The sequence below is a fragment of the Nelumbo nucifera genome, chromosome 2, assembly GCF_055504915.1.
Source record: "Nelumbo nucifera cultivar China Antique chromosome 2, China Antique-T2T, whole genome shotgun sequence".
Taxonomy (NCBI): domain Eukaryota; kingdom Viridiplantae; phylum Streptophyta; class Magnoliopsida; order Proteales; family Nelumbonaceae; genus Nelumbo; species Nelumbo nucifera.
In genome coordinates this window covers 47,439,334-47,561,229 of record NC_142650.1, presented here as the reverse complement: position 1 = coordinate 47,561,229, position 121,896 = coordinate 47,439,334, and the positions used below count along the sequence as shown (strand labels likewise).

The window sequence follows — 121,896 nt, the reverse complement described above, 5'->3', positions numbered from 1 at the left end:
AGAAGTGAAACTTTCATTTTCTTGTGTAAATGCTTGGAAGTGATAGGCAACGTGTAAATTCTAATTTACTTTTGCTTCAGATTTTATCTTTTTTTTTTTTATTTGTTTGTGAGAAGTGAGTATAATATATATGGTCCCCCCTTACATGAAAGAGATAGGAGGTGGTAAGGACAAAGATGATGTGGTCTCCACCACTTTTTCTACCTAAACTTAGTAGAAACTTGTATCCACTTCAGATTTGCACTATAAACAAACGGACCCTAATAAAGAAAAACTGTGATATTAAATGACTATGCAAAATGTTTTTCTTTTCACAAATAAACCTTGGACAGAGGTGGCAAATTAAAAATTGACGAAGACCACTAGGGGTGGAGCCAAGGCAGTAGGAAGCTTGAATTCGATTCAAGCTAGAATCAGAACCTTGAGCTTGAGCTTGAGCTTGGCTCGAATTGAAAACTCGTAAGTTTGAGCTTGACTCAATTCAAGTTCAACTTGAGAAAAATGTTTTATAAATATAAAAAAATTATATATAAAAATATTTTTATTTGATATTTAAAAAATTAAGAATTATATGAATTAGTTATTATTATATATAATATTTTTATTATACATATTATTTTATTATTATTATTATATAACTATTCAAGCTCAACTCACAAACCAAGCTTTATTAGGCTCGAACTCAATTCGATTAATAAATGAATTTATAAGTTAGACTCGAAACTCGATTAAAACCAAACCGAATTAAACTTTTTATCAACCAAACTCATGAAAGCTTAGTTCGTGACCATACTAAAGACCACCATTGATGTTTATGGCCGAAAGGTTTTGGCTTTTTGGGTTGATAAGTACAAATCGGCACATAACTATTATTTGAGGCTGTTTATATTTATAAACAAGCATACTTTAAAAATGCATGCTTGGTTCTAATCATTTTAACTGAAGTGACTGATATATGTAATGTGACATGTGACATGACATATCTCTCACCAAATTAATTTGTGGTCTAGTTTTTCTTATCGTATTTAATTTCACTTTTTCCATTTTCATATAACACCACCACAGATATTTCTGAATCAGTGAAAACACAAAATTTTATTCCACCGTGAAAATGGAACCAAAGGACAAAATCCAAAAAGTGAAGACTACTGAATCCTAAATTTTCTCTCTTAGAACTTCAAAAAAAAAAGTTACCTAAAAAAATTCCATCAAATTTATAGAATGGGTAATTTTAGCTTAATTTTGATGCATAGAAAAGCCTTCAAAATTTTGAAAGGTATGAGTATAATTTAAATATATTGTAAGAGTACATGCCACGCACCTGTGCAAATAATTATTAACTTTTATGACTGAACTGTATCTCTTCTTGTAAGTGTAAGAGAACATGCAAATAATTGTGAATCGTATCTGTTTAATGTAAGTAAAATGTATTTGGATTTAGGCTGTGTTTGGTTTTGTGGTATTTATTAAAAAAATGCTATTACATTAGCGCCACATACACGTTGGAGTTAAGCAAAATAAAACAATTATTTGATTTCAACGTTTGTCAAATAAATGATAGAAATTGAAACACTTTGATTTTTGTGCATGGGGCATTTTGAGAAACGTCAAATTTTTATTTCCCCCAACGCAATGCTGATGTGACACACTTTAATGGGTATTAATTTGAGGTGAAGAGTAAAAAACATTTAAAGTAAAGCCCAACCAAACAATAAAAACAGGAAACGTTTAAAATGAAAAAGTACAAATAAATGTTTAAAGTGAAAAAGTACAAATAAACAGCCTATCCATAAATGCCCATGGAACCAAACACATACTTATAGAGTGTTTGGTTCTGTGGGCATTTATTCAATAAATGTTGTTACATAGGTGCGACTTCAGCAGTTTCCCTCTCTTTTTCTTCCGTAGACATTGAGAATGGTAAAAGTGGACTTTGGTTTTTGTGCGTACCATTTGGGAAAGTTATTTTTTAAAGCTTCCACAAACAGTTAAGCATTTTTTCACTGTACGCTGATGTGGAGCCTAGTGGTGCCTAGTTGTCATAAACGATTGTAATTATTACCTTTCTCGGTTTTGCAAGCAAATAAAGTAAAAACGTTGAATGAAAAAACTTAAATGGAAACAAGCACATACTTGGTTTTTATGACATGCACAGAAACCATAGAAAGCACACACTTTATATATCAGGGTAAGGGCATGTATACAAGGTTGTGTTTGGAAACGATGCAAATTAGTGTGAATGCAAATATGTAGAGTGTAAAACGGTTCATATAAATTGCAAAGTTGGGTTAGGTTTGCACTAACAAATTTACGTTCTTACCAAATAGACTTTTAGTTGTAATAGATGCAAATACAAATTCCAATAGGGCATATGCCTTTTTTTATCAAAAGCCCACTTGAATGCAAATTTACTTCTTTTCCATTGATGTACTTTTACATTTTATTATCAAAGTAAATATGCATTGATTTGTCATTTGTTAATGCAAAAATTTAATATTACTGTAGACATGTGAACTTTTTAAGTCAAACAAATGGGCTTAATTTACATGATAGCTTCTAAATAATATGGGTCTCTATGGGCCCAAGGCACAAGTCTACATAAATCTGTTTTGGTGGCCTAAGGATCCAAGTGTATTAAGTCCAATTTGGCCCATCTCCTATTGTAATAGGGTGGTCCCATTGGCAAACCACTAACACCTACATAATGGTGCATGTATAGGAGTTAATGCTAACCCAACACCCCACTCACATGGGATTGGTTAGCTAAGTGGGCTGAGGTGGCAGTCTTAACCCTTGGCTATAAATAGCCTTGCCTAGGAAGAAAAATGGTCATTTTTCCTTTTAGAGAATCACACTGCGAGAAGATCTCAAACATCAACACTGAAGATCGCAAGTAACCACAAGTTCTTACAAACTCCAGCAACTACAAGATCAAGAGAGAAGAAAGAAGGGAAAAACTTCTTCGTTCTCTACAACATACTTGGATTCAAGCTCTCCAAAGAAGATCAAACCACCACAAAAGGCCCTTTTTAGAGAAGCATCATTCACAGTTGATCAAGCGTGAAGCCCGAAGTGAAGAAATCTACATCAAATCTCCCAAAGCACCAAAATCAAGGAAATCTACATCAACACTTCAAGAAGTACGAGAAACACGCCAACGACCCTCGTCTTCACCAAATTCGACCGTTAACCAGAGGTTGATCACATCATCGAGCAAAAATCAAAGAGAGTTCATTCCCTTGTTTGTTTTCTTTATTACAAATTTATTTTTTGTAAATTGTCTCCATATTTTGTGCTAATTGAAATACATGAAATTTGTGTTGAAAAATTTCTAGCACGCCCGGTGGGACGCCCTCTTCCTCTCATATTTCGAGTCGACAACTACAACAGTCATCTAATGGCTACCAAGAAGGTTGCAACTTCCTTCCACAAGTCCTCGGGTGCTTTCTATTCTTCCTACAACCGTCCTGCACACTTGCCATAGCGAAATCCAACAAAGCGCAGCTACCGTCTCCAGTGGAGCTTCCTACATGGAAAATCACCAAGGCGACTACTATGCAGAAGGAAAACTTCTTCAATGCTTCAAACTTTGATGTGAGGAGAAAAAGCACTTTCTCTCAAATGACCAATCCAGCACTGCGTTTAGGACGGAGTCTCATTCCTCTCCATCACACAACTTCTACTCTTCTTCTAGTGGCATTGTACCAGTGATGATGACAAAAGCCGTGACAATGGAAGAACGACTCCAGAAGATGGCTGAAGTCATTGACAACCTCAAGAACTCCAACATTGAGAAGGATCTCCAGAATGTTTTCCTAATGAACAAATTGGAGATACAAAACCGCCAAGCAGAGTCCAATCAAGGACCTTCTCACCCTCCAGGATTCACTCCTCAATGACTCCTAACCTCCAAGAGCAGCAAAAGCAGCAATAAGAGGAGCATGATCGGGTCATAGTGCAGAACATGACGCAAGACACCACCCAAGTTTCTGTTGCTTCTATGACGGTGCAACAACTCCAGTACATGATCGTTGACACATTAAGGGCTCAATATGGAGGAGCTCCACATACCACTCTAGTGTATGCCAAACCATACACTCGTCGAAATGATGAGATGTGCATACTAGTCGGCTACCAACCTCCTATGTCCCAGTAGTTCGATGGGAACGACAATCCGAAGCAACACATAGCCCACTTCATCGAGACTTGCAAGAACATGGGAACCTACAACGAACAAATGGTGAAGCAGTTTGTTCGCTCCCTTGAGTCTACAGCGTTTGATTGGTATACCAACCTCCAACCCGGCTCCATCAACAATTGGGACCAGCTAGAGAGAGAATTCCTCGCTCGCTTCTACTATACACGACAAACTGTTGGACTTCCAGAACTCTCTACTACAAGGCAAAGAAAGGATGAGTCCGTTATCGACTACATCGAGCGGTTGAGGAACCTCGCTCTTCAGTGCAAGGAACAAACCAACCAATCCTCTGCCATAGACACATGCGACCAAGGGATGCATTGGGGACTACTTTACAACCTCAAAGGGAACATGCCTACCACCTTCGAAGAGTTAGCTACTCGAGCTCATGATTTGGAGATCCAGATAGCCAAGCATGGGAATCCGCAACTAAGTGATCCTCGTGAAAAAAATGATGGAAAGCAAGAAGTCAAGAAGGACCTTAAGACCTCCTCCTCTAAAGGAAAGGAAGTCATAAATACTACCACTACACCAGTTAAGATCTCCAGCAAGAAGAAGAAGACGGAGATCAAAATGAAGTCTTCTGCAAAACCAAGGCCAAGAAAAGTCTAGGCCTACTCTGAAGGAACTAGAAGAGAAGGAGTATCCATTCCTAACTCCAACGTTCCAAAAATGCTCAGCCAGCTACTCTAATCAAAGCTGATTGAACTTCCACCGCCCAAGTGACATGAAGAGCGAGGACGTGTGACCGACCCCAAGTATTTCCAGTACCATCAGATGATAAGTCATCCAACTGAAAAGTGTTTTGTCTTGAAGGACAAAATACTTCATCTCCCAGAACAAGGAAAGATCGAGGTAGATCTTGGTGACAATTTTGCTGCTACAAATGTCACTATGGTGACTTTTGGGTCTTTATACCCAGTACCACTACAATCCTCTACAGGTTCTTCCTCCTCTACTCAAGCTACAATGAGTGTGTAGACCTCCAGGAACTATGCACCACCAAAGGGAAGTCAACACCACAGCACAACTTAGTTGATTCTCCTCATATTATGGAGACTGGGGGCAAGGTAGCTGGACCCCCAACGATGTCTTTTCCTACAGTATCCCTCCCACAGGGGGCAATTCCTGTCTAGTTTATTGTTGATCAAGAGGTGACCACTGTCTATGCTTATCCTGACATGCCAAGGTTCGGGAATACCAACATCCCAACTCTTTATGAGCTAATGACTAATGACTTGGACTACTGGAAAGAGTCATCTGTTTTAGAAGATGAGATAGAAGATGGGTGATTCACCTTCACCAGCAAGAAACCTAAGGAGAAGGTACAACACCAACCCAAAGGAACCATTTTGAATAGGGGCAAGACTATTTTCGTTTACTCTAGTGACTCAGAACATCTCCTCAAGACAAGATCGGATGGACTATCGTCTCTCGATGTAAGAACAACGCTCCTCGTCCCGTTGTCCCTACGTCAACCAGACCAAAGCGAACTAGAAGACAACGAGTACACAACGCCTCCAAGAAGAAGAAAGTGCCAAAGAAGAAAGCACCTCAGGTACCCCCAGCTAGTGAGGAGGAAGTGCTTCAACAACCTCTTCCAACTCTAGTAACCCTTTAGGAGTTGATGCCTAGAAAACTTTTTCCAGAGGAGTGTGTAGCAGCATACATGGTGACAATTGACGAAGTGGAAACATCTCCATCAGTAGAAGAAGCTTCATCTGACGATGATGAAGACATGACAAGGCTTCTTCAAGAGCACCCCATGTGTGACGAAGAATTAACAAAGCAGCTGGAGGAAGTGCCATCCCACTTGTGCCTTACCTAAGTGCTACAACTACCGTAGAAGGTCTGCTTTGCAATGGCAAAGACCCTGATCCTCCCCAACAAGTACCAAAGCAAAGTACTAAAAGGGGACAGCTGCACGGATTGCATGGCGACAATTACCTTCACAAATGAGGATTTTCAACTTGGGTCACGTCTACATAACAGACCCTTGTATGTTGTTGGATATGTTTGTGAACAAAAGATGTCACTCATCCTCATTGACTGTGAATCTGCTGTCAACATCATGTCAGCCTCCATTATGAAACAACATGGGATTGACAAAGACGAATTGCTAAAGAGCAAGTTGAAAATCCAAGGTTTTAATCAAAAGGGACAACGTGTCGTGGGCATGGTGTGTCCCAAGATAGAAATAGGGGACTTGACATTTTTGGCCCTTTTACAAGTCATCGACGCCAAGACATCCTACCAACTACTTTTGGGACGTCATTGGTTTCAGGTGACAGGAGTGGTTCCTTCTACGTAGCACCAATGATTCGAATACTATCGTAATGGAACACTGAGGAAAGTAGTCATTGAGCCAAAGCCTTTCAACAAAGCCGAAGCACATTTTGTTGACGCAAAGTTCTATGTTGGCAAGGTCATTTAAGAAGCTCTTCCGGTCTCTGTGCTGAAATATTACACAATGAAAGTTTGGAAGGAAAAGGAAGACACAACACATGAAGAAGAAAATGCATTTTTAAGTGGTGACAAGAAACATCTACAAAATCAACATGCATCTTCTACCTTGCCAACAATTCCACCATCACCTTCCTCTTCTTGTAACCAATCAGCCCTCGTGCTTTGTTACACACCAAAGTCATAGAGAAGGATGGACAACTACCTTTTGAGGTAATGGTTGCACCAAGCACTACACCAATATCAAAGAGCGACATTGAAGTTCTTGAGAAGGATCTTATGCTTCCAATCTCCACAGCACAACATCGAAGTCATCAGTTTCTAAACCACCTCTAAAAGTATTTGTTAGAGCTTCATCAACCAGTAAAGTAGGGCAACATCAAGAAGGGTGGTTTGACCAGAACGTTGAAAATCTCCGCGAGAAGGTAGGTTACAAAGAAGGTGAAAATCGTTAGTTAGGGAACCTTGAGCCAGTCTTTACAAGTAGACAAGCTTATGGCCTGACAAAGTCGCAAAGAGCTTTACAAAGTGGAGGCTCCCACATCCCTCAGCAAAATATTGTCTTAGGATACCATCGAAATCCACCAACTTATATTTCACAGAGGAAGGCGTCATCCAACCACATCACTGTAAAAGTGGTGGACAAGAAGGAAAAGAAGCATACATAACGGAGTTCAATCTTCGACCGGCTAGAGAACCGAGAGAAAGACTATCAACGTTTGACAGGTTTGGAGGACAAGATGTTGCTCCAACGCCATCTGCTTAGCCCCAAAGGACTTCAGTACTCTCCCGCATAGGGCCCAAATGTGCCAATATGAAGAAAAAGGGCCGACAACAAAGTCAAAGCCTACAATGTGCCATTGCTACAAAGGATACAAAGGAGAAGTTGGAGCCTCAGAGTGTTGTTCCTTCTCGTATGAAGAGGGTGACGAACTTGGAAGTTTCTTCTAATTAGACATTCACAGTTAGACAACCGACTATTATCATCACATCTCCATCATCTTCTCAATCAAAGTTCAACCTCCAACTAGGACAAGACATGGAAGAACATAGTGAAGGGCTAACTAAGGATGAAGACATTGTCTCGGTTAATCACATCACCATTAAGGAGAAGGAGGATGGAGATATGTCAAGCACTTCTTCTGATGAAGAACTTGAGTCTGTTCCTCCTACCTCTAAAGAAGGAGGCCAAGCAACAGTGGATGACTTGAAGGAGTTGAACCTTGGCACTAAAGAGGAACATAAACCTATCTACATCAGTGCACTCCTTAGCCCTAAAGAATAAGTCAAATACTTCGAACTACTTTAGTAGCACAAGGATGTCTTTGCTTGGACATACAAGGAAATGCTCGGTTTAGACACGAAGTTGGTTGTCCACCACCTCTCTATTAGGTACGGGGTACAACCAATCAAGCAAGCACAACGTCGATTCTGACCCGAGTTGATTATGCAAATTGAAGCAGAAATCAACAAGCTCATTGAAGTTGGTTTCATTTGGGAGGTGAAGTATCCAACTTGGATTGCAAACATTGTCCCTATAAGGAAGAAGAATAATCAAATTTGGGTCTGTGTTTACTTTCGAGGCCTAAATCAAGCTTGCCCAAAAGACGACTTTCCTTTGCCTATCACTGAACTCATGGTAAATGCAAGTACAGGCCACGAGGCATTATCCTTCATGGGCGGTTCATCTGGATACAATCAAATTTGCATGGTGCCTAAGGATGAAGAATTCACGGCCTTCTGAACACCAAAGGGGATCTATTATTACAAGGTGGTGCCATTTGGGCTTAAGAATGCTAGTGCTACGTACTAGCACGCGATGCAGCGAATCTTCGATGACATTCTTCACAAGAAGGTCGAGTGCTATGTCGATGTCTTGGTTGTTAAGTCTAAGAAGTGAGAAGACCATCTCGATGATTTGCGTAGCATCTTCAATAGACTAAGGAGGTATCAACTAATGATGAACCCTCTCAAGTATGCATTTGGAGTCACCTCAAAGAAGTTCCTCGGATTCATTGTTCGCCATCGAGGGATTGAAACAGATTAGTTAAAGATTGATGCCATCTAAAACATGCCAGAGCCACGGAACCTATAAGAGTTGAAGAGTCTCCAAGGACGACTAACTTACATTCGACGGTTCGTCTCCAACCTAGTAGGACATTGTCAACCATTCAACAAGTTGATGAAAAAAATGTCCCATTTGAGTGGGATGAAGCCTGCAAAACTGCCTTACAGAGAATAAAACAATACATCCTCAAACCCTAGCACTTGTTGCACCAATCCTTGAGAAGTCACTCATTTTATACATCGTTGCACAAGAGCAGTCATTGGGAGCCTTGTTGGCACAAGTCAATGAGGAAGGGAAAGAGAATGCACTCTACTACCTCAATCGGACACTAATAGGAGCTGAATTGAATTATTCACCCATAGAGAAGACTTGTCTTGCTCTCATCTTTTCCACGAAGAAGTTACGGCATTACATGTTGGCACATATTATCCACCTCATCTCAAGGGAAGACCCCCTCAAGTACATCATGACCCGACCTATACTTTCAGAGAGATTGGCTAAATTGGCTCTCCTCTTGTTAGAATTTGACATCACCTATGTCCCACAGAAGGCTATGAAAGGACATGCACTGACAGACTTCCTTGTAAATCACCCTATTCTAACAAGTTGGGAACTCTTCGAAAACCTTCCTGATGAAGAAGTTTTCTACATAGACATCTTACTAGCATGGATGGTGTTTTTCGATGGTGCAACACGCAAAGATAGTGCAGGTGCCGGTGTTGTATTTGTCTCGCCACAAAGAGAAATCCTCACATACTCATTTGTCTTAACCGAGCTTTGCTCTAACAACATGGCTGAATACCAAGTTTTAATCATTGGCTTAGAAATGACCATTGACTTGGAAATTCACTACCTCACAGTCTATGGGGATTCGAAATTGGTAATCAACCATTTGAAAACAGAGTATGAGGTGCACAAGGATGACCTAGTTCCTTATCACCATTTTGCAATCCAATTACTGAAGGAGTTCGAGCATGCTACCATTGATGATGTACCCAAAAGTGAAAATAAGCAAGCATATGCCCGTGCCAATTTAGCGGTTGTCTTAGCACTCACGAGTGATGAAGCAACAACAATACTTGTTTGTGCAAAATGGGTTCTCCCCCCTAAGTCACCTCAAGAAGAGGTAGAGCAAGAAAGCAATGTGGCTTCTGTATTCACTATAGATGTTGATGACTGGAGGTAACCCTTCACCGACTACTTGTAGCATGGGAAGTTGCCCGAAGATCCCAAGCGTAGAGCTGAGATACGACATCGAACACCTCGTTTCTTATACTACAATGACAACCTCTACAGACGCTCCTTCAATGATATCTACATGAGGTGTATCCACGGAGACGAAGTCCAAAGTGCACTCGACCAAGCACACTCTCGAGTTTGTGGTGCTCATCAATCATGACCTAAGCTCAATGATTGTTGTAAGCGAATGTGCTTCTATTGGCCAACAATGGTACATGACTTAATTGAATATGCCAAGAGATGTCAGGCATGTCAAAATCTTGGGGATTTTATTCGCCAACCACTAGATCCTCTACATCCTACGGTTGCATCATTGTCATTTGATGCATGGGGACTTGATGTGGTTGGTTCTTTGCCTAAGTCTTCTCGCTGCACCTCTTCATCATAACAGCAACGGATTAATTTTCCAAATGGGCTAAAGTGGTTCCTCTTCAAGAAGTAAAGAAAGAAGATGTTGTCAAATTCCTTCGGACTCACATTGTCTACCGCTACAGTGTTTCACGTTACATAATCACGGAAAACGGAAAGCCATTCTCAACAGCATTGGTGATACAGTTTTGTGATAAGTTTGGCATTAAGCAGAGGTTTTCAACCATGTACAATGTAGTGACCAATGCACTTGCAGAGGCCTTTAACAAAGCTTTGTATAAATTACTTGAGAAGATTGTGTCCAAGTCCAAGAGAGATTGGCATGAATGCTTGGATGAGGCCTTATGGGCATATCGGACATCTTACCGCAGCGCTACAAAGGCAACTCCTTTTGCTTTAGTATATGGTGTAGAAGTTGTACTTCCCCTAGAGAGACAAATGAACTCCCTAAGGATGACTATCCAAGAGGGAATTACAGAAGATGAGAATGCAAAGCTACGATTAACTGAGCTCGAAGCGCTAGATGAGAAGAGATTAGAAGCTCAACAAAGAATAGAGTGCTACCAAGCTCGTTTGGCTCATGCATTCAACAAGAAGGTTCGTCTTCGCACCTTTCAGAAAGGAGATCTTATCATTGTTTTTTGACGACCTATTGTTATCTCACACTGTTCAGGGAGGAAATTTGACCCTAAATGGGATGGGCCTCACGTGGAGGAAGAAGCCTACACTAATGGTGCTTATCTCCTTATCACACCAGAGGGTCTACGTCTTGGGCCCATGAATGGAAAGTACCTTACGAGGTACTACCTCTAGTCTTTTGCATTGTAACGCTCCTGGCCCACATGAGCCTAAACTATGAACGACAAAAAAAAAAGTCTTTGCATTATAATGCTCTTGGCCCGCGTGAGCCTAAATTGTGAATGGCAAAACAAATGTGAAATATGAGAATTTCTCTCTTAGAAGAAAAAAAAGGAAATATCAAGTCCATTTCCAACATCATTTGATTACAATGTTGAAGTTGTTTCATTTACAAGAGAAAGACCACTTCTTGGAGTTTTACATAATTAAGTATACTTTTACAAAGACCAATGGATGATTCTACAAGTTGTGTTGTCACTTAACATTGACTTGCATCTCTTGCTTGTTGGTTGCCTTCAATTGTTTCAACTTGCCAAGCTGAGCTTTTCCACTACAAGTGCTTTACTATCTTTCTACTTTTTCTTGCTAAAGTATTGTCTTTAGAGATTAAGGAAAAGTGTTGCACCACCTGCTTCTATTATTGCTCATCTATTCATTGTCATCCCTCCCTAAAGGTACAAGACATTACATCAATGTGGAGTTTGTTGTTGTCAGCAGAAGTCATGTCAACTATGACTTGAATCCTTTGGTAGTTGGAAAAGGACTTGTTCAATTCATATGCATTACTTCAATAACTAGATCTGCCAATTTCTACCTCCTTCTGTTTCTTAGTTGAAGCATGTTTAATTCTATCTCTACAAGCAAGGTACCTTCTTCACATGATGACGAGGAACCAACATCTTGGACAAACAACATGTCAAGATGGTAGACCTCTTCAAGAACATTGTCACCATGGGTAGTTTGGTTATAGACATCCACTCATGTGTGTAGAAATCTTTGCAACAATCTCCCTTAAAGAAGTCAAGAGCAATCTTATCCCTTTCATTTAAATGAGTGATCATTTTGTATGATCTGTCAGAAGACGAGCAGACTCTTAAAAGAAATAGAAGATTCTAGCATTGCATCCATGACAACTCCTTTTGGTTGGAGAGGTTCGAAGATCTCTTCCTATTCAGCTCTATGTTGAAAACAAGAACTTGTCAAAAGTTCATCAGTTACAAGCATAAGTGTGTTGAGAGTTCTGCAAGGAAAGTAGAGAGATCACCCATTCAAAGTTGGGTATTCGGGATTTGCAACCTTCCTTCTTGAGGCAAGTTATTTGTTAGAGGATGTATCGAAGACGACGATGAAGCTTCATGACCAAATGATCTAGAAGAAGACATCACCTATACAAGCAAAAGAGAAGTGTTAATAATACAATAAAAAAAAGTACCTTACCTTGAAGAGAAGAAAGCTTTGCACATCAAGTCCTCTAGGAAAGAAGCTCTTTGCAAGCTAATTCCTAAATCCAAGAGACCTTAGACTCAAAGGTCTATGAAGCTCTGAATCTAGGGACCCCAAACCATTGAAGGTCTGCGAGGGGATGCTGCTGATGAAGCTCTGGATGTTGGGATCTCCAGTGAAGAAGGAAGCTCTGTGCATCATGTTCTCTAGTGAAGAGGCTCTCCACAGGCTAATCCCTAAACCCAAGAGACATCGGACACGAAAGTTTACAAAGCTCTGGGCCTAGGACCCCGGACCATTGCAGATTTGCAAGGGCCTATTGCTGATGAAGCTTCTTATGTTGTGAATCTCTGGTGAAGAAACTTCATTCAGGCTAATCCCTAAACCCAAAAGACCTCAGACCCGAAAGGCTACGAAGCTATGGACCTAGGGACCTCGGACTATTGAAGGTCTGCGAGGGCCTACTGTTGATGAAGCTCCCATTATGTGACTCTTTGATAAAGAATCTCTATGCAAGCTAATCCCTAAATCCAAAATATCTCAGACCCGAAAGCCTATGAAGCTCTAAACCTTGGGACCCCGGACCATTAAAGGTCTGCAAGGGCCTATTGCTCAAGAAGCTCTGCATGATTTGACTCTTTGGTGAAGAAGCTCTGTGCAAGATACTCCTTAGATCCAAGAGACCTTAGACTCGAAAGTCTACAAAGCTCTGGACCTATGGACCTTGGACCGTTGAAGGTCTGCGAGTAGCTGTTGTAGATGAAGCTCTGCATGCTGTGACTCTTTGGCGAAAAAACTTTATGCAAGCTAATCCCTAAAATCGAAGAGATCTCGAACCCAAAAGTCTACGAAGCTGTGGACCTAAGAACCCCGGATCATTAAAGGTCTACGAGGGCCTGCTGCTGATGAAGCCATACCGATGTGCCTATTGGTGAATTTCTAACCCGTTAAGTCTTATAGAAATCAAGTGCAACTTGCGATACCTTGATAGTGGATGGCGCTTTGACAACAGATGACGCGCAGTCGACTTACCAAATCTGTAATCCTGCATGTACAAGACTCCAAATATGAGAAGAGGGGAAAAGTAAAATCTAGAAGATGCAATATGCAGTACGCTGAAACAAGGTGTCTTGAGAAGTGGAAGTTGCGTACATATGACTCTCGTTTTGGTTGGTTCTGTTGGTTTACAGGACAAAAGGTCCACAAACAAGGACAGTGGCACCTTGGTGGGATAAGCTCAAATGCTTAATCCAATCGTCATAAGGGATACGTTCATGTTTCCTGTTGATTTGGTTCGTATGCAATTCAATGAGAACTCCGTCAAATTTTCAGTGGGCTGCTGTCATGGAGTTTAAGCATCCTACTGTTGCCATGTGATACGGTAAGGTGTCATACTATCATCTCAAAGATTGGCTCCCATACTGCGTTTATTCATCCAATGCCCATGCCAAAGCTTTACTCTACAATTCACTCTGTAACAGTGGCAACTGAGGTGTTTACAATTAATCAAAGGAAACCAATCTGATTCTGTTGAGCATTGTTAAAATACCAAGCCCGCTAATGGGTCATTAGGAACAAACAGTCAGATCTTGTTTGACCCAGGAGTTTTAGTCATCAAAGTACGATTTCAGTCAATGTGATGGAACACATTTACAGGACAGAATATGAGAGCCTCAATCTAGAGTTTTTATGGTTTTGGTTCTGAAACTATGAAAGTATGCAGTGTGTTTCAAGCATTACTTGATCGAGTGGATAGCATTTATTTTCCATGATGTCATCACCATTCACCATACCCGCTTCTAGTGGAAGAATAAACTGCTACACCAGAGTGGACTGTTCATGGTAGAGAAAGAAGAAGTCTCGAGATCAAGTAAACCAATGGCAACATAGGAAAAAGAGGAAAAATATCAAATCACTAACCTCAAGTATAAATCGCAACTTTTGTGGAAAGTAGGAAGGCTCTGCTCCGATCTCTCAACGTCTTCAAACTCGATCTCTCAATGGCTATGCTGATTACTCCAACGGAGGGCTCCATTGAAAATCGTCGTCGTCATTGTCATCGTCATCACCATCGTATGGAGCTCCATCGTCACCTCGTCCTCCAGAGGGCATTTGTAGACATCTGAATATTCAAAACCAAATAAATGAGCTTAGTTTTACATGGTAACCTCTAAATTAATATGGGCCTCCATGGGCCAAAGGCCCAAGTCTATATAAATATGACTTAGTGGCTCAAAGATCCAAGTGTACTAAGTCCAATATGGCCCATGTCCTATTATAATAGGGTAGTCCCATTGAAAAGACCGTTAACTCTTGCATAATGGTGCATGTATAGGAGTTAATGCTAACCCAACACCCCATTCACATAGATTGGTTAGTTAAGTGGGCTGAGGTGGCAGCCTTAATCCTTGGCTATAAATAGCCTTGCCTAAGAAGAAAGAGGGTTTACACTGCGAGAAGCTCTCAGACACCAACATTGAATATTGCAAGCAACCACAAGCTCCTGCAAACTCCAACAACTACAAGATCAAGAAAGAAGAAAGAAGGGAAAAAACTTCTCCGTTCTCTGCAACTCATTTGGATTCAAGTTCTCCAAAGAAGATCAAGCCACCACAAAAGGGCCCTTCTTAGAGAAGCATCTTTCACAGCCGATCAAGCGTGAAACCCAAAGTGAAGAAATATACATCAAATCTTCCAAAGCACCAAAATCAAGGAAATCTACATCAACACTTCAAGAAGTACGAGAAACACATCAACGGCTCTCGTCTTCACCAAATTCGACCGTTAATTAGATGTTGCTCACGTCATCGAGCAAAAATCTAAGAGAGTTCATTCCCTTGTTTGTTTTCTTTATTACAAATTTATTTTTTGTAATTTGTCTCCATATTTTGTGCTAATTGAAATACATGAAATTTGTATCGACAATTACCAAACACAAGCAAAAGTGAAACATAATGCAAATTTACCCTGAACTGAGATTTACACTCTATTTGCATCATTTTCAAACACAGACTAATGAGTAAAAATATAGATTAAGTCATTTGACATTATAAAATCAAATTTTGGCTGTATTACTATCACAAAAGCACACTTTCTTGAGTTAAATTTGTTGATGCTAACATCATAAAGAATTGGACCTTCTAATTGAGTCATGCCATAAGCCCACCATAAACAAACCAGATTTCTTGTCCAATACTCTCTACCCGTGCTATCCGCCTTAATTTACAACTGCACATCAGCATCTTGTATTGTGAGATGTGCGGCCGCACATGGGTAAAAAAAGTGAATAATAAATCTGTCCACCACCATAAATAGCATGTTTGTTTTATTAACCATACTAGTATTTACTAGAAACACCTTGTGCTTGAGGGTGTCAATTGAATTGGATTTGGTCTAATCCAATCCAGTCAAACGTGAATCCATTATAAATGGACCAGGTCCATTCCAATCTAATGAATGTTTTGAACCAATTTGGACCGTTTCAATTCAATGTCTGGATCGTTTAATCTATTCAAATTCATTTTGATTTAGATTGGTTTCAACCCAAACGTTCATTGACACATATATTCTATCTTATATCAATGGACCAGATATTGGCTTAATCAACCCAATCCAAAATTTTTTACGAACGGATCAAGTCCAATGCAATCTATTAAATATTTTGGACCGAATTGGTCCAATTCAATGTCTTGTTGAATTGTAAGGGGGTCCAATCCAAAACCGGTCCATTGACATCCTTACTTGTGCCATCTGCATCTCAATCACCTTGTATTTGAATTCGTTCAATCAAGGTTGGACTTTGGGGGCGTTCTTTTTTTAGATTTTGAGAGGGGGGAAAGTTGGTCAATAGGATTTTGGTTCTCATTGACCAAGAATCCCTTATTCTTTTTTCAAATTTATGTGGGGATCAGGGAAAAATTTTCCCTAGGTATCACTTACCCAAAAAAATTACCAACACTTGAATGGGACAAAAATGTCCCTTTTAATAATGGATTTTTATGGCTAAAATAATCATTGCCTTATTTATATGAGAAATAAAAGAACATGAGTAAATACACTTACCTAGATAAATATTTCCAGGAAAAACTCACCCAAATAACTGTATTTACCTCGATAAATAACTTACGGAAAAGTGAACGGGCCTTAATGTATTCTTTTAACAATCCAGGTAATAATCCTTCGTTACCCCCACATGCATTTGCAAATATACCCCTTACATATAGAGGACTGGTGGGATAATCCATTCGAAAAGCCTGGTTGTAACCTAGCCTGTGTTGTCAGACCAGACGGAAAACCGGATTACCTATTGATTGAATCATGGTAAAGGTTTTACCAGTTAACCGACCGGTTAGCTCATTCATTCAATCCATGAAAGTCATCAATTAACCGGGTCTCCAGTCACTGATTCAACCTCTAGCCAGTCAGAGCCTGATAACACTAATTCCAGCATGTAGGTGATTAAAGAAAGAAAGGCGGATTTGATCCCAAGTCTTGGTGGAGGACACCAACCGGAGATCTCACCAGCAAGTCTGGTTGGTATACCTTCCAAAGGATTCTAGTAATAGAAGAATACTATAGTTTAATCACTAAAATTGTCCATAAAATAGCATGCCATAGTTTCAGAGAACTGAAATACTCCTCTTCCGTTTTATCAAAAAAAAAAAGAAAGAAAGAAAAAATAGAGAATTGAAATACGGCCTTCTCTGGTTCTTCAAAGGTGCATCACAACTTTGTCACTCCAATCAATTCCAGTGTAAGTTTCCCTTTGACTCCGTTGGGGTTGTGCAGTATTAAGTTCACATGTTGAACAGTCCAGCTAGTTCTGTCATATCTGCAATTAATCTGCTATTATATATGGTTTGGTTTCCATATCTGATGATATTCTGCTAACACTGATATTTCGCCAATTTTAAGGCCTTAGAAGCAGAAATTTAGCCGAGTTTGTAACAAAGGGACGAAATTCAAATGAAGCTAAAAGTATTACCAACTTATTTCTATAAAAGATTGAACAGTAATTCATTCCAGACGTCATGCACTCCAGGCAAACACCAGTGTATACAATCCGAGTAACTCGTGCGATTTGACAACTGTTGGGGACTCAGTGTCTGCCAGAACTTTCTGTAAATGGAAGGATGGCCATCTTTCCGATACTCGGATAGCTGTGTGATGTTGACAACAGAAACCTTCGACCTCAACTTTCCTAAAACATTCTCCACCATCCGCATTGTGGGCAAATCAGACCCACTTCCCCAGTAACCCTCTACATCAATGGGAGTATTTTCCTCATAGCAATTGCCCTCGCTACCTGGCTTCCACTCTCGGCTCCTGTGTGCCACAAATGTTTTAAAAAGGTTTTGTTTTCGAATCTCCAAAATCATAAAATAATGATACCAGCTCTGAAACTCATCATCAACGATATTTAAACAAGAAATATTATGTCTAAACCTCCAGCACTGAAACTGATTAACCCACAATTTTTTCCCCAGTGAAATGCATTCATTATGTAGGGTGTTCAGATTGAAATTTATTCTTATTTGCATATTAATTAAACAGTCTATATCTACTTTACTCCAAAGCTTAGAGGATGCCATCTTTGTCTAGTTGCTAGTGTCTGAACACTGAAGAGCAATCATTGGATTTGGGTACAAAATAAATCTTCATCCAGTAACCTGCTTGCCCACCCAGAAAGATAAAGTGGCAATTTGTTGTGCATGGGAGAGAAAAATCGCTATGGGCTCAAGGCTGGAGGCTCTATCTGGAAAAATATGTCTTGGGTAGTTGATCAAAGGATAATTATAGTTGCTTGACAAAGTGGATACTGCTGAATAAGAATGCCAGTCTAAGCAATCTCTCAATGGCTGATGGTAGCCTTGATAGATTCCAGCAACACATCACAGTTTATTTAAGGAATCCAACCATCGCAATAAACTTCTAAATATGCCATCTTATTGGTAAATCAACAGCAATATATAGTTTCAGCAATCTCTCATTTGGCAGTGCAGTTTGGATGCTTTGTTGCAAACAGCATGACGAATACCAATAATTAACATAAACAAGAAATACAAGTATTAAAGAATTAAATTATAATATGATTAAATTCCATTTAATACAATTAAAGCAATATAAATAATCAATAACTTAATATTAACATGGTACGATGTAATGCAGCTCCCCACCCCAATGCAGAGTGCCATGCAAGTGGATAGATGCCTATGATACCTGAATACCTAAACAAAGATGCTATATCATGTTGGACACTCCAATATCTAATGTAAATTCCATACCTGATACCACATTATCTATTCTAGTTGCCCAAATTTCTTAAGGTTAGCACTTTGAAAGCAAGGTATTAGTGAGTGATCTTTCTTGATTGCATTGGCGTTCCTCACCTAGACATCCTTGGGACACCGAGGTGACACGTTAACAATCATGCTGATATCAATACGGCATAACATAGAAACTATGAAGCCTGAATACTGTGAAGTTTGGATTGTGGTAGATCTTGGACTGACCATGAATACATTTTCTCATAACACAGAAACTATATGAACCCTGAATACATTTTCTCATAAAGTTTTTGTTGAGTTGGGACAGGGATTTACTCAGTTGAGTTGAATTATAAGATCATGAAACATATGTTTATCATACAAAACCTTGTGCATTGTAGTTTCTATCCAATACAACAGCATCCTCAACATGAATTAGACAAGTTGATTATCATGGGTACCTAGTATAAGGATTCCTACTAGATACAAACAGTAAGTTTAAACAGTTGAGCAGGGTGGTAACTACAAAACAGAACTTTAATAGGAACTTTTCCAAAACCAACACAGTAAAAAGAGAGCATGGACAATATAAGTTTTCTGATAAGCATGGAAAATCTACGTTTAAGACTTTACATTTATGCTGGTGAGAGGTGTCTGGTATAAGAGGCTAAATAAACATATAACCATCTCCCTTCCTGTCATTGGCTACTAAATATGTCCACTGATCCAGACTGTCCAATTAAAGCAATCTTCGACAAACAACATGCAGAAAAATTATACTGAGCTTTCTGCTTCCAACTAACAAAGCATTAAGTGCCAAAAAGGAGAAGATGAAGATCACCGTTTCATTCCTGTCAGAAAACTCTAATGCACAAAAGAAAATTCTAAAAGAAATACATTAAACTTCGTTCAGTACTAGAAAGTCCGTTTACAATGTTTTCTTAGAAATTAAAACCCCAGCTAAAGACCAAAGGAGAAGTCACAGTGAAAATAAAGTTTCCAAACTATAGGTGAGTCTGAGTGGAGGCAATGTACTAAGAATCTCTCTGCTAATTAATATAATTATCTTTAGTATCGAAAAAAAGAAGAAATTCCAAACTCATCCTATCGAGTAACTGAAACTGAATCAGCACACTGGTCATATAATTTGCTCAGATCATTTTGAATTTGAATGATCTTGGTCCTCTTGGATGGCTAACTGAGAACTTATTAAATGACACCAGAAATATGAAAAACAGATTAATTTTGACTCCTTAGCATCAAGGAATAAGAAATTGACAAAACTAAGATATAAAAAAAAATCACTAAAAATAATAAAACCCCTATTTCAAACAAAATGAATTTGCCCTGCATCACTAATTGATTGATGGTGAATAGGGAGGTGCACCCTGTCAGTAATGATGGTGCTATGCTGGTTCCTTATGCTATTTTTCTTTACCAAAACCACTAGACATGCTAACAATGATACATGAGTTGCTTTTGTAATTTCAACCACATGCCGTTTTCTTCTAAAGCGTTAAATTGCCAAAGTAATTTCTGTAGTGATCCTAAGGCTGTGTTTGGAGTGCTACCGATCTACTCCAATGGGCTTTTTGTGTTTTTTACTTTGGAGAAGCCAAAATCCAGTGAAAAAATTGTTTGGTTAAAAAAACTTGAATTGGCCTTTTTGCATTAAAAAAAGTCATTTGAAAAAAAGCAGAAAAAACCTCCATTTAACTCTTCACATTTGTAAGAAGCTATTTCACACAAAAAAGCCACTGACTAGCCAAACAATAAAAAGCACTTTTTCCAAAAGCCTATTTCAAAATGAGGCTTTTTCAGAAGCCGATTTAGGCCAGAAAGCACTCCCAAACACAGCCTAAGTAAATCCAGATAACCATGTAGCCCTAAGATAATCCAAGACACAGTTAAACTTAAGCATGTGTGTTTATGGTTCCACTCTATCTTTAATTCTTAATTTAATAAAGCTCACATAATCCATCTCTTATAAAGTTCTTCTTCTTCATTTGAAAGCGCCCTTTAAAGTTCGTTGAAGTCTATAAATTTTGGTCATTTAAAATTTATAGATAAAAAAAAATAGAAATTACAGAATGCCACCCTACACTTTTGGGGTAGTGACACTTGGCCCCCAAACTATCATTCACAGCAAAGACCCCCCTGGACTTTCATATTCCAACCAGTGTTTTAAAAGGCATGGGAGGCATATGACTGGAGGTGCTCCTAAAACACCCCGAGGCGTATGCCAGAGGCGCTAACACCTCTGAGGTGTACGCCTCATGCGCTTTTTTCGTGAAACGTGCTAGAGGCGTATGCCTCATGCGTCTCATGCACATCTTATATAAGAAGATGGAAAAAAAAAGAAAAAAAAGATAAAAAAAAAGAAAGGGAAAGAAAAAGAAAGAGAAGAAAAAAAGAGAAAATGAAAGAAAAGGGAAGAAAAGATAAGAGGAAAGAAAGTGGTTTGCCCCCTACCCCCTTTTCAACTATTGTCATGCATCTTTATTATTCTTAATGTAAAATATTTTTATTAAAAATAAAGAAAAAATGAGATCCCCTCTTCCTCTTCATCCTCCTCCCATTCCTCCTTCTAACCTCCTCTTAAGGAGGCTTATGTTCGGGAGGCTTACGCCTCTTGCGTTCTGAACTACATCAACCTCACACCTCTAAGTAGTGGAACGCCTTGCATCATGCCTCTTCATTTTAGAACACTGATTCCAACACTTCCCCCCTCTGTGTTAATTGGAATGACGGAGGAAATTAATTTACTAAAATGACCTTTCAAGAATCATATGGGTGAGATGACAATATTTTATTTTGTAAAGATGACTTAAGATGATGACATTTCAAACTAACGAAAATGGGCAAGGCAAAGTATGTTATCTCTTTCTTTCCCAGGCTTCTAAACCCTAAATAAATAAAACCCTTAGTGCAAGAAAGAAGAAGAAAAAAACAGAAGTCTTTATAATAAATATGTAAGAAAAGGGTAAAATGGTCCAACAAAGTAAAAAAAAAAATGATAGTTTTGAAGATTTAGAAATGTTTAACAAACACACGGCAGTCAAATGGGAATCTTTGAGTGCTGGCAGTGGGGGGGAAATGTTAGAATCTGAAAGTTCAGGGGTTTCTGTTGCAAACAAAAGGTCAGGGGGCTAAGCATCAACACACGAAAATATAGGGTAGTAATCTATAATTTACCCAAAAAGAAAGGAGTATTAGAGAAAGGGGGTTGGCACTCACCAGAGATGGGTAGGAGACATGGTAACAAAGAATACCCGCTTTATGAGCGTATTCACATTTGAAGCCACCCATTCGGCCCAAGCCTCCATAGCCAACTCCATAGCTCGCAGGCCATCCAGTTCCTCACATACCCCATTTTCTTCACTACTCCATCTGCAAAGTCATATGAGCCAATGGTTTAATAATTAAAAAAAAATAAAAAAACAGTGAGGAAAGAAGACAATTCCTACGTTCCTACTTAACTAGCTACACAGTTGGTGCCATGCCTGATTTGGCAAGAAATTGCACTTACAATAACTTAATGGGGCCGTGTCTCCACCACAAGTAGGTGTTAAAGACCAGTATGTCAGCATTCTCCCACTGGGAAGCATGCTTGAGAACTGAGTCCGGCCGAATTATTCGGTCCTTCAATCTGTGGTTCACCGGATCATCAGAATTCGAATCAACAAGAAGTGGTGCCCAATAGAACTCAACCGAAGCATTGTATTCCTGGGTGGGAATCATAAACATCAATGCATTAACAAAAAGGTGTAATGGTTGTTGTGTTAATGCATCTTGAGTACAGGATAATCCTCTGCCTTCCACATAACGTGTATTATTCTGAAATTGGGTAAGATCAACCTACTTGGAATGTTTCATTGAGAATACGTTTAGACAGAATGGGGGGCTCTTCAAATGCCAGTTTAGTCTAAGGATTTTAAGTCTGATACTTCAACTTCTCTATTGAGGTTGGTTTTCTCTTACCTCTGCCCTGAAGATTGTTAGAGGAGCGACGGGGGACATGGATCTCTTGTCAGCTGGAATTGCAGATTGTAATAAACATACCATGGATGTCCACTGTCCTCTATTCAAAGAATCCCCAACAAACATCAGTCTTTTACCTCTCAATTTCTCCCACATTTCAGTCGCATTCCACCTTTAGCATAAGACAGTAGCTGTTTAAATTTTGAAAATTCTAAAACAAGTATTCATTTTCAATAAATAGTACTCGTTCTGATTGCAGAATTGAGCAAAGATGGACAACTAAAGGAGGCTCGAACAGTCTTGATTTCAATATGAAAGCAACAGATATGAGATACCTCTTCAAGTTGCAGTTATGAGGTTGCCATCTCCAGTTCTGGTACCTCAAGTCGGTCCTTCCGTATTTCTGACACGCCAACTCGTCGGACATATAAGGGCAGTGCGACTCGTTGTAGAGCGGATAAGAGGTATTGTCAAAGACCCATTTGCCGGAAAACAAGTCGCATCTCTCTGGAATTCCTCGCCGTCGGTCGGTCTCCATCATACGGTCAATCCGCACAGTTTTCTTGCCACTGTACCGTCGAGTGGAGGCGCATTTGGTGAACCTATCCAAGCTCGCTAAACTTACAAAATCCCATTTATATCCATGAGACCAAATCAATTAATCAAATGCAAAAATAAAATTCCAAAGAACGTAACACGACATAAAATTCAAGTGCGTAAAATCAGAACATAACAGAAAATTACAGAAATCCATAAAAAAAAAAACAAAAAAAAAAACCATCACGGTCTCAAGAATAAGAAAAAAATGGGAAAAGCATCAGATAATTAAGCTACAGAAACGCGAAAATACTTCAGCAGAATCAGCAAACCCAGATAGATTTTACTGAAATTAATGGTAAGTAGATCGATAGGTTCCGATGCCAACGCACCTACTAGAGCTTGGTTTTGGTTGTTGACTCCAGAGGCTTTTGAAGGGTCAGAAGAGAGTAATGATGTCTGTGTAATGGAAAGCTGTTGCTGTTCTCTGTCTTCAAGTATTTGCCGAATGCTTCGCTGGTTGTAGAGGATTGTAACTCCAATGACAAACAAAGAGAAGAGAACACTGAAAAGAGAAAGAAGAGGGAAATGGGTTCTTTTCCTTCTCCATTTCTGCAACATAGAATACAACTCTTGAATTTACAGAGATAATCTTCTTTCAACGACGACGGTTAAACTTACACGAGGAGAGCTTGGATTTCTCGACAGACTGACGGTGGATTGCTGATTTTCTGGCTGGAAAGGAATTTCTGTTGAAAATTAACGAGTCACATTGTGGAATTACTTGTTAAAATTTCCCTCCTCCATTGAGACGGGATTTCCTGAAAGCGAATCCTGTGCTAACACTCTGAGACACGGCATCTAGCCGCACATCACGAACCTCTCCTTGAATTTAACATACATGTACAGGGATGTGCGGTTGGATGTCCGTACTCTCAGTGTATTTGCACGGTTTTTGATTCAGGAGATCGGGCCTCTCTCCCTTTCTATCTCTTTTCCGTGATGAATAATGGTAACGTGTTATTTGATTTGGTATTTAACCGAAATGGATTATACTATCTATAATCATTAAATCACTCGACGTGAACGACGGCGTGATAAATATTAAATCATTCTGTGGGTCCACCTTATTCTTTGGTGGGCTACTCGCTTTGAGAACAGCAAGTTATGACTTATGACCTCCAACTTTATGTTACCTCTGGACCTAGGGGTGATCATGGGCCGGGCTTGATTACGGGCATATGTATCTAATGTATAAAACTTTACATAATATCATTATATTTTATATTGTATTATATATTTATGAATTATTTACTATGTATAAATTACATATGGTATGAAGCGAGCATAAAGTATTAGTCTCAGGGCCCAGCCCTCACATTTGTGGGCATGCAGGCCAGGGCCCAGGCTGGACTTGAACAGAAAACTTAGGCCTGAGCCCGGAATTTTTGTGCTGGTAAGGACCAAACTGAAAATGATCACCCATTCACCCTTACTTTTTTTTTTTTTGAAAGATGCATATTATATTAAACTAAATCAAGATAATAAACTCCTCCACTCTTGGTTTTCCATCTTGATAATCGTTAATAATAAAAGATGACAAACAATGCAATTTAGCTAATTGGGACACCTTGTGAGCAGGGCTATAAACTTTCTATTTACAAAACCAAACTTAACATTTAGAAAGTTCGATAGTAGAGATCTGGTCCTAGACAAAAGCCACTGGCAAGTCCAGGGAAGATCTGCATTTTGTTGAAGCGCCTTGACAACTTGCTGAGTGTTTGTATATATACAAATTTCCTGTATTTCCCAGTGTGAGAGCTCTGATAAAGCTTGCATAATTGCATATAGTTCAGCTTGAATTACTGAAAAGATTTGATTGGTTCTACCTTTGATAATTTTCAAACAAGATAAATTTTTAGACATGAGAATAGCACCATAAGTATATAAAGAATATGAGATTTTCCCTGCGTCAGTAAACACAATAAGATCCAAATTGTAAGAATATGAGTGTTGGATTGGAGGAGCAGTAGCATTTAAATGATGATCCGAATGGAGGAAAGAATTATTAATTTGATGAAGGAGATTAATAGGCTGAATTAGCCTATTCTTGAAGCACTTTTCATTTCTGGCATACCAAATATAATAAGAAGCTATAGCTATCCAACTGAAAATATTCATAAAAAGAGAGCAATCCGCAGTTTGGTTATAAAGAGTTTGAATACATAAAGTCCAAGACCCTTAAAATATAGTTTGAAAATAAAGGTTACAAGGGTTACCAAATAAAACTGCTTGAGTATAAGAATAAGTCATAAATAAGTGATTAGTAGTTTCAGCTTCTAATTCACAAAGAACACAAGAGTTTTGGTTGTTTTCTTGAAAAATAATATCTTTGACCGGAATGAAGTCACTAAGGACTCTCCAAAACAAAAGCTGAAATCGAGGCACAATAGTTAGATTTTCAGAACTATGTTGAAACCAAATCCAAGAAGTCGAATGAGTGGAAGGAAAGATAGGGGTATTCAAAATCTTTGATACTTCATCAAGAGGAAATAAAGAGTTGATGACATCACAATTCCATTGACCATTGTGGAGTAGATGGGATATATTCAAGTTTTTAAGATGGGGTGCTAAAGGGAGAGATATCCAAGAGAACTGATTATGAGATTGGATCCAAGGTCTTTGAGATACTGGAAATGAAGAGTTTTCATTAATCAAATAACCACACTCAGAAGCTAGCTCTATAAGAGTTGAGCCTACTGATTTCCAAAAAGTAGAACCTAAGGACGTGATAGAGTAGGGAAACAAATTATGGTTTCTCAACTACGATTTCTCCAAGCTACTTTCTTAAGTAGAGCTTTATTAGTTAATTGAAGGTTTCTAAAACCTAAGCCACCAACATCTTTGGGTAAAATTAGAATATTCCAAGCACACCAACGATAAGGATAAGATCTAGTTTTCGAAACTCCCCACCAGAAGTTTGTGATTAACTTATCCATTTGATCAATAGTCTTATGAGGGAATTTGATAGGGTCATGGCATGGAGAGGGATAGCTTGCAAAACCAATTGAACTAAAACTTTTTTTCCCCGCCTAGCTGATTGAAGAAGCTAATCCAAGAATTCAGTTTAGCTTTCATGTTGTCTAGAATAAAGGTTAACTTAGTGTGTTTATTTCTAGACCAAAAGAGAGGAAGACCTAAATATTTAGAATTATTGTGCAAAGGTCTTACTTTGAGTTGCCTTCTAATTAATCGTTGGAATGTAGGATGAATATTTTACTGCAAAAAAAATTGGATTTATCCAAATTTATTATTTGACCTGAAGCATTTTGAAATTTATTTAAGATCTGGACAATGTTATCTATCTCTTCCCTGCGAACTCTCAAAAAGATTCTAACGTCATCTGTAAAGAAAAGGTGGGAAATTTTAGGAGATGAAGGAGAAATGAGAATACCTTGAATTTTTTCTTCCTATTCTGCTTGATAGAGAAGTTTGGAAAGACCCTTCATTGCTAAGATGAATAAATAAGAAGATAAATGATCTCCTTATCTTAAACCCCTAGAAGGGTAAAAATGTCCTTCAGAAGTGCCATTAATGAGGACTGAAAAGGACACAATGGATATACATTCTTTGATTAGGAGACAAAAGTCAGGTGAAAAACCAAGAAGAGACAAGGTTTGAAGGAGGAAAGTCCATTCTAGTCTATCATAGGCTTTAGACATATCTAGCTTTAGACCAATATAGCCATGTTCTTTGTTTCTTGTGTTTTAAAAAATGGAACATTTCCTGGGTTATAATTGAATTGTTAGACTTTTGCCTTCCTGGTACAAAAGCCACTTGATTTGGAACAACACACTTGTCCAAGGATGTATGAAGTCTACCAGCTATCACTTTGGCAATGATTTTATAAGTCACATTGCAAAGGCTGATAGGCCTATAATCTTGTACTTTAGTACAATCAACCTTTTTGGGGATAAGACAAATGAAAGTATGGTTTAACCACTTTAGGAGTTTCTTGTTCTAAAGAATTCTTGTACTAACAATACTGCATCAGACCCCATTAAGTTTCAGAAATCCTTAAAAATTAAAGCTGGCAAATTGTCACATCCTAGAGATTTAAGGCTACCAATACTGAAAAGGGTTGCTTTGACTTCATCAACAAAAAGAATAGCAATGAGCATGAAATTCTCTTCTTCAGTTATAATTGGATTGAAAATATTGGATAGATCCTCTAACTCTTGAGGAATCTGAGAGGAATAAAGGTTTGAGAAGTAATCTAAGAAAATCTAAGTTATATCTCCATGCTCAGTTTTCCAATTGTTTTGATCATCTTTGATCCTTTCAATATAGTTTCTTTTCCTTTTGAATAAAGTACTTTTATGAAAAAATTTGTGTTTTTGTCTCCCAACTATAGTAAAGTTTGACGAGAGGTTTGTCTCCAATAGCTTTCTAGCTGTTCGTTGGTTTGTTCATACTCTCTATACAAGTTGTTTAGATTACCAGAGACTCCCGATTTTTCAGCTTGTAAGATCTGAACTTCCAAACTTTTGAGTTTATCTCTTGGTTCTATAAAAGTGGATTTCCTTGAGGTAATTAGATTTTTCTTTAAGGAATCCAATTTCTAAGTTATCTGGTAGGTTGCATGACCATTAACTGAAAGTTGCCAATATTTTTCTATTTATTGTTTACATGAAACGTCAGATAGCCACATTTCAAAAAACCTGAAAGGTTTTGGAAGGCTACGGATAGTAGGGGATAGGTTTAGAATAAGTGGATGATGATCTAAACCCCATTTAGAACATAAAGTAAGAGTTGCGTTAGGGAAGATAGGTAACTAGTCGGGGAAAATCACAACCCTATCAAGAGTTCTTTGGATATGGCCTGAGGTCCTTTTATTAGTCCACGACATTCCACCACCTTGAATATTCATTTCTAACAAGTTTTGCTCAATTATAAGATTTCTATACTGCCCAGAAGATAAGGTAGAGGTATTAGAAGAGGTTGAAGGTTCTAGTGAATTTATGGAGGCCGCTTCATTAAAATCTCCTATTAATAAATATGGTAAAGAGACCTGTTGCAATCTCAGGTTTAGATCTAACCAGAAACTATTTTTATGGTGTTTAATTGAAGGTCCATAAATGAAACCTAATAACCAAGAGCAAGTACATAATTGAATTTTAAGAAAAACATATCTTGAAGACGACAACACTACAGTAATCCCGAAACCAGTTAAACCACCAGCTCTTCCTTCAGGTGTAAAAGTGACACAATTAGGATAACGAATTTTATTTGTTAAAATAAACTTGTAGCATACATTGAATAAATACAATTAAGAACCAGTTCCAGGCCTATGAATGGGTAAGAGTGCCAATGGGTCAGGTTGATCCAGTGCCCATGATACCTAGATCCCATCGCATTATGTATGGTTCTGCATATTGTATCTTGTCTATCAGTACCAATCGGGTAGTGATGGTAGAAACCGGAATTGCTACAAAAAAGAAAAAAAAATTCCAACAAGTAGGGGTGAATCGGGTGATCATGGGCCTAGACACAAGGCCTAAAGTGTAAGCCCGGACCCAGGTCTGTATGGTTCGATCCATTCTGGCCAAACTTTGGGCCCAATTCACTAATTAAATTTAATAAGATATAAATAATACTTTATCTTATATGTCATATAATATATGTATAAAATATGTCAATATTTATAAAATATAATATATATATATATATTATATGTCTTATTTTATACTAATTGTATACATATAAATATATGCTTAATATAGAAATAATTAATTGTGGGGTGTCTCAAGCCATGCTAAGAATGTCGACTATAATGTCATATTGGGAGCAAATCCAAACAAGTACTGGTACTCAGTATTCACCCTGGTCCTAATTGAATGGAAGATTCATTAGGAAAATACGTAGGATGCAAAGAATATAACCCCTTTGATTGTTATCGAAAGGTGGAGAATAGTTTCTCTTATCAATTTATCTATTTTTGTTATGGTATAAATGAGATTGTGGAACTTTTCTTTATGATTAAAATATCTTTTTTTTTTTTTTTTGAATTCCATCATTTCCTAATTGCAAGGGCAAAAATATAATTTAAAATACTACTTGTTACTTTATTCAATTCTCTCTCATTAAATTTTTTATTTAAGGTATGTACCCCATTCTCTCATTAAAAAGGAATAAGTTTAAAGCTCGATAACTAAAAAGGAAAAGAAAATTAGTTTTTTTACTATTTTATATATAAATTAGTTTATTGGGTTGGATATAGGATTTACATTATCAAATTGGATTTGGATTCAAATTCGATCCAATCCATTGCATCCCTACTCCATTGAGTCCCTTGCAGCTTTCTTTATCTCTTTGAAGAACGTTTGTGTGTCTAAAAAGCGCTTGGTACCAGTCGCCAAAACATGTAATAAAAATGGGAAACCCAACTTATATTAAGTGTTTTTTTGCGGGAGGCACAGGAGTGAAGGTTAAGTAGGCTGCATGCACCTCACCTCAGCAGACCTACAACAATTCAAAATTATAAATTCCTCCACCTATGACACCTATATCCACTCGTAAATTGCTATTAATTCCGAACTGGCACCTACGTGGAGCTAAGATAAGATTTCTGAAGATGGAATGAACAGTAAAAACTCCGTTATTTTTCTTAAGTGTAGAGTAATTAATATGGTTTCAGGCACAAATAGGCATAAATACTAAAAATATAACTCATTGCCACTACAAGAGATATCTGAAGAGGATCGCCATTATAGTGATATCTGAAGAGGATCGCGCGGCCGCGGGGAGTCGAAATTTTTTTTCCGCATGAATACAAAAGGTTTTTCGATCCTAGATTTTTGACGAAGATGGAGAGTCGGAGATGGAGTTCCTCGCTACACGACTACTACGTAAGAGCCCAGGAGCTTTGGAAGCGGGAAGCCAGAGCCCAGTGCCCAGACTCCAGAGCAAAACAGAGAGTCTTGTTTCCTGCTCTTCTCATAACAACTGCGAATAAATGGGTGAAAGTGGTAGATGATGCTCCCCTCCCCCTTATCCTGTTCTTCTTATCGTTTTTCTATGCTTATTAGTGATTTTTATTTTCCCTAATTCTGTTATGAAATTTTTATTGAATAGATTCTCTAGTAGAGTTCCTCGCCATTGCCGTTGATGCAACAAAGAAGGCTGGAGAGGTAATTAGAATCCCTAAATTCTCAAACTCCTGGTTATTTTCTTTTCTAACTTATTAGTGTTTCGCTTTCTGCAAGCATTCATTTTTTCCTCTTTTTTTTGTTTTTGTTTTTCAGATAATTCGCAAAGGATTTCACCAGGCGAAGCATGTCGAGCATAAGGCCAGTTTTTTTTTCATTTATTTTCTTTTTTCATCTTTTCTTCTTTTTGACGTTAGTTTACTTCGAGTGGGGGTCTTGGGCATTTTCAGTCTTGAGTCTATTCCACATTTTGGCGTTCTGCCTTCATTTAGGTTTTTGAGATATCTTGCTAGAAAAAAGAAAAGATAGAAAGTTAGAAACTCGAAGAAAATTCTTATGGTAATTTTCGGGGAAACAAAGCAAATGGAATGTTGAAGTTTTACTTGTCTATGACTTGATGCATTCTCCCATGTTACACAATAATCTCAAAATCAGAATTCGAAGGAATTTTTTTTTTTTTTTTTTTTTTGTGCTTGTGGAATACAAATTGTAGCCTTTTGTAATTAATTGCTTATTCTTTTTTATTCTACCTATTCTCGTTTTCTAATGAAGGTGGATTTGGTAACGGAAATTGATAAGGCATGTGAAGCTCTTATATTTGATCAAATTAAGCAGCATTTCCCGGAGCATAAGATGAATCTTTTTTCCTGCTTTTCTCTTTTCTTTTTCCATATGTATAAGTATAAAGCTGATTAACTTTATGCTAAGCCCAAAACTGGGATTTTGTATTACTAGCATTTTCTTAATTTGTTTTAATCGATGTTTCTCTTAGTTTATTGGAGAAGAGACTAGTGTTGCATGCGGTGGTGCTACAGAGCTGACTGACCACCCAACATGCATTGTCGACCCACTTGATGGAACGACCAATTTTGTTCATAGGTTAACGACGAATTCTTCTATTTTGGCGCTTCTTATCTTATTCTTTTCTTTTTCATCTTTATATTAATTTGGTCTCACGCCCTAACTACATGTAGTCTCCCTTTTGTATGTGTATCTATCAGTCTTACAATTGGAAAGATTACTACTGTTGGTGTTGTGTACAACCCAATACTTGATGAGGTTAAGAGTTCATTATCACAAGCAATACTTTCATCTAGCACATATTCCAATCTTATACCGAACACCAATTGCCTAGGCCAGCTGTCCAGTCCAGTCCACACTATACAGAAGGTTTACCATTAAATGTTAATAAACCTTATATTATAACTTGGAGAACTAGCAAAATCCACTTGAATGAATTTTTGCCATGGTTAGAATAATTTATTAATGCTTTTGCATTTTTGGCATAGTATCTTAAGTTAAACTTATTGGTTGATGGTTTTGCCTGTAAATGCAGTGAGTTTTGCTTTGCTTCCTACGAGCATTTTCTTTGTGTGGTGTTTGTTTTAAATAGATTAGATGTATTTTTCATTATGCAATTATGTAGTCAGTTGTTTTCTTTGTATTTCATACTTGTGGAATTTCGTGAATTTAGTATGACAAGAACGACCCATTTGGGGTTAAAAGTTCTATTTTCAGGTTTAGTTATTATGCATAGAATTTTTGCTTCAATAAGACAATATACTACAGGTCAAGAAAAGTGTGAAGTCAAGTCTGATTTTTAATTTTATGGTTTATAGATGTTTACTGGGATTCTTGGAAAAGGTGCTTTTCTTAATGGAAACAAAATAAACGGTGAGTTTTTTTTCTTAATTTAATCATATATTTCCCTTTTTCCATCTATTGTTCCATGGCATTCTAAACTGCAAGTCTGCAACTTGCTATCACTTGAAATACTCTAGTGTCTTCTCAAACAGAACTGGTGAAATCCCTCCTTGCAACGAAGGTATGTCAATATCTTGTTTATTTATTTTACTTTTTTGAAGAAACCTTCTAGTGGGAATGTGAAACTATGGTCATGTTGCTTCAGTTGCCAACTTTCTGGGCTTTCTCCTTTTAATTTCTATCATTCTGAAACAATGTTTTTCTAGAATTTTGGTAGTTATAGTTTATATTATATGTGAATTCTTTTGTTCAGCTTTTCCTACTAATTAGGGGAAATTTGGTGTTCTCATAAGCTTATTCTCAAAAGAGAATAACAGGTAGTGAATTAGATGAACTAAAACAACTTCTCTCTTCTTGATTTACTAAGTTGCCACAGCTTAGGTGGATGATGTATCATGTCCTTCAGGTAATGGACTAATGGTAGCGTCTGAACTTTTCTTTCTGGTGGGAAGGAAATAATATATTGAGTACAAAAGAAACTACTTGCAAGCACCTATCAACCACCTATCATCGTCCCTATGTTATAGAAAAAGGTCACTAGGGAACTCAAATGGGCTAATAAGATGCTTTAGAAAATTATCGATGGTTTTGGCAGCATTTCACCTCCCTAGGGATATGAACAACATACATTTTCATGGTCTTGTTGCTTGAGTTTTTTCATGTTACTTATCAAAAAAAGTCTTAGTTGAGTTTTTTTATGTCATAATGGTAGCACAAGCTTCTCAAACCCAGGCATCCATATGGTTATTACATTCCACTGTTAAGTTACACAACCCAGATTCCTTGGCCTTCATAAGGCCCCTTCTAACATTTAAGATGATCAACCCAGATTCATTGGCCTTCATAAGGTCCCTTCTAACATTTAAGATGATCAACATAGAAGGCACCATGGCTGCACATTGAGGGAACCTCTTTCATCTTAAATAATTAACTCAAATCACCTATCTTGGTCCTGCAAGTAAAGTGATTTAAAAGGTGCACAGGCGAGACGCATTCGCCCAGGTCCTAGGCACACCTCTTTCAAGAGGCGCGCACCTGGTGCGCCTAGGCGTGATGCGCTTTGCGCCTCAGCCCAGACGTATGCCTTTTTAAAATTGTGCTTTTTGAGTCTAACGGCTGGGCAATGAAATATCTTCTTAAAATATCTTGTGCCTTGTGCCTTGCGCCTCCGAGAACCCCCTATTTGCTTATGTTGTTCATTCATTCATTGTAATAAAATATCTTCTTAAAAGGCAATGAAAATTGTAAAATCATTATTTTTTATGTGAGAAATAAGAATTTCAGACCCTAACATAGACTTGTTCGGGCTTGCCTCGAGGGGCGTGCTACAAAGGCGATTCATAGAATCAAGAATGCCATATGTTTTACATTACATTAACTACTTGAAGCAATGCAGTTAAGGAAAAAAAGATATTGTGGGTTTTACATGCTTGAAAATGCTTTATATGTTTGCTTTTATTTTTAAATTTTCATTTGAATACACTTTGCATGTTATGTTTATGTATTTTAATTTTAGATAATAGGTTTTTTAAATCATTTATTTTAAAATTTAAGTTTATATTTTTATTGTTTTGGAGCAACTACAGTAACCCGAACCAGTGAAGAAGAAAGAAGAAGATGAGGAAGAAGACAAGAGAAAGAGAGAATAGGAGGGTTTAGTTGAAACTTATTAGTCTCTCATTCAGTCGACCCCCTAATGTTTATTAGGTTCTAATTACACTTACAAAGACTAAACTGCCCCCACTTAAGTGTGGGGCAGAGAACTCTAATAAAACAGCCACATAAGCAAAGTACTTAACTGACATGAGATTACTAAACTACCCCTATTCGGCTCACTCTAACACTCCCCCTCAAGCTGGAGAATATATGTCATATAATCCCAGCTTGTTACATAGATAGTTCACTTTCCTTGAGTTTAGAGCTTTTGTAAACAAATCTGCCCATTGATCATTCGAGTCCACATGTTCTGTGTTTATCTCTCCAGCAAGGACCTTCTCCCTCACAAAGTGGCAATCAACCTCTATGTGCTTTGTTCTCTCATGAAATACAGGATTGGATGAGATATGGAGTGCAGCTTGGTTGTCACAATACAATCTCATAGGTTTATCCATGTGAAACCCAATTTCTTGTAGAAGATTCCTCAACCACACTAACTCACATGTAGTATGTGCCATGGCCCTATACTCAGCTTCAACACTACTTCTGGCCACAACCGTTTGCTTTTTACTCTTCCACGTCACAAGATTTCCTCCAAGAAATGTGCAATAGCCCGTAGTAGATCTTCTATCATTCACTGAGCCTGCCCAGTCTGCATCTGTATACCCCACTACTTCAAGTTTTCCTCCTGGTTTATACAATAGTCTACGGTTTGGAAATCCTTTCAGATACCTCACAATTCTAAGAATTGCATCCCAGTGAGGTATACGAGGGTTCTACATGAATTGGCTCACCACATTGACTGCAAAGGATATGTTGGGTCTCGTGATAGTCAGACAGTTCAGCTTCCCCACTAGTCGTCTATACCTTCCAGGATCTTCAAATACTTATCCTGTATCACTACTCAACATAACATTTAGGTCCATAGGGGTCTTAGCCGATTTTGCACCTAACAGTCCTGTTTCTTCCAATAGATCAAGAACATATTTTCTTTGGCACAGATTTACACCTTGTTTTGACCTGACAACCTCTATTCCCAAGAAATACTTCAATGTTCCAAGATCTTTTGTTTGGAAATGATTTTGCAGAAATACCTTCAATTTGCCAATCCTCAATTTATCACTGCCAGTAATGACAATATCATCCACATAGACCACTAATAGAATCTTCCCAGCTTCTGAGTCATAGCTGAATACTGAGTGATCTACCTGGCACTGCTTCATTCCAAACTCTTCACCACTTCATTGAACTTCCCAAACCAAGCACGCGGCGATTGTTTCAACCCATAAATTGCTTTATTCAATCTGCATACCTTACCATCCTCCCCTTGAGCAACAAACCCAGGTGGTTGCTCCATATATACCTCCTCCACAAGATCACCATAGAGAAAGGCATTCTTTATATTAAGCTGAAACAGAGACCAATCATACAATACTGCCAGGGAAATTAGTACACGAATAGAACCAATCTTAGCCATCGGAGAGAATGTCTCCATGTAGTTCACTCCATACAACTGTGAGTAATCTTTAGCAACAAGTCTGGTCTTCAGACGCTCCACACTACCATCTGGCAAGTATTTCATAGTATACACCCATTTACAGCCCACAACATGTTTACCAGGTGGGAGAGTAGTAAGTTCCCACGTTTGAGTATGTTGAAGAGCAGAAAGTTCCTCCTCCATTGCCCGCCGCCAATCAGGTGAACTGAGAACTTCTTAAAACATTGTTAGGTATGGAAATAGAGGATAAAAGGGAAACAAACTGGTGATGTGAGGTAGAAAAACGAGATAATGAAACAAAATTGGAAATGGGATGGAGGGTAGAACTGCGTTTACCTTTCCGTAAGGCAATGGGTAGGTCAAGGTCTGAAGGTTCAACAATAGGAGCCATGAGAGGATCCGCGGATGAGGTAGAAGCTGGAGGAGGGGCCAGTGTCGTTCGACGTGTATACACTTGCCGGATTGGTGGATGTTCGGTGGTGATCTGCACGGGATGAGGTGATGAGTCTACTCCAACAACAGCATCTGGAACTGGATCACTGACAGGAAGAGGAAGAGGAAGAGGAAGGACGGGTGGAGACGAAGGCGCTTCAGGACTTGAGAAGAAGGGGACTAACTCAAAAAAGGTGACATCAGGGCAGACATAGCACTTCCGGGTAATGGGATTATAACACTTGTACCATTTTTGAGTCCGTGAGTAGCCAAGGAAGACACATTTAATTGAGCGTGCATCTAGCTTGTCTATTCCAGGGCTCAGATTGTGGACAAAGCACACACAACCAAAGACACGAGGAATTAATGGGAATGGAGATAAAGTGGGAAACAAGATAGAGAAGGGGGACCGACCATGAAGGATGAAGGAGGGCATCCGATTAATGAGAAAACATGCAGTGAGTACAGCATCACTCCAAAACGGTTTAGGAACATTCATGTGGTGAAGAATAGACCGAGCAGTTTCAAGAAGCTGACGATTCTTCCATTCAGCTACCCCATTTTGTTGAGGGGTGAATGCACATGATGTCTGATGATTAATGCCATGCTGTTCTAAATACTGTTGAAATGAAGTAAGAAAGTATTCACGACCATTATCTGAATGGAGAATTTTGATTGGAACACCAAATTGTGTGCGTATTTCAGCATGGAATTTTTGAAAAATGGAAAACAATTCACTTCTTTCTTTCATTAAGTAAATCCATGTCATTCTTGAACAATCATCAATAAAGGAGACAAAATACTTGTACCCATTATAAGACTCTATTTTGATTGGACCCCAAACATCTGAATGAACCAAAGAAAAATGACTCAACATACGACTCTCAACTCTTGGACTAAAGGACACACGACGATGTTTCCCAAATTGACATGACTCACATTGCAAAACTGACAAATGACTCAATGACGGGACCAAAATCTTGAGAGCCTTGAGAGATGGATGTCCCAGTCGGCAATGCCATTGTAGAGGAGTAAGTGAAGTCTGAAGAGCAATTGAAGATCCACCACCGTCAAGATAATACAATCCACTAGCTTCATGTCCCTCACCAATCTTCTTCCCCATCTTGAGATCCTGAAAAACACAAGTGGAAGGAAAGAAGGTAACAGAACATTTAAGAGCTTTGGTTATTTTACTAACAGACATAAGATTGAATGGAAACTTAGGGACATATAAAACAGATGATAAGGGCACAGAAGCCATGTCAACATTACCAACACCACATATGGGGGATGAGGACCCATTGGCAAGTGTAACAGTTTGTGATGTGGAGGTTTCAAAAAGAGAAGAGAACACACCTGGAGTCCCGGTCATATGATCTGAGGCTCCAGAGTCAATAATCCAGGGAGAGGTTTTAGATGACATGCAAGCAATACCTGATTGGGCAAGTGTGGCAGTGGTATGCTGTGAAGTAGTTTGAAGGAACCGTTCATACTCATCACGCGGTACGCTCACCATCTCCCTCCCAGAGGTAGATGTAGATGTGGGAGGAGTTCGGTCTGCCGGTTTACTGTCACTGATATCAACCTCACCTGCTACAGCATGATTAGCCCATTTAGAGGGAGGGCCATGTAGATCATAACAGAAATTCACTATGTGTCCTTCTCTACCACAATGAGTACATTTCTTTGTAGAGTTATTCTTCCCTCTGCCATGGCCTCCCCTTGAGTCACGACCACCCCGACTAATCATGGAACTGCCACGGTCTCCTCGGGGAGCATGACCTCCCCCTCTTGTACTATGTCCAACCCCTCTAGCTGTCACAAGTGCTGATCTATCAGACTGTGTAGAGTTCTTTGTCTGTCCCAAAGAAATTCTACGAAGCCTCGAGAATATTTCCTCAAGTGTAGAAAGAGTAGAACCCAACTCCCAATATTTGGGCTCTAACTGGTTCATATTCCGACTTCAGCCCCACTAAAAATCTTGTAACATCTAGTTGCTCCCTTTGCTGTTGCTGAACTTTAATATCTGGAGTAAGGGGGTGATAGACATTGAGCTCATTCCTTATATTCTTCATGCAGGCATAGTACTCTTCTAGTGTTTTGGTTCCTTGTTGTAAATCAAAATACTCCTGATAAAGCTGATACACTCTTGTTGTGTTATCTTGTCCAGAATATAGCTTCTTAGCATGCTCCCATATATCCTTAGCCGTATCAAGGAACATGAAGTTGGCACTAATTTTGGGTTCCATACTATTCCACAGCCAAGTCATGATTTGAGCATCTTCTTGTTCCCAATCATCAAACCCTGGAGAGTCCTCCGGTGGCTTCTCATCTCTTACATGCTTTACTTTCTTCTTTGCCTTGAGAAACACTTCCACTGATTTAGCCCATGGAACATAATTCTCCCCATTCAGCTTAATTGAGGTCATTTGTACCCCTAGGTAGTCGGAGGAAATTACCACACTAGGTTTCTGATCATTGTAGCAATCTCCTATTGCTGCCATTGTACTCTTTCACAGTTGCCTCTAACCTTACTTCTCAGCTACAAGCTGATTGATGTTGTTCATAGTTTGATACTTCAACACCTATTGTAGCCCCTAAACACAGGAGTGGGAGCACACACTTATTCTTCTTCACACTACTGCTGACTTCACACACCTACGACCCACATAAGCATCACAAGCACCACAACACAACAGTAGGCCCTCTTACAACCACTCAATAAAAAAAAAAAATTGTGCATCACAAGTACCACAACACAGTCAAACTGCTACACCTAGTTCAGACTTGTTTAACACACATAAGAGGGCATTGCACAACCACGAGGAGCTTGGCAAGGTCACTGCATTCCACCTTACACCACTCGACCACCTACAGCAGCGCTAACACCACTCAACAACTCACAGCAGCCCTACACCGTTCGGCTACTGCACACACAACCCTTCCTAGGGCAACAATGAACCTAGTTCTCTAGGTTCTAATCAGTACTAACTGATTCTTGATGGGTTCCTACCAAGAAATACCAGCAACACAAAAGGACTAAATAACCAACCTTCCTTTGAGAGTATCAACCAACCATTCACTGCTGCAATCACCTTCCTTGATGAAGAAAACTGTGCGCAGCAAAGAACAACGAGTTGTGATGTCTCAGACCTAGGGCGAACCAGCTCTCTCCATTAACTAACCAGAACGAAGAAGAAGGTGTCATGAACACAGCTGAGATGCTTTACAAGCAGAAGCAGGTCAGAAACCTCGCTCCTATACCATGTTTTGAAGCAGCTACAATAACCCGAACCAGTGAAGAAGACGAGGAAGAAGACAAGAGAAAGAGAGAACATGAGGGTTTAGTCGAAACTTATTAGTCTCTCATTCAGTCGACCCCCTAATGTTTATTAGGTTCTAATTACACTTACAAAGGCTAAACTGCCCTCACTTAAGTGTGGGGCAGAGTACTCTAATAAAACAGCCACATAAGCAAAGTACTTAACTGACATGAGATTACTAAACTACTCCTATTCAGCTCACTCTAACATTTATTAACATTATGTTTAATATTTTTCGCATTTTTTTGGAATTTTCTGACTTTTTTTATTTTTTAGCTTTTTTTTTTGTAATTTTGCGCCTTTCTTAAAAAGGTGCACGCCTCGCCTTGCGCCTCAGGCGCAAATTGGTCTTTGTGCTTTTAAAACACTGTAAGAATCATCTGGACTGATACAATAGCAGCCCCTGGAAGATTGTTGCAACAGTCCACATGTTAGAGAAGGCTGGGCAATGCGTCAAAGACCATAGGGATGTCCCTAGAAGATTGTGTGCCTGGTCATGAGTCTACATACAGAAAATTGCTTATTGCCTTCCTTGAGTGAGCACAATGGCAGGACGGGATCCATGTAGCTAACTCCAAATAGTTGGGATTAACATTGAGTTGAGTTGCCTCCCTCTAAAGATTGGAGATTATATTTCAGATCAAAGTCACTTCAAATGTTTGTGCTTATATCCAACTATCACTTATACATATCAACTCATTTCAGCATTAATACCAACTATACGGGTCTGGCTACATAAATTCTGTCCCATTTTATGCTATCAAAGGCCTTATTTTCTGTCAAACTTTAAGTCAGATCATTTCTTACTACCTTAGATCACGTTTTCTTTGGTCTTCCCTCTCCTCATTTGGAGCCTTCTGTTCACACAATTTGGACATGAATTATGAATTTGTAGTAGTTGAAAATTTAGTACTACAAAATATTTGTTTGCTTAACCATTTTTCTTGTAGTGTTGCATTGCTAATTAATTTCAGAAATTTGCTTCAGTTACAGCACAATAGGTGACAAACTAGACAGTAATAATACTTTTCTTGCCAAATGTGTGCTGATTCTCCAAGGAACCACCATCCTGCACTCTAAAACTTTGAATCTTTTGTACACTTTTGGTGCCCTTATCTTGTAGAAATTACAGGATTTTAAAGGAGAATATTGAGAAAGAAATTAGTAAGCAGAAATAAAAACTCCAAAAAATATCTAATAATTATACAGGCGTCCTTGTGCACAGACTCACTATGGACCTAGGATTGGCTTTGTAGGGTCAGAAGTGTCAATTTGTTCTGTCCAGTTAAATTCAAAATTGATCTATTTGTATAATTGGACCAAACCAATGCAAATGACGCTGAACAGAACAGAATGATGAAACAGGATTCATGTTGACTGATCCCATATACCTGGCACAAAGCTCAGATGATGATGATGATTAACTTGATTAAATATGGATCCACTCCAAACCAAATCCAATAAAATTTTTATATAATATGCTAATACGTATCTATTAATGAAGTTAATATATTATCTAACAGATTGTGAGATGAATAGTAGTATGTTGCCTTATTAATTACACCTTGTGAAACCAACTGATGGTGGCTCAGTTGGTGGGCTCTGGCTGTTTATAGCAGAGACTTGGAATCAAATCTCCCTGCCATCAGGGTTGTGGGGTTAAGAGTAGGGTATGTGGATGGGTTACCCCCATTGGGTAGCCCCAAGTACACACTATACCAAGAAAAACAAACGATTACACCTTTAAAGGCTTGTTTATTATTATACTAGTATCATACCACTTGATTGGTTACCGCTTTATAATATTGGTTGATTAGTTATTAGTTTTTCTGTTATCATGTATTCAAACTTGGGCATTGAAGAAGGGGCATTCATGTGTTCACCCCCTACATTAAATTTCCCCAAATCCCTAAACTTATTTGAAGGATAAGCTGCTATAAATGATTAATTCATTCCTATAGTGATTTCATTAAGAATTATATTTGATCTCTCATTTACTTTACATCATCTAACAATTTATATGTTATGATTTGCAGGTTAAACCATTATGTCAAGTGAATTTGCATTGGAAGAAGTGTTTTGGATATTGTATTTAACCATTATGTCAATTGGATATTGTATTTAAGCAATTTGTTTTGAATATTATAATAATTAATATTTAATTAAAATTTTATTTGCATTTTTTGTTTAAATTGATTTCTATGTATTATCTGCCATGATATTTGTATTAAACAGGTATAAAAAAAATGCTGAAATCAAATTCATGTAAATAATTAAAAATAAAAAACAAAGGTGGCGGCCATACATCCGCTGCCTTAGACATAAAAAAGATCTAAGCCGGTGGTCCAGACCACCACCTAAAAAGCAAAAAAGAAAAACATATTAACCAACCTAAGGTGGCAGTCTAAAGGGATCTAAGCCGGCAGTCTAGACCGCCACCTAAAAAGCAGGAAAAATATATTAACTGACCTAAGGTGGCGGTCTTAACCTAAGCTGGCAGAGATTCAGGGGTTGGACTGAAGACCGCCTCCTTAGATCAAACCGGCGGTCTTAAGGCCTATATGGGACTGCCGGCTTAGGCCGATTTTCTTGTAGCTGATTCATCAAGACGGTTAAGCAATGAATGGATAATAAAATTGATAAGCTGACAAAAGAAACACAACATCATCATTGGGCCATTTTAATGATAATACTAAGATTAACCTGGGATGCTAGGAATGGCATTATATATTGTAGAACCAAGTCAAATCCTCAGAAGATTCTATCTCAAATTTCTCAGGTTTATATAAACAATCCTCCACATCTAGCACAAATTACACAGATGGAGCATCGTCAATGCAAATGGATCAGATCATGATTCGATCTGATCCAATATGTTATATATTTATTTATATAAATATATATAATACATATATATATATATGTTATTTATTTATTTATAAATATGGTCTTAATTTAGCTAATATCTCCTCAACATGCAGAAGTAGTTGCAGTAAAAACAGATAGAACTGATTATATCTTTTGATTTAGTCTGTATGGTAATAGAAAATGATAATTAAACTCTTCGAAGTTTGAAGTTTGACTAGAGCCCAATTCTTGGTTTGTGATCAAAGATATTCTCTAGTAACCTTCATGTTCACTTTGAATTAGTTGATAAAGAGAATTTTCTTTCAAAGGGTTTATGCGTCATGATTTGTCGTTGCTTTTTGTTTCTTTGAGTACCTGGTTGCTCATCTAATTTTCAAATTTTATAATGTATTTTCAAAAATTTTATATTTTTATTATTTTATTTATGACATTATGAGTCAGGACAGTCCACCTTCTAGACAGTTGAACTACTAACATGAAAACAGGAGATAAAAGTGGTTCCATTTTTTGGTCAGTTTTTAAAAGGTTGGAGAGAGACAGAGAGAGGTTAATATGTACACTCTTTTAGAGCATGTTTGAAACTGATGCCATTTTCTCAAAAAATGGTGCCATGTAGAAAAGATTCGGTGTTGGGGAAAGTGATGCCTTTCTGGTTGTGTTTTTTTTTTTTTTTGAAAAAATGTTTTCTCAGATTACAGTTTGGAAGTAGGGAAATGTGGTATAAGAAAATTCCAATTTTGGCATTTTCTTGTTTTTGTACAAATGGTTTTCTGATGTGGCATTGAAAAACACCTAGGTGGCAGCAACGATCCCCAAACAAAAAAATGCCATTTTTTGAGAAAGATGCATATACCAGTGCAGCACTGTTTTATTAGAAAATAGTGCTGGAGCACTACATCAGTTCCAAACATTACTTTAAAGATAAGGGTAAATTGTTGAAAGCTTCCCTGAAGTTTTCTGACTGTTGCTAAAACCTCTCCTGAAGTTTAGTAATTGCAATCACTTCCTTAAACTTTTTCACAGAATTGCAAGTAGATCCCCTCTATTAGAATCATCTAATAAGAGATTTGAAAATGTTGAAAATACCCATTCACATGGATTTTAGTGGATTTACCTTTGAGCAATTGATATTAAGGGTAAATTTGGAAATTAAATCAATTTCAGAAAAGAGATTGGAATGCTTTGAGGTAGCGGTTTTTATGAAGAGAAAAATTGGAAAATAAACATCTTGGTAAAAACTAACTGCATGGCTATTTTCTACAGAAAAAAAACAATGCAAACTTTATGACCAACAAAAAAGAGCATTTAAAGTTGTGAATTTACCTTTGAGTGATTGATATTAAGGGCGAATTTGGAAATTAAATCAATTTCAGAAAAGAGATTGAAATGGTTTGATGTAGCCATTTTTATGAAGAGAAAAATTGGAAAATAAACATCTTGGTAAAAACTAGGATAAATCTCTTAAACTACCCCTACTGTTCACAAAATTGACAAACTGTGCTCTTATTGTATAGATATTATCTTATAGTACCCTTAAGTGCTAAGGGAAGGAAATGAAATGTCCAATTTGCCTTTCATTATTTATCAAATTTTCAAAATAAAAACCCTTGATTTCCAATTTTTTCAAAACTTTGCTTGAAAAAGAAATCCGTGCCTCTTTGTTATGGAGTGGTTGTTCATCCTACACCTCGCCCAAGGTCAGAGCAATGGCAGATTTGGTGGAAGCTAAAGAGCCAATGGGTAAGTGGAGTTTTCCGGGAAATGCAGCAGTTCTTGCCTCAGATTCATGGGCAGAGAAGGAAGTCAGCCATTCACGGGTAGAGAACAAACTGGTAATGGGCTCAGCCCTATTTCTGTCGCTTCCGGCATGGAGAGCACGGCTTTGTAGAAGCCGTCGGTTTCGCCAGATTTTCTCGCTCTCTGATACCGCGTGAAAAAATTCCATGCAAGCTCATTTGCAAGACTTCAATCTCTCACGCCGTTCGTCTCTTCCGCTTCGCGTTGCCGTCGAAGAATAAGTCCTGGGATTACCAATAATGAAGTGGGATACCATAGACTTCTGCAAGACTTCAATCTCTCTGATATCGCGTTGTCGTCTCACGACGTCCGTCTGTTCCGCTACCATAGACAATAAGCTCTGTGCGCATTCGTGCTTACACCCCAACAAGCTCAGTCGGCTTACATCCCTCAGCTCCAACAGTTTGCAGAAGATCCAAAAAGAAAATATATACACCTGGACTCAGTACAGATCAGAAGCTGAAGCAAAGTCCCCCCTTACTCCCTTAGAATCAGTTCAGTCCTCCAAGAAACTACTTAAAACCACAAATCAGGAAAACCCAATTGAAGCAATCCTTGCTCGTCATACAAGTATAGCCCATACTCATCATCTCCCTCTAGCTCAATGGGATTCACCAGCTGATACGATAAATCCAATGGACTACCACACTGCAATTGATCAGAGCCACCTAATTGATCGTACTCATTCTTCAATCCTGGCCCAGGAGTATTTGGACCCAGCATCCCCAATAGCTCCTCCATATTAAACAGTTATTCCAATGAAAAGTTCTGCACATCATTAAAATGATTGCATCCACTCTCACTAAACCGAGTCAAGTGACCAGAATCTATTGGTTCTTGGGTGATTCCGTACCCTCTGAACTGATCAGGATTCATGGGTTCTATAGGCTGCTCTTCCTTCGGCTCTTGCTTAACTATATTCATTGGTGCTGGCGCAGCTGCTTCCACTGCAGTACAAGGCTGACTGTCAATCCCCGATTCACACTGCTCTGGCTTAGGTTCTACCTTTGGGAGATTCACCTTCAATTCCTCATCTAAGCAAACTTCAGTTGGATGAAGTGGTAGCCGAGTATGAAAATTCCATCGATGCAGAACTTTCAGGAAAGTTGAGATGTACACAACGACCATACATGGCTTTGGTAGCCTCACCATAAGCAAGAGCAGCTTCGAGAATGGGAGAGAAGGTTCCCAGCCAAAACCGGCTTCCTCTGTTCGGTTCTCGAATCTCAACGACCCACTTTCCCCATGTTCTCTGCCTGACACCACTGTAGTTAGGCAAAGCCGGCTCCATGAGAATCACTTGTTTTTTGCCTCTACAGTTGTTCTCCCCAACAACCATCACCGTTAAAAGGAGAGCTCCTTCCGAAGTTGCAGTGGCCGTCGTCACCTGTGGACGATACCAAAATCACCGCCACTGCTACAACATCCAAGAGCGCAAGGATATTAACCAATCGTCTTCCATTTCGTGAAATGAAATAAAGTATTTTTATTAAAATTAAATATTATATTTAATCTGAACAAATAGTATATTCAATAACTCCAAGTACAAATTAACAAGAATAATATTCAACATTATTATTTTATAAACCAATAAAATAAATAATTTATCAAACCTACATATATATATATAAATGATTTTTAATTTCAATATATTTATACGAACAAAAATATTGTTAATAGAATAATTATTTTAGTACTTAGAATTATTTATGTAGACTAGATAAATTATAATAATTATTTTATAAATTATTAATTAATATTTCAATTTGCATTAAATAACAATGTATTTATTATTACAAAGATAAAATATTGTTTAAAAAATATTTGAAAATATAATATAAATTGAATCTATCAAATCCACTAATCTACATTTAAATAAAAATTAATTTTTTATTTACAAAAATTCATAAAATAAAAATATTAATAATGAATAATTAATTTTGTAATTAAAATTTATGAATTTTCATATGATATGCATCTTCAAATTTTCATTTTCATTTTATATTTTACTAAACATTTGCAAATTAATTTTTAGTTGATTTTTTTTGTTGATGTTAAAAATTGAAATAGTAAAATAAAAATATTTGATATAATAATTCAAATATAATGGTTGCATACTTTTTGTGCCTTCAATTTTAATAAAAATAAAAATTGATGCATTATCAATAAAATTGTATAATATCTATGTATCCCATTATACCAATAATAATATATTTCTTCAGATATACCATTAAAATATACAATTCCAATGTATTTATACGTTATTTATAGTTATTTTGACATTAAACTTGAAGTTATTAATATAATTATTGAATTTACTTGCATTTCCTTAGCATATCCAAGCATTTTTATATTTTTTGTCTGTAGCCATTCATTTCCCAAGTGTATCTGTATCCATATCCAAGTTGTCCAATATGATACCCACTATCGATACTTTAATCATTGCTTGCAACTATGGTAGAAAATTTTGGGAGGCAATTGCAATTACCAAACAAACTTTGAGGAGGTTTTTACAATGATCAAACACTCCAAGAGAGGTTTTAGCAATTTACCCTAGAGATAATTAAAAAACAATGCAATATTTCATCCAATTAGGACTATTTGGAAACCAAAAAACCAAACAAATTAGAAATCTTGTATGTTGGACAACAAGCAATCTTATATATTGGGTGAGAAGAAAAGAGATGGTGTTGGAGTGTGTGAGGCACATTGATGAGAGAGGGTGCTTTTGATATATATTGGCAGTTGGGGTTTGGTGTTAGAAGTTGTGTAGTGTGTACATCGAGATTGCAAACTCTACCATTTCAGTAGTGGATTTCTTCTTCGATTTGGTTAATGATTCTAAAAATCACTATTGCTCAGTTTGGAAGGAGTACAAATGCAAATATGTCCAGTGCAAATACATATAAAATAATACAAAATACAAGGTTTTGCACTCTACATATAATCATATATATATATTTATATATGTACTCCTTCCAAACTGAGCCATATAGTGGATTTCTTCTATAGGCTATAAAGCTGAATGTAGATCTTTGTATTTTTATTTGTGCTCTTACTTCCCTCTTATTGTTATTTTTTCTTCTGATCAAGGTTCAAAGTATCGACATGTGTCAGCCCGTATCGATCAATACGTATCATTCCGGCACTCCACCGATACGCCCCTACAGTGGGTGTCTCGGTGGTTTGACCGGTTCAGGGTGTGGCGAAGACCTAAATCGGCTCCCCTAAACTAGTTGGCAAAAAAAATAAAAAAAAAACCACCAAAAGGAGTATCGATTCGCCTGATACGCCCATACTGGCGTATCGGGCATATCGATATTTTGAACCTTGCTTCTGATTGTTCATTAACTTTTGAGCTCAACAACTTGGGTTCCTTGTGATTCCTAGTTTGGGAATTGTGAATCTTGTGTTCATACTTTTGGTTTGTGGGATTTACACTACCATTTGGGCTGCGTTTGGAAAGGATGCAAATAGACTTTTAGCTGAGAAATTTACCTTTGAGTGAAAAATAATCCATATAAAATTGCAAAGTTGGGTTAGTTTTGTACTAAGAAATTTACCTTCATACCAAATAGACTTTTAGCTGTAATGGATGCAAACATGAATTCCAATGAAGTATATGCCTTTTTTTTTATCAAAAGCTTATTTGAATGCAAATTTACTTCTTTTTTATTGATATACTTTTACATCTCATTATTGATGTAATTATGCATTGGAAAATTTTCCTATCATTTGTCAATCCATAAATGCATTGTTGCCAAATACAGGCAAAATTGAACCACAGTGCAAATTTACTTTGAATTGGGATTTACACTCCATTTGCATCGTTTCCAAACACAGCCTTGGGACCAAATCTTTTTGTCTAAATGTTTCATTCTGCGATGTGCCACTCCCACTACTTTAAGGCTATGTTTGGTTTGAAGGAAAATGTAGGGAAAGGAAGGGAAAGGTAGGAAAACCTTTACAACCCTTGTAGTGGTTTCCTTGTCTTTCCCTTCCTTTCCCTACCTTTTCCTTCAAACCAAACATAGCTTAAATGTACCAACTCATGGTATGAAATGAAAGGAAAGATCCTCCCTTAAATCCACTCTGTAACAAATAATACAACAACTTTGTAGCCTGTACCATAATTTTCGAACCACTATTGACTTAGACGGTCGAACCATTTGGGTAACTGATTCTGTTTTACCCCTAAACCATTCTTTGCTAAGATTCATTAAAGTAATGATTTCAAGCCAAAGCCCCCTACCGTCAGACATGTGGCTCATTTACATTTAGACACCTGTCATTCCAAAAATTTAAATAAAATGGACACGTGTCAAATTCTGATTAGTGGTAGTTCAATAACAGAACCCACTAGACATGTGTCAAATTTGGATTAGTGGTAGTTCAAGAAAAGAGCCCACTAACATGAAAAGTGGAGCATACCACCATGCATAGTTGTGAGAAGTGGGAAGCTCCCACTTTCAATCATTTCCTAAAAAAAGGAAATTGTGTTATTAATTAATGTTAACTACTAAACTAATTAATTAATTCCAGCTATTGATTACTAATAATAATTACAGTTAACTACTTCTAATTAATTAATTACAACTATTAATTACTAATAATAATTATTATTAATTACTAATTAATTACTGCTAGCTACTTCTAATTAATTAATTATAGCTATTAATTACTAATAATAATTAATTACTGAAAATTATTTCTTACAAAAATTGATGCTAATACTTAATTACTGATAATTATTTCTTACAAAAATTACTGCTAATACTTAATTACTGATAATTTATTACTCATAATATTGCTCATTAGTAATTCAAAATGATGATTAATTAATGATAATTAATAAATATTTTGATAATGGTAATTAATAATTCGGAAATAATCATTTTATATTTATATTAACTCATATTAATTATTTTGAAAATAAATATTTAATGTTAATTATTTGTATTATAATTATTATCAGAAATTATAATTCATACATTTATATGAAATAATTAGTTATATTATTATATGTAATTATAATTAATTATATTATATTAGTTGATATAATTATATTATTATTATTATCGATAATTATAATTAATTATTACTAATACTAAAGACGATAATTATTACTTCGGAATGTTAGTTAATTAATGATAATTAATAAGTATTTTAATAATGTTAATTATTAATTGGGATATAATCATTTTATATTAATATTAATTCATATTAATTATTTTATAAATATATAATTAGTGTTACTTATTTACATTATTATTATTATAAGTAATTATAATTAATACTATTATTATAATTAACTATATTATTATTCTCCAATAAATACTTCATTTAGTAAAAGTTAAATTATAAAACTTTCTATTAGTCAATATTGTTAAACTTAAAGAATTATAAAAGCAAATATCATTTTATGAAATAACTAAAAATTGTATTTATAACAAATTAATTACTTAATAAAAATAAAAATAAAAATAAAATACTAATAATTGTAGTAATAATAATAATACTTTAATATTACTGATTTCATAATTATTAATATATTAATAATACTGATTATTATTAAAAAAATGTTAATAGCAAAATTTAATTACTTAAAATAATTTTCTGAAATTACCCATTTTAATTCGGATAGATAATTAATTAATAATTTTAACTTATTAAAATTATTATTTACTAAATAATTTTAAATACTCTTTGATTAACGACCTTATTTTTGAATAATTGGCTTTTTATGTTCAATAATTTTTTTTTTTTTTGCAAAAATCCAAACAGTTTTTCATTTGCAATGCTAACCATTTTATTTTTCTCTTATTCAGTTTTTCAAAAGATAAAAAAAAATAAATTAAAGATATTTACCTAATTTTATCAAATTATGTACTTATCAAGTTGTCATTGATTATGACAATGATGATGAGTCAACTTTTTGAAAGAGAGGAGTACTAATAATAATTAATGACTTCTAATTAATTAATTTCAGCTATTAATTACTAATAATAATAACTCGCTGATAATAGTTAATTACTGATAATAATTTTTTATAATAATTACTACTAATACTTAATTACTAATATTAAATAATTACTGATAATATTTCTCATTATTAATTCGGAATGATAATTAATAATGATTTTCATAATGGTAATTAAAAATTCGAAAATAATCATTTTATATTTATATTAACTCGTATGAATTATTTTGAAAATAAATATTTATTGTTAATTATTTATATTAGAATTATTATTAGAAATTATAATTCATATATTTATATGAAATAATTAATTATATTATTATTATCAATAATTAAAATTAATACTTGTATTAATTAATATAATTATATATTTATATTATTATTATCAATAATTATTATAAATAATAATGATTTTTGATAAAATTTAATTACTGATTATAATTAATTCCTTAATTATAACATTGGTAATTATTACTTCGGAATGTTAATTAATTAATGATAATTAATAAGCATTTTAATAATGTTAATTATTAATCGGGATAAAATCATTTGATCTTTATATTAATTCATATTAATTATTTTATAAATATATAATTAGTGTTACTTATTTACATTATTATTAGTAATTAAACTTAATACTATTATTATTCTCCAATAAATATTTCATTTGGTTAAAGTAAAATTATAAACTTATAATTATCCATTATTGCTAAACTAAAAGAAATTATTATTTTAGGAATTAACTAAAAAATCATAATTATAACAAATTAATTATTTAATAATAATAATAATAATAATAATAATAATAATAATAATAATAATAATAATAATAATAATAATAATAATAATAATAATAATTTAATACTATTTTCAAAATCAATACACACATAATAAGAATATATTATTAGTAAATAATAGTAATAATAATATACTTATTATTATTACTGATTTTATATTATTAATATATTATTAATCTATATTGCTCAATAAAGACATGGAATGAAAAAAATATTCAAATTGCTACTAAATGAACGAACTAAAAACCTATGAGTCTTCTAATTGACTTGAATTTGACACATCAACATGCCCAAAATTATAATTTCAACATGCATTTCCTATTTCTATCTCCCAATTCCCATAATTCAAACATACCATATGTTATATACATGTTTCCCTATTTTTTTCCTAAAGATAAAATCTAGCCAGTCTACGTGCACTATGGGGAGCTTAGACTTAAAATCCGTAACCATGATCAACCAAAAGAAGCATTGCCACCTAACTTGGAGGTGATTTCCGTACTTAGGATGGTCCAATTGTTCTCCTTTCTTTCATGTTTCCTCTGTTGGATGGGCTTTGGAGTCCTGATTAAATTATCAATTGATTGTAGCTATACATGATGATTTGATTGTAGTCATATATTTTTCATCTCTTACTTCAGATGATGGATGCATCTACAAATGTTGTTTGGCTTGGATTGTTTTTCTTAGCAACTCTTTTAATGATTTTCTTCCTTCTTTGCCTCTTTGAATAGATATCATTTAAATGCTTTTTATCCATTCATATGTCCCTAAATATTAAGCAGGATTGGAGATATTATTATAAACATCCATCTAATTTTACTATTTTATAAATAGATTAATGATTTCAAAGTTATTGATACATTTTTTGTGGGTGGGTTGCTCAACAGGACATTATTTTTTATTGTAAATAGTAAATTTCAAATTAAATGATACTGTAGTTGCCTCTTACTTAGTATGGGGTCATTGTCTAGATGAAACATGGTAATTAAGTCTCTTAAATCAAATAAATAGACTACCCTAAATGTCTATTATAAATAATTAAAAAATAAAATAATTCAAATTAAATCAAATAATTACTTGCTGAAAATTACTGAATTAAGTAAATAATAATAGCAATCAATTATTTATAGAAATAATTAATAATGGCAGTAATCATCAAGTACTTAATTAAGTAAATAATAAAAAACGAAATAACAATCATCAATTATCATTAATGTTTATTCAAAACATGCCCCATAATAATTACCGAATACAGTAATTAAACCTTAAATAAGAATCAATATTTATTAACAGTCATTAAAATTGTTAAGCCAAATCATTAATGTTTATTCTTAAATGTAAAATATGAATTAAAAAATCTATTATATAATAATTATAGTTGGTTGGAAAAAAATATTTTAAGTAAATATTTAAATAATTACACATTTAGTTAAATATTATTACTATATAACAAAAGAATTAAATTAAATGTTAAAATAAATTAATAATAATAATAATAATGGTTAAATTAAAGTAATAAATGGTTCAAGAAGAGTGGTAATAAAAATCATTAATTAATGTTTATTCACACACACACACTTCCCGGTACTTAGTACGGGGTCATTCACTAGTTTTTTTATTTTAATTATTGTTATTTTAAATTGCAATGAAGTATTAACCATCCATTTGGATTCGATGGTTGATAATCCAACGGTTGAAAAACCGATGACCAAAGATGATACATTCCAGGTTGGTCTTTAAAACATTGGCCTTTACTATACCACTTAATTCTTAGTCTAATGACAAACTAGGTTAGTAGCTTTCACACCATTTCTTTCTTGGAAAAGTACGAATACAGCCTATGCAGAATTCTGATTTCTTCGCCCCTATTACTAGCCCTTTCCCTATAAACCACATCTTGCCCGTGAATTTGGCATCAGGATGCATTCCCCCTGTACTATAGAGCTCTGATCTGGGCTGACTGATCATTCTCCCTTTCTTTCTTCGTTCTCAATCAAGTAAATATTCATGGAAGAGGAACCTGTCTCAGACTATTCTTCTGCATACGGACAATCACAATGGTCCATTCCAATCCGTTGACCTGGCCCAGACAAGCCCACGTGAGTCCGTATGTTTTATCAATCAACGGCTTTAAGCAATAACCAATCAGAGCAAAATCATTAACTTTCTGGCTCATCCCTAATTCCCTATCTCAGGAATCAATTCTTTTGCAAGGTATGTAAACCCTCAGCCCAGCCCGAATCCTGATCCAATCCAACTATGCTGTCGTTTTGATTCAGCCCGTTACCCACATTTTTGTACAGAGCTACAAATTGTGTTGTGGGTTAAAATTTTAAGTAAAACAGGGATAAATTAACCACGTAGACCCGATTTTAGCTGGGAAAAAAAAGCTAGTCAGTTGGAGAATATGAATGCGTATGCATGGAGCCATGGACCATTAAAATAAAATCAAATATTTGACAAGTGGAAAAATTATAGAAAGTGGAGGCAACTTGCTCGAATAGTCCAAGAGATTTTGCTTGGTCATATGTTTACTTTCTTGAGTTCTTCGTCCATGTCTAGTTTTGTTCCCGCCTTGTATTAATTGGACCTTTCAGAGTTGATGTTAACCATTGAAAGCTCCACAATTTTAATATATGTATGGGAACCTTCTTGAAGAAGCCTGGTGGAGTGTGGAGCCGTTTTTTGGTGGAAATTAACTCAAATCAAATCGTAGGACTAAGAAGATTACTTTAATTGCTCATCTCAAATTGCTTTAGTCAATGTTTTGAAAATCCACTTAGAACTGGGATTATTTTGGCCACCAGTTTCGGGGTTAGCAGTTTAACTGTCTTGTTTATGTCAACGACAGGGATTTATGGGAAGAGAAAGATAATGGTCTTTCCATCCTTTTCCATTTTACCATGCTTGGGCGTTATTTTCTTTGCTTTACTTTAAGGCTGTGTTTGGTTTGAAAGAAAAGGAATTCTCCTTCCTTTCGCTTCTTTTTCTTTAAATCCAAACACAACCTATTTGTTATGACCTTATGGGTATTATCATTTTGGAAGGGAAGGAAAACGATACCTCTTTATAAACTTGGGCTTGTTTATGGGAAGTACAGAATGAATAACACACAAAGCAAGCTGGGCCGGTATGGGCTTTTACACATTGTTATTATTTTTTTGGTCGAGACTTGAGATTTGAGAATTTATAGAACATAGTCGTAACTGGTAAGCCGGGTCTCTGAAATGAGTCCGGATTTCCTACCCACATCATATCCCAGTCATATATAGGGAACATCTCATGCTCTTACATATTATTATGCATGGGGAGATGTTTCTAAGACACAGAAGTCATGTTTTGTGGATAAATATGGATAGAGTCCTACCCAGGAGACAAGACACTAATTCTGTGTGCATTGGAAACATCTCCCCGTACATAATAACTTGTAAGAGGATAAAATGTTCCCCATGTATGGGTGGCTGCATGTTATGTGGATAAGTGTTGGGTAGAGTTGTGATTGGTAGAAAATCCAGACTCTGTAATTACCAAAGGTACTATTCCTCAACATTATTACATCGTTCTCATAAAACACTAACTTCCAACAGAGCTTCATCTTCTACTGGAAACATGGCTTGGACAGGAAAAAATTCTGGAATATTAGAAATCACATTTCCGCCTCACAAGGGGCCACCCCAGCACATCTCCGATCTCCCGATAATATCATCATCATCAGCAGCAGCAGCAGATGTGCCGTGGGGCGTTGTGGGGCGGAGAAATATTAAGGGCTTACCGCCCCATGTCCAGTTGTCCCGCGATTTCTGTGGCGCTTCTGCAATTGGGATCCTTCCTGTTGCAGCTACACTTGCAAAATTCTCTAATAAGGTAGAGAACAAAAAACTATTGATCATCGTTGTGGGATCCTTCTGGCCCAATTTGTGGCCTAGAACAAAAAACTATTGATCATCGTTTCCTACATGCCCTCCTATGACGGCTGTTTGGTTTGGAGTTTCTCCTAGTTTTCGTATAGATGCACATTCCAATTGCACAATCTTTGACTGGCTAGCTAAATGGTGGAAGACTGACCCTACCTTTTGAAGGAAAAAGGTAGGAAAAGGAAGGTGAAAAGTCCTTATCCTGCTGCTCTGGAGTTAGCATTGTCATTCGAAACTGGAAGGGAGATCCATCTTTGCTCGAGCTGTCAAATTCAGACTCTTGAATCTAGAAGATCGAAGAATGTGAAGCTAGCTAGCTAATGCAGTACTATTAGGACCCCCTTTTGCTAGAGTAGAGACTTAACTCCAGGCAGAACAATTGTTCAAACTGACTGTCCTTCTATCATAAAACTCCTGTTGTTGGGTGGATCTAATCCTTCATGTGTTGGAACTTGGAAGAACGAAAGAGTTTAGTGCCTAGCTTCGCTATGTGCATCTTTTCTCACTCTCCTAGAATTACTAATAGGGTTGCACACCGCCTTGCCAAGATGACCTGTGGTATCCATAATGTTTTCATGTGATCTTTTGCACCATTTGATTGATCTTGATTTTCCTTTGAGACATTAATGGATACCTTTTGTTTTCAAAAAAAAAATTAATAATAATAATAATAAAAATAGTCGACTATCACCCACTTGCAAACCAACTTGCTACTTGCAAATTGCAACCCACCCACCGGTCCCTCTCTAACAAGCAAAACTTCAAAAATACCCAATTAAATCACAACTTGCGTTGTTCTTTATTCAACAACTTGGCCTCTCGTCAAAGCCGCCAAGTTGCAGAGAAATTGTTGATTCCCCCCTCACACAATTCCTCTCCCCTTTCCTGGTTTATCTACTGCTCCTTAGAAATCTTTTTCCAATTCCCATTACTGATCGAACCCAGATCCACCTTCACCTCTCCTCATCACCGATTCACAGTCACAATTGATCACAAAAACAAAACTCACGGTTAAGAATCATCGGCCTTTACATCTGGCTAATTAATTGATTCTTCTAACAACCACACTACAAGGAAACGATACGGACGGCACGAGCGGGCGATTAGGTTCCAGACATGCATATATCCCCTGTCTGTCAGTGCATTTAAAATTACGGTCTTCTTCAACTGCAGAAGTAAGCTGGAAATTTCCGAAACGATACGTGCTTACCGTGTCGACTGTCGAGTACTTAGCGATATGAATAAGGAAGCCAAATTATTACTTAAATGAATAATCAATTCAAGAAAATATTTACATAGAATCGAAGAAGGAATTACAAAATACAAACAGTCTTAAGGCTACTTTTGTCATATTGAAAATTCACATGCAGTGCAACTCAAGCCTTCTTTTCGGGGGCAATTAATTGTTTGTTTTTTAAATTACATAAATAAAAAGAAAAAAAAAACCATGGGCTTGATGATGGGTAAATCAGGTAGAATTCCGGTACCGGCAGGGCTGATGGTGACGGACTGACGCTAACAAAGAGTTCCGGTACCGGCAGGGCCGACTGAAGGAAAACAAGGTTCTTTGCGTGGTTTATAGCCAGCTCATGAAAGACGAGAATGAAGCTTCGGATTGGGTGAGAGTAAAGGATTTCACCCATCAGGGTGGCAATGAATAACGGATATCAATCGGACCCACATTGGAAAAATCAACAGAAAGAAAAGTCGTCACAGACCGGAGAAGGATGGTCGTGTCATGACGATGTACGGTTCCGGGAGGTCAAGCTCTCGGCGATCTGAGCAAGCGATTGTAAGTTGCAACGGACTATGGTATCGACGAACATACAAGTATCTTCACCGGTATTGCCTGGCGGGATGTCAACGACGTACGATTCGACGACGACGGTTCCGGTGCCAGAAGACGACGGGTGGAGAGTGGTGATGGATCTGTAATTGGTGAGGCGATGTTCCCCACCGATAACGCTGAAGCTGAGGACGTGGCGTTCGTCGTCGAGGATTTCAAGGCGCTCGGTACTTGTTTCGGCGGGGAGACCAGAAACGATGTGGACCTCTCGGAGAGTACCTACATCGCCGTCGCCAACGATAACGTGGCAGCTCTTGACGAAGTGCTTGTATGCTTGAGGGTTGTCGAAGCGGCGGACGACGGACCAGACAGTGGAGACAGGAGCGGCAATTGGTTGGATGACGGAAGAACAGCACTGGTTGGGTCCTACGGCGTGGGTGTGGTAGCGCACGATGTAGTCGGGCACGGAAGTGGCGCAAGATAGGGGGAACCTGCGGGAAAGTGGAGTGGGTTGTGATTGTTTGTGGCAGATCATGTTGGTGATTGTGTTATTGATTCTGTGGGTTTGGAGAGATGATTTTGGAGGTGTTGCAGGCATTTTTATTTTTCTTTTCTTCTCTCTGTATTTTCAGATTATAAGAAGGGGAAGGAGAAGAAGAAGAAGATGAAGATATGGTTTTGTTGAGGGTTTATGGGGATGTGTATATATATAGAGAGAGATGTAGACGAAACAGAATTAGGAGCAGAGGGTGGGGGTGGGGGGTAATTCACCTTTGAACTTTCCGATAGTGGTTCGGTTGTTTTCTTCCAATGGGTCAGAGAGAGAGAGAGAGAGAGAGAGAGAGAGAGAGAGAGAGAGAGAGGAGTTTATTAAAACTCATGTTGGTCATAAAAATAGATGCAAGTTGCAGAATGGAAAGTTACTGAAGTACCCCCAATTTTGGAGCTTTCATAAGATTGCAAATTTTGCGTCAAATAATCGATTAATGCCATTGAAATCCGTCTGGGGAGGGTGGGAGGGACCATGCATGGTAGCAACTAGCAAGCGGATTTGGACTTTAGGGGCAGCCCAAAAGCAAAAGCATTCCTGAAGGGCAGCTGGATCTGCCCGTTGGCTATGCTATATTGCTATGGCCTTCACCCGGTTCTACCCAGGCAGTTGATGGGGCCTGGGGCCTGGGGCCTGGGGGGAAGCCGAAGCGGGGATTATTCTGGTGGGTCAAGACCTCAAACAATTAAATAATATATTTTTGAAAATTGAAAGTAAAGTGACTAGTGAGGGAAAGGGAGGAGGGGGGGGCCTTCACCCTTCAGTTCCGGGTTCCCCCACCACCACATGGGATGGATGTTGATGCCACTTGCCAGTTGCTCCACCTCGTACCATGTCACACGCCCTCGTGTCCCAATTTTTATTTCCTCCAATCCCGCATGGCCCGCTTAGCGTTACCACTACTTGTGGTGCACTCACCTATATATAAAAGTTAAAAGTAGTGACATGTTGTAATTGTTTTGTCAATTTAGAATTTATTGGCAAGGACATAGCCCATTGCCTCCTCAGTCCTCATCACATATTATTCATTATTTATTCCCCAAGGAGTTAAGCATTAGGAGTAGAGATGTGTTATGCATAGCTTGTCCGTGCATATACTTAAATATTAGCATCTGGCAGCTAACGTGGCCACTCCAAATATGTCCCTGTACAAATAGGTCAAATGAAGAGTGGGCTAGCTGTATCTGGGTCTGACTCAGGGGTGCACAGTGGACTCCACGATTTGCGTATCTTCGTCTTCATACCTCCATTTGTACAAAACAAATAAAAAATAAAATGGGACTTAATGTTTTTTAAAGCCTGCAAGGCTGCAATATATAACAGAATAAAATATATAGTATATGGTCTTTTCAATGCAAGCAATAGCATATGGTTTTTTTTTATTAATAAAACCTTGTATTTTGTATATATTTGCATTTATATTCTTTAAATTGAATCTAAAAAATGATTGAAGGGTAGTTCATTGGTTAATTTCTCCCAGCAAAAGTGCAGATTTTTAGAGGGTGTTTGGTTCCGTTTATATTATTAAGTAAACGCTGCCACATAAGTGCCCCATCAGCAAATGCCTCATTATACTCACCTGTATCGTATGCGCTTCTCCCGTTTCAAAAAGTTTCATTTTGGAGCTTCCCCCAACGGATAGGTGTTTATTGGCACCTTTGCTGATGTGGTGCCTAATGGCACCTATGTGTCATTAACACCCTCATTATCTATTTTTCTCGGTTTTGTAACCCCATTAGGCACCACATCACCCCATTAGGCACCTTTGCTGATGCGGTGCCTAATGGGGTGCCTTGACCAATCAAAGCACCCCATAAATTTTGATTAATACAATCTAATTGGTCATAACTTTTATGATGCCATTTGATTGGCTGTGAGTTTTTCCGATATCATGCCTTTTCAGCCGGTATTATATATAATCGAACCCTCATTTATATTTAATATAAAAAAACAAAAACCAAAGAATCAAACCAATTAACCAATTAACTGGTGGTACAGGTTCAGTTTAGTTTGAGTAATTACAAAAAGCAATGGTACCAGCTTGGTTTCAAAAAAAAAAAAAACAGTTTGGTTAACCAAACTGTAAACACCCCTAATGGTTTTATCCATAAAAAAGTCATTAATAAAAGGGGTAATTTTGTCCTATCAAAGTGTAGGCAACTTTCCCTCAGGTGGGGTGGGAAAGTTATTAAACCACCTAGGAGATGAGTATCATTTACCCAGTAAAATAAATTTTTTATAAACCTCACATAAATCTGAAGAAATAACATTGGTATCTTGACTAATGATAACCAAAATTTTATCGACCAATTTTCCCCCTTTCAAAAATCCAAAAAACAAACAGGCCCTTACGATTTCTCTACTTTTACCACGACAATGACTTTGAATCCAACACTCGCCTTTGCATTAGGGTTTCTCCACATTAACTAGGAATAAATCTAGGATAGAGAGATCATCTTCGGCAAAAAGGAAAATATGCGACAAATTACCTACGAAAATACAAAGAATCCTCCAAATAATCCAAGAAAACAAAGAGGAAAGAGTTGGAGCACTAAACTCAACTCTGGAGGTGATATTGCATTAACAACACATGCTAATAAGAAATATGAATAGCAAATTTATTTGCTGCAAGTTATGTGCATTATTAGGCTGTATTTGGTTGCAATGCAAATAAATTTGTACTGATGCAAAAATATCATAGTACAAATGATTTGAGTGTAAATTCTGATCTATTTTTATTTCAAATTTTAAATTATTTTGTTTGATTACTGTGTAAATGAAATAAATTAAAACATGAATCAGAATAAAGTAAAATACAAAATAATATTAAATGAGAACTTACATTTTTTTTTTCATTTATTCTCCCATACATTTGTATTAATACAGATAAAATTGCATTGCAATTAAACACAGCCTTAATGTAATTAGTTGGATTTAATAACCTTATTCTTTCTTGATAAGACAGACAACTAAGTTAAATAAAAGTAGCCGATTAAATTAAAAACGGCAATTCGTTCTTAGATAAATTGCAACTGCCACCTAGCCAATTGAACCAAGATACAAATTTGTAGTCGTTTAAAAACAAAACCCAGCTAATTAAATTATAAATTTTCAATAATATAACATTAGATCAATAAATAAGAACAATCCTTTTATCATTTTTTTTTTTTTTTTTATCTTTACGGTCCAAGTTTTTCTTCTTCTATTAGCAGGCTTCTGGTCCCATTTATGCACATCCCCGTACATGTAGAAACTGAGGTAGCAGTACTACATAGGGGCCTATGTGTTTCTGCATACGACTTTCTTTTGGGAAAAGTATGGTTTAGACCACCAACTTTTCAGGTCCAATTCCACTTCTAAACAATCAACTCAAAATATGTAAAGCAAATTTCATCTTTTGAAATCTTAATTCCAATTTGAGACGGAATATCATTTCAGTTTCTCTAAACAATACAATCTCAAAAACTCCAAGACCAACACACGGCATATTTATTTTATTTTATTTTTGAATATATTTTTATAACATATAATATAATTATTTAATTATTTTGTACATATTTTTTGGGTTCTATATAAATTCATATATATATATATATATATATATATATATATTGAGGAATACAGATCATTTTACCTTGAATTAGAATTAGATTTAGATTCTAAAAAAAAGCTTGTCTCTTGTTACTTGTCAAGAAGAAATTTTAAAAATTACTGTGCAAGTAAAATTTACTACAAATAGGTGGTAATTTGTGGCTAAACGTACATTAAGGGTTAAGTTTGCTGCGAACATGGTGACAGTTAAGAATTCCCTTGAGACCAGGGAAACATGGACACATCAGTTATTAAATATTTTGATTTTATTTTCACCGCTGATATATGTACAGCAGATGTGAGCTTGTTACTAACTGGATAGTTTGAAATTGCAATGCACTTCAAGCATGCCAGTATGTGCATATATGGCCATAAAAACATTCAAATTACATTTATAATCTATTCAGATTTTTTAGGGAGTGTTCATGGGCTACGCAAGGGAGGTATTCAGATGATTTTATTAACCTTTAAATGAGATGATTTTATTATGGTTATCTTTTATAGAGCACAGTGTATATTTGCATAAGCCCCTTTTGACACATTTTTCTGCTTGGGCCATTGGCTGTTTAGAAGCTTGGCAGCATGCATTTTTGTCTATTCCTATTTGGTTGGGGGAAGATTTTGCCCTGCAATACACAAAAAGCTTGATCTGAGCTTATATCGGGAAGTTATAAATGAAGATTTTCACCTTTTTTGTCTCATCTTCACATGGAAAGACATACCTCCAACCAAACAGTTTGTGAGCTGCCAGTATCTTTATATAAAAGCCCACTACGTCTTTTGAATGCTAAATCTTCCAAAAGATCTTTCAAAAAAAAAAGCTTGCTAAACGATAATATATACTTGTAGTCAAACGGTCCAACCATTCAAACCGAACGGTTAACCCGTTCTGATAAAAAAATAAAAAATGGTCAAAACCGTTCGAACGGATAACCACCCGCTTCAATGGTTTGCTGACCAAAATCAACCTTTTGTTTTTTTGAGAAAATCCGGTTTTGGGGTGGAAACAGAACCGATCACCTGACTCGTTCCTGATTTTCCGGTCCGGTCCGGTTTTGAAAATCATGCTTGTAATGCAAGAGTATTACACCTCCCTACCTACCTCAGTACCTCAGACCTCTCCCCCTCCCTCTCTCATTCACACATACACAAAGTTCACAAAGAAAAAAAATGTAGACACACAGAATGCCTTGACAGTATCGCTCGCTATGTTTTTTTTTTTTTTTTTTTTTTTCTTTTTTGACTATATAAACTTGCCATGTGGAAAGAGTATGACAATTAAGGACGGAGGGACACCCATTGGCCCACCAACTCAACTCTTGACTTGAGAAGATCCAACTAAAGCAGCAAAATTTGAAATTTGCTTCATCTAAACACCCCTGATATATATATTGCGCGCACAAAACTTTGTTATGGAACCATGCATTGTTTAATTAAAAGTTTTGATATGGTATTTCTGGGGACCTGTTATATTATAATACATGGGAAATGCGGCAAACATGTGAACCTTTATGAGGTTTGTCACCTAAGCAACCCACTTGCAAGTAAGATTCTCCACTTGTACTTTGTTCATTTCCTTTTTTTTCTTGTTTGGAGAGATGGTTTCTTACTTTGATTTGGCCTTTTCCCCGATCCAGGGTGCATGTGCATCCAACGCTGTGGCCTTTACGGTGGACCTACTGAAATCCATCCATTTCTCCATCACACCCTCCCAAGTCCCATCCAATGAACCTTGAAATGGGAATCGTCCTTCGCGGCAAACTCACGTAAAAAAGCAGCGCTAGAAGTTCAATTCAACCCAGGAAAGGTCCCAACTCCCAATCCTCATTGCTTTTTTTGGATGACGCGGCCGAGTTTATATTGGTCCCACAATCCTCCAAGGAAGGAATTGAAGTAAGGTGAATTTGATGTTTTTGTCCACATGGAAGCTGACACGGCAAGTTCAAATTGCGCAATTGCTAATGGACCCTCTGAGTAGTACTGTTCGTGGAAATATCACTTTGAATTTTCTCACATTTTCCTTTCTATTAACTGACAAAAGGGTGAAATCGATAAGCGACACTCTTTTTGTCCATATGGAAGATGGTTTTTCACTGGTCATGCATGTGATGTGAAGAACGACAAGAACGTAAAATAGATAATTTTACCAAGCCTGTTTAGATGGAACTCGGATTTGCTTCTCACTTCTCACTGAGTTTCCCTCATGCCAACCTTACATCCAATGAAGAAGTCAGGAATTTTTTCTTGGGGCCAAGAGAATGAGAGATGAGAGTAGGGGGCCACGAAATAAGTTTCTCATAAGCTATTCGAGCTCAGTTCGGCTTGATTTAAACTGAGTTTTGAGCCGAATTTGAGTCTGATATATAGGCTCGTTTGCTAATCGAACCCAGTGAAACTCCTGATCCTAGTATAATAAATAAATAATTTTTTATTATATATATACATGCATACATACATACATACATACATACATACATACATACATACATACATACATACATACATATACATTTAAATATATATAATAAATAATTTTTATTTTATATTTTTATGTATAATAGTAAGTAAATTTTATAATTCTTATTTTTTTGTATGTAAAATAAAAACATTTTTATATGCATATTTTATTTTTTATATGTATAATAATAAATAATTTTTATAAATCTTAATTTTTGTATGTAAAATAAAAAAATATTTTTGCATATATTTTTTATTTTTTAGAAAAAAATTGGCTTGCAGTAAATTTCGAGCCTAGCCAAGCCAGGCTCAAACTTGTGAGCTTTGAACCGAGCCGAGCTCAAGCCCAAGTTTCTAGCTCGAATCGAGCTCGAAGCTAACACAATTTCAATGAGTCAAACTCAAATAGCCAAATATTCAGCTTGGCTTGGCTCAGCTCGAATCCACCCCTAGATGAGAGAGAATGGAGAATGGAGATTAGGCGAAACTTTTTTAAAGTGCACCGATAAGATGTATTCTCTAATTAATTAAAATTTAACCAAAAAGTTAAGTTTGAAGTTTGTCTTAAGGTTAAGGTTTATGAACCCTATTTAACTATGGGTTGGGTTAAGATTGAGGCATTATCCAATCCGACCCTATAAATATAAAACAAATAAGTCATTCTAATTGAAGTCTAACCTGAAAATCCAATTCAAACAAATTGGATTGGCATAAGAAAAAAATAATGGATTATGTTAAAGTTAGAATTGGGATATCAAGAAATCAAATTGGATCATGATTGAGATAAATAAGTATTAATGTGACTCTGCCCACCCTATATAGTCTCCTTTATATGTTCATGGTTTTGATGTCATTAAGGTTATCTTTGTTTTGTTTTGATAGTATATATATATAGGAAAGAAGGGAGGTGAGGGTCCTCTCACCATAGAGCTCACACGTACCTCCTCCTCCTCCTCCTCCTCTCCTTTCTCACACATGTGCACATTTATTTCTATATGTTTATTTTTTTTTATAAAATATCTAGGATTATACTAAATTGTTTCTTTATTTATCTGATATTGAAATTAAATGAATACACAACAACTTGGATCTTGAATTGTACAATTCTCATGCCCACAGAATCACAAATACATAGGGTGAACCAATCTAAACAAATCATTGCTCATTTCTTTAAGTTACCAGGTTTTTTCCTCTATTTTGCTTCTTACCTTGGGTTCAAGTTTTTTCCTTTGTTTTTATTAATTTAATTTAATGTAGATTTGTTTAATGGATTGTTTTTATTAATTTCATGCTAAATACATTTTTTGGATTTATAGGACTACACAATGGGAGGTAACCCATTGCCCCGACCCAAGTCTCTGCTAAAACTAACTAGATAAAGTATCAATTGAGCCACTATCACTTGGTTTATGTGCTTCTCATAATATATAAACTATATAAAAATGAAGTTTGAACCTCAATAGCTAAAAAGGAAAAAGAATTTTTTTTCTATTATTCTACATATAAAAAAGTATAAATATATACAACATCCCATGCATCGCACGGGTCACCACTAGTATTATAGATAATAAAAAGATAGAAACAGAAAGTTATGGGAAAGTTCTTAACTTAACAGTGAAATTCCTTAAAAACATTCCCTCAACTTTTGGCTCCTCTTTTATTTTCTTTCGAACCAAAACACAACCTAATTTCTAAACCCAATTGGTTAGCAGCATCTCATAATAACTATACAAGTATCTTATTCACAGTTTGGGTTTATTTCTCCTCCATGCATGTCCCACCAAATTAACCACTTTATTCTATTCTTCTCTTCAATAGATTCTTATGACATGTCTCTTGGTTTTGATATCTTTATACATAGTTTCTCTATTACATGTCACACACCCACTTTGTCAACTTACAAGAATGGAGGGTTGAGACTAGGGATGAGCATGGGTTTGTCTGGTTCAGTTCCATGGAAAAGCCTAGAACCTACCTTCTAGAGGTTGGTTCTAAGTTTTTGGAACCAGAACCTATCATGTTCCAGGGTCTGGGGCTAGTTCTATGGTCTACCCATAGAACCTGTTCTTTCTTTACTCTCCACTACTAAAACAAAATAATAATAACTGAAGCACATTCATTAAAAACTTGATTTCAATAATGATAATATGTAATTTAAAACTTATATTATCTTTATTAATTAAATTGAGTAATTTTATATGTAGATTATCATAATATATTAATATATTGTTCAAAATTTGTTATTATAATTTAAATTTTATAAATATTATATATTACATTATTTATTATAGACATTCAAATATTAAAATGAAAACAAATGATAAAATCACTTAAGTAACTCAGTGGTCAAGTGAGACCATGACTTTTGTAACCATGAATCTATGGGTTCAAATCATCATACCCTTAAAAATATTTTGGGGTTTATTTCAAAGCAAATTCGGTTTCAAAGCTGGTTCCACCAAGGCCAATTCATCGGATCAGCTCGGATAGGATAAACCCCTAGACCCTAGAACTGACCTAGGTAAGAATTGATTCCAAGAATTTGAAACCAGACCCTATCTTATAAAAGATTGAATAAGATCGGTTTAAGATCAGTTTCATTCAGTTCCGAATGAAACCTACCCATTTGCTCACCCCTAGTTGAGACCTCAACATCGATCAAATGTGGTCATAACACCCGTTGGACCTATCAATACCTCCACTTGTTGAGTGGAGAGAGACAAGGTTGCTTTCCTCTGCGCAACTTGTTAAATTTAAAGCTGCATGCCAACTGGGCAATTACTTATTTCATTTTTATGAAGCCTGATTTTAAAACAATATCTTGAGTAGGAACACTTGAATGTTATCATCTAATCAAGTTGGTATTTTTCTAAATATACTGAAATCGACCTCATTGGGATGACGAATATAATGCAGCACTGGTACAAGCTATATATATACCTGCTCGTAGTCGTAGGCTATGCAGTTTAGAAACGTGATTTGCACTGAAGATATCCAACACTCGGAATTACAGTAGTAATTCCAGTTCCTCCACCTTTTTACATCAGCAAATGATAGGGGTGCAACTTTTCCAGTTAAGGTTGGAATTTTGTCAAAATTTGAATAGGCCCAATTTAAAGTTCGAGCCCAAAACAGTGTAAATTGTTAATTCGGGCCAATCCGATTCATACCCCTGCCAAATGATCTCGCTTGTTCTTACATCACGGGTTTCTTTATTTAGGTTCGACCCAACACTTGAGATTATAATTTATATGTATTAGGATTTGTTTGATAACAGCTGAATTGGCTGAACTGGAAAATATTATTCTTTTGTTTTTTTCTTCTAAACGAGGTTATGGGCTCCTTAATGGCTGGAGCTGAAAGCTGAAAACGACCCTTAATTATTCGACTGTTCTAGACCAACCAATCAGCAGTAAGAGTTGGCTCAAATCCAATTTTCTTACCGGTTGGAAGATAGCCATGTATTTTATTAAGTCCCAGTCCATTCGCATCCTCCAATCGAAGGTACAAACCCTGCTCTGTATAATTCCAAGACAAAATGTTTAATTAAATTGTTCGATTTTGAAATCATTCCCATTCCTTTTCCTTAATTTAGAACTGGAAATAAATCCATTTAGGTGTCATAGCGTGGGTTCAAATACTATAACTCAAATGAAATGACACTATTAATTCCGCATGACAAGCAAAAACTCTAATTGCTAATTGTTAGTAGGTTTTTTGGCAGTATATATGTTACTTCAAAATAATGCTTTCAGACGACTCAGATCATGGTTGGACCATCAAAGCCGGCCGGGTTTAACCTGCAGCCAAAACACTTATCAGACTGTTCGGTTTTAAAAATGTTGACTTGATCAAACCTACCTCAAATACATATCTTAACATCTTTTATGACTATATAATATGTAGGGTTCGACTATATGATGCCGGAAATATATGATACCGGAAAAACCTATAATCAATCAACGGAAATCATAAAAGTAGTATCTAAATCAGGTGGGGTGGGTTTTCATCAAAATCAGGCAGGGAAGCCTTTCTGGTATCATAGAATTTTCCTTATGTTTATCATTTTAATAAACTTTATTTTTTTGTTTTTGTTTTAATAAGCTTAGGCTGCATTTGACATTGTTGATTTTAAGAATTTATCTGTTAAAATGGCCAAATGAATATTGAATTTTTAACTGCAAAAACGCCTATTGAAAGAAAAAAAACTAAAAGTCCTTAAAATAAGAACACTAAATGCAGCCTTATTTTGATAATAGAAAGAATTAAAAGAAAATATAGAATGATTCATTATTTTTTATTCTAACAAAGTATATTTTGTATAGGCATTAGTTGGATGAATGGAAACACAACACTTGACTTATGACAGAGCTAGTGACCAAAATGGGTTTTGTTTCTGAGGGAGTGACAACATTGACACAAAGAGACGGATTAGACGACGCTAATATCATATAGGTGGTAGCTAGCCAACAGGGGGCCTCTTAAATCACAAAAGGACAAGACAAACCACCTTTTTAACTCCCTCTTTTGTCTCGGGTGATTTGTCATATCTCCAATGATAGACAAGGCCCGTGATAACTTCTTCTGTCCTTTCTTTATTAAACGAAATACACTTGGCTTTTTATTTGTCTCAAACGAATAGGATGTGACTAATACATGAAGCGACCACTTGTAACGTTCTCCAGTTGCTCATTTCCTCTTGATTCGCAACTTGCAAATTCATTCAAACTTTTTGAAAGATGGCAGGTACAGTTTGGCATCTCTTGTTCAACCGTCTAACCAACCTTATACCTTATCGCTATATTTGGTTTGAGGGAAAAAGTAGGAAAGGTAGGGAAATCTATACAAATTTTGTAAAGGTTTTCTTATCTTTTCCTTTCTTTCTCTACTTTTTTTTTTTCTTCAAATCAAATACAGCCTATATGATTCCATAAGATTATGTTTGGTTTGAAGGAAATTGTAGAGAAAGGAAGGGAATGGTAGGAAAATCTTTATAAACCTCGTATCAATTTTCTTGTATTTCCTTTTTTTTTCCTACATTTTCTTTCAAACCAAACATAGCCTAAGTATCTTAATTTACCATGATCTACAGACTGTTAAATGAAAGATTTTAGGTGTAAAAAGATAGGAAGTTTCATTTGAGATTTTTTGCTATTTTGAGTTTCTATGAGCTTTTAAGGACATAGGTGTTTCTAGCTTTTTGTCTTTTTGTTTTTGTCAACTGAGAAAGATCAAATTTTAATCTTCCAAGCTTTGAAAAGCCCCCCCTCCCCAAAAAAAAATAACACACAAAAAAGCTAGTTAAATGCCCCCTTATTCTTTCAAAGTTTGAGTTATGCATGTGTACAGTAAATCATTAATTAATAAGACTGCTTTGGTTTGATAGAAATTAAGTAAAGGAAAAACAAACCTGATGGTGGCTCAGCTGATGAGTTCTTCCTCTGGTTGTAGCGGAGAATCATAGGAGACTTGGGATCAAATTCCTTTCCCACCAGGGTTGGGGGGTTATGGGCATGAATGGGCTACCCCCTTGTGTTACAACATGAAATAAACAAAAATGCCTAAGAAACCGATTTTTATTTACTTAAGTGGCTCGATAGTTAAATGATATAATGATCAACCATAAGTGCTTGGATTCAAGTCTCTACAGTTTTCTTGCCATCAACTTTCGTTCTCTTATGATTAAGATTCCATTTGCAAGCATATAGAAAACAAAAGGAAATGAGTTGGATTGTAGGATAGGATTTTTAACTCAGATATATACATTGTCACAAAATTCATTGCCTTGTTTTCTAGCTATCCACTTATTTGACTGGTTGGTTACATACAAGCATGTAACTGCAATATTAATTTGTTATCTCTATATATAGCAGTAAGTGTGCACGTGGTAATTTTAAATGATGATGATAATAATAATAATAATAAGATATCCAATTTTTTTATAAATTTTATGTTTTTTTATTTTTTATTATTAATCGGATGCGGATTGAAAATCTAAATCTGATTACATAAACACCTCATCCAAATATGTGATAATTGGATCGAGTTGTAATATTTAATCTTTTCGATGTATCTTTTTTTATTCAATTATCAAAAAAATGTAAGATTTAAATAGAGGGAATTGAATGGGGTGAAAAGTAGTAGTTCAATTTACAATTTAAACCCTATAATTAAATAGGGACTAAATTCAAAAAAGAGTATTTTAGTGAAAAGAAAGTTCTGCAATCTTGTGTAAATATATAATTATAGATGTGTTCAATTTTTTCTATAACTTTTTTTATATTTTTGTGTGTAAAATAATTATAATATGGAACACTTACTTTTTGTTTAATATGATAAATATATGAAATTATACATGTGCCTAAATGTTTTTTTTTTTGCAAAATTTATGTATGTTTTTCATTTTTGTATTTTTATATTTTATTAACGTTTATTATTTATTTATGACATTAAATATTAACATGTTTGACCCAAAATTTGAACTATTAATCTTTGTCAAACAATAAAATAATTTTATTTTTTGTCAGTTCTAAATCATATATTTCATTTTCATTACCAATAAAAATAATTCTTATTTATTACAAACATCGAAATAGAGAATAATTTTAGTCTAAAAAAAGTTCCACATTGTATTCACACTTTTATATATAGTATAAATATATATACTAGAAAGTATCAGATAGTGTAGGGACCATCAAATTTTATAAAGCCTACAATATCTTGGGCCTTTTTTGGCCACTTGAAGGGCTGGGTGACATGTGAAACTTCAACTTGCCCACTTGACAATGGACCCTCTCTAGCCATGTGAATAGTTTCCTTTGTCATGTCATCCATCCACACCATAAGTCATCGCATCATTCCACAAGGTCTATATGATGTCTGCCTCTTTTGAGTTTTTTTCCTCTTTTAAATAAAGAAGCGGATAAAGTGACGATGACCCGGCCTCTTTTATGAATGTGAAATAAGGTTATTCGTCCCAACTTGCCACATGTTAAGAGTCTGGCTTAGGAAAGCTGATGGATTCACTTTATGGAACCACCCAACTGTCATGTACAGTAAAGAGTAAATAAATGATTCAAAGTTAGGTTGAAAACTGTTTAATACTTGTAGTTATTAATTCTAGACCCACTTATCAGATCACAACTAGTTGCAAAGCTAATATTAATTTTGGAGCTAGCTTTTTTGCAGTTATATATTACCCACATATTAATTGGTTTGATCCTGTGTTTCAATAATTTAATTTGTATTAATTTCCATGCATTATTGTTAGGTTATTTGCTTTCATAGACTTAAACATATGAACGGTACTGAATTTCCTTAGCATTAATTCTCCATGTTCATTTGACATGGCGTAGAGAAACAGCAGGTTGGGATGAAAACTTGACCTTTTTTTGTGCTTCTCTGATTTTTTTTTTTCTCGATCCATTTGTCCTGTTTATGGTTCTATCTCTACATCTTCCATTAAATTAAATATCATTATAAGACATAATTATGTATTAATATTGATTTCTTCTCTTCTTTTTAGTCTCCTGCTCTTCCTACATTTCTCTATTATTTCTGATCACGCTTTCATCAAGTAGGGATCGATGATAGACAGTTGAGAACTGAAATTTCAGCATCATAGAATGGAATTGCCCTGTGTATATATATACATATAACTCCACTCCACTAGTTGAGTCATGAGTAACCGTACCTTGATCAACAGGCAACTTGTTAATATAATACCTCCACTGGTGATTAAATTGGTTATTGTTTTTGAGAACCGAGGCTTTGGAACAATGTATGTAGATTAGAAGTAAGAATGCAAGTTGGAACATGAAATTTTGTTGTTTATTTAAATGGATATTCTAATCCAAGTCTGTAGGTTAGAAGTAGCACAGCCAACGTACGTCTAAAGAGGGACAATAAATTAATAAATGTTGTTGGGATATAATTGAAGCCCCGCCTATGGTAGCTAGCTATATGCCTATATCAATAAGTGTTGTATGATCTACTAATAGTATTAGGTTTGCCTTGAACATCACTACAGATATATTACTGCCAATGCATGATGTTTGGTTATGCATTTGGAATAAGCTAGCTAGGATTTCCCAACTTTCTTTCCACGCGACGCCGAATCCAAAGACTGATGTTTGATTTGATTGGGGTTCTTTTTTTAGTTCAGATAAAACAAACGGCAATCGAGAGGAGAGAAAGCCGAAAAATTGTATTTTATAAGAAGTAGAGCGAGAGAGAGATTCAATCTAATTTGAAATTATATATGATGGTATTTTAGAGAGAGAGAGATTCTGAAATCTCAAAATGAGTAAGCTTAGCGTCGTTGGGGTGGTGAGGAAGACAACGGGATTAAATCCCATGCATGGAAACTATATCCACCGAGCACTGTTTTAATTTTTAGGGAAATTTTCATATTAGTATATTGTACTTTAGGCATGTTTGGTTGCAGTGCAATTTTATTTGTATTAGTATAAATGTATAGAAGTGCAAATGAAAAAAAAAAATGTAAATTTTTGTTTAATTTTGTATTAGGCTTTACTTTAATTTGCTTCATTTGCATTGCAATTAGATAAAATAAGATAAAATTTGAAGCAAATATAGGTCAGAATTTACACTCAACTCTTTTGTACTGCCATAATTTTGCTTCAGTACAAATATATTTGCATTACAACCAAATACAGCCTTAGGCTCAGTTTGGAAGGAGTACAAATTTGTATTAGTATACTGTACAAAATCTTGTATATATTTGTACCATACATATTGTATTTGTAGTCCTTCCAAACTGAGCATTAGGGGTAGTCTGGGTTTAGCACCCAAATTTCAAAATGTGCAATTACAGTACTTCAAACTTTCAAAAACTGTCAATTTAGTCACTAGGGTTAACAGTCTGTCAGTTATTTGTATCACATGATGACACGTGTAACTTAAAACTTTTTAAAATGTCAAAATTACCCAACATTGTTCATTATCTTTTTACATTAAGACTGAACCAGAAAAGACACTATTCATTATTTCCACCCTCATACAATCCACAGGTACTTTAGGGAAATTAGACGACAAGAGATAACATCTTCAGACCCCTTAGCTATCAAGTGAAGGAACTTCACTAGAAAAATGATTACCTTCAAAATAAAGAAGGCTTAATAAGTTGCACTTTGCAATCTCCACTAGAACAAAATAACCTCTATGGTTTGGTTCCTTCTCTATTTTGCAATGTATCAAGTAAACCTCCGTCACTGCGAATCATTATGCTTGTATTTAATGTGTTCACGGACCTTATTCCACTATCAAAGGCAACATTTTTTAGTTCTTTGCAAGAGTTAGATCTTCAACAGAACAAAATACGCATATCTTTCCCTCTATGGTTAACAAATGCGACAATGCTAAAAGTGCTGGACATTTCAGGGAATTCATTTGTGGAAGTGGTAGATAACGAAAATTAGATAACACTTGAAGGGTATTCTTATCCTTTCATATGCCACTTAAGTTTTGTTGACGATTTTGGACTAAATTGACGATATTTGAAAATTTAGGTATTGCAGTAACACGTTTTAAAGTTCTGAAATTAAATTGAGAATACCCCTAAAGTATAGGATACTAATCTGAAATATCCCTAATTTTTAAAAGGTTTAAGAATTGAGATGTGAAGCTCTTAATTTTTGCTCCAAGCCTCTTAATTTTTGTACGAGGATTAAAGCCTTTGTCAAAAAGATGTATAAGCTTCAAGCCTCGAGATGTAAAGCATAGAAAGGCGCAAGTCTCAACCGAGCATTGTTTTAGAAGGCTTTGAAGCATTGACACATGATGTTCTCAGATTTTGCCTCAAGGCATAAAGGCTTTGTCAAAAACAGGGGCGTAAGCCTCTAACCTCATACTGTAAAGCATAGAAAGGCATAAATCTCCACCAAGCATTGTTTTAAAAGGCGGCTCTCAGATTTTACCATATAATTTTGGTATGAGAGTTAAGGCTTTGTCAGAAAGGGGCATGAGCCTCTAGTCTTAGGACATGAACCGTAGAAAGCTGTAATTCTCAACAAACTATGGCAATTAAGTTGTAACTTATGGGAAAGGTACTTTGGTAATTATGGGCAAATAAAAAATTAAAATGAAATGCTAATATAACAAGTAGAGTTTTTAGTTTCTCTTAGGTTTTAAGCCTTTGTCAGATAGGGGCATAAGCCTTGAGCCTTAGGGTGTGAAGGGTAGAAAGCCGTAATTCTCAACAATCTATGGCAATTGAGTAACTTTATACCAAAATATATTGTTTTATGTTTTTTCTAACTTATGGAAAGGGCACTTTAGTAGTTATGGGCCAAATTAAAAGCCAATAGAAGGAGTATAGTTTTTAGTTTCTCTTAGGTTTTAGAAGAATTCAAGAAGAACCTTCATCATTCTCAATTCATTCTTGGTCAAATCAAATGGGATATTTTTCTTATTATTCTACACCTTTGGGTAACTAGAAACCTAGATGTTTGTCATTTTTTTCTATTTTCTTCGCAAGGAAATACTATTCCATTTTTGCTTCTCAATTATCATCAGAATGATTTCTTTTCCTTATATTGGGCTTTTGCATAGATCAAAGCCAACTAAAATGTCCACTTTTTGTAAGCAGAAATCTAATATCAGTTAATGTGGATGATTCATTAGATAGAAAATTTGATAATGCATAATCTTTTATAATCTAAAACATATAATCAGTCATTTGATCAATTTGAGAAATTTGGATTTTGAAACTCGAAATATAAAAACTGGTTGTTAGTTGATTAACTATTATTTTGTTGAATTAAAAGTCAAGTATTTATAGGCTTCTGTTTAATGAAATGAATGCTTGTAAATTTTATCACCATATATTAGTTTACTTGTAAATTCCATCATTCTAATTTATTTAGTTTATCATATTTTATGAATGCTCAATTGACCAAAATAATAACGTTTAAAAAAATCAGGAATTAGACCAGGACATCTCTAAGACGGGTGTTTTCATTTAAAATTCTCCAAATCCCCAAATCCATATTTATTTAATGTTTTGGTGGCCCTATGATATGACACAATACGCTCATGGCATATCATATCAATACTTGCTTTGGATATGCCTTCAAATTTACCTTTTTAAGCCATTATGCCTCAACTACACCTTTAAACCTTTAAACTTGCCACCAAGTACATTACTAGCCTCCAAGTTCAACCAAACAATTGGAATCGTAAATTCACCCGTGCATGGTTCTTATTATTTTCAAATGAAATTTGTGTTAGGCGGCGTTTCATAAATTTGAAAATTTAGATCTGAAAAGTTAAAAAGATATTAAAAGTGTTTGAAATCTGAAAAGAGGCTTAGATGCTTTCCATAAATTTGTTTGTATTGGATTAACCCTTTACTATCTGAAATTTATTGATTTTACTATTTTACCCTTATAACATATTATTTGTAAATGTTGAGTTCAATTTGCATTATCTCATAAAAAATCATTTTCAACCTCAAAATAACATAGAAACAATACAAATAAAAAATAAATAATTAATAATTAATAAAAAATTAAAAATAATTAATGTTTAATAAAAATATTAAAATAATTAATAATAATATTATTATTATTTCTACTCACCTAACCACGCTGCAACTTGCAGTGGCAGTGGCAGTGGCAAGAAGATAGGAGAGAGAGAGAGAGAGAGAGAGAGAAAGAGAGAGTGTGAGAGCGAGAGCAAGAGCTAGAGAGAGACAAGGAACCGTCGCTGCTACAACTTGCAATGACAGTGGCGGGAAGACAAGGAGAGAGAGAGAGAGAAGGAACTGCTGCCGTTGAAGTTGCAATGGCGATGGCGGGAAGACATGGGAGAGAGAGAGAGAGAGAGAGAGAGAGAGAGAGAGAGAGATAGAAGGAACTTGTAGCGGTGGTGGTGGGAGTACAGGAGAGAGATAGAGAGAGTGCAGTGGCGGTGGTGGTAGTGGAGCTTCGTAGGTCATAGTGAGGGTTCAATTCGAGTTACAGGAAGGACAAAAACATGTAATATTAAAATTTCTTTGAAGGCATTTATGTCTTTTATGAACTTCTCAATTAGGTTTGAATGCATAAGTGCCAGGCTACTAACTTAAAATTTCAGATATGAAAAAATGTTTCTGATCGATTTTCAGACACAACACCAAATGAGTCTGATATCTACAAAGCAAGTTTTTGTTAGACAGTTTTGTATGCCCTTAGCTTCAATCATTTTGATGTACTTTTGTTATTTAGTGGAAATAAATAAAGTGCATGTTTGATTCATGTTGTTTGGTTTAATTCTGTGTAAAACCCTAAAACTGGACATTTGTAGAGACTCATGTTAGTTTTAAATGTTCACAGCCGTTGGATAAGTCTGGGGAGATTTATCCTGCCAAGGCTGATATTGGTGTGCCACCAAGTGTTGGGATGGCCTGTGTCAGCCATCAGGGTAAGACCCGAGGCACATACAGCATGGGATTACTTGAATCCTTGAACCGGACCAGATTTCCAGTCTTGCCCTGGACCTTGGAGATAGATGGGCAAAACTGGAAAGTTACACCTGACCCCTAGACTCGATTATGACACTTCACTAGGTGCTGGATCAGGCTGCCTTTGATATGCCAATCAGTGAGATCCTTAGTGGGGATCAAAACCTGGGTATGTTGGGGCAGTTTGAGAATTCATCTGAGTGGGTGGTCATAGTGACAGAATCAGCCACTTTGTCGGACAAAGGGTAATGATCGGGAATGCACTCTCTCTGATGGAAACCAAACTGCCGGCAGTTGATTTCAATTGTTGGAATTTTTTTTTTGCAAAATTAATATATTTACATATATATGTACGGTTTCAAAATGTTTGCAAATGGTTTTAATTCCCGGGATCCATGTGAGAGGAGAGTGCGGCACTGTTCCTTGCAGCCGAGGGAGAGGTCCTCTCTTGTCGGGCAGTGCTTGATCATTAAGGGCTGAGAGGTTAAGTGTAAGACCATTTAGGATAATACCTGATGGGCTAATCTTGCACCTGCCCACAGTCCCTGGGTTTTTATAAGATGGCTTGGCCCAGGGACCACTTAATGTAAGTGTTGGGCCCATAGGGTCCATACGATGGACTCAAGGGGTTCATTGAGTTTTTCAGTGAATTCGGCTGGGCCTTGTATTAAAGGCTGGGCCGAACCCATGTGGCTGGTGTGTAGATCAATGTTTGGGTCCCACGCCATACAAAGAAGCCCAACTGGGCAGCAGATTGGAAACTAATTAAACACTGAATACTTAATGGGCCAAAAGCCCATTTCGAGGTGGGCTGATATGATCACCCATCCATGGGGCGAATTTGAGATTGAAGTTAGCAAAAAGGATTGGGCTCTTAGCCTTATCCACTCTTAGAGACCAAATTCAAATCAGATTTGAATCTGGTAACCTCCTGATAAGATCAGGAGTAAGCTAACTCTATCTGGGAAAGGGATTAAGATTATCCCCTATCCAAATACTGATTTGGATTGGGATAACTCCTAATTAGGAGATTTCTTAATCAAGAAGAAAGGAGGAGATTTCGAATGTACCAAGAGGGAGAGAAATCAGATTTCGATCCAAGGGGTTTTGGTAAGCAATAAGGGTTCCTGCGATTTGAGATTAGATCTCATACTCTCCAGAAAAGAACACAGTTCAGCCTTTTCGTTTATGGAAATCTCCTCCTGCCGCCGCCATCTGCATTATTGCAAGATTTGATCTTTGCAGAAAAGAAAGTCAAGAAACCAGTTCTTGACATCAGTCTTGCAAGAAAGACTGAAAGAATTCAGTGTTTAGTACATCCAGGGGATTCTTGTGAAGGATCCAGTGTGTAGGACGCACCCTGCTGGTTCTGTTCCATCCACAGCTGTGTCATCTTCAGCAGGGACAGATCTTGGAGCATTCTTTGGGCGTGAACACCAACTTTGGGAGATACTGCTTCTCCGGATCAAGTATAATCCTCCCATTTATCTTTTGGTACAGATTTGGTTTGATTAGGGTTCAAGTAGATCCTTGAATATTGTATTCTAAATTCAGGGAATATGATTCCCAGTTGGGAGAAGGTAGGAAATTTTTGAAATTCGCCCCACCCATTCCGCAACCTTTATGGCGTCCATCAGATGGATCCTACCATTCTTTCAGTTTTCTAGACACCAGACCTCTGAAAAGTATTATCAAACGAGGCCTTAATGTGAATCTCAATTATCCCTCTTACTAACAAATACATTCACGCTTAAAAGGAAAAAAAGAAAGAAATATATAGTTTGACAAATTAAGACTATAGAAACTACTAATTCCTTAAAGCCTTTTTCTTTGGGAAAATTAGTGGACTTTCCCTGTACTTGTTGAAATCGACTGAAACTTTTGCTTTAAGGCTTAAGCATCCACCAGCACAAAACCTTCTCTAAAATACAAATGGTGATGGGTGATAATAAGAAAACTCTTCTCATTAAATGACAATTAAATACTTCTATAATTTAAGTTCCATATAAATACTCCTCTTGTTTACCAAATATTAATTTAATACACCTTGCCACATTTCTGCCAACTCATTTAATGTGATCTTATTCATTCAATGTTATCAAACTCAGATTAGACTTAATGTTAGGTACCACTAGACCTGAGAATTGGCAGCCAAAATGGTCCTTTTGTTACCCAGTTTTTTAATGTTGACTTGATCATATTCACCTTATTGACATTAACCTAGAAAATTTTTCATTTTTTAAACTTTTATTTTTAGATTTTCTGTTTGGACGAGCCAAAAAGTCGAACCATTTGACTTGTGGTCCACTCATCAAAATGGTTCTGTCTGGTCAAGGTCTGAAAAATTTTTGTATTTAGTAACATGACCAAATGTGAAGAAGATGAAGGCTAGATTTGCTTCTTGGTCTCAAACTCAATTAGCATTTAAATTTGCATTGACAGGGTATTTTTGAATTGATTAATGACATTCAGTTCATTCAGGTAACTGATATTCAGGTTGTGTTTGGTTGCAATGCAAATAAATTTGTATTGATACAAAATTAGGGTAGTGCAAATGATTTGAGTGCAAATTCTGACCTATTTTTGTTTTAAATTTTAGTTTATTTTATTTGATTGCACTATAAATGAAGTAAATTAAGAGAAGAAGCAGAGTAAAGTAAAACCCGAAACAAAGTTAAATGCAAATTTGCATTTTTTTTTTCATTTGCACTCCTATATATTTGTACTAGTACAAAATAAAATTACACTACAACCAAACAAAGCATCAAGGGTTTTTTTTTTTTTTCCGCTACTAAGATATTCAAGGTGTCAAGTTTTACCAACCAAACATATGTGATAAGGGATGTTTAAGTCTACTTTTGGAAAAGCAGAGAAAATTTAAACCTATTTTAAAAAGCATATGTGAAGTTTAACTAATTTTCTCTTAATACTTTGTTTTTATTGTCATGTGAATGGATAACATGCCCAAGTAAATTAAAGTGGTTCAGCTGATAATGAATGGACCCCCCAGCCATGTGAATGGTGCCCTCTAGGGTGGCAATCGGGTTAATTGGGTTGTGTTAGGTGCAAGTTAACAAGCAACTTACCCACTAACCACCCACACCATTGATCATACATTTAATTACCCACCATATGGGTAATGTCCAATCCAACCCAATTCACTTAAGAATGGCAACGGGGTAGAGCACCCCCATTCTGTCCCTGCCCCATCCCCAGTGCTGGGGGTTGGTCACCCACTTTCCGTTGGGATAGGGAATTTCTGAATTTTCCCCCATTCCGAGGCAATTGCCTAAAAATAATCTAATCGGTAAGTGTTTGGCAAATAAGATTATGAGAATTTGAAAGTATTTTAAGAATTTAATTATGACAATTTGGGGAGTCATTTAGAAATGAAATTATAGGATCCTATGATTTTAAGAATTTTAGAAAAAATTAGAGATATTTTAAAAATTAATATTAAATTTAAATGTATTTTATTAATTTACCATCGGATTCGAGAAATTGTATACAAATCCTGTCCCTGTCACATCTCCAGTTTGAGACAAAACTATTTTCCCTGTCCCCAACCCATTCCTGTTTAATATCGGAGACAACCTCCCTAAATCGGTAAATCCACTTGAACCGATTTAAATTTAAACTTGTAAGCGCCCTTACCCACCTAACCATGTCGCCCATGAGAGAGAGATCTTTTATCTACTTCCTAAGTAGTTGAAATCTATATGGTCGTTGCAATACTGTAATTTTTAAAACCATACCAAGCATAACATTAGAATTACCAACCCTTTTGTTGCCTCTTTTGGTGAGAGTTGTCTCTGAAGTGATCAAAGGTTCAAAACTTAATTGGTGGAGAGAAAGTGTAATATTAATTACAATTTGAAACAATAAATTTTGCAGGTGGGAAAATCTTTAAGAAAATATTCAGATAAATTTTGGATCAAATAATTCATAGATCGTATAAATTCATTGTTTACTACTTTACTATCATTTCTCAAATAGAAAATTTTATTAAAAAAAAAAGAAAATATATGAAAAAGGTCAGCCCACCAAAAAAGTAGCCAACCCGTAAATCTGCAAACTTTAAAAAATGCACATTTAGGAAAGAGTATAAATATAAATATATACAATACAAATACATACAAAATATAAGGTTTTACACTCTACAGATTTACATTTTTATACCTTCCAAACTGAGCCTTAGAAAGAATACAAATACAAATATTCAAACTGCAAATACATCTAAAATAATACAAAATATAAGATTTTACACTATATATTTATATTTATACTCCTTCCAAACAGAACCTTAAGCTCCCACCTCAAAAGACCTAACTGGGCAACCCAGCCCAACCTCACTTTTTTGGATTGGGTTTGGGCTAACCCAGTCCAAGTTGCATCCTTACATACCGCATACAAAATTTCACTTTTTGTCTTGTTTGCAATCAATTGGCAATATTCCAAGATGATAGGATGGATGCCAAATTTACACCACCGTTACCTTGGTTTTGTTAGTTTTGTTTTATATAGCGGGATCACATCATTTTACTTCCCGTTCCCTTCTCACAGAGGCTGTATTTGCTTGCGGTGTAAGTGTATGGCCCAGTTTTGTAACCTTTTGGATGGAGTATAATTAAACTCTAAAAATCGATGTAAAACTTCACTTACATCGAGTTTTTTATCAGAATCCATATAAACTGCAACTTTGATAAAAACGATGTAAATATTTACATCGATAATCCCACTTTTCATTTACAAGGGTCCATAAGTTTACAACTCCATCAGTGCAATTATACTTTTACTCAGCAAATAAACAAAGCCAAAAGACAGCCTTCATTGTTTCCTTGTGAAGTTGAGTGACATCATTTTACTTCCAATTTTTCTTACAAAAACAAAGGCATCAAACCTGAAACAAAATTAAACCAAAATTTACATCAGCCCATTTACACTCCATACATATATACCAGTGCAAATGAAATTTGCATCGGAACAAATGAAACCGAAAAGGAGCATCTAGGTAGTCAAATATTTAAGCAATAATCGTCCATTTGTTGAGGGTATTAGTGTGATGAGGTATCGATTCATACACTAGACCTGTATTTAGTGGGTTTAGAGTTATAAAGATGCAGGTGGGGTGGTCTAAAATGACTAACACAACCATAGACTCTGCTACCGATCTATGAAAATCCTTCACGAGAAATTGGGTCGAGTTGCCAAAAGAAGCTCAGTTCATCCGTTGCATTTTTCAAATAAATACTTGCAAAAACAAGAAGCGGTGAACTCTCTTCATTCACCTACATATATCTACTCAACTATATAAAAACAGGCATTGACCTGGATCAGTTTTTTTCGCTTTTGAAGTTTAGCAGCTTCTGGCTTTTTGAGCTGGGCCTCACATGAACAGCTTATAATATAAGTTATATTTGGTGAAAATTCCAAAGAGCCCAAATCGGCTGCTAGTAGAGATGTTCATTATATGGTATGGTCTAGCCTTAAAATATTTTGGTTTAGTCTGATAATTCCTCAATCTGTAAATTTCTGGTTTGGTCATTTTTTTTTTTTTTTAATTTTAGAAACTAGACTAAATTATAACTCAAATTATTAATAATATATTTATCAATATATATATATATATAATATATACAATTCATACTCATTTCGAACTCCCTCCCAATTTTCACCTGAACGAAGGGAACTCCCGAACCCTTTCTTCTTATGTTATTTGTACTTTTCTCTTCTCGACGGATCGAAGAGTAGAAGCGCAATGGATTCACTACTCAGCTTCGCTAGAAGGGACGAAACGGTGGCTAACCTTCTAGCTACCCATAGCAATACCAGCGTTATTCTAACTTCATCGGCCACCAAGAACTTCAAGGCCACTCTGCGACGGCCACACCATTGGTATTGGCCATTGTACATCGTTCATCGATCGCTTGTATCCCAGCCAAAACTTCACCATGGACAAGTTCTTCGCCAATCAACTCAAGCTCACTTGTCCCACAACCACGACCGATTTGGACATCCAAATTCCAAATGTGTTCGACAACAAGTACTACGTGGATCTCATGAAGCAGCAGGGGATGTTCACCAATGACCAGGATTTGTGCACCGACTCAAGGACTCGACCCATTGTGTTACTATCTTTGCACTAAACCAGACCCCATTCTTCAAGAAGTTTGTGTACGCCATGCTTAAAATGGGTCAATTGGGTGTGTTGATAGGGACACCCAAGGAGAGATCCGTACTAATTGTTTGGCTCGCAACTCCACTAGCACATATCTGTCATCTATCACCGACGAGTAACAAGGCAGAGGAAAGCAGTTGATCCTCAGGGACCCAAGTTTGTGTATGCCATGGTTGTTTTTTGTGTGTTGATCCTGCCAGACTGACTTATTGGTGCTACATGTTTAATAAAAGGGCTTTTTGTAATGAACTTTCACTTGTAGTTTGTAGATTATGGTTCAAGTTTTAATGAATTTAAGCAATAATGGAAATTAAGAGAGTATGGACTATGGACTCTTCAACCTTCAACCACCCACTTTGGAGTAAGTATGGCTTTTCTAGTTGAATTCTATAATTGGAGCAAATAATTACATGACCCGAGCGAAGGAGCTTGGGCTCCAGTGGAGTTTTGATTGTTCAGTGTGACCTTGGAAAATCTGGTACAGAAAGCCCGTGTAAATTGCAAGTATCCAGGTCCAGTTTGATCAATGATGGTGTGGATCTATTGATAAGAACAACAAAAAGATAAGGATCTGTTGATTAGAACAACAAAAATATGAGGATACGAATAGCAGCAGCAGCAGAAGAAGAAGAAGTTGATTTTGCGCCGCCACCGGTGGCTTCCAAGTTTAGTGAGATCATCGGTCTCCAATGGATGCTTCTGGACTAGGCTTAACGGAGGAGAGTATGGGAGGGAGATTCAAAAATTTGAAGGAAATTGAAAATGACATGTAAGTTGCGTTTTAAGTTTTTTTTGTCTTTTTGTATCTGGTTCAACCAAATTCTTTCAACTAACGAGTAAAGCACCGTTAAGTTGGTGAATTTTGAGCATGCCGATATGGGTGTTTCTAATTGGTAGGTTCACGCGTCCAGTGAACCCACCGGTGCACAGAATGCGGACTCTCGTGATCATTGGGGCTCATTGATAGTTGCAAGATCGAAGCCTTTTCCTCCTTGCTCTACTGTTGAAATCGAAGCTCTAGCCCTTCGAGCAGCATTGAAGGTGGCTTTGGAATTTTACTTTCACTATGCTTCAATTGAAGGAGATGCATTAATTGTTATAAGGTCCCTGTTGGAGTCCTCTTCAAACTCCCCTTAGCGTATCCATAAGATAATTGCCGATTGTAGGGCATTGTTAAGACAAATCTCCCCTTTCTCGATTACTTTCGTTGTGAGATCCTGTAACCAGGTGGCTCATCTTCTCGCAAAGAAATCCCTTTCTATCTCCAGTGTGGTGTGCGCACTTGATCAATCAGTCCACATTTTATTCTCTCTGCTGTTGAAACTGATTATTAGAAGTATCAATTGGTCCAACCCGATCCAGTCCGATGTGAGTCCACTTACAAATGGACTGGACCCAATACAGTTCAAATCCAATCCAATCCATTAAAATATAAATGGATTGGATTCAATCCAACCCAAACCGAATGAAATATCAAAAATTATATAAAAGCACTTTTGGCATTGAAAAAGAACTTTTGTAAAAGTACTTTGATAAAAGTATTTTCATAAAAGTGCTTTTACAAAAACACTTTGTAAAAGTGCTTTTGTAAAAGTACTTCCAGACATGTAAAAGTGCTTTTATAAAAGTGCTTTTGTAAAAATACTTTCATAAAAGTTCTTTCACAAAAGTGCTTTCATAAAAGTGTTTTTTTATAAAAATACTTCTATAAAAGTGCTTTCGTAAAAGTACTTCCGTAAGAGTTTTTTTGTAAAATTGATTTCATAAAAGTGCTTTCGTGTAAAAGTGCTTTTACAAAGCTACTACCATAAAAGTGCTTTCATAAAAGTACTTTTATAAAAATACTTTCATAAAAGTATTTTATAAAAGTGATTTCGTAAAAATACTTTTCTTCATAAAATTACTTTTATAAAAGTGGTTCTATAAAAGTATTTTCGTAAAAATGCTTTTGTAAAAATACTTTCATAAAAGTGATTTTATGTTGGCTTCAATTTCAATTGATTTCAAATCGGATAAGGGTTTGACCTCATGATCAGATTATTGGAAATTTGATTTAGGTCCAATTCAAACCATTAAGAATATGAACCAATTTATTTTGAATTGACCTAACCCAATAATTATAATGAACTGCCTAAATCCGATTTGATAAGGTTTAAATCGGATTGGATCCAAACCAAACCGGTCCGTACTGATTATAAGTTTATAACCTGAGCTTATAAAATTGTTAAAATTTGCCTTTCTGGCGTTTAGAAAAAAAAAATTCCCCCCTCTCAAAATCCAAAAAACCAACAGACCCTTAAGTGTACATTTCCGAAACTATGCATCACCAACAATCTCCCATTAGTCAAAAGCCACTTAAATATCGATCCAGCTTGCAGTCTTTGCGATGCGGCTGAGGAGTCCATTGCCCATCTCTTTTTTCAGTGCCAGATGTCTAGGCGCATTTGGATGGGCTCTACTGTGGGCCTTAGAACCGATGTACATCTGGACTAGTTTTCCTATCGGACTGATGTGGATGATATACATGACCCCAGTATTATTTCTATCTTTGTTGGGTGCACTATTGTGATATGGCACATTATGCATTTGGAAAGATAGGTGCCGCCTGGTGTTGAACAACTCACCATGTGATCCCGCCCCCTTTGTGCTTAATTCCATCTCCGCCCACACAGGAGTTTTGAGGATGAGGAGATTACTTCTTCTAATCTGCTGGGTTGCTCTAATAGTCTTCACTGGTTATTGGTTAAGGCCTTCTGCCCGCCCCTAAGTTCCTTTACCATGGATATACTTGCACAGATTAAGGTTGTGTTTGGTATCATTGCTCTTCTACTACAAATGTTTGGGGATAACATTGCCACTTCTTCATAAAAGATTCAACAAGACAATTTCTCAAAATTGTATACTAATAAACCCCAACGTTTCTACTGGAAACAAACAACAATGATTCCAAATACAACCTTCGTAATGGCAAAGTCTTATTGAAAAAACACTTTGAAAGAATCAACCCAATCTTCTTTATGTTTGCTTTTATAACTGAACAACTTGACAACATATTTTTTTTTCTGTAGATCGCTCCTCCGGAATTATTGGCTTAACCCTCCCTCTTAAACAAAGAGAATTAAATGCCATTGGTATTCCTTCTCTCACAAAGCCACAAGGCTTATATGAAACAAACAATTAATATATAATTCATAATTAGGGGTAGAAAAGCTTGTTGTACAAGAGCTCATTCCAAGTATCTTGAAGGCCAGGCATACACCAATGGACGCAATCGGCGTAGCTGACTGGGTTGGCTAATTGCTCGGGGGTGAGAGGGCTCCACTGCTTCTTGTAGATTGAAGTATGGGCGTCCTTCCGATACTCCGAGAGTTGGGTGATGTTGAGAAATGTGATGGGTACCTTTGATTTATCAAACACTTCTCCGATCACCTGCATTATGCTTTTCCGTGACCCTGATCCCCAGTACGTCGGATCATTGATCGGAGTTGTTTCATTGTAACAATTGCCTTCTGCGTCGCCTCCCCATTCTTTGCTCCTGTCACCCTCTTTCAAAGTTAGCTTCATCTTGCATGTATTTCTGAGTTGCGACCAGTATTTTCAGATTCTATTTTTAAGGTATGGGCCAATGCGTTTGACATACTTCGTCTTATTTTGGGTTTGGACTCTCTCTCCTCAGAGGTCTTAAGAAGCAGGAACCCAGATTTCACTCATAATACAAGATGGCGATGTGCGGCTAGGCTACAGTATGGGTAGGGCGAGGGTAGAGAGAGTGACTAGGAAATCTGGGTTGGAAAAGGAAGGGGAGGAGTCAAAGGCCACTTACATCCTATACTAGCAAATTGTGGACAGTGGGCTACCATGGAATTTGTCCCGTGGGCCTAACATAATAAGCCTATTATCAGTCACCCGAATGGGCTTTAGGAACCAAGATCTACATGGAAGTTGGATCCATAAAACCAATGTGCCACCTAGACACCGGAATGGGGGAATTTGTCCCGTTGGCATTATAGATTTTCCCTTTTTAATATAAATTCATCATCAACTATTTACTTTAAGTGAAGTGAGAGTGAGGTACAGTTAGTTACTCACTTGCCGTGGGTGGGCGACATGCTAGTAAAGAAGACCCTGGTCTTCGGAAGGTCCATATTCTTTTGCACCCATCTCAACATACTTTTCATCGTCATCCGATAGGCATCTTCTGTAGATACCTCCATGATATCATTAACGTCATCGTTGAAAGACCCTTGCCTGTGGAAAAGAAGCCATGACATGAGATGAGGTGAGACCATTATTGATTTTATTCAGTAAAAGAATAGAAAACAAGCTCAGAACTGGCACATTCGTTGCATTTGCGTAGCAATAGGAACGGTACTGTACAGGATCTTCATCTTCAATCCAGTCATCCACCACAGATAGGTATTGAAAACCAGAATGTCAACTCCCTTCCAGTATTGTCCATGCTTGTTGATCGATCCTTTGCGGACAATTCTATCTGCGATCCTATGGATGACAGCATTATCCGAGTTTGATTCTAGAAGAAATGGAGCCCAATAGAACTCTATCGTGGCATTGTACTCCTGTAAAATTTTAAGTCAAGCTCATATAAGTATGCAATATATATAATATATATGCATGAGAGAGAGAGAGAGAGAGAGAGAGAACAAGAGAACTCATTTACACATATTGTGTTACCTCTGCCCTGAAGACTGTTAAGGAGTCAAAGGTTTCCATGGATTTGGCATGGTCTGGGATGATTCTGTGCAGGAGACAGACCATGGAAACGAATTGACCCCGGTTCAATGAGTCACCTACAAACATCATCCTCTTCCCTCGGAGCTTTTCCAGCATGAATGTTGCATTGAAGCTGTATGTTTTTATGACAATCACACCTTGTAAGTTAAAATCGCTGCTGGAAATTTCAATTGTTACGGTTTTTTTTTTTTTCTTACAAGTTATAGTGAGGTTGATAATTCGATGAGTTATATTGAGTCCCCCTCCATTGCATATTTGTTTATTTGCTGCGTCAAATTGAACAATTTTGTTACAAAGAAGATGATACAGCGAAGATGAATAGGCATTGAACCACATGAAGTGCCCGTAATTAACCTCGAAGCACTCTATACTTTCTAAACAATCAGTGGAGCTGGGGTTTGAAAACACCCCTTACAATGGTCAGGCAAAGAATGTTGCCACTGGACCCTGGGCTTCAAAGATAAGAAAAGAAGAAAAAAAATTCCTAGTGGGCCTTAATAATTTCTGAGGTTTACACATTGCCCTCCCCCCGAGTCCCCCCAACCCAAAAATGGACATTCCTTGTTAGGCCCAAGTGGAGCCCACCTAAGACCAAACACCAACTGAGCCCATCTGGGACTGGGATTCACTGATTCAGGGAGATCTCCAACTCCAAGAGACCTGCTGGCTAGGTCATCCATATAACTGAACTATCAACTGTTGTTCTAGTCCAATTCATAAGTCTACTATTCTTTTTGTCAATGGGTTGTCGGCAAAACCCGCTGTGTACATAATTGTATTTATAGTTTCGTACTACACAATTATAAATCATTAGCCGAACATCTTACGACAGGCCGGTGGCCGGACCTGTTTGTTGTATCAACAGTTACCAAGTTTTATTTTCACAGGTCGCCCATAATTTGATGGTTTAGCCGTTGAGGGTGGACTAGTTTTTCCATTTATTAGTATCTAATCGTTTGCTTGCCAGTCGTCCCACCGACGGAATTATCTATTCATAAACGTTTTTGGTTTACATAATCTTCTTGTTACAGAGAAAATATGATCTGGTTAAAGAAGAAACCAAGGCGATTTAGAGAATTGATTAACATAAACTTTCATAGAAAACAAAATCTTGGTTTCTTTCCGATTGACGAATTAGAGTGGTTGAAATTTTAAAAAAGAACAAAGACAAAATACTCTTCCTTCCCTGTGGAAAACCCCGAGAGAAATGAGCATGCGATCCCGCAGTGATTGATGGAGAAAAAAGTTCCTTCTCAAAACATAAATCAAAAGTTTGAAAAAAAAAATAAAAATAATTCCAGACATAAATCGCATTCGTTGATGGTTTCATATAAGAAAAAAAATTAATTTCAAGTAAATGTAAAAAAGAGAAATACCAACCTCTGGAGGGAACACCCATGCGGCTGCCATCGCCAGTGCTGGTACTCTTTCTCGGGCCTCCCGTGTTCTTGGCATGTTAACTGAGGTTGAATGTAAGGGCACTCCCACTCCTCGTAAAGAGGCCGATTCGATTCGTCGCGAACCCATTTGCCGCTAAACACATCGCAACCTCCCTCGGTCTCTCCGACGGCAAATGGCAACCGTGCGTGTTCTTCTCTAACCCAAAAGCAACCAACTCAGGAAACAACACTATACATCAGAATTCGACTGATTTTACCAACAACTCACCTGTTGCCGATGCGGGCCTGCCTACTTTTTGCTGCTCCGGGTCCTTTCCGGGCTGTAGAGATGGGAGTTTGAAGAGGCAACTGAGGTCCTCGCTGTAGAGCACGGCGAGGAAAATAATGAAAACGAAGAAGGTGAAAAGATAGGGAGAAACTCGACTTCTTCTGAGAAAAGAGGAGGGAGATGTGTGGTGCTTCATTGATACAGTTTTATTCGCTTGTTTGTTTGTTTGTGTTTATATATTTACGGCTCTGGCCTCTGGACTCGCTTATTTATGGCTTTTGGAGGAATAGGAGGAGGTGGCTGATGATGGCTCTCTCCCTCACTCGTCCCGGACACCAGTCGAATAAATGAGCACTGTCTGAGAATTGATGGAGACGGGTTGAAGGAATCCTTGATTTCGCCCCTTCTGTTGTAGACCTGTAGTTAGTACGCTACCGATCGTGTCGCTCGGGCAATGAATGCAGAATGTATTACACTCCGGGCCCACAGCCAAGGGGCATGTAGTGACCATTGAATAAGAATCTCCGAACAGGAGACCCGACCCACCACTGTATAGTGTATACTATTCCTGTGCCCTGTGAAATATTCTAATCCAATGGTTCTTTTAGATGGATAATGACATCAGCGAAACCCTGAGGTCAGGGCAGTTCATTCTACTAGGAATGGTCTAGATGGAATATCCAAATCAAACAACGTTGCATCTTGCATGAACGTGGACCAGGGTCTACCCTTATAGTCAGTAGGCGAATATCTACGGCCAGTACAGTAAACTGCAAATTCTGTACAAAAACCAGTAAATAGGAGTAATCTATTCTATGACTTCTATCCCTAAGATTGATATAATAGACAAACACTGCATTGCTTAATTGCCCTCCAAGGAAAATGATTCACAACTTACAAACAACAGACTCACTGTCTCTGTCCTCGTGGTTGCAGTTAATTAGAATTGTGTATTAATGGCTAGGTAAGGTCTTGTTGTCACTGATATATATATATATTAGGTAAGTTAGGTGCGAGGAAAGGAAGAGCTTCCAAAAGGGATGAACTGAAGAACTACACAAGTTTCTGGGTTTCTGTCTTTCTGATTCAAGTAAAGAAAACTAAAAAAAAAAAAAAAAGGTTCTGGGTTCTGATTATGAGATGTTGTCTGATTGATGAAACAATAGTCAAGAGCGATTAATGGTTAATAATGTTGTTGCACTTGGTTACTGATAATAAAAGAAAGAAAAAGGAGAAAAAGAAGGGAAACTATCATTTTGCTTAGGGGTAGAAAGTGAGGTATCAATGTCATGTTGCGTGGGTTGGAAGGTAAGCAGACATGGTGGATTGGAAATCATTTTCTTTCAAAGTTTAAAAGGTGGCAGGTTTATATTTGTTAAGTGATTTAGGTGGGAGGAGTTGGTATTTGGTGACATTTCAGCTTCAGCCTCATCTATTTTTGTTCGGCTGCATACAACGTGTATTCCAATTCCACGATGCTAGGCTGGCTTGGTTAGTCTTAGTCGTTGGCATTTTAAATCAGAGCCCAATCTCATTGTCACATGTATCATCTTCTACTGTAAGGCTGTAACCACCAACTTATAGACTTGCTTGTAATTACATCAGGGTCAAATACCATGATAGAATAAACTGGGATGATGCCTAAAAAATTGATTAATCAATCAGCTGATATTCATCAAAATTCATGGGCTTTCTCTGATTGGTAAAATTTCTTTTGGTATCATACCTTTATCTTTTAATAAATAGATACATTCATGAACCGGGTTCAGATTTCGATTTTGCCAAATTTTGAATACACCCCAAGCCCAAGCCCAAGCCCAAAATAATATAAAGTCGGATACAAATGTTGCAAGTTCCAGCTCCCACAGTCTTAACCCATTCTCACTCTGGTTTTGGATCATATTTTGCTTCCGTGCTTCCTCTGCATTTCACTACATTAATAGCCTTTTTTCCTAAAATAATGACTATTTTGCAACAATTTCTACGTCCCGGAGAATATTAGATAGAAGAATCTTACACTTGGTACAATAGTTAAGGCCGAAAATAAAATAAAATTCTGCCTAAGCTGGCACATTAAATCGACTAAAATTTAGATCTTTGTAGAGTTCATTAGAAGAGTGAAGATTCCGATATGACTTATTTCTGTCTACTTATTCCCAAGTTTTGGTCAACGCCAGCTTGTTCTCTCACTTCCTTTAATTTTTCAATCGACTAAAATTTAGATGTTTGTAGAGTTCATTAGAAGAGTGAAGATTCCGATATGATGTTGGATACTTATTTCTGTCTACTTGTTCCCAAGTTTTGGTCAACGCCAGCTTGTTCTCTCACTTCCTTTTATTTTTCATTTCTCTCAAATCTGTATTCTTTTAATTACAAAAAATAAAAAACATTAAACACAGAGGGTTATTTAAACTCACTCATGACCAATTCAATTTTCTTTTTATTAGAAAACTGAATCTATCAATACCTTATAAAACACGGATATCATTTAATACTGAGTATTTTATTACTAAAAACATATTATTAAGATAATAACAAAACATTATGACACTTCAGTAACAACAAACTCGCCCCTCATTTGCCTTAATTTGTCATCTTCTCCGTATCCAAGGTTTTAATCACACAAAATCAGCATGCAACTTGGGTCGGCTTCTAACTCGGACCAACCCGAATCGCACCGTTTTTTTTTTTTTTTTTTTAGGTATATGTCACATAAATCTTTAAACTTTGTGTGTAACCTATTGTTCTGACAGTTGGGTGATCCATTTTAAAGGGACACATATTCCAGATGTATGGCCTATCATGTCTTGACACCATCCAAGTGTGGCTTGAATTGGGTTCAACCCAAACCCAACAGGTCCAAGCAAACCCCACTTTGCAATAAATGGGATTAAAGTTGAATGCTTTGTGCAATGCCGCAATCTAACACAATCTAAGCGACCGAGCCTAGTTATTATGACGTGTTTTAACTAGTGAACAACGACATATGCAACTCCATGAATTCATTTCCCTACCGTCGAATTCAGAGTTCGACTCCTAGCAGTCCTTGTTTCGAATACTAACCACCGGCTTATGTTTCAGGCCTGGGTTAGGTTTATGTTTCGGGGCCGGCCTAGGCTATAACTCTTATCATAAAGGCAAAGTCCGACCTGGGTTCAGTCCGATTTAGCCCATGATCATCCCTTCCACAAATGCTAGCATGCAGATGCTTCTTCCACTTCGATGCAACAAAGAGCTCGTGAAAAAGTTAGATTTTATCTTGTCTTTATATGAACATCTAGACTGTCTAGAGGTGGGATTCAAGCGGCTCATGAGCTGACTGCTAGCACAGGTTGTACTTAAAGTTAGAATGCTTTGAATCAGCATATTGGACTAGGTGGGGGTGTCAAAGGACTGATTTTCGTCCAAACCAAAATCAATTTAAACGGATTGGACGGACTAACAAGACATACTGAATTGGAGCAGTCCAGACTTAATGGTCTAAAGTATTTGTCGGATTGGATTGGACCTGATCTATCCATAATGAATTTATATTAGATTGGGTTGGATTGAGATGATATCTGATCCATTGATAGAAGATAAGAATATAGGTGTCAATGGATCAGGCTTGAGTTAAAATCAATCTAAATTAAAACAAATTTGAATAGATCAGATGGTCCAGACATTGAATTAGACCATTCCAAAATATCCATTGGATTGAATTGAACCTAGTCCATTTATAATGAACTCACATTGGACTACATCATATTGAACCAAATCCAATCCAATTGACACCTCTACTGTCTAGGGTTGAGTTTTCAACTCTTTGGGTTTGGTTTTTATCACATTCCCAGCTAAGTTCAGCAATTTGCATCCTATTCCACTTGCAAATGAACGCTAATAACAATATACAGGGACAAAGATGTGCTTTAGGACATGCTAAAAATTATTTGCTTTTAAACTTAAAATTGGTGATTTATGATGCTGGAAAGTGGAAAGGTATTATACCAGAACAACTTTGACCAATAAAAATACCAATGAATTTTTATGAATATCATCCGATTGATTACCACATTTGTAAGTTTTTGGGTATCATGTCTTTTCGATATCATAATTGAACCCATACAAATACATACATACATAACTGCATATATATAGAAATGAATGTGGATGTATATACCCATATATTTATAATAATACTCATATATGCAAAGTGAAGATATATCAGATTTGCAATGGATTGGATCGCCTTAGCCTCAAACATAATCCAACCATCAGAGCAACCCATATTTTTTAGGTTGGGTAGAATTAAGGGTTCGTTTGACTTGTAGTTGAAATCGAAATCAAAATCCTTCAGAATCGGAATCAGAATGGTTCATTCCTATGGTTTATTTAGTTCAGACAGAAATAGAAATAGGAATTGAAATCAGTAAGAATGGGATTTTATTACTAAGGGAGGGAGAGAAATGCCATTCCAACAAGAATAAGAATAAGTTTTCGATGTCCAACCAAACAGTTGAAATCAGAATAATCCATTCCGATTCCAATTCTAAACCTCTATTGCTGTAAACGAAATGGGCCTAAAATGTTTACAAGAAAAAGGGCATTGTCAGTTGATTCAAACCATCCGATTATCAAGCCAATGAATTATCAAAGGACCATTTTTAGGCCTTGGCAGGCAAATGATTGTTATTCATCAAGCCCATTTTTTTCGGCCCATATCTGATGCTAACATACTATTTGATTTCCACACTCCAGTTTCAGACCATTCCGAATTTTCCATGCTCTAGGTTCGTATCATGATCACGGCGTATGCACCGTGGCCAGGGCGTAGGAAATTCAGTTGTGGGAGGCTTTAAGCGAGCTTGGCATTTGTCGTGTCATTTTTCCGTTTTGTACCGTTTATGGTTGTTGCACTCAGCCACTCAGTCAAAGTTATTCTAATTTTTAAATAACAACGGGAGAATTATCGATGTGTCTAGGTCAGAATTTTGTAACTCCACCGTACGAGGGACTTCAATTCACGGGCAGGATGCCGTTTACCGGTAGATTATGGATTGCATACTTAACCCAATAACAACTCTACTTTTATTTTAGAAATGATATGACTTATATGGGACCTACATGTGAGAAAAAACATGTGGGCCGGGTGAGTCAAGACAAGACCTTTTTATGTGACACGTCTATCAAAGTGGAAAAATTTTTGGTTCCTATCTGGTTGGAGGACATTCGTCCATTCAAATGCATTATTTCCTATAATTATAATTATAGGGGTTTAAGATTTAAGGATTTAGTTATTTAGAGTTTAGGCTTAAACCCAACTCGGGAGAACCCTGCCAGAAGAATCAAAAAAGGTCCCAAGGGAAAGCATGGGACATGACATCTCCACATTAAACTATTGGCCTTTCTTTATTCGTGAACCAACCAGCAGCAGCATTTTCTTCCCAATGCGTGTGGGTGTGGTTGTAGATAAAAGGCAGCCGACGACGAGGTACTCTTCAAAGCATTTTCAGGGAAGTCTGACTAGACCTTGCAACATCGTTCTTAGCAATGCACCCAAAAGTTTCATTAGCAAGGTATTGAGTCCGCCTTCTTAGCGTAACTTTATCCTTCTTGCTGTATGAGTCCTATCTGGTGTATGTTTCTTATTTGTTCTTTGTTTTGGTTTTCATTATTCATTTAGGAATTTGTATCTTAATGGCAAGAGGGAGCTAACTCTACCTCTATATATATCTTATAATGTTCGATTGAAAGAACACAGAGAAAGAAAATCATTCCCTTCAAACTCGAGTTTCTCATAAGAGGTTAAGCACAGAACCACTGTCAGAGGTAGAGGTACTCACACCCCAGGCCAAAGAGGAAGGTAGGTCTTCATGGGCTAGAGAATTTGCCTCACGATTAACATGGGTAAAAATATTAAGAGTTAAATAAACGATATCACTCCAGATAGCAGCCAAGGGAAAAAGGGGCTATATTAAGATCGTTGATGAAGGATATAGCCCGTAAGGAGTTCGATTCAATGATTATGATTATGATTACCCTCGAGAGGTTGTATTTAAGAATCTTCTCATAAGTCAACCTAATTGCTAAAACTTGCATGCACAAAACAAAGTTGTTCCCATATATCCAAAGAATCGAACCTGAATTTGATCGTGTCACGCGGGCTACAATTGCTTAGTGATGAATGGGGGTGGAAATTAATTAGCATCACGGTAAAGCCGATTAGATGCCTGCCTATGCCTGGAGGGGAGTTCCCATCACCAAAGACTAAACATTCTACTATGAACGCCTTAACTTGCCGACAAATTTGGTTTGAAAACAAAATTGTTGCTTGCAGTCCAAATTTTCCAACAAAAGATAAAAGTCACCTGGAGCACCCAAAAGTATACCTAGCATTTTCTTTGATAAAAGCATCAAAATTAATTTTAATTGTACCTGAATTTAGGTTTTTCAGTTTATAGCTTGGTATTTATTTAAGATTTAGAGTTTAGTGGTCGGACAAAAGCTAGTCAAATAAAATCCCCACCTATATCACTTATTTATTTTTTAATTGTGTTTTATAATTGCCATTAGCTGAACATGATGGCAAATGGCTGTATAGCAGACTCTGGAATCAATAATAACGCCCCATGCATGCCAATTAAATGCTAGATGAGAGAGTGGGTGGTTGTGGTCCATGCGTATTTTATGACTCCTAATACAAGATAGCATGGTTCCACTCCTTCACATCCATCTCTCCTTAATGAGATTTTATTTTCAAATTAATAGTAAGACCAACGGGAAAATAATTCAAAAATTCTTTCATGTTAAGACCAGAGAAGGATTCTCATTTTTTTATATTTTAATTTTACAAAGAGCTTAAGGCTGTGTTTGTTTACAGTGTAAATGCAAATATGTATGCTGCAAATAAAGAAACCACCGGTTTAGGTGAATGCAAATGAGAACCGGGTTATGAAACCCATTTGTATCCACTTTGTTTGGTAATAATGATGCACAGCAATATATATATATACATGTGGCTTTTTCAAATTTAGACATATGGCATTTTCTAAGAAGTTGTTAAAACCCACAACCCATTACCACCATTCAGACAATTGGCCTTCTTATTTTCAAAAAAGCTAGACACTTGACAATTTCTAAGAAAATCCTACTAAAGCCACAACTCACTACGAGGCTACAGCTCTCCACCATTCAAACACATGACCTCATTTTCCTGTAAATCTAAACACGTGGCATTTTCTGAGAAATTGCTGCTAAAGTTCATAACCCACTACCACCATTTTCAATCAATTCCTAAAAAAATGCAAAAAATGCAAAAGTGGTTATCCACAACCACTTTCGATCCATAACCTAATAATTATTGAAAAGCTATTTTTTAAAATAAATATTTCTTAAAATTTTAATAATTATTTAAAATATTAATATATATGAATTTAACATTATTGATTCCATAGTGTAAATTTAACATTACTGATTCTCCGTACTTAGCACAGAGTCATTCACTAGTACAACTGTAAATATAAACCCAGCCTAATGCAAAATTCATACCATTCACGAATGCAGCCCTCTTGTATTCCAAATTATTTTTGTTGCAGGTCTGGTTTGCATAATGTTGTTGCATTCAAAACTTTTTTAAAAATCATGCACCTGCTCATAAAACTAATCTATTACCAATGATATTAGTGTTTAATCATACATAGAAATTAATCTAAGGGTCTGTTTGGTTTGCAGGAATAAGGGTCTGGAATCGGAATTAGAATCGGCTATTCCCATTCCAACTATTTGGTTGGGCGGAATCGGAATCTCATTTCCATTTCTGCTGGAATGGCATTCCCCCATTTGAGGGAATGGCCATTCCCTGCCCCTCCCTTGGGAATAAAATCTCATTATTACTGATTTTAATTCTCATTTCCATTCCTGTTTGAAGCAAACAGATTATGGGAATGGACCATTCCGGTTCTGATTCCAGAGGATTTCGATTCTAATTCCGACTACAAAACAAACAGACCATAAGTCTTAAAACAACAAAGATAATTCCATTCTACACTTCTCTTGAAGCGAAAAAACAAAAATCCATTCTACACTTCTCCATCGTCAAATCAGAGTATGTATACAAAGCCACAAAGAATTTGGTTTTATTCAAACAACAATATATCAAAGTCTTAAAATTGGTGTCCAAATTAATCAAATGGCCAATATGCAGAGAGAATTTCTTTCAATATCAACAAAAAATACAAAATAAGGCTAAACTTGATGAAAATAATGGTTACCATATTACAAGTTGAAACAAAGTTGATACCAAATGGGCAGAACCACAACATGTCCATTTACGAAGGGAGATTTGAGAAGTTAAAGTACTATGGTTCTCACCGCCTTCACTGATCTCTGATTAGAGTAGGTCTAATCATCCTTTAGTCAAGACGTGAAACCTAAGAACGCAAAAGAACAAAAAAAAAAAAAAACATCAATACGGCTAGATCGAAGGGAAAACATCAACATATCTAAGATGGCACTCGAAACTCGAAACAGAGTTCCGTCAATGCGCAGTTGCTTTATCCTTGGAAGAGGGTGTTTGAGACCCCTTGCAAGTTGCAACTCTCAAACTGCATTTGTCATCCCCATCAGTTGTTTTATTGTTGACTGGTTCCATTGTTGGTCGAATGCCTCCATTGGTGGCCCTCATGGCCTCATGCTACAATTGATCGATTGTCTTTAGAGATATCAAAGATTGTTATTACTAACGCCACAGCTTACGAAGCTGAACAGAAAAGAAAAAAAAAACAAACAAACAAACAAACTTCCACTTGGGCAGGAGACACAGCTGTACAAGGGCCAAGCAATAAGGAGTTCACAAGCATCTAGATCCAAAGTTAGCGCTTCACGGATGCATTCAGGAGTCGTCCAATGCAACGAGTCTTGACCCGTCAAACCCAAATTAGCTAGAAGATGATGAGCTGGCTTGTTAGCCTCTCTTACAAACTGAAAAGTGATAGAGTTTCCACATAGGTTATAAATATCTTTTAAAATAGGGATTATAGCTGATAAGGGCAAATTTTATGCCCTAATATCAATAAAAATAATCTTTTTAATATAACTTCTAAAATAGGTTATTTTTTTTTAAAATATATTAAATAAGGGTAAAAACACTTTTCATCTTCCTCTTCTGGTTCTTCAACATCTTGCTTCCGCCCCAGCCCCGCAAACCTCAATGACCACCATCCACCAGTGTTGCCACCGTTACTCCGCCCACCTCCGGCAATGCCAATCCAACGAAGAAGAAGGTTGAAATCCGACAATGCCAATCCAACGAAGGAGAAGGTTGAAATCTATTGGGATCTCACCATAGCTAGGGCTGTTCATAAGAATGTCCAACCTGACCAAACCGACCAACCCGGACCGACCCAACCCGAGTCGGCCGGGTTTTCATCAGTACCGGTCGGTTTCGGGTTGGGCAAATATATAAACCGATATATTGGGTCGGTTTTGGTTTTCTTGTGTGAAAACCGAAACCAACCCAACCCAAACTGAACTAGTCTTCTACTAGTTCGGTAGTTCCTAGTTTGAGTAGTTTCCTACTTAACTATAACTAGTCTTCTACTAGAACTAGAAGGCCCATTAGGCAATTACAATTAGAATAGGCAATCTATCCTAGTTTCTAACTTTCTATAATCTTTTACACCAAATAGGCAACCCATTAGGCAATTACAATTAGAATTCAATTAGGTGTCCTTTTGTACAAGAGCAAAACTGAAACCGACCCAAACCGACTCAAACCGACCAGGTCGGTTTGGCCTATCAGTGGGTCGGTTTCAGTTTCCACCTTAGGTAACCCGACCAAGTCGGGTCGGTTGGGAAAACCCCAATAAACCGACCCAACCCGACCCGTGAACACCCCTAACCATAGCCAAATTCGTCACCTCCAGCCCCAAACCCTAATATAGGTTCTACATCACCGCCGTCGTTGACGGTGTGATGACCCTTCTTGTCGGCAATTCTCAGAGGGAAGCATACAGAAGAACCAAAACAAGGAAGCCCAACCAGGTGTTGTCGACGATTGCAACGTGAGTGGCGATGAACCCAAGCTTTGTTTCAATGTCGATCAGAAAAGGGTATTGCAAATTAAGCGATTGAAGTGGAAGTTCAAGGGAAATGAGAGGATTGAAGTGGATGGGGTCCCGATTCAGGTGTTCTGGAACGCGTATACTGGTTGAGAGAAATTTATTTAGTGATTTGGAGAGGAAGAAGATGAACAATGTTTTTGACTTTATTTGATATATTTTTAAAAAAGCTAACATATTTTAAAAATTATATTAAAAAGATTATTTTTATTGATATTAGGGCACAAAAGTTGTCTCTATCAACTATAATCCCTTCAAAATATGCCAAACATCAGCGGAGACAATCAAAAGAACGAGAAGAGACATTTCTGACCTGAAATCACTTTCAATAATTACATTTGACATACACAACATAGGAATAAAGGAACAACATTCAGGGATTGCATACAGAGGAAAATAGCTTTGCAGGGCGTCTATCATTACTCTAAAGTTAGACATGTCAAAAGCCTATAACCACCTTGAATGGAATTTTCTTTTAAAAATCCTCTTTCTTTTAGGTTTTTCAAAGGATTTTTATTGGTGTCCTATTCAGTACTAATTAATAGTACCCCAGAAGGACACTTTTGCCCCTCTAGAGGTCTAAGGCAAGGAGATCCTTTATCGCCTTATTTATTTATCCTAGCAATGGAAGGTTTAAGTCGTCTCCTTTCTCAAGCAGAACATGAAGGAAAGGTACAAGGTATATCTTTAGCTTCTACTTCCCCAAAAATTTCTCATCTGTTCTTTGCTGATGATGTTATGCCGTTCCTGAAAGCCCACAGGGAAGACTTAGATAATTTACTCCAAATTCTTACTAAGTTTTAACAAGCTTTTGGTCAAATGATTACTTTTGAAAAATCTGGAGTTTTTTGCAGCAAAAATATACACCACGACACCAACATATGATTAAAAGACAATTACATATAGGCCCTCTAAACAAAACTCAAAATATTTAGGCCTTCCTCTTTTTTGGTCCCATAATAGACATTCTCAACTTAACTTTATTCTAGAAAATATGAAGGCAAAATTAAACAATTGGAGAGCCTCTGCAATCAGCCAGGCTGAAAAGAAAATTCTGATGTACTTCAAGCCTTACCTATTCATGGCAGGAGTTTCAATTTCCCCAAAAAACTATAGATGAAATGAATAAAGTAATAAAAAATTTCTGGTGGGGTGCTTCTTCTTCTTGTAAACACCCTTATTGTTGGTGTTCTTGGAATGTTCTCATGTTACCCAAACCTTATGGTGGTCTAGGATTTAAGAATCTTAATTTGGTCAATCATGCTCTTCTCAAAAAAGTAGCATGAAAATACTTACATGAACAACACAAATTATGGGCTTAGATTTGGAAATCAAAATATCTTAAAAAGCATAATATTATTCCTTACACCACAACTTCTACTAGTTCTATCTATTGGAAGGTTTTATGTCCTAAAATAATAGAACTAGCTTCTAAAGTGGGTCATCTTGTCAATGAAAATTCGAACTTTCTAGCTCATCAGTCTCCCTGGATTCAGAAAAATCATAAATTCCAATGGGTTATCTTTCCTACTACCCCCCAATTCCAATGGGTCATCTTTTTTCAAGAGAGGAATTAAGAAATATCTTACAAACTCCTATTTTTCCCTCTAACAATGAAATTAACTGGATCTGGACCCCTCATCACTCCGGAAAATATACTGTCAATGAGGAATATAAGATTCAACAAAAGACTACTCTTCCAAATCTTTCAGAAGATTTTAAATTCTGTTCGTCCAAGATTTGGCACCTGACTACTCCTCTTCATTATCAACTCTTTTTCTGGAGAATTCTTAACAATTTTATTCCAGTTAAAACTTCTCTTTTTGTAGATCCTATAGACAAAATGTGTACTCTGTGTGATGAAACAGAAGAAACGATTACTCACCCTTTTATTAATTGCCAATTCTCTTAAGTTGTTTTATTTTGGGAATCCCTGGAATTTAAATTTGCATAATATCTTTCAAGATACTTGTATCTCATGTCTCAAGGATCTTTAAAACCAATTAGGAGATAATCACCTTTTCCTCCAATGTTTGAATTGGATAGTTATTGCTTGTTATTACATCTGATATGCCCGGAATGAGAAAATTTTCAAGAAAAATCAACTTTTGCCACATCAGATTATTATTATTGTTAATAAAATCTTCCAACAATCCATGGAATCAAGGCCTGAGTTAAATTTAAATCACTCCTTGTCTGAAAGTCGAAGGATGCACTTATCTATCTCTAACACTACTGAGTTAATTGTCTTCATTAATGCAGGGAAAATTTCAGATTCTTTATATAGTTTTGGTATACAAATCTACACTATATAAAAGTTATTGGGGGAAGAACATCACATCCTACTTCTACCGATCAAGCTGAATTATATGCCATCATGCAGGTGATGATAGAATTACAAAATTAGAGTCAAAAAGAAGTATATATGTGTTCAAATGCAAAGCAGATAGTCCAAGCATTATAGAAGATATCCACTCTTCCTTGGTTCTGTCACTGGTTTTTTGTGAGACCTAAGAACTTAATTTCTACTTTGAACCTTAATATTTCTTTCAAATTTGTAAATAGAATGTTTAATGTACCAGCACATAAGGTCTCCCAACAGGCAAAAACTCATTTTTATCTTATTTTGAATATTACGATTACCTGATGGATTCCTAGACTTAGAACTTTGTAGAAGTTTCTTATATCTAATATATATTTTGTTTATATTCCAAAAAAAAAAAATAGGAGTTTGCATCATTACTCCATAGGCCCCCACATAATAAAATGCTGACATGTGTCTTCCCACACGAGCTCCACCCTTAACGCATGTGGAACTAAAGAGACGGATGTTAGCTCGCCCTGTTAATTCCAAAATTCACCCAAAAGAAAAGGTCCCTACAAGGTCCCATATCTCATCTCCATTGTGTATTGGGAACATCTTCCGATGATGACATCATCATTTCTAATACTATCATCGGAAGATGTTTCCAATAGGAAATGTGTTGTGGGACGTTGTGGGGGTACACTCCTCTATACTCTGACCCCTGTTCACTCTCCTTCATCCAAGCTCAAAATCCACGAGTTCTTTGATGTTGACGATCGTTCCGGCTGTCCATAGATACTTTCTGTCTCTCTAATCTCATCTTTCTCTCACACACACAAATATCCATTACAGGTGTATTATCCACGAGTTCTTTGATGTTGACGATCGTTCCGGCTGTCCATAGATACTTTCTGTCTCTCTAATCTCATCTTTCTCTCACACACACAAATATCCATTACAGGTGTATTATTTTCTTTTTCAATACAAAACAGACAATGGGAGATTATCCACCACCAGCCATCACCCAACGATCACCGATGACGTTGGGGTTTTCTCTTCCTTCTTCTACGCATCATTGATGTTGTCACCAATGTCATACAGGTAGACCTGTTCATGGGCCGGGTAGCCCGATGGCCCGGCCCAGCCTGATCCATTATTTTTCGAGTTTTGACAAAACTTCAGACCCATAAGTTTGGGCTTGGGTTTTAAATACCAAGCTCAGTCATTTTTTGGGCTGGACTCGGGCTTTCTCAAATAAGCCTGGCCCGATACTATTACATATAATAAAAAAAACTTATATAATATACATTTATTTTTTAAATTATTACTAAATATTAATTTACTATTAAGAAATATAAATTAGTTTATTAATTTATTAGTGAATTAATATAATATTAGTTTATAAGTACACTGAAAATAAGACATTTTGTGTATAGGTCAGGTTTCGACTTCGAGTTTTATATAAGGGCCGGACTCAGACTCGGGCCTACATATTTTCTATTGATAAAGAAGCAAAGCCCGGCCCGGCCCAACTTTCACATGTTATCAATATAATATATTGAGACCCGGGCCCGAGCCTAGTCCAGCCCAACCATTGGGCCTAGATCTAGGGCCTGAACCCAAGCCCAAAGTCCGACATAAATTAGGAATGGGAATGCCAGAGTATAGCTCTGGTTACCGGAGAGAGAGAGATGGAGTTGTTTGTGGTTGTCGTATTGCCGTTGTAGATGCTGTCGGAGCTGTTGCAAAGGAGAAACCTTGAATTGCTTGTGGTTTCCGAAATGTCGTTGTAGATGCTGTCGAAGTTGTTGCTAAATGAGGATTAGGGACGCTGCCTTTGATTTGAATAGATAGAGATTAGGGAGAATCAAAGAGACAAAATGAGACCTTGCCATTCACTAGTCACCAGTCACCAGTCGCCGCTTGTGGAAGGAGATGATCCAAAAAGTACCGCTGGCGCTGATAAGAGAATAAACTTGTAAGTTCTTACAGGTTCGAACAAGTTGAGGGAGGGAGATTATCGAAGGAAAAGAATTAGGGTTAGGAAATAATATATATACTATTATATTTTTGATAATATATGTTATTAAATATTATATATTAATATATATATATAATATTGTTTGGCCGGGCTTTTATGTAAAATCCCGAGCTGGCCCAAAATTGAATCGAGCTTAGATAATAGAGCTTGGGCCTGGGACCACAAGCTTAATAATATTGTCCAAGCCGACTGCAGCCATGAATAGGTCTACATACAGGAGCTATGGGTCCGACGGAAAATGCATGTCTATTCCCTTAGGCGGCAACAAGCACCTTCGCTATTTGTGTCAATGGACTCCCCACGAGATTCTTGAGTCGGTAACGTCTAGTACCGCAAAGAAAGATAATGAGGCCCAACAAGGCAACAAGATGGTCGTAGCGTAGATACCGTATCCTCATTGCCTCCCTAGGTTATCTTGTATGTAAACGAGGATGATCACCGCTGCTAGCGTCCGATGCTTATGAAGAAGAACAACCAATTGAAGAAGTTCGTCATCTCCTTTTTGTCTGATTCGTCGAACTGGTCCAACCCAAACCCCGACATGCTCGATTTCAGACCTCCGTGCCGAGTGCCATTAGGTACAGTGCCAGATATAATACCAGTAGTTATAACCTATTCGTCGAACTAGTCCAACCCAAACCCCGACATGCTCGATTTCAGACCTCCGTGCCGAGTGCCGTGACGTACAATGCCAGATATAATACCAGTAGTTATAACCTGCTTGATGGCATACAGGGTTCTCCAATGGTCGTAGCTCGGAACTACGGTGGATATTGTCAAGAGCGTCACACCCTAACCACAATTCAACAAGTAAGTAGAAATTAATTATGTCAAGAAGGAAGGATAAACAGTATATAAGCGTTTAACGTGCGTGGCAGAACACCAACGCAAGAATCTTGGCTCCGGGAGATTGGGACTCATCTCTGTCTAGATCTGTTCATGGGTCAGGTGGGGCCGGGTTGGGCCAGGCTTTTGCTCTTCATTAACATAAATTTTTCAGACCCGAGCCCAAGCCCAGCCCAACCAACGGGCCTATAACTTGGGCCCAAGCCCAGTCCTCATAAAAAGTCGGATGCCCTCTGAAATTGAGAGAATGGTACCTGGGTTGAGTCCGTCGATTCCTGGGAGTCTGAGAATGAGAATAGAAATTAAGAAAGTGAGAAGAACCCGAGCCCAGCCCAACCAACGGAACTATAACTTGGGCCCAAGCCCAGTCCTCATAAAAAGCCCGAAGCCCAATTTGGAGTCTGAATACCGTCGATGCCCTCTGAGATTGAGAGAATGGTACCTGGGCTGAGTCCGTCGATTCCTGGGAGTCTGAGAATGAGAATAGAAATTAAGAAAGTGAGAAGAAAGATGAAAATAGTGATGGTCAGAGAGAAAGAGAGAGCTCACCGCCAAAGAGAGAGACAACCTAGATCTGGTCGCACCAGCCGTCGGTGCCTGAGTTCGTAGAGTGAAAACAGTGCACCTGGGTTCTAGTGGCACCGATTGGAGAGAGAACTGAGAAGATAGAAGTAGTTCTGAGAAGAGAAAGAACTGAGAATGAGATGATAAAAGATGAAAATGGTGCCGACTGGGGAGAGAGAGAGAGACGACCTAATTCTGGTGGCGCCAACCGCCGGTGCCTAAGTTCGCAGGTGCAACTAGGTTTGCAGGTTGTGAGAGTCTGAGAGGGAGAAATGAGAGCCAATTGAGAGTGTAAGAATGAGAAATGATAATGAAAAGAAAAGACTTAAGAATTTAGGGTTAGGGTTAGACAGTTTGGGAATTTAGGTTAACTTATACAAAGGTCAGGCCGGGCTTTTTTAACAAATCCCGAGCCCGACCTGCAAAATAGTTGGGCTCAGGCTTTTAGGCCCGAGGTCAAGCCTGCGGGCTTAATGCATGCTCAAGCCCGTCTGGGGGCTAGGCCAGCCCATCGAGCTACCCAGCCCATGAATAGGTCTATCTGTGTCCCAACAAATGACTAACCATATCCCGTTGCTATGTGCATGTTAGGCTTGTTAGCAAACTCAAAACCACAAAGGCTAGGTTTGGTTTGAGGGAAAAGGTGCATGGGAAAGGAAAGGAAAGATAGAGAAACCCATATTGTCATACATGGTTTGTAAAAGACTCCCTACCTTTCTTTTCCTTTTCCTATTATTTTCCTTCAAACAAAACACAACCAAAGGGAAAAGCATCAAAGACAAAATAGATCATCTTACTGTACCTTGAACTGAGGCAAAAATGATTACGGTGGGGTATCAAGAAAAGAGGAGGAGTAGCTGCAGCTATTTAATGTTGGGAAAAATATAAAAAAAAAGAACCTATTTAAAATGTTATCGGTGGTGGGTAGACCTGTTCATGGGCCAGGCCGGGCTTTTGCTCTTCATTAACAGAAATTTTTTAGGCCCGAACCCGAGTCTGGCCCTACCAGCGAACCTACAACTTGGGCCCGAGCCTAGCCCTCATAAAAAGTCCGAAGCCCAACCTGGGAGTCTGAGTGGTGCCTGAGTTCGCCTTTGAGAGTAAGAGAATGGTGTCTGAGTTTGCCAGTTCCTAGGAGTCTGAGAGTGAGAATGGAAATTGAGAAAGTGAGAAGATAGAAGATGAAGACGATGCCGATCGAAGAGAGAGAGAGAGAGAGAGAGAGAGAGAGATGACCTATTTCTGGTGGTGCCAACCGCCGGTGCCTGAATTTGTAGAGTGAAAACGATGCACCTGGGTTCGCCGGTTCTGAGAGTCTGAGAGTGAGAAGAAAAGTGAGAACTAAGAAGATAGAAGATGAAAACAGTGCCGACCGGAGAGAGGGAGGAGAGGGAGGAGAGAGAGAGATGTTAGAAAGTGTATGCCCTTAGTTCCAATCAGAATGATGCACATTATGACATTTATTGTAAATGAATAAAGTACATATTTGATTCATGTTATTGTGGTGTGTTTCTGTGTAATACCCTTAAACTGGACACATATGTGACTCGTGTTAGTTTAGAATATTCACAGTCGTTGGATAGATCTGGGGAGATTTATCCTACCAAGGCTGACACTGATGTGCCGCCAAGTTAGTTGGGGTAACTTGTCTCAGCTGCTAGGGTGAGACCTAAGGTACATACAGTGTGGGTTATCTTGAAACCCTGAACCGGACCAGAATTTCAGTAGTGCCCTGAACCTTGGAGATAAATGAGCAAAACTGGAATGTTACACCTGACCCCTAGACTCGATTATGATAATACACTAGGTGTCGGATTGGACTGTCTTTGATATGCCAATCAGTGAGATCCTTAGAGGGGGTCAAAACCTAGGTATGTTGGGACAGTCCGAGAATTCATCTGAGTGGGTGATCATAGTGATAGGATCAGCCCCTTTGTCGGACAAAGTGAATGATCAGGGATGCACTCTCTCTGATGGAAACCAAAGCTGCCGGCAACCGATTTCAATCGTTGAAATTTGTTTTGCAAAATATATATATATATATATATATATTATGGTTTCAAAATATTTGCAAAATATTTTAATTCCCGAGATCCATGTGAGTAAAGAGTGCAACACTGTTCCTTGCAGCCGAGGGAGAGGTCCTCTCTTGTCGAACAGTGTTTGATCATTATGGGTTGAGATGTTAAGTGTGAGGGTAATACCTGATGGGCTAATCTTGCATCTGCCCACAGTCCTTGGGTTTTTATAAGGTGGTTTGACCCAGGGACCATTTAGTGTAAATGTTGGGCCTATTAAGAGCCCATGGTGATGGACTCAGGGCTTCACTATCTCCTATAGTGTATTCGGCCAAGCCTTGTAACAGAGGCTGGGCTGGACCCATGTGGCTGATGTGTAGATCAATATTTGGGTCCCACGCCATACAAGGATACCCAACTGGGCAACAGTTTGGAGGAAAAGTGAGCACATGGACTTAATGGGCCTAAAGCCCAATTCGAACTAGTATAATATGATTATTTAAAGAGGGGTGGTTCTGGGATTTAGATTAGGAGGGTTGATCTTTATCTGCAGATAAGATAAGGGTTGATTCTTATCTCTTAAAGAGAGTCCAGATCCAAATAAGATTTGGATTAGGAAACTCCTAATGGGATTAGGAGAAGTTCTCTTTAAAGCTATAAATAGAGGAGGAGGGCGAATCCTACTGCACCCAATCAGATTACAGATTCAAGAGAGAAGACAGCTCCAGTTAGATTGACGCCATCTTCTGCTCTTGCCTCCTCCTATTACTGCCGCCATTGCCAGTTCGATCTTCACTTGTAGGAGCGATCAAGAAGCATTCTTGATATCAGTTTTTGGTGAAAAACTGATCTGAAGTCATGTTCACTCACCCTCCATTGAATTCTTGCTGAAGAGTTCGGTTCTTGCTGAAGAACCACCTGCTGATTCTGCTCCACCCTACGTTGTGTCATCTTCAGTGGGAGTAGTCTTTGGCGTTTTCCTTGGGCGTGAACACCTTCGTTGGGAGTTACTGTTACTCTGTATCAGATACATCCCTCTCCTACCTTTTGGTTTCAGATCTGGTCCGGTTTAGGTTCAAGATTGATCCTTGAAAATGCAGTTTTCTAAAATAGGGAATGTGATTCCCATATGGGAGAGAGAATTTTTTTTTGAAATTTCTCCCTACCTACCTGCAGGGTTTGGCTATCCATATGATGGATCTCTCATCCCTTCAAGAGAGAGAGAGAGAGAGAGAGAGAGAGAGAGGAGCTCATTGTTAGAGAGAGACACGACCTAGTTCTAGTGGCACCGACTGCCAGTGCCTGAGTTCGAAGAGTGAAAATGGTGCACCTAGGTTCGTCGGTTTTGAGAGTTTGAGAGTAAGAAACGAGAATGAGAAGAAAAGTGAGAAGAAGTTAGGGTTAGGGTTAGGAGGTTTATGAATTCAGGGTTTAAATTATATAAAAGTTGGGTCGGATCGGGCTCAGGCCGGGTTTTTTTGACAAATCCCGAGCCCGGCCCAGAAATTCATGCTCAAGGTCGGGTTTTTTAGGCCCTAGGTCAAGCCCACGGGCTAAAATTCATGCTCAAGCTCGTCCGGGGGCCGAGCCGGCCCGTTGAGCTACCCGACCCATGAACAGGTCTAGTGGTGGGTAACCTTCCATTGGCTTGACTTTTGGGTAGGGGTGAAACTTGGGCAAGCCCAACCCAAGCCCGAACTGGCCTTAGCCTGTAATTTTATATGGGTTGGGCTTTGATTTTCAATCCTCAAGTTGGGCTTAAACCCAAGAAATTGGTTGTTTTTTTTATTTTTATGCCCTTAGGTAGCCCAATCGCAGCCCAACTATACACATATGTATAAATATCTTAATTTTGCATACATATTTGCACACATTTATATACATACATATTTACTTATTTACATACATATTTGCATAAATACATATATACGTATAATTTTAGAGTGGGATCATTGACCAATTCGAGTTCGATTCGGGCTCGAGCCCAACTCAAGTGCATCAAATTATAGTGTGGGCTGGGCTCAGGTTGGGAAAGTTGGGCTTAACCTTGGGCTCAGTCCAAGCTCACACCTTAAGCCCAAATTTTAGTGCCAGGCTAGGGTTGACCATAAACCTGGCCCAACCCACCTGACTTGCACCCATACTTTTGGGTGAATTTTGGATATAATGGGGTGCTCGGCTATGGGGCACTAATGTGAACTACTATCTAGGAGATGAGATCTTCTGCCAACAAAACATGTTTCAACCCTTTACCAATTTGGAGCCTAGATCTCTTGCCCACGAAAACCCTGCCCACGTCTATCACAGCCACACATGGAGAACATCTCATCCTCTACATAGTATTATGTAGGGGGAGATGTCCCCAATTCACGGGGGGTGGTGTATTGTGGGTAGGCGTGGACAGGAGATCCAGAGTCACCAATTTGATCTAACACCGCACATCTCATTATAAGACTGGGACCCACCACAAAAGTGGGACTCGTCATATATGAGATGCATGGTGTTAGATTATGTTGGTAGAGGGTTGGAACATGTTTTGTTGGCAGGTGATCCAAACTCACTCCCTATCTAGGGCCAACAGGTCCCTGAATTTAGCACGTGGAGGGATCTTTAAATTCTACCCTTTGTTCATAAAGCCCACAAACTTTGCCTACGTTTACTCACATAACATCGCAGCCACATATAGAGAACATCTCATCCTCATGTATAATATTATGCTGGGAGAGATGTTGCCAATTTCATTGGGGTAGTGTATTGTGGGTAGACGTGGGCAGGAGATCCGGAGTCGATAAAACCAATGATGCCCAACTAGCCATACTCATACGGCCATACCAGTGAGAGCCTGCATATCCCTGGGTTTGATCCCGCGTCTCCTAAATGGAACGAGGGCTATTCGTCTATGCGATGCGAGTATGGAACCATCTCGACTCTTGTCTACAGACTACTGCATAACACTGGGCTGAGTTTAAACCTAGGCCCCGCCAACTTGGCCCTTGGGCCAGGTTGATTCCAGCCTGGTATAGCTCGGTCCGATGTCATCCCCAAACACAGCACAACTAAACCCTACTGGCCGTTGGCCGGTTTCTTTGATTTTCTTTGTATGTAGCTTTGGCCATTGGCCAACTCTAGTCGTCCATCGAACAGCTTCGTTAACTCCGCTGGCGCTAACTGAAGATTTGCCTACACAACAAGCTTAAATGCATGCGTTCTCTCTGTACTAATATTATAACCTGCGCACCCTACCGTTACATCCGCGGTCTTTCACTCTCTCCGATCTCCACAATGTCTTCACTTCTTCTTCCATCGATTTCTCTGCAGAAGCTATCTCTCAATGCTTCGGAATCCTCCAAGAGCTGTAGCTCGTTTGGTTTTTCCTGTTCCAAACATGGAATTCGAAGCTTTAGTCCTAAAAATCTGGAAAAATCTAGAGTCTTCATGAGCGCTTCCGTTGGATCTCAAACGGCTGTTGATGACACCCTGTTTCTGGATTATAAGCCCTTGTGTGCATTTCTATTTCCTGGTCAGGTGGGTGAGATATGATTCTTTATATTTTTTACTCAATTTATTACTTATTGGTGTAATCAATTGTAATTGATAGATTGTGGAGAATCCAATTGCGAGAATCTGAACTGAATGGTTTCTTAATATGAAATGCATACTGTTGCTAATGGGATTTTATGGAGAAAAAACTGTTCTTTTTCTTTCTTCTGGGTTCTTATAAACTTATTGTAACTCAGTTTGATCAGCATTATTTTTTTCTTTTCCTTTAAACATTGCTCTTCCGAGTTCCGAAGAGGTGTAAACAATTTTCTTGAAAGAAAAGAATCCATATTTCCTAGGCTAATGGTACTAGACGCAAATTGTAGCTTTTTACCTTGTTTAGCGCTTTACTTCTGTAGTTATTATAGAAACACAACAAACAAGCGGGACCACAGAAGAAAAACAAAGCAAATATACTATAACTAAAAATAGCTATGCGCAAAACACACAAAGATACAAACATAAACACACAATATATCTCTTAAACCACACACACTCTACTTAACTTAGAATTACACACACTGACCTTACTTACAACCGTAGGGGGTTAACCCCTATTTATACTTGTGTTCCACCGCTTTCAGAGGTGGTTTTAATGTTTTATGGTTTTTATGTGGACCACGTGGGCCCTTTTTAATCCATGAATTAGGTCGGTTTCTAAACCGACTTAAAGAAGTCGGTTGCTGATTTCTTTCATCTGTCCCCTTCAGCAACGACTTCTTTCTTGTTAATCATCCAAAGTCTTCTTTTTGCTAGCCTTGAATCTCTTTTCTTGCCTTTTGCCATCTCTCACTTTGATAGGCACCTTCATAACTGGTCGGTTCTAAGTTGCTGACTTTTTCAGCAAGTGCAACATTTACATACTTGGGGTTAGGGCGTCTAACCCTAGTTGACCTTTGTAATTCTTGTCGTGGTTGTTCCTATAGCTCCTCCATTTGATTTGGTCTAATATTTTCAGCTGTCTTTTGCTCACGAACACCAATGCTCCATGGTCTTGGAGATTTTTGAGTATCAGTTGAGCTAGGTTGGGGCTCTAGATCTTCTTTCTCATTTATCTTCTCTTGCAAATTCTCTTCCATAATTTCAAAATTGGGTAGTATGATTCTCTCAGATGACCACCAAGACGTAGCTTCATTGAATGCCACATTTCGAAATGTATAGCAACGATTTGTATTTGGATCACAACACCTCCATATCCCTTTCTTTAATTTTCATAGCCGAGGAATATATACCGAATAGCTTTTATTGAACTTGCTGCATAGATGGTTTGGCACAAATGCATAACATACACAACCAAATACGCAAAAGTAATTACTATGGGTCAATGATTTCATAACTTCTCATATGGTGAGAGAAAGCCAAGTGATGCTTGCGGTAGTTGTTATGGTCCCGCGCGTAGGATCTCGTCACGGTCGGTAGAAAGCCCTGCTTTCCCTTGCTCCTTCCCTTGCGTGCAGACCCTATTGTGGAAAACCGAATGGGTGATTTGTCTAAGAGACCACCCTAACTCTCCGAATGGGTGATTTGTCCAAGAGACCACCCGAACTCTCCTCACTCTTTTCTTGACTCGAAAATCGAATCATTTATTTCAATTCGTAGCTCCTTAAATAGGAGATTACAGAAGGAAATTCCTAATTAAACTCAAACTCAAATTTGAACTCAAACTCCTAATTACCTACTCCTATTGGTAACACAACTCTTACTTAAGATAAGATAAAGATAAGGATAAGATAAGATAAGGGATAGGGGATAAGGAATGGTGTAGCTGGTGGCGAGTTGGCGGGCAGAGCTGATGTGGTAAGATAAGTGTGGCCCCACTCTGATGATCTGTCATGTGGGCCCCGCCCTGGGTGGCGCACGCGTCTCGCGGTGCTGCTGCCGTGCGGTGCGTGCTGCTGCCTAGTGGTGCATGCTGCGCGCTGCCGGGCGGTGCATGCTGCGTGCGGCCAGGCGGTGCATGCAGCGCGCTGTCGGGCGGTACGTGCTGCGCGCTGCCGGGCGGTGCGTGCTGCCAGGCGGTGTGTAGCGCTCTGTTGGCGGTACGTGCAGCGTGCTGCCGGGCGGCGCGTGCTGCTGTGCGGCGCCGCCGGGCGGTGCCTGCTACTGCGCGTGCTGCTGCCCATGACTGTGCCGTAGTGCGCTGCCGGTTGGTGTGTCCATAACATCACACCCCTCCTGGACCACGAGCTTGTCCTCAAGCTCGAATTCCGGATATGTGGCTTGGAACTCCGCCAATGGATCAAACGGCTGCACACTATCTCTCAGTCCACCAATAGCATGAACAACAGGGACTGCCCCGTAGCTCAGTGCATAAAGCTGGTTCAGTCCACATGGCTCAAATCGAGAAGGCATGAGTAGGATGTCTGCACCCGCAGTTATTCGATGGGCCATTTGCACAGAGGAACCAACCCAACCCCTGATTTTGTCATGGTGTTGACTCTCAAGATGTTTGAGAAGCTGTTCCCGGTCAGGTCTCCCAGTGCCCAACATGACTAGTTGCACATCCTGGTCCACCATCCAAGGAATGGACTCAGCAACGAGATCAACACCTTTCTGATGGTCAAGCCTGCCAATGAACCCAATCAGAGGAACATTCTCCCGAAGAGGAAGACCAAGCTCCCTTTGTAGAGCTGCTTTGCATTGAGGCTTGCCAGTCTGAAGAGTCTCCGCAGGGTAATTGGTGCAGCCATCCGATGCCAGGTAAACATCTAACTGTGGGTTCCCTTCGTTTGCATCAATCACATTCACGATGCCCTTCAGCTTCCCATCAAACTCATTTATTATTTGATGCAGACCCCAACCACCTTCTTTAGTTTCCAACTCCCAGGCGTAACCATGGCTTACAGTGACTACACGATCTGCTGCTCTCAGGCCAGCTGCAAGGACATTGAAGTGTTCCCTACCTCCTGGGTCATATAGTTTGAAGTAGTTTTGTGGAAGATCCACATAACAGAAATCGCGTACTGGACCACGACCCCGGTGTGCTATGTTGTGAATCACAGGAACACACTAGGTATACGTACAGAAGAGAACCTTAAGAGCATCCTTACAGAAGCGAACCATGCGTTTTAAAATATCCCCTCGGCCTCCCCCATATATATTTTTCTCAATGTTGCGAAACATAGGGCTGTCCATGAACACAAAATCTATGCCATCAATATAAGCTTGAAAGAAAGTTACCTCCATATCCTGCCCATCCACCTTATATCTTTTGTGCACTCCTGTTTCTTGGGCTTTGCATAGTTATCATACCGTGGTGCCACAATCATAACTATATGTTCACGCCGAGCCAAAGCCTTAGGTAAAGCCCCCAACAACATCGCCAAGTCCACCTGTCTTCGACAAAGGAGCGCATTCTGTAGGTACCAATATAATGTTCGTGACATTGTCCCCGGCCAAAGGAGGAGGCTTTACAGTCTCATCCTCCGTGCGCTGATCCTCGGTAATAACTGCGGTTGTAGGGGCAGCAATCTGCTGTTCGCTGGATGCCTCTGCCCAGTCCGGACGACGACTGTTTGTGTTGGCTATTCCCTCAGAACTCCTTTCTTTGTTGGAGAGGAATGCTTCTAGGCGGGGTCACAGCTCCCGGACATCTTCCTTGACTTCACGAACCTCCATGTTGGTTTCTGCTAGCCTATGTTCCAGCTCGTTGACCTTGGATGATAGCTGCTCCATATCGCCCGTGACGTTTGGCTCTGATACCAAATGTTATGGTCCCGCGTGTAGGATCTCGTCACGGTCGGTCCACGGTGAGAAAGCCCTGCTTTCCCTTGCGCCTTCCCTTGCGTGCAGACCCTATTACGGAAAACCGAATGGGTGATTTGTCTAAGAGACCACCCTAACTCTCCGAATGGGTGATTTGTCCAAGAGACCACCCGAACTCTCCTCACTCTTTTCTTGACTCGAAAATTGAATCCTTTATTTCAATTCGTAGCTCCTTAAATAGGAGATTACAGAAGGAAATTCCTAATTAAACTCAAACTCCAACTTGAACTCAAACTCCTAATTACCTACTCCTATTGGTAACACAACTCTTACTTAAGATAAGATAAAGATAAGGATAAGATAAGATAAGGGATAGGGGATAAGGAATGGTGTAGCTGGCGGCGAGTTGGAAGGCAGAGCTGATGTGGTAAGATAAGTGTGGCCCCACCCTGATGAGCTGTCATGTGGGCCCCGCCTTGGGCGGTGCGCGCGTCTCGCGGTGCTGCTGCCGTGCAGTGCGTGCTGCTGCCGTGAGGTGCGTGTTGCTGCCGTGTGGTGCGTGCTGCTGCCTAGTGCTGCTGCCGTGCGGTGCGTGCTGTGCGCTACCGGGCGGTGCGTGCTATGTGTGGCCAGGCGGTGCATGCAGCGCGCTGTCGGGCGGTACGTGCTGCGCGCTGCCGGGCAGTGCGTGCTGCGTGCTGCCAGGTGGTGCGTGCAACGCGCTGTCGAGCGGTACGTGCTGCGCGCTGCCGGGCGATGCGTGCTGCGTGCTGCCAGGCGGTGCGTGCAGCGCTCTGTCGGCAGTATGTGCAGCGCGCTGCCGGGCGGTGCCTGCTGCTGTGCGGCCTGCTGTGCGTGCCGCTGCCCATGACTGCGCCGTAGTGCGCTGCCGGTTGGTGTGTCCATAACAGTAGTAGATTGATAACATATGCTGCTGTCTTCATGCCTTTTGCCCAAAATCATCCTGGCACATTTTTACTATGCAACATGCTTCTGCATATTTCAGCTAAATGTCAGTTCTTTCTCTCAACTACTCCGTTCTGTTGCGGAGTATTTAGACATGTCAACTGTCGTTGTATCCCATGTTTCCTCAAATAGTCTGAGAATTCTTTTGATATGTATTCTGCTTCATTGTTAGTGCGGAGGTACTTAATTTTATGCCCAATTTCTTTTTCAACCTTCTCTTTAAATTCTATAAACATTGAAAATGCTTCAAAATTTTCTTTTAAGTACACCCATACGTATCTTGAGAAATCATCAATAAATGTTATCATATACCACATCCCGGTGTTTGGTTCTTGCTTCACTCATCCAAGTACATAAGAGTGAATGAGCTCCAAAGGTTGTTTAGCTCGAAACTTTGATTCAGTATATGATAATTGGTGTGCCTTACCATATTGACATCCAGCACATACTGTGTCAATTCGTACTTCCAATTGAGGGAGGCCTTTCAACATTGACTTTGCCATCATTACTTTGAGCCTATTGTATCCAACATGGCCAAGTCTTGCATGTTAGAGACCAGCAGTTTCATTGCGTTGAGTCTTTTCTACATAAGCTGATTCAGCAGACATTACGTAGATAGACTCTAATTTTCGTCCTTCCATAAGTGGTGCCTTCGGTCTATGTATTCTCTGATATACTTTAACATCATTCGGACCAAACACTACAAAATTACCAAATGCAGTTAATTGAGATACTGATAGTAAATTCTTTTTCATACCCAACACATGGTAGACATTTTGGAGTTGTGCTTCTTCCTTGTTGAATCATGAGATGCATAATGCTTGACCAATATGGGTGGTTGGAAGTCTTGCATTATTAGTTGTAACAACAACTCGCTTGCCTTTATATTTTGACATAGATTGAAACTTCTGTTTATCTCCTGTCATATGATTTGAGCATCTGGAGTCAACAATCCAGTCTCAGCTATAGTCAACTGCTCCAGGATTTGGCAAGACAGTAAGTGCTGATACTGTTGAATAATCTTCAACAGAGCAACCATGCTCATCTGGCTCTATAATACAATAGGAAGCTTCAACATCCCATTCTTCTTCACTTCCTTTATCTTCTTGTTGACTAGTTGACGTTGCTGAATTTCCTTAAACTGGTTTCCTTTTGTTGTACCGGCATTCACGTGCATAATGGCCTTTCTTGAAACAACTGTAACATATTATCTCGTGTTGATAACTCTTATACTGCTGAGTGCTATCGGCGCGTGTTTAAGAAGATCCCCTTTGTTGATAACTTTCCTTCTGCTGATAAAACTTAGCAGGCTTCTGCTGCTTAGGCCTTCTACTTGGCCCCTTCTTTCGAGTGAGAAGTGCTTCTTATGTTTCTTTGATTGAGACACTAGCCATCTGCTTATTTAGTGTCTCTTGGTTGGTCAACATTTTTTCTAATTCAACAAGCGATGGTTGTGTTGACCAGCCTCTAATAGTTGTCGTAAACCCGTTATACTCGGGTCTCAACCCTCGTATAATTATTCGTCTCACTTAGGTTTCACTAATTGCAGATTCTTTATCTAACTGAGAGATTTCATCACAAAGGCTCTTTACCTTTGTAAAATACTGGTTAATTGTCATCGATCCTTGACTGATCGATGTAAGCTCATTTTCCAACATCTGAAGCCGAACTTCATTTGTTTAGGAAAACAGTTTAGATAAAATATCCCAGGCTTCACTTGGAGTCTGGGCCTTTTTTATATGCTCTAAAAATTCTTTCTCAATAGTAATTTTAATAGCGTAAAGAGCCTTACCTGCCTTGCTTTTCCATTTCTTTTTAGCATTCTCGTCAATGGGAGCAGTAGTTTCACCTCCAATTGTTACTTCCAACAAATCTTCACCTTGTAAATATGACTCTATGCATGTGCGCCAACTATCATAGTTATAGTGGTTTAGCTTCTCCATTCTCGCAAGTATGCTGGCTAAACCCGCCATTATGATTGGTGAAATTCTCCTCTGTTGCCTTTCACCAAGAAGCTTAGTCCCAGACTAATCGGCTTCACAACATTACACTGCTCACAATGGATGGCTCTAATCCGATAGAGTAACGACTAGATCTTCATTACTCAAACGTCAATCTGACAGAGTGGTGACTTCGGTCAACCTGCTTTGATACCAAATATAGAAACACAACAAACAAGCGGGATCACACAAGAAAAGCAAATGCACTATAGCTAAAAATAGCTATTCATATCACTAATGCAAAACACACAAAGCTACAAACATAAACACACAATATATCTCTTAAACCACACACACACTGACCTTACTTACAACCGTAGGGGGTTAACCCCTATTTATACTTGTGTTCCACCGCTTTCAAGAGGCAGTTTTAATGTTTTATGGTTTTTATATGGACCACGTGGGTCCATTTTAATCCATGAGTTAAGTCGGTTTCTAAACCGACTTAAAGATGTCGATTACTGACTTCTTTTAGTTATGTCGAATTGAAGGGCTTCTAGTCAATGTTTTGAAAATCATAATGGTATCGTAGATTTTATAGAAAGTTGAATCGAATCGAATAGAATCGTGAATCTTATCGTAAATCGTAAGATTATTTCTGTTTTTTATAAACTTGTCAAAAATTAAATATAGATATATTAAAAGGCTAAATATATATAGGAAAGTGACTTTACCCAATTTTTAATCTATATATATCATATATGTACCTAAAATAATCAAGTTTGACTTGAAGGTCAAACAAATGCACATACAATGGCTCTTTAATCTACAGATGATGGAAGATGAACTCAATTTATAGTCTTAATTAATGTAAATAAATCATTTTCTAGTAAGGGCTTAAAAGAAAATCTCCCTTGACAAAACTAAATATAAACAGAAACATAACAAAGTAGATAACTAATTCTTAATTGAATTTATTTGAATCGTAGAAATCGTAAGATTTATGATTTGAATCATAGGATTCTGTTAGAGAATAAAACCTATTCAAGGAATTCACTTGACAGCTTAAGCTTTTAGGTTGAATGGTTCTTTGAGATGGTATTAGAGCCACTTTGACCAAGTGGTCCAGTGTTCGATCCTCATTACCCCCATTATAATTAATTAAGTTTCAGCACAATGTATGGGTGGGCCTGTGCTGTCCACACTTCAAGCCCAATGGGCTTTCGTGTGAGGGGGCATGTTAGAGAATAAAACCTATTCAAGGACTTCACTCAACAGCTTAAGCTTTTAGGTTGAATGGTTTTTTGAGAGATTCAAACAAAAATCGTAAGATTTTTGCATAAAAGGATTCGGACATAAGATTCAAATCGAAACCCTTTGGGATTCACAATTCAAATCGTGAATCGTATCGTAAATCATGAGATTTTGACAACATTGCTCTAGTGGCAACATTTCAATTATTATGGTTGATGTTATTAAACTGATTTTTACTTCAAATTTGTCTTCTTGAACTGTAGTCTGGAGAGTTGGAGATTGTGGTTCTTATATTATAAGAAAATTGTGATTTTGAGTTCAAGAACCGGGAGTTAACTTGTCCCATGAATCTCAACGAGTCAGCTTGGGGAGTGGATATCCCTTTTTTCTTAAATATAGTATCTGAAAAAATGAAAAAAAAATTAAAGCAATTAACAATGAATGTTTGAAGGTGAAAAAACATGGGGGGCTTCTCCCAGACTAAATGACCCTCTGTACTTACCTTGTATGTGTATGTACCAAAGTGGATTTGTTTTCCCATGGTGGATTATATGGATCAGGCTCACTCTATTGAGAATAGGCTTGATAATATGTACTTTTCACCGCCTCTTTATTTCTATAAAAATGAAGGTTGGAAAATTGTAGTTGGAATCTTTTGGCCTCACCATGTAGCAAATGAAAGCCCTCTTTTATGGGCATTCTTTTCAATTATTATGTCTGAATGATTGAAATTTCAGCTGTTGGCGTTACTTCTGCACAGTCTAATACATGGTGGCTACATAGCTGATATGGAATAGTAACAAAATGTATTGCCACCAATCCATAGGGTCATTCATATTATAGTGTTCTAACCATTACTAACTAACTTAATAAACCTGTAACAAATTTGAAATCACAAATTGATTTTTCTTTTAACTTGGTAATTTATTAACTTGATAGTTCTTTTTTTTTTTGAGGAACAAAAGAAAAGGACAAAAACAAAACAAGATGTGGAAACAAACTGAATAGACAGTAAAATTGGAAGTTGAGCGAAAGTGCAAAACAAAGGAAAATTGTTGATTAACTTTAGAAACCACGATAGCTTCATTATCATGCATTTATCATGGAAGGTAGGGGAAGGGAACTCTCTAAGAGTGAAGTTCTTAGCCCTCATACAAGTCCTATAATTTGCCTTTTCTGCAGGATGGAATGGCTTTTTATTAGAAGTGGGCTGTAAAGTGGCATATTCAAATAAAGGTCCTTGGTCCCTGATATTCCTTGTTAGAGAGGCAAAAGCTCTAACATCCTCCTTGAACACCTTATTCAGTTGGGTGCCTAGATTAGCTAATGTCTTTGCCAACTTACTTGCTAGAGGAGTGGAGTGAAATAATCTTGTATTGTGCTGCATGCACCAGGCCCAGGGGTGGAGGCAGTACATCTGTTTTTTTCCCTATTGTTTATTGTTTTGTCATTAGGTCGGCCTGTGATATACTACATATCTGTATTCTTATGGTTTTGTCACTTGTAGAAGAGTTCATACTTCAGTTTAACTCTTTTTCATCAATGAATTCTTCTCTAATTATTTTTTATAAAAAAAAGGACAGAAAGAAGAAGAAAGAATGGATGGGGAGAAAGAGGTCCTGTAATTGAAAAGTTGAAATCTTGTGAACATTTTGACATAGGCATTTGGAGGCCATAACTTTTATTGGATTGAAGATCCATAAACTGCATTTGGAAGTTCATTCGCTTTTAGTGAAAGGAAAAGGGGAGGAAGATAAAGATTTCAGTAGTAGAGAAGAAAAGAGAGGGAGAAAAGAGTAGGAAGTCAAGGGGAGCTACAAAACGAGAGAGGGTGAGGAACTAAGATGGGAGGGAAAATGGAGGGGATGGAGTTCGTGCAGGCAGGTCAGTGGAGGAGATCCTTGAAGATAGAAGCAAAAAATCTCCTGTTCGAAGAGATGAGAATCAAGGGGAAGGTAAGCCTGAAGGTAAGGGAAGCGAAAAAGGGTACAATATTGCTGGAAGGATTAGAAGTGATCGAGTGGCTAAGAAAGTTCATAGCTGGAGCCTGTTCAAAAGGTAAGCAGATAAACTGGCAGGATCTTAGTACACTAGAAGGGAGAAGATATGTTGTTGAATGTAGAGGAATAGAAAGGGGTTCTTCATAGCTTTGACTGAATTTTTTGGGAAGGGATAGAGGCAACTGGTGTGTCTACCAGCAGGAAAACAGAACCAAGGCTGGGGGGAAGTAGACTGGTTGCTCAAAGAGTTCTTAGCTCAAAGAGTAGCAAATGAGAAAAAAGCCTCCATAAGGGAGGAGAAGGCTTATCTCAGTAACAGCAGGGTACAACAAGGGCCAGTGGTCATGGCAAAAACAAAAGGCCATTGCAGAATGGTGGGAGGTCTAGAGAGAGAGGAGTGGGATAGTAAGTTTGTGATACAAGCCAAGGAAAAGGTTAATGATTGGAGGAGGGTAGCCGACTTACTGGCAACCAGGTTGAAGTTGAAGAGTGTTTTCATAGTAACCCCCTTCGATAACTGTAAAGCCATCCTAGATCCATTAGAGAATGATTTGGAAATATTAGCTATCAATGTTCAGGCTGAGTTCGGATCATTCACAGTCTTCAAATGGAATCCAACATCCAACTCCAAGGATTTTTTTGTTGAAGATGGTGTGGTGGTCCATGTAATAGGCTTGCCAATCCATCTATGGAAACAAGAAATAGCAGAGTCTATAGCTGTGTTGTGTGGAGGAATCTTGAAAGGTGCTTTCTGGGGCGATCTCTATTCAGTAGCAATCCTGCTAAGTGGTGTGAAGCCAGAAGAAATTCCACGAAAGGTAGAGGTACAAACAGAGGGGAGCTTTGTCTCTGTGTGGTTAGCTTCCTCCATTGAAGCAGGGCTGTGGAAGGAGGCTCGGTTGGTAGGAGGGGAGGAGGAAGAAGAAGCACTACGTGGACTTGTGAGATTGGGTAGTTCAAATGGGAAGGGATGTTTCACTAAAAAGGGCCAACATATTCTGGGAAGCCAAAAAGCTTTGGGGCAGTTGGAAGGTCAAACCTAGAGAAAGCAAGAAGAGGGTATGACAAATGGCAGATCCTTTGCGCAGGTGGTGTCAAGAGAAAAAGACAAAAAGCTTCTACTGTCGAAAAGGAGAAGGCTGAACTAGCAATCTCAGACAGGGAAGGTTGCTGGTTCGACCATTAAAACAGGGGGACGTGACTCTTTAAGTGGTCATGTGGGATGAAAAGAAGGGCCCAATCGAGTGGATCCCTATTATGGTGGGTCAGAGAAGGCCTTTCAAGTAAAGGACTTAAAGTCGGGCTCCTATAGTCTTGAGCCCAAGGCCCATTATAAGATAGATGGGCCGAGGGACATGTTAAGTAAGCACGTGACTGGGAGGAGGGATGAGCTGATAGACGAGATAAAGTGTCTATCTTCTTCAACCCCGAACCCTTCCTCTCGATTGAACAGTTCAGGCGCAAAAAAGTCTCAAGACTCGCAGTCTCGAGGCTCTCTACAGTGGGTCCCATCCAACCTGGCGAACCGTCTCTCACCAGATAGGCGCAACCCGAGATACATGAAGCCTAGTGATGAAAACAAAACAGGGCTTGAAGATTGGTTGAGTGAACAAAACAGCAATGACGATTCTGATAGAGACGAAACGCTAAGTTTGGGAAGCTTGTCTCCGAAAAGCAACAATGATCTTCTTGAAACAGAAAGTTTGCATACAGAGTTGTTCTTAGAGGAAGAGACTGAAGAGGCAGGTGGCGGGAAGACTAGGATTGGTGAAGAAATTGATTCTAAAGCTGTGAAAACTCCTCCCTTCGTCGATGGAGCTGACCCTGAGTCTAATGAATTACAGGATGTTGGTGGAGAGGGACAAGAATCGGCCGTGAGGATGGATGCGAGTATTCCAGTGTCGGAAACACAGAGAAAGGTTTTCCAAGTGGGTAGGTCATCAGGAAGTGATTCTTTCACCATGTCTACTTCCCAACCTTGTCCAAAAAGGGGAAAGGCCTTAAAACCATGTGCCGCTTGTCAACAAGTCATTTTCAGTGACTCTAGTCCTACCCCCGTTCTATCAGGTATGGGTGTCAATTCTGTTTTAGGTACTGACTTGTTTGCTATGCCTGTAACATATATCCCAGCTTCCCATCCAGGAGTTTCTGATGCAAGAGAGAGGGTGATAGTGGAAAGAGGAGAGAGGGTGTTGGAAGGAAGTAGTAAGGGGGAGGCAGATAGAATTTGGGAGTTGATCTGTACAATGATGGAGGAACAAAATAAAAAGGAAGGACTCGTAGAAAGATGCTGTAGCAAAAATAAGTGTGAGAAGGGTAAAATTCTTTCTCAAACATTGGCTAGAAAGGATGGAGAAATTGGGAAGGGGGGCGGGGGGGGGGAAAGAGGAACAAATAAGAAAAAAAGATCTGAAGTGGAAAGGCCAATCTCAGACATTGAGGGGGATTTAGAATTCAGTGGTAGAGGGGATAGGAGGAAGGGCCTAAAATGAGGAGAATATGGCCTCTTATTGGGTTCCCTTGCTATTTTGTATCGATGAAAATTATTAGCTGGAATGTAAGAGGGTTAGGGAGTGCAAGGAAGAGAAGGGCGATCAAAGACCTACTCCGAAGGGAAAAACCTGATATTGTGCTGTTACAAGAATCCAAACTGATGGAATTAGATGGGAGATGGGTGAGGAGTTTTTGGAGGTCTAGAGGTTTAGGTTGGAGCTCGTCTCCTTCTTGGGGAG

General features: G+C 37.7%; 7 protein-coding genes across 9 annotated transcripts in view; 3 read left to right on the top strand and 4 right to left on the bottom strand.

Annotated features, from left to right (window-relative positions):
* Positions 1 to 7,700: 7,700 nt before the first annotated feature.
* LOC148802172 (uncharacterized) lies at positions 7,701 to 10,982 on the top strand. The gene is made up of 3 exons (XM_088897837.1): positions 7,701 to 7,920; positions 8,897 to 9,911; positions 10,463 to 10,982. Exons 1-3 carry the CDS (start codon positions 7,701 to 7,703, stop codon positions 10,980 to 10,982), a joined length of 1,755 nt encoding a protein of 584 aa, XP_088753963.1.
* A 6,002-nt stretch (positions 10,983 to 16,984) lies between these two features.
* On the bottom strand, positions 16,985 to 24,170 carry LOC104602689 (protein trichome birefringence-like 35). The gene is made up of 7 exons (XM_088897197.1): positions 23,596 to 24,170; positions 23,002 to 23,281; positions 22,667 to 22,838; positions 22,215 to 22,411; positions 21,923 to 22,075; positions 17,404 to 17,744; positions 16,985 to 17,250 (listed from the first exon to the last, which is right to left on the bottom strand). The coding sequence occupies exons 1-6, from the start codon at positions 23,822 to 23,824 to the stop codon at positions 17,414 to 17,416; spliced, it is 1,362 nt and encodes a 453-aa protein (XP_088753323.1). The 5' UTR covers positions 23,825 to 24,170; the 3' UTR covers positions 16,985 to 17,250; positions 17,404 to 17,413.
* A 5,753-nt stretch (positions 24,171 to 29,923) lies between these two features.
* On the top strand, positions 29,924 to 41,276 carry LOC104602512 (inositol monophosphatase 1-like). 2 transcript variants are annotated; one of them, XM_088898816.1, is made up of 6 exons: positions 29,924 to 30,231; positions 30,338 to 30,393; positions 30,508 to 30,552; positions 32,031 to 32,085; positions 32,208 to 32,236; positions 41,121 to 41,276. In XM_088898816.1, exons 1-6 carry the CDS (start codon positions 30,219 to 30,221, stop codon positions 41,178 to 41,180), a joined length of 258 nt encoding a protein of 85 aa, XP_088754942.1. In that variant the 5' UTR covers positions 29,924 to 30,218; the 3' UTR covers positions 41,181 to 41,276. The 2 variants fall into 2 exon arrangements, with proteins under 2 accessions (XP_088754942.1, XP_088754941.1); XM_088898815.1 differs by having other exon boundaries at positions 32,193 to 32,236.
* LOC104602690 (dehydration-responsive element-binding protein 2C) lies at positions 40,501 to 45,371 on the bottom strand. Its single transcript, XM_088898814.1, is given in 2 exon segments — positions 40,501 to 44,800; positions 44,802 to 45,371. Coding segments are annotated over 2 exon segments (822 nt in total). The 5' UTR covers positions 45,089 to 45,371; the 3' UTR covers positions 40,501 to 44,265.
* Positions 45,372 to 55,698: 10,327 nt separating this feature from the next.
* LOC104602513 (abscisic acid receptor PYL4) lies at positions 55,699 to 56,983 on the bottom strand. Its single transcript, XM_010266233.3, has one exon. The coding sequence runs from the start codon at positions 56,825 to 56,827 to the stop codon at positions 56,180 to 56,182; it is 648 nt and encodes a 215-aa protein (XP_010264535.1). The 5' UTR covers positions 56,828 to 56,983; the 3' UTR covers positions 55,699 to 56,179.
* Positions 56,984 to 84,411: 27,428 nt separating this feature from the next.
* TBL33 (TRICHOME BIREFRINGENCE-LIKE 33) lies at positions 84,412 to 88,293 on the bottom strand. Of its 2 annotated transcripts, none has more exons than XM_010266235.3 (6): positions 87,889 to 88,293; positions 87,601 to 87,811; positions 86,161 to 86,332; positions 85,846 to 86,045; positions 85,558 to 85,716; positions 84,412 to 85,003 (listed from the first exon to the last, which is right to left on the bottom strand). In XM_010266235.3, exons 1-6 carry the CDS (start codon positions 88,082 to 88,084, stop codon positions 84,664 to 84,666), a joined length of 1,278 nt encoding a protein of 425 aa, XP_010264537.1. In that variant the 5' UTR covers positions 88,085 to 88,293; the 3' UTR covers positions 84,412 to 84,663. The 2 variants fall into 2 exon arrangements, with proteins under 2 accessions (XP_010264537.1, XP_010264536.1); XM_010266234.3 differs by having other exon boundaries at positions 85,807 to 86,045; positions 87,889 to 88,214.
* A 20,513-nt stretch (positions 88,294 to 108,806) lies between these two features.
* Positions 108,807 to 121,896, top strand: part of EMB3147 (Acyl-carrier-protein S-malonyltransferase) — a 21,244-nt gene continuing 8,154 nt past the window's right edge. The window contains exon 1 of the mRNA XM_010266236.3: positions 108,807 to 109,284. Coding sequence (XP_010264538.1) covers positions 108,961 to 109,284 — 324 coding nt within the window. The 5' untranslated portion in view covers positions 108,807 to 108,960. The remainder of the gene's footprint in view (positions 109,285 to 121,896) is intronic.

What these genes read in the sequence shown, in the direction of transcription:
- LOC104602513 (XM_010266233.3), bottom strand. Translation starts at nt 56,827, where the DNA reads ATGCCTGCAACACCTCCAAAATCATCTCTCCAAACCCACAGAATCAAT.
- LOC104602512 (XM_088898815.1), top strand. An exon ending in CAACAAAGAAGGCTGGAGAG is followed by an intron (nt 30,394 to 30,507) that starts GTAATTAGAATC and finishes TTTGTTTTTCAG; the next exon opens with ATAATTCGCAAAGGATTTCA. An exon ending in TAATGGAAACAAAATAAACG is followed by an intron (nt 32,086 to 32,192) that starts GTGAGTTTTTTT and finishes GAAATACTCTAG; the next exon opens with TGTCTTCTCAAACAGAACTG.
- TBL33 (XM_010266234.3), bottom strand. Translation starts at nt 88,084, where the DNA reads ATGAAGCACCACACATCTCCCTCCTCTTTTCTCAGAAGAAGTCGAGTT. An exon ending in GCTACGCAAATGCAACGAAT is followed by an intron (nt 85,717 to 85,806) that starts GTGCCAGTTCTG and finishes TCTTTTCCACAG; the next exon opens with GCAAGGGTCTTTCAACGATG. An exon ending in ATGTCGCCCACCCACGGCAA is followed by an intron (nt 85,004 to 85,557) that starts GTGAGTAACTAA and finishes AGAGGGTGACAG; the next exon opens with GAGCAAAGAATGGGGAGGCG.
- LOC148802172 (XM_088897837.1), top strand. Translation starts at nt 7,701, where the DNA reads ATGGAAGAACATAGTGAAGGGCTAACTAAGGATGAAGACATTGTCTCG. An exon ending in ACATAAACCTATCTACATCA is followed by an intron (nt 7,921 to 8,896) that starts GTGCACTCCTTA and finishes ACTGCCTTACAG; the next exon opens with AGAATAAAACAATACATCCT. An exon ending in ATAGATGTTGATGACTGGAG is followed by an intron (nt 9,912 to 10,462) that starts GTAACCCTTCAC and finishes CTACCGCTACAG; the next exon opens with TGTTTCACGTTACATAATCA.
- LOC104602689 (XM_088897197.1), bottom strand. Translation starts at nt 23,824, where the DNA reads ATGTTGCAGAAATGGAGAAGGAAAAGAACCCATTTCCCTCTTCTTTCT. An exon ending in CACGGCCCCATTAAGTTATT is followed by an intron (nt 22,076 to 22,214) that starts GTAAGTGCAATT and finishes ATGACTTTGCAG; the next exon opens with ATGGAGTAGTGAAGAAAATG. An exon ending in ATGTCTCCTACCCATCTCTG is followed by an intron (nt 17,745 to 21,922) that starts GTGAGTGCCAAC and finishes TGTGGCACACAG; the next exon opens with GAGCCGAGAGTGGAAGCCAG.